This window comes from Schistocerca cancellata, unplaced genomic scaffold (assembly GCF_023864275.1).
Source record: "Schistocerca cancellata isolate TAMUIC-IGC-003103 unplaced genomic scaffold, iqSchCanc2.1 HiC_scaffold_426, whole genome shotgun sequence".
Lineage (NCBI taxonomy): Eukaryota > Metazoa > Arthropoda > Insecta > Orthoptera > Acrididae > Schistocerca > Schistocerca cancellata.
Window position 1 is genome coordinate 3913924 of NW_026046443.1, and position 144179 is coordinate 4058102.

The 144179-nt window shown below is 43.0% G+C and overlaps 1 protein-coding gene across 1 annotated transcript; it reads right to left on the reverse strand.

Annotated features, from left to right (window-relative positions):
* Positions 1-9592: 9592 nt before the first annotated feature.
* On the reverse strand, positions 9593-106335 carry LOC126124780 (estradiol 17-beta-dehydrogenase 2-like). Its single transcript, XM_049915126.1, has 4 exons — positions 106311-106335; positions 86934-87137; positions 42944-43165; positions 9593-9783 (listed from the first exon to the last, which is right to left on the reverse strand). The coding sequence occupies exons 1-4, from the start codon at positions 106333-106335 to the stop codon at positions 9593-9595; spliced, it is 642 nt and encodes a 213-aa protein (XP_049771083.1).
* Positions 106336-144179: the final 37844 nt, after the last annotated feature.

The following is a 144179-nucleotide window of genomic DNA, read 5'->3' on the forward strand; positions in this document are numbered from 1 at the left end:
TGTCTTGAAATCTCTTCACTCCATAAAAGTCTTTTGTGTTTTCCTCTAACCAGTATCCTTACCATCCTACCTTATCCAGTAGAGAAGTGAATTTTACGAGCTGGTTGCATGATTGATACATACAGGCTATACGAATGGATAGTCGTGACACATTGGTTGTCGACGGGCTATGCTTATTCTCCGCAAATTGCGAGTTCAATTAAGATTTGTTATGTGCAATTGCACGACAGGGAACACCAAGCTTCCCAATTTCCCTAATGGTAGTTTGAACACGAACTGTTCATCACGTAAACGAAGCCACATTGACTATGTCTTCAAACTAACGACGTAATAGAGAGAAAATAAAAGAGCTGAACTTGCGAAAAAAGTAACTATTGTAAAAAGAAAAGAATAACAAGATTTCGAACAAAGTGTAAACCTAAAGTGCCTTGGAAGCACAAACTACGAACAAGAGACACGCTTTTCGTCAGGCCTTGTAGTCACAGAGACTAAATATTTCTTTGTAAATAATTTTTAGACATGATATGTATACTAAATGTTAACTGTACTTTGTAGTAATAATGCAGTCAGTAATAAATGGACACGTATGTGCTGCTGCGTGTGAACTGATTATAGACAAGTAATTAATGGACACGTATAAAAGTAGTGCGTGTGAATCTTAACATGATGACCAAATCAATGTGAACACGAATTAATAATAAAGTGTGAACTGAAAAGGTGATAACTCCAAGGGCACGTGTGAAATACCGCGTGTGAAGTAATGTTATAAGTACTTGTACCACGAAACCACGATGTAGAAAGCCGAAGAGTGAAAGTGAATAAGTGTTGTACTAACCATAAACGGTAGTGTACGCCTTTCCACGAACACATTCTTCGAAACAGCTGCGGGAGTCGCCGCATCTGGCTGCTTCCGTAATCCAGAGTCGATGAAAAACTGTGTAAAAACTCACACCACGGCTAGTAGACACCTAACGCTCTGCTTCTCGCAGAATACTGCTGCTAGTGTTGTGGAACTGTCAAGTTATTATCACGTGATTGTGACCAACGGACGTAACACTGTGTACGCTGAGCGCTCAACAATCAATTTTTCTTTGCACAACGAGCGCGGATGCCAAATGTGTTTGAAATGCATTCAAAATAAAATATGATGAAGCAATGAATTAAGCACTCATGTACCTTGTGAAATTATAAAGACACTAATCGGAAGAGTCTTAAGCTCGATTTTGACAATTGCTACCGAATTTACTGACCAGGCCGAGTAATGACGAAAACGTGTCGAACCAAATAAAATCAGAAAAATAGATAAATATGAGAACTAAGCATTCCTAAGAGAATGAGACCTTATGTACATAAACAATTGTTATCCTTACCTAATCCAATTTTCTTTTAGACTAAGTTATTAGTAAGTAAGCACATTCTAATACAAATTGTTTTCTGTATTTTTCATGTACGAAAACATAAATGGAAGCACGGACATGTGTCAAGTGAAATAGAGACCGCCACCATACATATCAACATGTTGCAGAACCAGTCGACCCACGACGTATTTCCAACGCAACATCACACCCCGACAACTACTCCAACTTCCACAGTGAAAGTGATGCCCTACTTTTCCTCCACTGTGAAAGTGTAATCAATTTCCCCACTCAAGTGCAGTGCTATCATTTATACTCGAAGTTCTACCACTCCCAGTGCAACTCATACCTACCCAAGTGTAGTGAAACATTTTTTTTTTTTTTTTTGCAGGTCATAAAAGCCACAAATAAGTAAAGTGCTACGTATTTACTGCAAGAAATCTTCGACGAAACAACGACAAAAATATTCCTGTAATATGCCATTGTAAAACAAGAATGTCAATTTTTTGTAACATATTTTTTTCCACGAGTGCACACAGCACCCAGACTTCCTGCGAAGTCAAGTAATTTATTTCTTTGTTTTTTTTATATTTATTATGCCATGTATAATGTATCTATGTATGTGTCTCTTTATCTTAATTTCATTATCTTTTACCGAGAAATGAACATTTGTTATCCATGTACAATACATTAGAAAGGACACAGTTCAATTGTCATGTAGTTACCCTATGGACAAATTACTATCAATTTCAGTCGTACGAATATACTTACCTGATACTCTGTATGTTAACCACTTTGCTTGATGTAATGTGTAAAATCTATTGTAAAGAATTTTTGCAAGTAATACTAACTTGTTTCACGCAAGCAATAATAACACGACTACGCGTGAGTCGCGATGATCCTGACGGAGTCATCGCTCCTCACGCGGGAAGCAATGTGATATTATCGGATTTCAGACATTTTGCATATGAGAAAAGGACAGCCACCAAGCTGTAGTTTGCAGTGATACTAAGCATGACAACACGAGAGTAAAAAAAAAAACCAAATCTGTTTATAACGTTCGCCTACACCAAGACGCGCGGCCAGCGTTTAAAAGGTACTTTTAAATACTATGACTCGCTGGGCGCAGATATTTAAAATCATTGCCGCAGCGCTTGATAGCAAGAAGCTGCGAAACAGAAGAAAGAACAATTTATCATTTGTTAGAAAAATTCTAGAGTCTTTATAGTTGGTTGTACTTCTGGTCGCCGATATGTTAACATGTACTTCACTACCTTTGATGTTTGGTTGCCGACTTGTTAAGACGTGTTGTGTAGCACCGCTACAAGTTTAGTGTGAAAAACCACGTTATCATCAAGAAAGAAAACGCTTTTGTAAACCTAGTGACGATAAAAAATACCTACGCGCACGCCAGGACATTTAATTTTTACAAAATATCACACATACAAAAGCAGCGATTGTTGGACTGCTCCATGTATGAGAAAAACATAAAAATGTAAGTTTTGTATTCATTGTAAATTTGGTAATGTTTATAGTTTAGCGCCTTTCTTCTTTGAGAATATACTTTTCCTCCACTGTACAGAAAATCTATGCTTATTCTTTTCTTTAAATTAACCACAAATAATGTTTATGTTTAAATGAACTTTGTTACAGGTTCGCTCTTTATCGCGGTGTCTCGATTGTATTTGGGAGACCATTAACGTGTTCAATTTCCGATCTGACAACTTTTTTTACAAAATTTCACTGTTTTGCATTCATTTCCAATTTTTTTTATTATTCAAATAGGTCCCTTAGGTAATTTCATTGAAGAGTCTGATTGCGTGAAAGCAATCCGGGTTAAGAGGTCATTTGAGAAACTATTTTCACGCAATCAATCCGTACGTCTCCTAAACACAATCGAGAACCGACGCATCGTCGATCATTCATTAATTTTTCTCTTTTTCCAAGTCGTACCAAGAAACGGCCAAGGAGAACTGCCGTGAGTACGCAATCTAGTGTTAAAAGGTTGCATTCTTTATCTTGTCGGCAAACATTGCCATGAATTATCAACATCAATGTTATATTTGGTTAAATGTGAAAAGCCAAACAAAAAACCTTTTAACGCTAGAAGTTTCTTACTCGTTTCGTGATTTCCGCCATTATAACCTACGCCACCAATTAACTTCGCGCTGTTTACATTCGCCGACTGCTACATTCGCCTGACGTCCAGAAGTTCTCTGCTCATCTCACCACAAGCTAAGTTGCTTTCTGCGAATTATTAATTGGTGTAGGGGAATTGTTTGTAGTGTAATTTGTATTGTTTGTATTTGTGTTGTTTGTTTGTAGTGTAATTTTTATTGTTTAATCTGCTGTCATGTGTGACAAATGTGGATGTTGTCGTAGATTAGGGAGCACGGGAATGAAATGTCAGGATTGTGGGTTGGTGTTTCACTGGTGAGATTGTAGCGGGGAAGCTGTTATATTGCCGTATGAGGCTCGCCAATGGAGTTGTAGATTATCTAACCGTGACAAGAAAATTGTGGAACAGGAAAAAAAGATTTGTTTTTACACAACATAGATGTATGGAGATAAACAGCGATCAATTTACTTATAATCAATTATGCAAAATGACAGTCACAATGGCATTATTTATTTTGCCGCCAACCATGCGCAGGCAGGGTGACGGCTCCAGCGAGTGACCAAATGGTGTAAACTGCCCTGAAGATGACCCCATCGCGGGTTGAAACCGGTTGGCGGCAAAATAAATAGTGCGATTGTGACTGTCATTTTGAATAATTGAAAAAATATTTCTGCCCTTCAGGCTGAACTAGAAATAGTGTACTCTGAATTAGTCAGGTTGAAGCAGGAAAAAGACAATGGGAGCTGGGAACAGGTAACAAGTCGTAGTCAGAAGGAGAAAACCCCAGAAATCACTTTTCAGATTCCAGTGAGCAATCAATTTGATTTGTTACCTGAAGTAGAAGAGCCTGAATCAGTTTTGAGCAAAGTAGGGATCAGCAGACTCGTAGTAGCAACTGAAATGCTAGGTGGGGAGTAAATTCAAGCAGAAAGAAAAGAGTACTGCTGTTAGGTAGCAGTCACGGGAGAGGTGTAGGCCAGTTGCTAAAGGCCAGGCTAGAAGTCGAGTACCAGGTCACAAGCATTGTGAAACCTAGTGCTAAGCTTAGCTCGGTTACAGAAAACCTAGGGGACCTAGTGCAAAGATTTAGATGGCGAGTACCATGTTCTTATAGTAGAAGGAGCAGGAAACAGCCTGGCTAGCAATTCGGACGATAGTATTAGTTGTGACCTGGATGCAATAGGTGCAGCAACAGCTCACACTCGTGTGGGGTTTGTGGATGATTTGCAGCGCCATGACCAGCCCTGGGTTAATACGGCTGTCAGCCGTGTTAACAGAGCTGCGGGTTTTACTGTTGGCAGAAACTAAATCTCATATCTGTGCTGTGGCCGGCCGGTGTGGCCATGCGGTTCTAGGCGCTTCAGTCTGGAACCGCGTGACCGCTACGGTCCCAGGTTAGAATCCTGCCTCGGGCATGGATGTGTGTGATGTCCTTAGGTTAGTTAGGTTTAAGTAGTTCTAAGTTCTAGGGGACTGATGACCACAGATGTTAAGTCCCGTAGTGCTCAGAGCCATTTGATCTGTGCTGTGCCTGTTGATGCAATTGGGAGGTGGGGTTACACTAGTCATGGCCTGCACCTGAATAGGAGGGGGAAGGATAGAGAAGTTGCTCTTCTTGCAGAAAATGTAAGGGGGGCCACATGCACACAAAACAAAATACCTGTGTTTACTGGAGTCAGAGGGACGCATTTTGTAGGTTAGAATTAGGTTACAGACAGAGAGTATAGAAAGAGATTAAAACAGATCAGTGCCATAATGTCTGTAGCAGTACCCAAATTAATAAAATTTGTTTGTTTCATCAGAACATTAGATGACTGAAAAAGAAGATAGATGAGCTTCTTGTATACCTAGAAAATGGGGTAAATTCTGAAGGTATAAATGTTTTGTGTCTCTAATGAACACCATGTAACCGCAGGGATAAAGAAGTTAAATTTAAGGTATTGCCGATTAGGTCTTATTCATGTAGAGTCAACATGGAAAAAGGAGGAGTTGTTACTTATATAAAAACTGGACACAAAGTCAAAAATATTGAAACAAATAGTTTTTGTGTAGATCAGATCCTTCAAACATGTGCCTGTGAGTTGCTGCTGCAATATACTTCTATAGTAATTGTAACAATCCACAGATCCCCTCAAGGTAACATTCAGCTATTCATGAAAAATCTTGAGGCATTATTGAGCTACCTGTCTGACAAAAAGCAGTTTGTGGTGATTTTAATGTAGATTTCTTAAAAGATACAAATAGGAAAAATGAGCTAGAATCTTTGTTTGGTTGTTGCAATCTAGTATTTGTAGTAAATTTTCCAACTCGTATGCAGCAGGATAGTAGGTCACTTATCGATAACATTTCCATAGACAGTGCTGAGCAAGAAACAATGTCTACCCAGTTGTTAATGGGCTATCTGATCATGATGCACAATTAATGGAAATAACACATATAGCACCTTACAAGATTCAGGCAGGTTCATACAAGCCAGGGAGGCTTGTTAATGCGAACAGGACACAGAGTTTTAAGTGCAGTCTAGAAGAGGTAGAATGGAATGAAGTATACACAGAAAATGATGCTGATGCCAAGTTCATGTTATTTCACCGTAAATTTGTCTCAGTATTTGAGAGTTGCTTTCCTGAAACGTTATCCAAAAAAGCCATTACAAAGTCAAATAAGCCATGAATTACTAAGGGAATTAAGTTATCATGTAAGAGGAAAAGGGAAATATACAGACAGGGCAGAATAAGTCAGGATCCGACATTACTTGCTTACTACAAAAGATACTGTAATATTTTAAGGAAAGTCATTAAGAAGTCGAGAAGGTTGTGTGTTCTGACAGAAATTAATAATGCAGATAATAAGATTAAAACTATATGGAATATTGTCAAACGGATGACAGGGCAGCCTGACAATGCACAGCATACCATAGCAATAAAGCTAAATGATGATGTTGTGAGCGATAATTCACAAGTTGCAAGTATTTTTGACAATCACTTCCTGAATGTAGCAGCAAAAATAGGGTTAAGGGGTTCAGTTGAAGAAGCAAAAAATATGTTAAAAATGTCATTTCCCAGGACTTAAGGCCTTTAGAAATAGCACCAACATCCCCCACTGAAATTAAGGGAATTATAAATATACTGAAAAACAAGAACTCATGTGGTGTTGATGGAGTCTCTAACAGAATTTTGAAGTGTTGTTGTAATAAGTGGAATCCTTAGCGATATCTGTAATGCCTTGCTAGCACAAAGAATTTTTCCAGACAGATTGAAATATGCAATTGTCAAACCTCTTCATAAGAAAGGGGACAAGAGTGACTTCAATAATTATAGACCAAACTCATTGCTGACTTCATTTTCTAAAATATTCGAAAAAATTATGTATTAAGGTGTAGTTTCACATTTAAGTGAAAATAATTTACTCAGCACGTCACATTTCGGATTACGGAAGTGTTAGTCGACTGAGAATGCTATCTACACATTTACCCATCAAATAGTACAGGCCCTAAATAACAAATTATCGCCAGCTGGTATTTTTGTGATCTTTCCAAGGCATTTGACTGTGTGGATCATGTCACACCCTTAGAAAAACTCAGGCTTTATGGAATTGAAGGCTATAAACAGGGCTGGTTTTAATCATACTTAATGAACAGGAAGCAAAAAGTTGTGCTGAATAGCACAAATAATGTTGGGAGGGTGGTAAATTCTAGTGAATGGGGAGTTATCACAGAGGGAGACCCACAGGGTTCAATTTTAGGTCCTCTGCTGTTCCTTATTCATGTGAATGATCTCACACTTAACGTTCAGCAAGCGAAACTCGTACTTCTTGCAGATGAAACGAGTGTTATAATAAATCCCATTCCAGAAAAAGCAGCTGAAGATATTCTTAAGGATGTCTTTCAAAGAATTATTAGGTGGTTCTCAGAAAATGGACACTCCCTTAATTTTGAAAAAGCTCACTATATCCAGTTCCGTACACCGAATAGAGTCATAACGACAGTTAATGTAGTATATGAACATGGCTCAGTTAACAAGGTAGATTTCTCCAAATTTTTGGGTGTTCACATTGATGACAACTTGAACTGGATGAGTTGGGTTGGGGGAAGAGACCAAACAGCGACGTCATCAGTCTCATAGAATTAGGAAAGAATGAGGAAGGAAGTCGGCCATAACCTTTCAAAGGAACAATCCCAGTATTTACCTGGAGTGATTTAGGGAAATTACGGAAAACCTAAATCAGGATGGCCGGACGCGGGATTGAACCGTCGTGCTCCCGAATGCGAGTCCAGTGTGCTACCACTGCGTAACCTCACTCGGTTTGAACTGGAAGCAGCATATCACTGAGCTTCTCAAACAACTAAGTTCAGCTTCTTTTGCTCTTCATATAATCGCTAGTCTTGATAATAAACAGATTAGCCTCCTAACGCATATTTAATTCAATAATGTCTTATAGAATAGTTTTCTGGGGTATCTCACCACTTAGCCATAAACTATTGATTGCACAAAAGAGAGCAGTGAGAATAATTCGTGGAGTTCACCCAAGGACGTCTTGTAGGCACCTTTTCAAGTAGTTAGGTTTTTGTAACTGCACCATCAGAGTACAGATATTCACCAATGAAATTCGTTATAAATAATCCATCTCAATTCTTGAAGAACAGTGATGTTCATACGTACAACACTAGAGGAAAAATTGACCTTTCCTATCCGATATTGAAGCTGTCAGTTGCTCAAAAAGGAGTACATTATTCAGTATCAAAAATCTTTGATCATTTCCCAACAGCATAAAGTGTCTGGCAGGTAGCACATCAAGTTTTAAATCTAGCTTAAAATCATTTCTTTTGGACAACTGCTTCTACTCCATGGACGAGTTTCTGTTTCAGAACTAGTAAAAAAAATTGTACTTCTAAATGTAGTTGCATGTGTAGAAGTAAAAACTTCAGTAATGTTAGCACTATTTGTTGTGGCGTAACAAGACAGCCACGCCACTCGGAAGTAGCCGAAATGCACGCGTACACACACGCCGGCTGGCGTGAGGTCTGAAACAGGATACTTAATGAATGCTATAAAGAAAAGTACGTAGCTCCAGGAATACTTAACTTTAATCCATCATTTGTATACAGCATTCTTGATGATACAAGTGAGACTCTCAGATATGGTTAATGGCGCCTTGCTAGGTCGTAGCCATGGACTTAGCTGAAGGCTATTCTAACTGTCTCTCGGCAAATGAGAGAAAGGCTTCGTCAGTGTAGTCGCTAGCAAAGTCGTCGTACAACTGGGCCGAGTCCTAGTACGTCTCTCTAGACCTGCCGTGTGGTGGCGCTCGGTCTGCAATTACTGACAGTGGCGACACGCGGGTCCGACATGTACTAATGGACCGCGGCCGATTTAAAGCTACCACCTAGCAAGTGTGGTGTCTGGCGGTGACACCACACTATTCATATATATATATATATATATATATATATATATATATATTGTAATCTGACTTTTTACACATCATATCGATAAAATAATCGAGAAAATGATCTACGGAATATGACATAACTAAAACTAATGTAAACAGTAACTGTCTACGGCCCCATCCACAATAGTAACCTTGTCTTGTGCGGTCTGTGAGTACCTACCAATCAGTTTTCAGTTCCTTTGGAAAGGACACTGCTGGTTTCGTTCTCAATTCTTTCACAATCCGTGACTGTAGTCCGTCACACATGACCTCATCGTCGACAGGACACTAGTCTAAATACCGCTAATGGCCCTCTCAACAACTGTGTGTGATGTGAATGTCAAACTTACTTGCTTGTTCTTCTTGTGGTGTTGTAATCACTATTGCTTAAAAAAATGTGTCCTGTTTAATTTATGTATTTCATCGGCTGAAGTTTATTCACTACAGCCGCCGATTACGTGCTCTTGGATGAAGCCTCAACTTCACATTATACTATGTAAAACTGGTCTTTCTGGAAATGCTCACAGAAACTGAAATCATCACTTCGCAAATGATACCATCTGATCCTAATTAAACTTTCTGCAGTGAACAACCACATTTCTCAGCAGTTTGCTTTTTGTACCTTACATTGTCAACGTCTTTCTGTTTTTACTGGTGCTGAGTCAACGTGCCCCTCACATATTCAATTACCCTACTTACCTAAAGGGCTGGTAACGTTGATGAGGCGGCCCTTGGACTTCTTGAGGAGCGACAGGAACGCCTTGGAGACCCTTATGGCGCCCATCGTGTTTACGTCCAGCACCTGCTGGAATTTCTCTAGCGGCATGACATCCACTTCGCCCACGTCGCTGATCCCTGCGTTGTTTACCACCGCCCATAGCTCTAGAATAAGAACGAAAATATCGTTCACATAGACCTGGTAGTGCTCTGTTAAGAAATACAGCGAAATCATAATATTTGTTGTACTGCGAAAGAACTTTCTGTTAAGTTCCGTTTTTATCAGCTGTAGCCTTGGTCATACACATTACTCAACATAACTTGCGAGTACGTAATATCTGATTTGGCCACACAGATTAATCATTTCCATCATATTGCTCCCTTGTATAAACTCATTCTCTTCCTACCAAACTTTTCGATCATCAAGCGACAGCAGAACAAGAAACTTCCCCACAACATTCGCTCCATCGTTGCAGGGAAGACCGTGAAATCTATGGCAGTACAACCCCAATCTTACATCAAAACTGTCAATATAAATTCATATATTATTAGAATTTTTTTTTGTATTTTGCACGTAATTATAGAAAAATGTTGTGTATGACAGATACAAGTAAGAAACCCGCAGCAGCATGAGGAAGTTGATCCACAGCCTCCGGTACACCTAAGTCCGACTGGAAAGTGGACGTTGAGCCGTATCAAGAAATGCGGTCGCACTAGTCAACTCTTAAAACAGCACCTGTTCTCAATAACAACCACCACATAAAAGCTAGTGACCAACCCTTTCTTAGCATGTGAGAATGTAACAGCTTTGTTCTAATTTTAAGAAAGTCATCTTTGCATGAGTTTATTTGCTGCTAAGGCCCGTCTCACACGGAGCAAGGTTCGCCGCAAGTTTGCGAGATGGCGTGCATGCCTGCCGGCTTGCAGGGAAAGGAGCCGGCTATCTTCCATGCCGAAACTCTCCCACGGTGCAAGATCGCCAGCTGGTTGTGTTGTGATCGGCTGCAAGTTGTATCGAACGAAGATGGCTGCTTCAGGTACAGATGTTCAGAGCAAACTGGCGTTATTAGCTGTTTTGGTGCGCTGAAATGTCGTTCGCCTGGTGCAGGTCCTTCGATTTGGCGCCACTTCGGAGACCTGCGCGTCGATGGGGATGAAATGATGACGATTAGGTCAACACAACACCCAGTCCCTGAGCGGAGAAAACCTCCGACCCAGCCGGTGCTAAACGATGCAGAAATGCATGCCAATGAGAGAAGAAGAAAGAAAGAAAGAATGGACGAAAAACTGGATTAAAAGGAGAAACGCTGGAAAAGGTGTGCTCTCCATGCTCCACAAAGAGTTGAGGTTGGTTCCCATAAACCTACTTTTGCTTGAAAAGTATCACCATTTCATTACTGTTGGACTTAATAAATATACCAACAATGACTGTTACAGGGTGTTTCAAAAATGACCGGTATATTTGAAACGGCAATAAAAACTAAACGAGCAGCGATAGAAATACACCGTTTGTTGCAATATGCTTGGGACAACAGTACATTTTCAGGCAGACAAACTTTCAAAATTACAGTAGTTACAATTTTCAACAACAGATGGCGCTGCGGTCTGGGAAACGCTATAGTACGATATTTCCCACATATCCACCATGCGTAGCAATAATATGGCGTAGTCTCGGAATGAAATTACCCGAAACCTTTGACAACGTTTCTGGCGGAATGGCTTCACATGCAGATGAGATGTACTGCTTCAGCTGTTCAATTGTTTCTGGATTCTGGCGGTACACCTGGTCTTTCAAGTGTCCCCACAGAAAGAAGTCACAGGGGTTCATGTCTGGCGAATAGGGAGGCCAATCCACGCCGCCTCCTGTATGTTTCGGATAGCCCAAAGCAATCACACGATCATCGAAATATTCATTCAGGAAATTAAAGACGTCGGCCGTGCGATGTGGCCGGGCACCATCTTGCATAAACCACGAGGTGTTCGCAGTGTCGTCTAAGGCAGTTTGTACCGCCACAAATTCACGAAGAATGTCCAGATAGCGTGATGCAGTAATCGTTTCGGATCTGAAATGGGCCAATGATTCCTTTGGAAGAAATGGCGGCCCAGACCAGTACGTTTTGAGGATGCAGGGACGATGGGACTGCAACATGGGGCTTTTCGGTTCCCCATATGCGCCAGTTCTGTTTATTGACGAAGCCGTCCAGGTAAAAATAAGCTTCGTCAGTAAACCAAATGCTGCCCACATGCATATCGGCGTCATCAATCCTGTGCACTATATCGTTAGCGAATGTCTCTCATGCAGCAATGGTAGCGGCGCTGAGGGGTTGCCGCATTTGAATTTTGTATGGATAGAGGTGTAAACTCTGGCGCATGAGACGATATGTGGACGTTGGCGTCATTTGGACCGCAGCTGCAACACGGCGAACGGAAACCCGAGGCCGCTGTTGGATCACCTGCTGCACTAGCTGTGCGTTGCCCTCTGTGGTTGCCATACGCGGTCACCCTACCTTTCCAGCACATTCATCCGTCACGTTCCCAGTCCGTTGAAATTTTTCAAACAGATCCTTTATTGTATCGCTTTTCGGTCCTTTGGTTACATTAAACCTCTGCTGAAAACTTCGTCTTGTTGCAACAACACTGTGTTCTAGGCGGTGGAATTCCAACACCAGAAAAATCCTCTGTTCTAAGGAATAAACCATGTTGTCTACAGCACACTTGCACGTTGTGAACAGCACACGCTTACAGCAGAAAGACGACGTACAGAATGGCGCACCCACAGACTGCGTTGTCTTCTATATCTTTCACATCACTTGCAGCGCCATCTGTTGTTGAAAATTGTAGCTACTGTAATTTCGAAAGTTTGTCCGCCTGAAAATGTACTGTTGTCCCAAGCATATTGCAACAAACGGTGTATTTCTATCGCTGCTCGTTTAGTTTTTATTGCCGTTTCAAATATACCGGTCATTTTTGAAACACCCTGTATATACGACTTTATTTTATAGGATACAAGATTGTACATCCTTAGCAAATTTTATACGAATGGATGTATTGGTATTTGAAGAACTGCTTTGTATGGTTTCGCCTCTGATTCAGAAGAAAGCTACATCGTAATCCATTACCATTCAAGATTATGTCGTTTCAAAAATCGTGTGAATATTCAGTGTGATATTTCTAGGAAATAGTCTTAAAAGTGTCCGATTTTTGCAAGTAGTAGGTTTCTACATTCAACACAAAATTCATAACTTTGTACTTACGTCGTTCGTCCCAGCGCCACTGCTTTTCGATGATTTTACTTTGGCGTACTCCACTTTCAATTGAGTACGTAAATTGTGCATTTTGCTATAGCACTCCTTGCTCGTCGTATATGGTCGAACAAGACACACGGCACTTGCAACTCTTTCGAGTGCTTCTGCACGCAAGCGTTTATTATAATAGTTCGCGCTTTTCACGACGTACAGGCACTGTTCTTCCCTGTAAGTACATATCAATGCTTCAATCGCTTCCTCGGACCACTGCCGGGCCATTATTTATTAATTATAAGAACTTCCTACCGCACCTCACAACAGCAGAAAAGCGACTATCAACATAGGCTTCCCGCCCAAGCTTTCCGCGTCTGACGTCACAAACGAGACGCCTCATGATTGGCCAACGCAGGTAACACGCAGGGAACCTTGCAAGAAAAATAGCACCGGACCTATCCTGGAAATCTTACAAGGTTCCCAGCAAGGTAGCCCGCTATCAGACGACGGAGCCCGCAAGGTAGCCACCGCGCGAGCCAGCAAGGAAACTTACAGCGAATCTTGCTCCGTGTGAGACGGGCTTAAGAGTACTATTGGTATTGTAGTGGGTGGGTGCAAGGAGGTGTCGTATTAAAACTCGTCCCCCCCTCCCCCCGCCCCCCCGCATTACTGAGGTAGTACCACCCCCAGTAGCCTGTGCAACGCACTGTGTCGAGCCGGCCTTGTACGCCAGCTCCAGAGTTCCAATTACGTCAGGATGGCTGCGCTAGCAACCGTCTCAGCGGCCACAGTCCTCGTTGACTCCGCACTGCTCCGCCGGAAGCCGTAGGTCGGCCGCTCTGCTGCTTCTTCCTCGGCTGGCGTAGCTGGGAATGCGGCGGTAATGACCGCTCCCGTACCGCCGTCCGAACCTGCGGCCGTCGCCTTGTAAAGGCCCGTCCACACGCGACGATGCGTCTGCGCAAATGTCTGCGCACATCACGTCTGCGCAGACAGATCGTTGCGTGTGGACAGAAGATTTGCACCAACCTGAGGTGAGTGCAAACCTGGAAGTTGGAGTTGGAAGTTTGAGCGAAACCTCTCAAATCTGTGGGTTCAAACCACATCTGCACAGACAAGTTGGAGCGTGTGTACAGGAGATCGCCGCAAATCTGGCGCGAAACAGCTGTTTACTCAGTCTAGTGTTTGTATTTGTGCGTACAGGGCATTAAAATGGCTGATACTCGTCAGTGTTCTCGAGAGTTTGTAAGTGAATTCATTGAAATATATAGAAACCACCCATGTTTGCGGAAGATTAAAAGTAAAGAATATAGTGACCGAGACAAAAAGACAGCAGCATACAATGCTCTAATTGAAATATTGCGGGCAGTTGACGCCTCGGCAAACAGAGAAACGGTAATTAAAAAAAAAATTCGTTGCGAACTGGCGAAATTATTTGCGGATGGATGTCGAAACTTATAATTATCTCTTAAAGCTTGTAACCCCTCATATTATGAGAAAAAATACTTGTATGAGAAGGGCAATTTCTCCTCATGAACGGCTGGCGGTGACATTAAGATTCCTAGCAACAGGAAGGAGCTACAAGGATTTGGAATTTTCAACTGCAATATCGAAACAAGCGTCGAGTAAAATAATACCCAACACACTTGAAGCTATTTATGCTTTCCTGAAGGATGATTCATGAAGGCAAGTCAAGTAAATTAAGTCTGTCAGCGAACTGTTTACCGAAAAGAGTTATCCAAAGTTCAGAAATATAGAAGATCTGGTGTAAGAGTAGATCAAGTATACCAGCGAATGTTATGGTATTTTGCTCTGCTTGGCTTTCTTAGTGATCAAGAAACGCCAAGACCAAGCAGGAGTACAATTGAAGATGAAATTGGAGTGTCAATGTACCAAGAAATGGAACACGAAGTAATGTAAAACAAAACAGGTTCGCCCTGCAACTCTCGCACTAAATGTACGTGAGAAAACTGCTTTCGCTTTAGCAGCCACTGCCTACACCATTTTGACCACTTTCTCTGTTTCCTGCGGTTGGTCTGAATGTTTTTTGCAACACAAGCTGCGAACACAGACCACAATAGAACTTCCTACATTTCTATATTTCAAAATAACTGAATTAAATTTTTGACGTTTAAGGTGAGCGTAATCGTTTGCCACTGATATTTCTTTTCTACACCGACAGATGGCGGGCGAGTAGTAGATTGGGGTTTGTGTCGTGTGAACACACCACATTTGCAGCGATCTTTTGCATGTACAGACATCAGCGCCGATGTCTGCGCAGACAGATCGTTGCGTGTGGACCGGGTTTAAGTCTCCCGCGTGTGTCGGGAGCCGAGACGACTGTCCGCGGTAGCGACCCGAAGAGTGGCCCGCCCTGGCTGCCTGCAGACCCCGCGTCGGCCTCAGAGGGTCGAACCAAGGACTCGCCATGGACTGGGACGCTGTCGCCCCATCTGTTGCCGTGTGTCGCCGGTAGTGTGACACGCGCCGCCATCCAGGAGAGCTGCCACACTTGGACGAATCTCGTTAGAAAACGGCAACTATTTATACTCGGCTTCGCGGTTCTGTTTCGCTAACGCGTCGCTCCGAGTCACGTACGCCCCAGACCACAGTTGCGCCAGCGGGCCCCTTCTTCCTATAGCTTGCGACATGCGATCCGCTGCGTTTACGCTTTTCGGCGGTTCAATGACCCCTATGGCCTCCATTCCACTTCGCAACTGCTGGTCAGCGTAACTTACTGCAATCCAGCCCACGCCCGGCTGTAACTTGTGCACTCCGAAATACTGCACCAAATGTAACTTCCCTATCTTAAACTGTGGTGCCACTACAGTGTTTTAAAGACTGTGGGATAATTAATACAGAAATAAAATTTATAAACACAAAGCAGAATGCTCGCTGGGAAGACAGACCAAGTGAAATGCGTAGCCCATGCGTGAATAACCTTAAAATAGCAACTCAAAATCAGGTTACCGTGGCTCGGAAAAACAGTCATCACGACTTAAAAAAAAGCAGCGGAAAGAGCATTCTAGGATGAAACCTTTGATAGACAGAGCTGGTGGAAATCCTGTGCTATTGAGTAAAGGAGGAAAGGATGATTGGTTAACGTCCTGTCGACATCGAGGTCATCAGAGATGGAGCATAAGCTTTGATAGAGTCAAGTATGTGGAAGGAAATCAGCTGTGCCCTTTCAAAGAGACCATCCCGACATTTGCCTGAAGCGATTCAGGGAAATCATGGGAAAGTTAAATCTAGATGGCTGGACGCTGTTTTGATCAGTCTCCCCCTCCCGAATGGGAGTCCAGTGTGCTAGCCAGTGCTCAGCCTCTGCTAATGAGTGAAGCGGGGAGTCTCTTGCTAACCAGCAGCAACACGATATGTGTAAGCGAGAAGTGTTTGGAGATTAGTGATGTAACTGCCACACTGTTGGAGAAATGTTGCTAGGATGTGAAACTTACAAGGGAACCTCCCCATCGCACCCCCCTCAGATTTAGTTATAAGTTGGCACAGTGGATAGGCCCTGAAAAACTGAACACAGATCAATCGAGAAAACAGGAAGAAGTTGTGTGGAACTATGAAAAAAATTAGTAAAATATACAAACTAAGTAGTCCATTACAAGATAGGCAACATCAAGGAGACGCGTAGTCAAGGAGCGCCGTGGCCCCGTGGTTAGCGAGAGCAGCTACGGAACGAGAGGTCCTAGGTTCAAGTCTTCCCTCGAGTGAAAAGTTTAATTTTTTATTTTCAGTTTATGTGACAAACTCTTATGTTTTCATCACTTTTTTTGGGAGTGATTATCACATCCACAAGAAAACCTAAATCGGGCAAGGTAGAAGAATCTTTTTACCCATTCGCTAAGTGTACAAGTTAGGTGGGCCGACAACATATTCCTGTCATGTGACGCACATGCCGTCACCAGTGTCGTATAGAATATATCAGACGTGTTTTCCTGTAGAGGAATCGGTTGACCTATGACCTTGCGATCAAATGTTTTCGGTTCCCATTGGAGAGGCACGTCCTTTCGTCTACTAATCGCACGGTTTTGCGGTGCGGTCGGAAAACACATACACTAAACTTATTACAGAGAACAGAGACGTTAATGAACGAACGGACAGATCATAACTTTGCGAAAATAAAGAAAATAAAACGTTCACTCGGGGAAAGACTTGAACTAAGGACATCTCGCTTCGCAGCTACTCACGCTAACCACGGGACCACGACGCTGCTGAGCTCAGGTTCTCCTGAATATTGCTTATGTTGCGCATGGAGTGCTCAGTTTGTATATTTTATAAAATTTTTTCATAGTTCCATACAACTTCTTCCTGTTTTCTCGACTGATATGTGTTCAGTTTCTCAAGGCCTATCCTCTGTGCCAACTTATAACTAAATCTGAAGGGGGTGCGATGGGGAGGTTCCCTTGTTAGAAATATTTCAGCTGAGATTGGACTAAAGATTTCCAGCTGTTGCTGGCCTTAGGATGATTTCAGATTGTAAGGAGTGATTTTATGCAGGAATTGTTGGACTTTGAAGTTATTTGACAAAGTTGAGACTTTGATGTGAAGTGGGAGTATAATAGTGGATTCAACATTCGTGCACTGGTTAACAGAGACCCAGGTCACACGTGCGAATCGCAATGTGAGATAGCGCTACCATTATCTCTTCACATGACTGAGTAATATCACGATGCTGCCCTGGCTAACACATGAGCCGACCAGATGCAGTTACATCATGGTCTACTTGCTGATATGGAAAGTACTGTACACAAGGCTTCGACACAGATATCACATGTTGTAGCCAACTAGAGAGGTCAGAGGCATAACTGCACTGACACAGCAGAAAGGTAGAGCCTCTGCAGCACAGATGACTTGACTGCTTCGCGTCTGAGACATGGTTCTGTTCCTGGCTTACGCGATAGAAACCGATGCTGTGTTAGAGCAGAAAAAAACTATGTTTCAAGCAAAGAGACAGGGTCACAGGGAGCATCTCCTACGACTTACAATGTAGTCCATGGAATACAATCATCCTCCTACAGTACGGGTGATGAAACTTTAAACTGGTCTGTGCAGTTGATCAATACCTGTATATTTAATAAGATCGTAGCATGTGCTCGATGCCTGCATGCATGCGGTATTTGTTTTCGATATATGGGATGAGCGAGATGCAGTAAAAATCTTATCGAGTTCTCTATCGGATGAAGTTAGTGGAGCTTTTATAGTTCGTAGTTTTTCTCTGCTGGATGGTACAAAATAGTGAAGTTAGCATGTCGGGAAGATAGATGTGAATGGACTTGGATCTGTAGTACTTGTATGTAGTTTGGGGACGCATCACAGTGCAGTAGCAAAAATCCTTGTCCTTCTCGCAGTTCCCGTTTCCATGAATGGTCAGAACACAGTCCTGTCGTAGTAACGCAGCTTAGCCTGTTTCTACATGGAATGCAGAATGTGGAAGATATAGTATCCTCTGGCTTCTACTCAGTCCCGACTTAAACTGGAACGATCATGTGCGTAAAGCTGCAGAAATGGCAGCAGCTGCAAGATGCAAAGGGACTACCAAAAACGAGGCTGGAATTTTACTGTAGCAGATAGGTTCGAGAAAGGTGACTCGTTTAGAGGTATGAGAGCGCCAGAAATGATTCACTAGTGGCTGTAATCAATAAAGGACTTCTCCATAAGATCCAACGCAGGTATCTGCCTGAATGGGGAGACTTGATTCCGTATCCCAAACAACATTTCTAGCGGATAGCATAGCACTAGAGATCTGATAAGCTAATGTACATTTCTTACGAACTGAATCAGCACACCATCCACTGTTTGTGATCTTTCTCAATCAAACATCGCCTATAGCCCAGTCGATATATCAACGAACTTACATGGCATCGACACAGAATGCGTTACAAATACTGGAGAAATATCTAGCGGCGGTGGCGTGAGGGAGTTGCAAATACCGGTTCATACCACTTTACTTAGCCGAATCACTTTCTAAATTGGATATATTTGTTATGAGGTTTGCGCCGTTGGCGAAGTGTAGGAGCACTGTTGGTCTGATACTATATAATCCAGTGATCACCTCCTATATTCGGCGTCACGGTATTTGTCTGGACAAAAAAAACACCTTATTCAGAGGTAATGTTGTACCACGATTTGTAAAGCAGGTATAGCTTTTAACATGGGTGCTTGTACGCACCAAGACCACTTGTGATGGTAATATGGTTGTATTTTTTAACATCTCGCTGTTGTATGACGATTATGCCTCTCTTTCTAGGACACACTGGTACCACTCACAAGAAAACTTATGAGACATGTATCGTATCGCCGGCAATCAGTTATTGACGGAGTATTATACTCAGTAGTATAGGGTGTGTGACAGGTTTGCCTTGAGAATTAGGTTTATAAAGTATGCGTTCGGGTTCAGACATGTGCATAGGAAATGATTATGTACAGTCGTAAGGAAGGTATGGATTTGACGTGGAATACTGTGATGGCGAAGGGAGGAGTATGTCATATCAAAAGAATGGTACGGATATTTCTATTTCCAGAGCCACAGCCGTCAGCAGGGTGTATTTCCGATACTTCGCTCACTGTCGAATGTCATTCAACTGAAACCGCAATCCTAACATTTAATTGTAAGTATAGCGATCAAATATATATGTGACCGATTTCGTAGGATGATTCTGTCTATGCATCGCCTGTGGTGGGAATGATTCACGTTTCCTGCTAACAGCAGGGACCGTCCGCATGGAGAGAGCTGTTGCAATGCGGGAATGTAGTTGACTTAACTGTGTTGTCCTCTAGACGGCTGAATAGCGAACTAATAGTTACTTTTTGTTGGACAGCTTTGGTGATCATGCGGAAAATTGACAAGATTCAATATGGATATGTGTTTGCGCTGGGCTATTATTCCCTCCCATGTAAATCATTCCATTGTTCCATTGACTGCTTCTTCGCATTTGAGTTCTTCATTTACTTGAGAGAAGATCGATTGTGGTGTGTGCATCTAGCAGGTGGAAGACACAATTGCCAGTTCTCTAGATATGAGAAAGACTTTATTTGACTGTGCAAATCATAGGGTGTGATACGGAATCTGCTACATTATTCTCTAGATATGAAGAAGTCTTTATTTGACTTTTTAAATCAAAAGGGGGTGATTTGAAATCTGCTACATTACCAACATTGGTATTCGTGAGTGGAAATATCGGTTACTTCTATTTTCCTTTTCGAGTTTCCACGTAAATGTCTTTGCTGAGATGACAAGTTTCTCAGTCGAACATAAGAAACTATACCGATTTTGCTCATAAAGCTAAATGAAATTGGAATTCGTCTATTTTCGGGGAAAAAGAACATTTATTATAGTGGCGAACGTTTTTTCCCCTTTTGTTAATAGTTGCTTAAATATAGGAGCCGGCCGCTGTGGCCGAGCGGTTCTAGGCGCTTCAGTCCGGAACCACGCTGCTGCTACGGTCGCAGGTTCGCATTCTGCCTCGAGCATGGATATTTGTGATGTCCTTAGGTTACTTAGGTTTAAGTTGTTCTAAGTCTAGGGGACTGATGACCTCAGATGTTAAGTCCCATAGTGCTTAGAGCCATTTATAATAGGAGTCGAGGACGATGTTAAATAATCCCTCGGAGAATATCGGTTGTATTCTCCACGATACTGTGGCTCTCATCTGGTCCCTGCTGGAGCGTCCTACGTGATGATAAATGAGAGGCGGTAGGAGACCTGTCTAGTCTGTCACAGCGTCTTATCCTGGCCATTAGGGGATGACTGCATCACTATAATTTAGACGATGAAGATGCATTTGGGGAAAGCCATGCCGGCTACTGTATTGCAGGCGGCGGTCAGCACGACCGCGAGGCTTTTGGCTGAGTAGCTCCATCCTGTAGGTTGATTTTCGGTAGTTTGTGATTGTACATGGATGAGAACACAGTCTTTTACGACGACAATTTCCCCCAGTACTTGTGATGCTTTATATGTTCAACATGAGTGCCGTTTTTTTTTCGCGACAATTTCGAAGTGTAATTATAACTGTGAGGCATTTTTTCCATCACCTGTGATAGCGTGTATTAGTTTCGGTTAGCTGATGGTGACTTTAGTAGGCATGTGTAGTGAACTCTAACGTCAAACAGGGATAGATGCTATATTCTTACAGGTAACACACTTTTTTTTAAACTCATCTCTGTCCAACACCAACCAGCATCTAGTCAGTTGAACGTATTTCCCACCGAAAAGAATAAATATTGTACCTTACACCCTAGACTTTTTCTCCCTAGCTGATAGGTGTAGGGTAGAGTTTGAGTGTTTGTGTCGCTGGTTTCGAGTGGTATTGCGAGATTTTTTTCCCCAGCAGGATAACACCAGTTGTCAGTTTTTGCGGAGTATTGTCGTCCTTGTGAAGCGCTATGCAAATAGTTGTGTAATTAGGACCGATCTTTGTGACTAATTCTGTAATTAATATCTATATCTGCGTAAGTTTGGAGTGGTATAATTTTTTCCCAGCAGGATAACACCAGATGTATGTTATAGTCAGTTTTTACGATTTTAGGCTTTCCTTGTGCAGCGCTATGTATGTAGTTGTGTAATTAGGACCGATATTTGTGATTAATTACGTAATTAGGTTCGATATTTACGTAAGTTTGAAGTGGTATTGCGAAATTTTTTTCCAAGCAGGATCTTCATCATCATCGCAAGACCAGTCACCTAAAACAAAGTGCTTGTGACGAGGTTGTTTCACCCAGCCTGCATGATGCCTTCTGAGTTAGGTACTGGCGTGCAAGAGGATTTTATGTAGGATCATTTTGTCACAAAATGCGAGGGTAAACGTTTGTAAACATGCGTTTACGTGCGTAAACATGCGTGAAATTTCTATTTAGGATAATTTTGTCTAGAGAAATAACGCAGACACAAATTTGAGATTATGAATACATTTGTTTATTCACGATTTACCTATTAGACCGCCACAGTAGATGTCCTGGTAGCAGTGGGACGGAACATATTCTGTAGTCATATGCTTCTTGATGTATGTTTTTGCGTGACAGAGTTCATCCCACTCGTAGTCGAAAACCGCACTTTAATATTTTTCGGCACATTTTAGAGCACTAACACTGTTGGAAAACTTGTGAAACTTCAATTCCTACATGAAGACGTTTTGAATCGCTAACCGTTAACACATACCACGAGGCGAATAGTGAATGTGGCGCTGCACTGGAGGTTGGTATCATCTCATCCACAACATCCACACCAGCGCGGTTACCCATCTGATCTTGCACTGAAGCTGGAATGTCTCTTGTGCATTGCTCAATGGAAGGTGCATACGATGGAGACCAGTACAATGCAGGACCCTCTAGCGCAGTTTCTCAGCATGCTGGATCAGAGGCAGTTGTCCCTTGTGGGGTGGGAGCTTTTAGAAATGACAGACAGTTCCAACAGAGACAAATGTTTGCATGAGTTGTGTAATGCATCTTTAATGCATCTCGATTCAAAACATTTATTTTCAGTACTGTATTCTTCCTCTTCATATGTTCAAGAATTAATGATCACTTCCATTTTACATGTAGGAGGACAGTTGTTGGCTGTATGCTTACAAGCAACATGGCTGCTAAACTCCTCCCAGTCAGACACCAATAGCTCCTCGATAGAATACATTCTGATCAGCCACAAGGATGGGAACGGACAGCTGCTCTTCAATGGTATATGCTCTGTATTCAAATATGCTTCCACTGAAGTGAATTGACCTCAACTGTCCACCTTTTCCATTTTGGGAGAGTGAATCTTTCATGTTGGATATCTCGACAGTTGCGCATGTGCAAGAGCGTGAATCGGTCACGACATGCATCTTGGCTCCATCCCTCTGCACTGTCGCAATCTGCTGAACTGAATTCTTCTGCTTCTTTCTTCTACACTCTTCTACATCTACATCTACATCTACATCCATACTCCGCAAGCCACCTGACGGTGTGTGGCGGAGGGTACCTTGAGTACCTCTATCGGTTCTCCCTTCTATTCCAGTCTCGTATCGTTCGTGGAAAGAAAGATCGTCGGTAAGCCTCTGTGTGGGCTCTAATCTCTTTGATTTTATCCTCATGGTCTCTTCGCGAGATATACGTAGGAGGGAGCAATATACTGCTTGACTCCTCGGTGAAGGTATGTTCTCTAAACTTCAACAAAAGCCCGTACCGAGCTACTGAGCGTCTCTCCTGCAGAGTCTTCCAATGAAGTTTATCTATCATCTCCGTAACGCCTTCGCGATTACTACATGATCCTGTAAGGAAGCGCGCTGCTCTCCGTTGGATCTTCTCTATATCTTCTATCAACCCTATCTGGTACGGACCCCACACTGGTGAGCAATATTCAAGTAGTGGGCGAACAAGTGTACTGTAACCTACTTCCTTTGTTTTCGGATTCCATTTCCTTAGGATTCTTCCAATGAATCTCAGTCTGGCATCTGGTTTACCGACGATCAACTTTATATGATCATTCCATTTTAAATCACTTCTAATGCGTACTCCCAGATAATTTATGGAATTAACTGCTTCCAGTTGCTGACCTACTATATTGTAGCTAAATGATAAAGGATCTTTCTTTCTATGTATTCGCAGCACATTACACTTGTGTAGTTGACATTCAATGGCCATTCCCTGCACCATGCGTCAATTCGTTGTAGATCCTCCTGCATTTCAGTACAATTTTCCATTGTTACAACCTCTCGATATACTACAGCATCATTCGCAAACAGCCTCAGTGAACTTCCAATGTTATCCACAAGGTCATTTACGTATATTGTGAATAGCAACGGTCCTATGACACTCCCCTGCGGCACACCTGAAACCACTCTTACTTCGGAAGACTTTTCTCCATTGAGTATGACATACTACATTCTGTTATCTAGGAACTCTTCAATCCAATCACACAATTGGTCTGATAGTCCATATGCTCTTACTTTGTTCATTAAACGACTGTGGGGAACTGTATCGAACGCCTTGCGGAAGTCAAGAAACACAGCATCTACCTGAGAAGCCGCGTCTGTGGCCGTTTGAGTCTCGTGGACGAATAGCGCGAGCTGGGTTTCACACGATCGTCTTTTCGAAACCCACGCTGGTTCTCCAGAAAAGTCATTATACTCGAACATAATACGTGTTCCAAAATTCTACAACTGATCGACGTTAGAGATATAGGTCTATAGTTCTGCACATCTGTTCGACGTCCCTTCTTGAAAACGGGGAGGACATGTGCCTTTTTCCAATCCTTTGGAACGCTACGCTCTTTTAGAGACCTACAGTACACCGCTGCAAGAAGGGGGACAAGTTCCTTCGAGTACTCTGTGTAAAATCGAACTGGTCTCCCATCATGTCCAGCGGCCTTTCCTCTTTCGAGCGATTTTAATTGTTTTTCCATTCCTCTGTCATCTATTTCGATATCTACCATTATCATACTCTTCCATACCTCATGTAGTGAACTGTGGCTACAGTCCTCCTTCAAATGTGTACATGACATGCAGCTATTGATAGCTGCCCTATCCTTCACATTCATCTCGATGATCGAACACATGATCTTTCCTCGCCAGCAGCTCAACAAGCACTGACAACTCAGGCTCTTGTTTCCCACCATTGGCGCCACTAGCACACTCTGGTGACAGCAACACTGCACTAACCTCAGCTGTGAGAGTAAGGACTTAGAGCTAAATTCCCTAAAAAATTCAGATTTACTGCCCGTTTTCCATGCATCATGTTGCAAAAAGTCGGAAAGGGCGGATGGGGGGGGGGGGGCTGACAGGTCACCTGTAGAAGCATATAATTCAATTTCCCACCAAAATTCAAACTTTCCCAAAAAAGCCGCCATCTTGAATAACGGTACCCACGTCATCAGCTGACGTCACGGCCGCCATCTTGAATGACGTCAATCGCGTCACGAGCTGACGTCACGTGACATCACGTACTCGCGTCATCAGCTGACGTCAATGCCCCTTAAGGGTGGCAATCTGCACACTGCCCCTGAAGGGGCGCTAACCCGCACATTTGGGGTCACACTCTCCTCTCTCCCCTACTCACACTTAGCGCCTTCATTTGTGTCACACAACAACTTTTTTTTTCCGTCAACGCACATTTAAATCTCAGGACACGCAAATGATCAGTTTGGACGTATTATCCCATCACCATTGTGAATGTCTTCTCCGAAAATTACTTCGAGCCGATAATTAGAGAACCGACTCATGGAACCGACCCTCTATACGTCATAGCATCAAGCAGACCTGAAATTATTAAATTTAACGAAGCCACCCACTGTCACCCATTTTTAAGGGATGCGACAATTCAGACTTTGCATGTAGAGAATCCTTGGGAACGTCTTCATCGCTAAAAACTTTATTTAACGATTTTCAAGGTATTACTACATGCCAGACCTGAACTTATCAAATCAGTTAATGAAGACGAAGGTATCAGTGACCTTATGGCTGTGATATCAACTATGTCTACGGGTGTACAAAAAGTGTTAGGAAAGGTAGGAAAATATTTTTGCTTACTAAGACTGACGGCATACAAATTATAGAGTATGAGTAGTCAATGTTAAGTATTCACTACTGAGGACGAAAATGGGGAACACAAATGGAAAAATATGCCAAAGCATCATTCAACATGCCTTAGACAATTTTGTTCCGAGCAACATCTTAAGACCCGCATTGTTTTAATAGCCGTGTTAGAAAACTGTTCGTAAACAAAGAGAGCTTCACCACAGATTCAAGGGATGTTAAAAATAGCTGACGAACAAAAGCTGAACGAAGAGAAAATGAGAGTAAGGAGAGCAATGAGATAAGCGTTCAATGACTTCGTAAGTAAAATTTTATCCACTTGTAACACCTATTTTTGACCTATGTATTTTGTATCTGTATCGATATTTTTATGTCAATTTGTAGTGTTGCTTATGTACAGGGCTATTACAAATGATTGAAGCGATTTCATAAATTCACTGTAGCTCCATTCATTGACATATGGTCACGACACACTACAGATACGTAGAAAAACTCATAAAGTTTTGTTCGGCTGACGCCGCACTTCAGGTTTCTGCCGCCAGAGCGCTCGAGAGCGCAGTGAGACAAAATGGCGACAGGAGCCGAGAAAGCGTATGTCGTGCTTGAAATTGCACTCACATCAGTCAGTCATAACAGTGCAACGACACTTCCAGACGAAGTTCAACAAAGATCCACCAACTGCTAACTCAGTTCGGCGATGGTACGCGCAGTTTAAAGCTTCTGGATGCCTCTGTAAGGGGAAATCAACGGGTCGGCCTGCAGTGAGCGAAGAAACGGTTGAACGCGTGCGGGCAAGTTTCACGCGTAGCCCGCGGAAGTCGACGAATAAAGCAAGCAGGGAGCTAAACGTACCACAGCCGACGGTTTGGAAAATCTTACGTAAAAGGCTAAAGCAGAAGCCTTACCGTTTCGAACTCATTGATGGGGACATGCTGCGCCAAGTGTGGGAGGAACTTGATTATCGGCTTGATGTCCGCCGAATCACTAAAGGGGCACATATCGAACATTTGTGAATGCCTAAAAGAACTTTTTGAGTTTTTGTATGTGTGTGCAAAGCATTGCGAAAATATCTCAAATAATAAAGTTATTGTAGAGCTGTGAAATCGCTTCAATCATTTGTAATAACCCTGTATAATGTCGTATCTCTCATGGAAGTTCTTTGACTATGTGTACATGTTGCGGTTATCTGAAATTTTGAACGATGTTGTTTAAATTGTGCTTGTGAATTTAAATAACTACTGAAATGATTGTTACATAATGTACTGTAAATGACTTGGTCCATAGTTAGGGAACATATGGTGGAATGTAGAAGATGTGGAGAAGCGCCGCAGCTACGGAAGTAGCCTCGAAGTAGTAAAGTAGAGTGGAAAAAGTGTGGTTGGCTCCCAATTGGCAACTCGTCCTTTGTGACAGGTAAGGAGTCTGGTCTGAGCAGTGCTGTGGTTAACACCCCGCTGGCAGTAGCGGGTCATTGTGGCTCATACTCCTGGAGTTTTGAGGCCAGAAGAGCTTAAGGGCAGTTTTTATGGGCCAATGATGCTGCATTTGGTGATACCATTACCATGGCATGGTTTTTGGCCCTATAAATATGATTCCGACGCCAAGAATAAATGTAACAGGGCGAGGCCAACAGTATTGCTATGATCGTATTGCTATGATTGCATCGCCGCCAGATTAATAGCCACTGCAAATTACGCCACCAATACCTCCAGCCTTCCACAAAATTGTTGATATTTGGCATTCTGTAAATGGCCCAGGTATTTGTGAAATCTGGTTGGTTTTATAAAAATAATTGTGGTGTTGGCAAAGTGTCTACCTTACACCCATGATTATCCCAAATCACAAACCGGGACAGGAATGCTATACTAATGAATTTAATTCCGAGTGTCCTAATTTATTTTGAGAAAGTGGTTGAACTTGAATTTAATGTTGTGTTGTCATCTGCAAAGCCAATTATACTTATGAGTAGGTCAAAAGACTGCTTATGAAAGCACTTTGTTATTTAAAGAGTTACAGTTTGAGAATGCGCTAGGTGACGATCAGTTTGGCTTTAGGAAAAGTAAAGGGACGAGAGAGGCAATTCTGACGTTACGGCTAATAATGGAAGCAAGGCTAAAGAAAAATCAAGACACTTTCATAGGATTTGTCGACCTGGAAAAAGCGTTCGACAATATAAAAATGGTGCAAGCTGTTCGAGATTCTGAAAAAAGTAGGGGTAAGCTATAGGGAGAGACGGGTCATATACAATATGTACAACAACCAAGAGGGAATAATAAGAGTGGACGATCAAGAACGAAGTGCTCGTATTAAGAAGGGTGTAAGACAAGGCTGTAGCCTTTCGCCCCTACTCTTCAATCTGTACATCGAGGAAGCAATGATGGAAATAAAAGAAAGGTTCAGGAGTCGAATTAAAATACAAGGTGCAAGGATATCAGTGATACGATTCGCTGATGACATTGCTATCCTGAGTGAAAGTGAAGAAGAATTAAATGATCTGCTGAACGGAATGAACAGTCTAATGAGTACACAGTATGGTTTGAGAGTAAATCGGAGAAAGACGAAGGTAATGAGAAGTAGTAGAAATGACAACACCGAGAAACTTAACATCAGGATTGATGGTCACGAAGTCAATGAAGTTAAGGAATTCTGCTACCTAGGCAGTAAACCAATGACGGACGGAGCAAGGAGGACATCAAAAGCAGACTCGCTATGGCAAAAAAGGCATTTCTGGCCAAGAGAAGTCTACTAATATCAAATACTGGCCTTAACTTGAGGAAGAAATTTCTGAGGATGTACGTCTGGAGTACAACATTGTATGGTAGTGAAACATGGACTGTGGGAAAACCAGAACAGAAGAGAATCGAAGCATTTGAGATGTGGTGCTATAGACGAATGTTGAAAATTAGGTGGACTGATAAGGTAAGGAATGAGGAGGTTCTACGCAGAATCGGAGAGGAAAGGAATATGTGAAAAACAGTGATAAGGAGAAGGGACAGGATGATAGGACATCTGCTAAGACATGAGGGAATGGCTTCCATGGTACTAGAGGGAGGTGTGGAGGGCAAAAACTGTAGAGGAAGACAGAGATTGGAATACGTCAAGCAAATAATTGAGGACGTAGGTTGCAAGTGCTTCTCTGAGATGAAGAGGTTAGCACAGGAAAGGAATTCGTGGCGCGCCGCATCAAACCAGTCAGTAGACTGATGACCAAAAAAAAAAAAAAAAAAAAAATTTGTTGTGCTTTACTTAATTAATAATTAATGATAAGTATACTTACCATTTCTCATACGCACTGGTGTAGTTTTGTTAATGAGCATGGTTCTTCGAATCATGAAAGTTCAAGGGTCCTCATGCACTAGGCTAGTTAGTTAACGAAGCAATTCAAAGGCTCCTTCAGAGCCAGTGTAGTTACCTTTGCATTCTGTTTACTTGCGTCACGCCGAGTTTAAGGAAGAACTGTTTACTGTGTTAAATGCAGGTTGGTTAATGCACAGTCATAGAGACCCTGTACTAAGCAATGAAGTTATAGATCATGAGCATTATCAGACCCACTGACTTAAATTCAGAATGATTTCAAGCTTTTCCCTGGTCAGTGTTGCTACTAATTTCATGTTTGTCTGTAATTGGTTTAATAAAGGTACGTGTTGTTGAGAGGCATATCTCTGTGGCCATTTGTTTGTAACTAGCACATTTATCTGTAAGGTTAGGTTACTGTGTAGTAGTAGGAACAGCTGTGAGGAAAGAGTTTAGTATGTGTGTCAAGGAAGGTTAGATTAGCCTTAGCACTGCCTTCTGCTTTACCATTTTACTTGACACAAGGATGCCTAATTAGGCTGGCGACTGGTTTCAATATGTAATGTTACAACCGTGCTGGGAGAACGTATTATGTCACCCGCCCAATTACACACGATCTCTCTAGATGCTAGCGTGCTGAGGAGTTTAGTGCTCCATATTAGTGTGTAGTAGATACGTGCCTGATAATTTGACACTGTTGTGGTGATATAACAGACGATTAAGAAGAAGAAAAATAAACATTTGCGTTATGTATGATGGAGCTCCAGATGGAATGAGTGTGAAACATTTTAAGTAAAGCACTTGTGCTATCAACTCTGTAGAATTGTTGTAGTGTCTGAATTACATACCAAGAATTTGATCAGAAGAGAGAACTGATCATAGAACACAAAGACAAATGCATAGCAGCAGTGTTTGATATGTGAAATTGTACACCATGCTGCACTAACTCCATGAACAGAACTCTTCCACAAAAACACAATGTTTATCAAGCAAATGCATACACATTGATTGCAGTACGTCACAAACCCCTGTCATTAATTTAGAATCACTGCAGTTATGAAACTGAAGGCTCGATTTATGTCCAAGAGGTGGCAAAGAAATAGAGTACTTGGCATACATCTATGTTCATCTGTAGGAGTGTGCTGGAACGGCTTTCCCATCGATGGTCATGATTCATCACGCATGCATTGGGAGTCCTCTGCTGAATTAGGTATGGACAGGTTTGCTGTTAATGATTTCAGGCAGATGGCGCTCTAAGTCACGCACAGAACACTCGACTGTATACGAGTCAACGCAAGTTGTATCACACAACTGATGCGCCCCGAAAGAACAACGGAAAAACTGGTTAAATGTGTGATACATTACCTGCAGCAAGATCACTATCCCTCTAGAATACATCTCCAATCTACCGTTAAATCGTACCTCATTACAAATCCTCTCAACCAATCACTACATCTACTTTCTATCATCCTTTAATGCAGATCCATGTCAATTCAGAGGCAGAGGGTTCTCTCTTTCAGGAAAGCATCAAAGACAGCAGGCAACTTGCATGTATCCCAATTACCTCAACAGATATACAGCATAATTTTGTTAAAAACCATGTAGTTACTGTCATGTAAGGTATTTCTTAGTGGACATCCAATGGTTGCGATTGGTACTGAGTACAGAGGTGTACATTGTAAACAGTGTTTGTTAGGGTTTAAAACATCTAAAGAGTTTTGCACTGATGAATAATTGGATGGTTTCCTAGGGCGATTCTGGATGGGGTGCAGATGAATGGCAGAGTAGCTGGTGAGCGGAATGAATTGACATTTCCGGCTTAAGGTGGGCCCTTCACTAAGTCTCTGAACCAGTTAGGTGGGGAATGGGAATGCAGTTGACTCATCCATGTCACCCTCTGGTCGGGTGGACAATGAGCTATTACTCAGTATGTATTGGGCAGCCTTCGTGTTCGCATGTGTTGTGAGTATTCTCGAATTTTTATGTGGAATTTTGAGAAGATTCCATATAGTGAGTGTTAGTGCTGGACTGATTGATAACATCCAAATTCCAACCACACCACTCATCCTGGCTGGCCTCCACAACTGACGGTCCTCTCTGGTGGGCCAAGCTCAGCTGTAGACTGAACACAATCACTGAGACACGTGTCCAGAGTGATAACTGCCGGTGTGTTACATCTGACCTGGGGCACTCCATGTGGACCTCCGGACATGACTGCACGGTATGTGCGAGAGTTCCAGCAATCTCTGTGTCGTAGCGGCCCCTTATCAGTTAGAGGGCCCGCACAATAGACAAGCAAGATGGGCTGCCGACCTCTCTTCAAGAGCTCAGATCGAAACATCGCTAGTGGATGTAAACAATAACAAGTTTTCCGAATAAACACGGAACTACTTCGCGAAAAGACATGTGATAGTGTTCCACCAATTGGAACTCATGTGACTACATGTAGCACTCCACTGAATCGGCGTTATAAGCACGCCAGGAGGAATCAGACCGGCAGTGTGTACATAGCACTAGGACAGCACTGGCCAATACTTGTGCTGGCTGCAGCATAGTAGGCACTCGCCATAGCATTCTGTAGTACGTTGTATCTTTGTAACTGGTACAGTAGATTTTGGTCGTTAGTCTCTTTCATTGCCTTGCTCTCTTATCTGGTTTCGCCACCACAAGAATTGTGGGGTTTCTTTGTTGTTCTAGCGTTTGAAAATTAATGCATGCCAAGAAGGCATTTTTGTTTTAATTATAATAAAGTGTGTTCAGACTTGATTGTTAGTTCTTTCCTGCTGACCGCAGGACATTACATTGTGACATCTACCCACAACAACTACTACTGCAGATTGGATCATGGTGTACGTTTGTTGTGTTTAGTGGTTGTCAGTACATCACTGTGGACTCTGCCTTGCGGTGGTATTTGTTGTCGTCTATATCCTATTACACAATAGGTCCTTCCGCCTCCTTCTGAATGTAGCAGGCGTTCTCTGGTCTTTTAAAAACCGAATCGCACCGTCAAATTCCGGACTGATAAATTTATTGTTTCCGATGGCCGTATTGCGAACAAACATCTGTCCGGCCCCTCCTGCAAACTTTTTAAGGACGTGGCGCAACTGAGATGAAATTTTAATTTCTCAGATACTTCCTATTTAATGAACTTCCTACCTAACTACTTAACTGTGTCTGTAACCACCAATTGGAGGTAGGGAGAAAATCCTGAACTGGGAAGAGTAGGGTTTGGAAACTGACAGTTGCCTGATTGAATCTCTGAATTTCCCATTCTAGTATGCACCAATATGATGCAAGGAAAAACTGTCCCATGCTGAGGGTACCGATTTAAGTAATTAGTGAAACAATCTAATAGAATGAGAGAATGTCTCCAAGACATCCACAGCTTCTGATTTATCAGGTATCCAATACTACGTTCAGGTCAACAGAGAGATTATTTTGGCACATGACAGATGCTTCCTCGACAGGAAGCAGCCCATTGAGAGAGAGAGGGGGGGGGGGAGGGAGGGAGGGAGGGGTAGAGGTAGAGAACATGTGCTTCGACAGGAATTTCTCAGGTATCAGTATCAAAGAGTTCTGTTACCCAATGCTTTGTCCAACAGGAAGTAACCAGAGGGGCGATATGTTATGGGAGGAAGGGCTTGGATGGAGGGATGAGGGGTGGGGAAGTTCCTTCTCCCATCGTCCTCTGCTGGTGATATTACGAACTAGCTCACTTGCTATCTGCACTGCAGGGAGAGCACATACAGCAGCTTCTTCCACCGACCTGGTATGCAAGATGTGTGTTTCGAAGCAGATTGTACAGGTGCTGCAGCCAGAATTAGCCGCTTGAGGTGGCCAAGGATGCCGCCTTGTCCAAAGGGGGTCGCGGATGTGGGTATGACCTAGATGTTGGACGCCCCTTGTAATGGTCGCCTAGTCGTAGATATAGCTAATTGCTATAATCGCACTATTTCACTCCCATTTACGGAGCTTGTTAGCACTTGATGTTAGGTTGGCGCCATTAAAATGCATTGTGTTGTGGTAATCGCTGCTACTTGCTGGATCGCTGCTATGTCTCGATGCTGATGCTGGCTCTAAATCTGGTTATCTAGGGTTAAAAACATGAGGTCCCGTGTTTTTTATGTGCTTTTGATGATAAAGAACGAGCGAAACCAACAAATATGTAAACTTCAAATATTTGTTACTCTGGTGGCCATCTTAATTCCACTGTCCACCAAAGACCATGACTCAACACAAAGTAGTACTTCCGTTACATGTTCTTTGCATTGTTTATCCACCTCAAACAATAACACACAAACACACTTTACCAAAGTGACATTCCGACTGCCTCTCGACCCTTCTTGCTGCTCGTATTTATAACATTGTCAAAGAACTACTAAAAAGAGATATAGTTTATAAGTCACATGTACATCTGTTATCATAATTTGTGCAGAAAAGTTATTAATTTGCATCGAGTGACATAATTTAACATGTTATTAAAATGACAGACGGTTTTGTTGACTTGACAGAATAATTCTTTGTTACAAAAAGGCCGTTTTTTAGAAGTTCGTCAATTGACTTCTGTAATTTGCATAAATAAGTAAATAACATGAATTATTAAGAATTACATTGGTTTTCGTCTAAAATAGGATTGTTTACGTGAATACTGAGTGAAAACGCTCCCAGTGAACAAATAGGTTTCACTGGGTGATTTTTATTTAAGGAGATCCAAAATAGCTAAGTTGTCCACTATTTTTCGTACTTCATATTAATTATTTAAGATGAACTCAGTGTTTTTACATGATGACATTTGCTGTATCAGTGATCAAGTGATATAAACTTTTGTGTGGGTCAGCTATTCAGTATAATTTAATGGGTTGACTGTTTATGCAGACATGTTATGCAATCATTGTTAACATACACAATAACTTTTCTATAATCATAAATACTCATTATACTGGTTGAATTTGGAGGGTATCGCATACTTCGGTAAAGTAAAGCCTTTAATATGTTCCGTTACACCCTCCAACCCCCCCTCCCCCCACCCCCACAAAAAAAGAGCACAGTATTCTGAGACATTAGGATGTGCTCGTTTGGACAAGTTGATCGGAATTCTCCCAAGCAGTGACAAGCGACAGGAAGTAGCGACTTGGCATGTGCTGACAGGGCGGGACGGCTAGCGATACGGCGGCCGACACTGGTTGCTGGGCACCCAGCCGATGCGGTGCGGACTCTTGGATACTGGGCGCGGTGCAGCGCAGAAAAGCGGCCATCACAAACGCACGTGAAGATACAATGTCCATACCGGCGTGTCTGTCATGCGATTGGTGCGAAGACGTGATTATAAATTTTTCCTCAATATAATTATGTATGATGATTTATGTTGACGTCAGTTTTGTTACAGCGTTCCTTGCGCAATCGTAAAAAAGCGATATATTTGGTCACTTCTTTCGATGTACACTACTGGCCATTAAAATTGCTACACCAAGAAGAACTGACATGTGATTACGTTTCACGCAGTTTGGCTGCATAGATCCTGAGAAATCAGTACCCAGAACAACCACCTCTGGACGTAATGACGGCCCTGATACGCCTGGGTATTGAGTCAGAGCTTCGATGGCGTGCGCAGTACAGTTGCCCATGCAACTTCAACACGACACCACAGTTCATCAAGAGTAGTGACTGGCGTACTGTGACAAGCCAGTTGCTCGGCCACCACTGACCAGACGTTTTCAATTGGTGAGAGATGTGGAGAATGTGCTGGTCAGGGCAGCAGTCGAACATTTTCTGTATCCAGAAATGCCCGTACAGGACCTGCAACATGCGGCCGTGCATTATCCTGCTGAAATGCAGGGTTTCGCAGGCATCGAATGAAGGGTAGAGCCACGGGTCGTAACACATCTGAAATGTAACGTCCACTGTTCAAAGTACCGCCAATGTGAAAAAGAAGTGACCGAGACATGTAACCAATGGCACCCCATACCACCACGCCAGGTGATACGCCAGTATGGCGATGACTAATACACGCTTCCAATGTGCGTTCACCGATATGTCGCCAGACACGGATGCGACCATCATGCTGCTGTAAACAGAACCAGGATTCATCCGAAAAAATTACGTTTTGCCATTCGTGCAACCATGTTCGTCGTTGAGTACACCATCGCAGGCGCTCCTGTCTGTGATGCAGCGTCAAGGGTAACCGCAGCCATGGTCTCCGAGTTGATAGTCCATGCTGCTAAAATGTCGTCGAACTATTCGTGCAGATGGTTGTTGTGTTGCAAACGTCCCCATCTGTTGACTCAGGGATCGAGACGTGGCTGCACGATCCGTTACAGCTATAGGGATAAGATGTCTGTCATCTCGACTGCTAGTGACACGAGACCGTTGGGATCCAGCACGGCGTTCCGCATTACTCTCCTGAACCCACCGATTGCATATTCTGCTAACAGTCATTAGATCTTGACCAACGCGAGCAACAATGTCGCGATACGATTAACCGCAATCGCGATAGGCTACAATCCGACCTTTATCAAAGTCGGAATCGTGATGGTACGCATTTCTCCTCCTTACACGAGGCATCACAACAACGTTTCAACAGGCAACGCCGGTCAACTGCTGTTTGCGTATGAGAAATCGGTTGGAAACCTTGTGTGAATGCTATGAAAAGCTAATCATTTGCATATCACAGCATCTTCTATCTGTTGGTTAAATTTCGCGTCTGTAGCACGTCATCTTCGTGCTGTAGCAGTTTTAAAGGCCAGTAGTGTATTTTATATTTTACATGACCTACACCTTCCGAAACAGCAGAGAATGATCAGCTTTTCCCACCAAATAAAAGAGAGATCCAACTGTCGAACTGAATTTTATAGATAAACGTGCCGTTAATTGACATTTATTTGAATTTCCTTTCGTTAAAAAATACATGTTTTTTTTGCGGTCAAGGCTATGCGTGTTCATTTTTAAAGTACATTTTACCAGATCTCATTTCCCCATGAGAAATGCTCTCAAAAATTATTAATCGATTCTCATCATAGCACCGCCAATTAGTAAGTTCAGTTCAGTATGTTTATCCTGGTTGTAGCATTAATGCTGTTCAAATTCTCAGTTAGCACATTATCCATTATACACTCATGCTCATAAATTAAGGATAATGCTGATACAAGGTGAAACAATGCTCTGGTGGGCGGTTTGCGGGTTTAAATCACCTCGGGGCATGACCATGCTGTGCATCTGACAAGCGGTCGTCACACGGTGGCGCTGGCAGCAGTCCACACAAGCAGGAGTGTGTTGGTGCATGTCACAGTACGGTGCAGCGAGTAAGTGTGTAGACTTTTCAGACGTGCTAATGGTGACTGTGTGTTGAAAATGGCTCAAAGGACACATATTGATGACGTTATGAGTAGTAGAATACTAGGGCGACTGGAGGCTGGTCAAACGCAACATGTCGTAGCACGGGCCCTCCGTGTGCCATAAAGAGTGATCTCAAGGTTATGGCAACGATTCCAGCAGACAGGAAACGTGTCCAGGCGCTACAGTACGGGACGTCCACAGTGTACAACACCACAAGAAGACCGATATCTCACCATCAGTGCCCGCAGACGGTCACGGAGAACCGCTGGTAGCCTTGCTCGGGACCTTACCGCAGCCACTGGAACAGTTGTCTCCAGACACACAGTCTACAGATGACTGAACAGACATGGTTTATTCGCCCGGAGACGTGCAAGGTGCATTCCACTAACCCCTGGTCACAGGAGATCCTGTAAAAGCTGGTGTCAAGAAGACAGTACATGGTCATTAGAACAGTGGTCCCAGGTTATGTTCACGGACGAGTCCAGGTGCAGTATGAACAGTGATTCTCGCCGGGTTTTCATCTGGCGTGAACCAGGAACCATATGCCAACCCCTTAATGTCCTTGAAAGGGACCTGTATGGAGGTCGTGGTTTGATGGTGTTGGGTGGCATTATGATTGGTGCCCATACACCCCTGTATGTCTTTGACAGAGAAACTGTAATAGGTCAGGTGTATCGAGAAGTCATTTTGCACCAGTATGTCCGCCTTTTCAGGGGTGCAGTGGGTCCCACCTTCCTCCTGATAGATGATAACACACGTCTCCGCCGAACTGCCATCTTGGAGGAATACCTTGAAACAGAAGATATCAGGCGAATGGCGTGGCCTGCCTGTTCTCCAGACCTAAACCCCATCGAGCACGTCTGGGATGCTCTCGGTCGACGTATCGCTTCAAACCCCTACGACACTTCAGGAGCTCCGACAGGCACTAGAGCAAGAAGGGGAGGCTATACCCCAGAAGCATCTCGACCAACTGATCCAGAGTATGCCAACCCGTTGTGCGGCCTATGTACGTGTACATGGTGATCATATCCCATATTGATGTCTGGGTACATGAGCAGGGAACAGTGGCGTTTTGTAGCACATGTGTTTCGGCACGATTTTCTCAACTTATCACCAATACCGTGGACTTACAGATCTGTGTCGTGTGTGTTCCCTATGCGCCTATGCTATTAGCGCCAGTTTTGTGTAGTGCCACGTTGTGTGGCACCACATTCTGCAACTATCCTTAATTTATGAGCATGAGTGTAGTTACCATCTTACAACAGAAGTTTTGTTATAAGGCCATTGACGTTATTTACATGTTACAACAGTATTGCTCTTCTTTGCATAGGGCATCTACACATTTGATATTCAATTGTTCTGGTTTTAAGCTAAGTTTAATTCATTTTCAGGTGACTAACCTGTATGTGTTTTTACATCAACGTAAGTCAATTTTATCACTTTGTAGTGGTTCCTGCTGCAATGATACACACATCAACGGTGGTCACGCAAGTTCCAGTTTTCACATCTACGAAGGATATTGCGGAACGACGTCTACCATTACACCTTGTCAGCCGTAAACGGCAATAGCTACATGTAATAGCAATGTGAATAGGTCCGCAACACACCAATATATATCCACAATCAATATGATAAACTTGCTTCTGACAAAGGCTCATAATGCACGTTGGTTAACGCATGTCCAATTTCATACGTTTTTGAAATTAGTCAATCCACATATAATCTATTGCGACTATGTAATTACTTTTTCGATGTTATAAAAGTACTGTTAATTTTTATACAGAGATGCACCAGAAGACGCGATTAAAAACTGTGTGAAACTGCTAGTGTGATTCTACAGGGACTACAATAAATACAGCTACAGTGGATCAACGAGCTTTTAATCAGTTATATGTTTATCAGCTGTGCTCATTTGAACATCTGAATTGTGCTGCTTGAATGTTCTGTAAATTATGTATAAATGCTGCTAGTTTTAGAGGATTAATACTGAATATTCGAGCTTTTTATGGAGAAAAATTATAAAAATCTGACAAAGGATAAGCTCCCTCCCACAAAATTTACTTTCTTATTTACTTTTCGCTTTTAACACGACTTTAGGAGCGCGCCCATTCAGCCATCTCAAGTAAGGGATGGACGATAGAATGGCGTACTAGAGACGATTTTCTTGTCGGTTATGATGAAACAAACGTAAGTGCAACACAACACTCTTTTTTGTGGCAGTTTACTGTTACACAGCGTCACCACTTCAGATTCGGGCAACTGTCTCGATGGACAAGTGAGAGGAGACTCAACGCAACGACTGGATAACAGCCGAGCATAGCACTTTGAAAGAACGGCGGTGGAACTTTAAGTTCCGTGCAACCCTCCGACGGCAGAAGTACAGAGGAGGGTTGCGGTAATGCTCCAACTCTACGGCGAAGGAAAAAGGTGGCTGGACGAGAACAAGTCATTGCTAGTGATTGTACGAAACGGACATAAAAACGTGGTCGTATTGACAACACTTATTTTTTTTCCTTTCTTTATTGTATTTCAGTTCCCCATCATGGCGGGCTGGCAGTGGCATATGTGCTGCTTTTCAGCCAAAAGACATAAAACATACAATAGAAGACATTTAAAAATAACATAAAGGAGACAACATGGTGTACAGAGACATAAAAGAAGGGAACATTATGGAAGACAATAGACAAAAAGGGGTGACTGTAAAACGGAGATAAATACCGTAAAAAAGTAGCGCACAAAAAAAACACACACTGGGACAATTAAAAGAACAAAGCGAAGTATGACCGGAGCACAAAAGAATCGACAGATGGCATAGCACATAACAATCACTGACAGTAACACTAGGTACAAGTCCAGCACACAAGTAAAATCACATCTCTCGACTCACAGGAGAACAGCACCAAACACAACACTGATGTAGCACACTGATTACGATGAGCAAATCACAGGATCTGCCTGGGGCATAGAGATGAGGGAGAACAGAGGGAGGGGGAGAAAGGGGTGACGGGCAGAGATGCGTCAGAGGACTGGGGGGGGGGAAGGAAGTGGGAGGGACACAGATGAGGAGGGACTCAAGCGGGAAAGGAGGAAAATCCGCTCTGGGAGAAGGAGAGGAGACGAAAAGTGGGGCCCTGGGGAGGGGAGGGAGCAAGGCCAGGTTACAGTTGGAAGGATGGGTATATGTCACAGTGTTCAACATCTGGGAGGGGGAGTGCTGGAAATTGCCCTGATGAAGGAGAATTAGGGTGTGGAGGTGGATAGGCAGAGGGATACTGTGAGAGAGGTGCGGCAACAGGTGGGGGGTGGAAAGGAAGGATGAAACCAATGGGTGATCAAGCCTGTGGACAGTGTAAAGGATGCAGAGATGTTGGAGGAAAAGGAGTAGGTGGGGAAAGGGGATGGGTCATACAGGAGTCGTGTGGGGGAAGGAAGGTGGATACAGAAGACAAGGCAGAGTGTGTGGCGTTCTAGGATTTGGAGGGACTTATAAAAGAGGGTGGGGGAGGTGGGGGGCGGGGCGAGATCCAGGCACAACACTGGCATAGCATAGCATAGGATGGATGAAGGATTTGTAGGTGTGGAGGAAGGTGGAAAGATGCAATCCCCTTGTCCAGCCAGACATGAGTATCAGGAGGTGGAGGTGGGAATGGGCTTTCTGCTGGATGGTCAGGAGGTGAGGGGTCCAGGTGAGGTAACGCTCAAGGGCGAGGCCAAGGTATCTCAGGGTGGGGATGAGCTGGATAGGATGACCATAAAGGGTGAGGTAGAAATCATGGAGGCAAAGGAGTGGGTGGTGTGGCCTATGACGGTTGCCCGGGTTCTGGAGTGGTTGAGATGAAGGAACCACTGGTTACAGATGAGGGAGAAGGGAGGGAGGGGGGAGAAAGGGGAGATGGCAGGGACGCATCAGAGGACTGTGGGGGGGGGGGGAAGGAAGGGGGACTTATGAAAGAGGGTGGGGGAAGGTGAGGGGGGGGCGAGATCCAGGCACAACACTGGCATAGCATAGCATAGGATGGACTGGTCAAGGTGGGTTTGGAGGGTGAGTTGGGACCATTGAAGGGTAGGATAGAGAACCAGGAAGGCAGTGGCATCAGCATTTTGGAGAAGGTGGACTGTTGGGGGTGGCTAGGGCATATCAGCCGTGTACAAGAGATAAAGGAGGGGGAGAGGACAAAGCCTTGGGGGACGCCAGCTATGGGATAAAGGGGTTGGGACTTGGTGTTGTAGAGGGTGATATCGGAAGGACGGTGCGAGAGGAAGGAAGCGACCAGACAGACAAAGTTGATAGGCAGGGCTTAGGTTTGGAGTTTAAAGAGGAGACTGGGATGCCATACATGGTCATAGGCATTTTGGAGATCGAGGGAAGCCAAAATGGCGGAGCGACCGGAGTTAAGCTGGATGGACAGAAGGTAAATGAGGTTAAGGAGTTGGTCTTTGGAAGAGAAGGAGGGTCAGAAGCCACACTGGATAAGAGGGAGACAACACTCTTTTTTTTTTTTTCTTTGTTGTATTTCAATTCCCCATCAGGGCGGGCTGGCAGCAGCATATGCGCTGCTCTTCAGCCAAAAGACATAGAACAAACAATAGAAGACATTTAAAATAACAAAGGAGAGAATATGGTGAACATAGATATAAAAAAGGGGGCACATCATGGAAGGCAATAGACAAAATAAATGTGGTGACCGTAAAATGGAGATAAAAACTGTTTAAAAGTAGCCCACACAAAAAGCCACACACTGCAACAATTAAAAGAACACAAGGCACAGTATGACTGGAGCATAAAAGGTATCGACGGATGGCGTAGCACATAACAAACACTGACGGCGAACCTCAAGGCAGTACACAATTAAAATCACACCTCTTGATGCACAGGAGAAACAGCACTAAACACAACACTGACATGGCACATTGGCGATGATCAAAACAGAGGATCTGCCAGGCGCAAGGAGATGAGGGAGACCGGAAGAAGGGAAGGAGGGGAAAAGATGGGGGAGATGAGCGGGGGGCGCGCTGGGAGGGGAAGGAGGAAAATCCGCTCTGGGAGAATGAGGGAAGAGGAAAAAAGGGGGCCCTGGGGAGGGGGGGAACAAGGCCAGGTTATAGTTGGAAGGAAGGGTAGATGTCACGGCGAAGTTCGTCATCCGGGAGGGGGAGGCGTTGGAAATTGCCCTGATGAAGGAGATGGAGGGTGTGGAGGTGGAGAGAGGGAGGGATACAGCGATAGTCATGGCAACAGGCAGGGGGTGGAGAGGAAGGAGGAAACCAGAGGGTGGGGGGGATCAAGCCTGCGGAGAATGTAAAGAATGCGGAGATGTTGGAGGAAGGGGGATCAGGTGGGGGAAGGGGATCAGTTCATACAGGAGCTGTGTGGGGGAAGGAAGGCGGATACAGAAGGCAAGGCGGAGCGCATGGCGTTCAAGGATTTGGAGGACCTTGTAAAAGTGGGTGGGGGCAGAGATCCAGGCAATCCTGGCATAACAGAGGATAGGATGGATGAGGGATTTGTAGGTGAGGAGGATGGTAGAAGATGCAATCCCCATGTCCGGCCAGACAGGAGTTTCAGAAGGCAGAGGCGGGAATGGGCTTTCTGCTGGACGGTCTGATGAGGGGTCCAGGTGAGGTGTCGGTCGAGGGTGAGGCCAAGGTATTTCAGGGTGGGCGTGAGCTGGATGGGACGACCATAAAGGGTGAGGTAGAAATCATGGAGGCGAAAGGAGAGAGTGGTGCGGCCTATGATGATTGCCTGGGTTTTGGAGGGGTTGAGACGGAGGAACCACTGGTCACACCAAGTGATGAACTGGTTAAGGTGGGTTTGGAGGGTACATTGAGACCTTTGAAGGGTAGGATAGAGAGCCAGGAAGGCAGTGTCATCAGCATACTGGAGAAGGAGGACTGGTGGGGGTGGCTTGGGCATATCAGCGATATACAAGAGATAAAGGAGAGGGGAGAGGACAGAACCCTGGGGGACGCCAGCCATGGGATAAAAGATAAGGGAGTTGGTGTTGTGGAGGGTGACATAGGAAGGACGGTGCGAGAGGAAGGAAGCGACCAGATGGACGAAATTGATAGGCAGGGCGTAGGTTTGGAGTTTAAAGAGGAGACCGGGATGCCACACATGGTCATAGGCATTTTGGAGGTCAAGGGAAACAAAAATGGCAGAGCGATGGGAGTTGAGCTGGAGGGACAGAAGGTGAACAAGGTTGAGGAGTTGGTCTTCAGCAGAGAAGGAGGGTCGGAAGCCACAGTGGGTAAGGAGGAGGAGGTGGTGTTGAGCAAGGTGCTGATGGATACAGTGGGAGAGGATGGAGGACCTTACTGAAGACAGAGGTGAGGCAGATGGGACGATAGGAATAGGTGGCAGAAGGGGGTTTGTTGGGTTTGAGGAATAAGAGGACGCGGGAAGTCTTCCATAGGTCAGGGTAGAAGCCAGTAGACAGGATGACATTATAGAGATGGGCGAGGACAGTCAGGAAGGAATAGGGGCTTTCTCGAAGGTGATGGTAGGTGACACAGTCATGACCAGAGGCTGTGTTGCGTTTGGACCGGAGGATAAGTTTAATGTCGTGTGCTGTGATGGGAGTGTTTATGTCAGAGGGGGGAAACAGCCCCAAGTACTGGAGACTAGGAGCAAGTGGAGCGACCGAGGTATCAGCACGTTCCATGACAGTGGGGAAAAGAGAATAATCAAAGTGGGGATCATGACAACACTCACCTTCCGAGCAAAATTTATTTGAGACGTGGCAGTAAGCTAAACTGGGGACAGGTGGCTTATCCTTTGCCAAATGGCGGTAGTTTTCCTCTACAAAATCTCTGAACATGAAGCATTAACCTTCTGAAAATAGTAACATTTAATAAAGAGCATTGTCTTAGGAGAGGTATCTTACTGACGGTATTTGAAAAGTATTCTATATTTGCAATACTCGTCCTATTGTTCTGAGATACCTGTGCCTGACGCGGCCGAAAGTGCTGCTTGGACGGAGGCGACGGCGTCGGCCACCTGCTGGTCTGATGTGACATCTAGCGGCAGCAAGCGCAACCTGGAGGAGCAGTCTGCGGCGAGTCTGCTCGCACCGGGACCCTCAGGGAACAGGCAGCCGGCGAACACTGGCACACCCAGCGCGTCCAGGCGGCGCGCCAGTTCGTGCCCGAGGCCCGAGTCGCAGCCTGCGCAGCAGCTCAGAACTAGAAAATATGCCGCTGCTCACGACGCAAACTCCTCATCACACCTCCCTCAGATTTAGTGCTAAGACGCCCCAGAGGATAGCCCGTCAAAAAACCGAACGCAGATCACGCATGAAAACAGGAAGAGGGTATACTGAACTATGAGAAAAGAAGCAAAATAGAAACAGTCAGTGGTCTAAGTTCAAGATTATTTCCATCGAGCGTAGCTCGTGTGGTTATGGCGTTGGTCTCCAAAGCGTGAGATCTGTGTTCAGAACTCCCTCGTGCCCCTTAATTTTCTTTTTCTTTCACCATATTATGAACTGTCTGTCCGGTCATCGACGCCCCTGTTCGCCGTATTCAAATCTGTGTCTGTGTCGTGGTGTAACGTCCGTTTGCAACAGGAATGTGTAAGGAAAGGATCTGCAGACGTACGTACCTCCTATTTGTACTACATAACTACCACATGTTATGAGTCTTCGTTTCGTTTTGGAAGTTTTGACTCCCGGATTTCTCTGTTGTAACGTAGTTTACAACCGTTTATTTGTTGTTTGAGGTCTAGGACATCTACCCTGGTCTCCCTATTCATCACATTTACTTGCCACGGTAAAATATTCTACCACGTGACTCATATTCTGTAACTAGTGTACAATATGACAAATTTCAAGACTAAAGAAGGAGAACAGACACGTCAATAACCGGACAGATAGTTCACAATTTTGTAATTAAAAAAAAAAGCACAAAGAAGATTTGAACGTGGTTCTCCCGCATTGCAACCGAACATCGTGACCACCGAACCACGACCGGGCGGCTGTTGCACTCTATTCGATGATACATGTGCTGAACTTGGAGGGTAAACTTTTCTTTTTCACTGTTCAGTATACTTTCTTCCTGTTTTCATGGTTGATCTATGCTCTGTTTTTGACGGGCTGTTCATTGGGTAATTTCACCACTAAATCTGAGGGGAGTGCGATGGGGAGTTTACCTTGTCAGAGTCAACATTTATAGTAAGAGATATGCCACAACTACCTTGTCGTCACGTTTCTTACAATAAACTTTCTAGTCTCGTTAAAAATATGTTCCTTCCTCAACTGAGAGACCCAAGTACTTAGAAGCCTCCATTCCACAGCTCTCTTCCTTTACATACTTCAGAGGTTTTCGTGAACTCCAGTGTCTCTACCACACGACTTGAATTAATGCACACGCATGACAAAAGTCACGGGATACCTCTTAATATCCTTTTGCCTGGAGTAGTGCAGCAACTCGATGTGGCATACCCTCACCAAGTCGTTGGAAGATCCATGCAGAAATATTGAACCATTTTGCGTATAGCCGTCTGTAATTACTAACGCGAATTCCTTACAGACGAATGGAAAAACTGGTAGAAGCCGACCTCGGAGAAGATCAGCTTGGATTCCGTAGAAATGTTGGAACACATGAGGCAAAACTGACCCTACGACTTACGTTAGAAAATAGATTAAGGAAAGGCAAACCTACGTTTCTAGCATTTATAGACGTAGAGAAAGCTTTTGACAACGTTGACTGGAATATTCTCTTTCAAATTCTGAAGGTGGCAGGGGTAAAATACAGGGAGCGAAAGGCTATTTACAATTTGTACAGAAACCAGATGGCAGTTATGAGAGTCGAGGGACATGAAAGGGAAGCGGTGGTTGGTAAGGGAGTGAGACAGGGTTGCAGCCTATCCCCGATGTTATTCAATCTGTTATATTGAGCAAACAGTGAAGGAAACAAAAGAAAAATTCTGTGTAGGTATTAAAATCGATGGAGAAGAAATAAGAACCTTGAGGTTCGCCGAAGACATTGTAATTCTGCCAGACTGCAAAGGACTTGGAAGAGCAGTTGAAGGGAATGGACAGTGTCTTGAAAGGAGGATATAAGATGAACATCAACAAAACCAAAACGAGGATAATGGAATGTAGTCAAACTAACTCGGGAGATGCTCAGGGTATTAGATTAAGAAATGAGACACTTAAAGTAGTAAAGGAGTTTTGCTATTTGGGGAGCAAAATAACTGATGATGGTCGTAGTAGAGAGGATATAAAATGTAGACCGGCAATGGCAAGGAAAGCGTTTCTGAAGAAGAGAAATTTGTTAAAATCGAGTATAGAATTAAGTGTCAGGAAGTCGTTTCTGAAAGTATTTGTATGGAGTGTAGCCATGTATGGAAGTGAAACATGGACGATAAATAGTTTTGACAAGAAGAGAATAGAAGCTTTCGAAATGTGGTGCTACAGAAGAATGCTGAAGATTAGATGGGTAGATCACATACCTAATGAGGAGGTATTGAAAAAAATTGGGGAGAAGAGGAGTTTGTGGCACAACGTGACTAGAAGAAGGGACCAGTTGGCAGGACATGTTCTGAGGCATCAAGAGATGACCAATTTAGTATTGGAGGGCAGCGTGGAGGGTAAAAATCGTAGAGGGTGACCAAGAGATGAATACTCTAAGCAGATTCAGAAGGATGTAGGTTGCAGTAGGTACTGGGAGATGAAGAAGCTTGCACAGCATAGAGTAGCATGGAGAGCTGCATCAAACCAGTCTCAGGACTGAAGACCACAACAACAACAACAATTACAAAAGTGTTCCCGGTGCAGGATTTTGGCACGAACTTACTTCCGTTCCACAGATATTCGATGTGATTCATGCCAAACGATCTGGGTGGCCAAATCATTCACTCGATTTGTCCGGAATGTTGTTTAAACCAGGCGCGAACAATTGTGGCTCGGTGACATGGCGCATTTTCATCTATAAAAATTCCATCATTGTTTAGTCATTTGATGACAACGAATAGCTGTAAATGTCTCCAAATAGCCGAACATAGCCATTTACTGTCATTAATCGATTCATTTGGGCCAGAGGGCCCGATCAATTCCACGTAAACACAGCCCAGACCACTATGGAGCCACCACAAGCTTACACAATGCGTTGTTGACAACTTGGTTCCATGTCTTCGTGGAGGCTGCGCCACACTCTAGCCCTACCATCAGTTCTTACTAACTGAAATCAGGACTCATCTGGCCAGGCTAAGGTTTACCAGTCGTCTAGGGTCCAATTGGTATGGTCAAAAGCCCAGGAAAGGCACTGCAGGCGATGTCGTGCTGTTAGCAAAGGGACTAGCGTGCATCGTCTGCCGCCATAGGCCATTAACGCCGACTTTCGGCGGATACGTTTGTCGTAAACCTGATGTTGCATTCTACGGTTGTTTCACGCATTGTTGCTTGTCTGTTAGCACTGACAACTCCACGCAAACGGCTCTGCTCGTAAAGCAAAGGCCATCGGCCACTGCATTGTCTGCGTTGGGACGTAATGCCTGAAATTGGTATTCTAGGGGCACGCTTGCCACTGTCGATCTCGGAGTATTGAATTCCCTATCGATAACTACCATTCCTCGTTCGAAGTCTGTTAATTCCCGTCGTGCGGCGGTAATCACGTCGGAAAGTTTTTCGTATCAACTGGGGCAAAAACGTGTGATGTCCTTAGCTTAGTTAGCTTTAAGTAGTTCTAAGTTCTAGGGGACTGATGACCACAGCAGTTAAGTCCCATAGTGCTCAGAGCCATTTTTTATAATTTGTATGATGTCCCCGTTTCTTCTCCTTTCTCGTTCTAACAAACAATCTTGTCATCACTAATTCTGTAACGATTACTGTCGTAGTCAAAACTTATTCTCCAGTTAACATCACTAACCCTGCCAGAATCAGCCCCAGTTTAGTTAACCCGCGTTTATTCTCCGGTTAGGCGTTATTACGTGTTCCTACAACGCAGTTCCGCGGTACTCCGAGAATAGAACTTAATCGGCTGCTAACTGGGGACTGCGTAACTGGCCCTTAGTAGTGTAGCGTTCTGGCAAAATTTTTCTGTAAGAATTTCATTTTCTTCGATACGCCGAGTCAGTTCTGTTTTACTCGATGACATGCCGTCTATTACTATGAACTGTGACCTTTGTGACAGGAAATCACAAATCCAGTCGCAGAATTGAGGCGATATTCCATATGCACACAGTTTGGTTAGAAGACGATTGGGAGGAACATAAGAACTACATGGTGAGCTCCACCTTAATCTCGGAAGCAAGACTGGCAGTTCAAATGGTGCAAATGGCTCTGAGTACTATGGGACTTAACTTCTGACGTCATCAGTCCCCTAGGAACTTAGAACTACTTAAACCTAACTAACCTAATGACATCACACACATCCATGCCCGAGGCAGGATTCGAACCTGCGGCCGCAGCGGTCGCGCGGTTCGAGACTGTAGTGCCTAGAACCGCTCGGCCACTGCGGCCGACGACTGGCAGTCTTTCCCTTTTCCTCTAGCCGTCCGAAACCAGAGAGAATATCCTCTGATCCATAGCGACACACGTCATTGGTACCAAATGAGTCACCACCTGCAGCTGGCTGCACCCTGTACCCTCCATGGCATCCGCAAGCACCCTTTTCACATCCGAATGACTCCCCCCGGTATGCACACGGAGTGCACACTGGCTTCCCCTCTTTGGCAGCCATGTTCCTAAGGGGCCCCATTTCACACCTAACATTGGAGTTCCCAACTACCAGCTTCCTCTGGTACAGTGTGGACGAATGCATCCGGCTTAGAGGCATCGTCGGCCACACACGTCCCTCGCATCCCTGCGTCTGACCTGCCACAGTGACGCCCCTTGGCAGCAGCGTCAAGCTGTGTGACGGAAGTCAACGCAGCCCGGAGCTGTGAGCGAAGGGTCGCCAACTCAGCTTGCATCTGTACACAGCAGTCACAGTTCCTGCCCATTACTGCATTCGCTCCTGTTCGAAGCTTGTAAAAGTATGTAACAAATGAACAGTGTATTCGACTTATTAGGAGCAGGAGTTCGACGTGCTCTCTCTTTGACCGTGTAACCGACACTGAGCTACACAAACCAAAGCAAACAAAAGTCTATACAATACGAGGGTCGATAACAACGGCGATAGTGTATGCTACGCTATTATTAAACTAAAAATAAAAGGTTGTTTCACAAACTGCGACATGGTCGCATATACAAACAGTCCAATACTATCAAATGTTTTTTTATTCCAGTCTTTGATCACAATTGGCCTTATCACTTTAGGACACGGTGTAAAAAAGATCTGAGGATGGTCATTACAGACTGAAACCGGTCATCGTCTAAAGAATTCAAATTGTGATCAAAGACTGGAATAAAAAACATTTGATAAAAGGTTGTGCCTAGTAAGCACTAGCAGAAGCAAGAAATTACAAAAATAGTGTAGTAACTACTCAGGTATCTCTAAATAAGTCGCTACTGTTGGAAGCTCGTAAAAATATACAACAAACGAACGGTGTACTCGCCATATTAATAGCAGGAGCATCAGGTGCTCTGTCTCTGACGGTCTATCAGACACAGTTTTAAGGAAGAAGGTGTTTTATGACAATAGATCAGTAACGTTGGAGAATGGCTGCTTTGTTTACACACATGCAATATGACCAAGGATGGCGACACAGATGTAAAACCTGCAAAGGCAATGACAGAGTCAGTATCTTGAAAATAACTTCGTGAGAAAATTATTTCTCATTTAGCAAGTACAACTAAAACACACACACACACACACACACACACACACACACACACACACACACGCACGCACATACACACACTGGTAGGTTATTTATCATAATACGCAAGTATAATTACAGATATCCATGAAAATTCTTCCAAAATTAAATTGTACTATTTCTCATAAAAAAATTAGGTTACATACACTTTGCACGCACAGTGGACCTTCAGTTTAAGTACTTCCAAATCTAAATTGTCTGTGTTACTTATTAAAGTTCAATAACTTGCATTCTTCAAGCAGACCTTATTAACCATGAATGTTCAACAGCATAACCACACTTGCAAGCACTATGATACTTCAAATTAAATATTTATGCCTCGAAATAGTCTGTATAATTCATTAACATACACACGTCTCACTTACTGGCACAACTTAATTAATTTATAAGGTTAGTAGGCGACTGTACTTCGATCTTTCTACCATACATTTAAGTCAGCTAAAGACGTAGATAATGGTAGCAAAACACACAAATACGCACTACTGTAGATCTAACGTACAGCACCAAGAATTAGTAAAATGAACAATGTTTGTCCCACATCAAAAAACTCCACAGATTTGAAAGTCAGTCAAACATTACAGTAAACCAATTGTAGGGATTAAATGCATTTTACAGATCTAAAGTTTTTCTCCTAGTGTCCTGACACAGTGGAAAACTGTATTCTTTTCATACCCAGTGTAATACTGCACAATGTTGTTTACTTAGTATGGTAAATATTATTACTTTTCAGTCCCTCTATAATGTATAATATACATTTGTTGTCTCATTAAAATAAGGAGTCCAGAGAGAGAGGAAGTTTTATTCATCATTATGTGTTTATATAGACAACAAAATCTTGTACCTCTCTAGCCGAAAGTTAGCATCACTGCTTTCAGATGGATACATTATTGCGCTGGTGAACAGAAAATAGATTAGATTAATGAATGAGAAATTGAATCGTAAACATATTCCTCTCTCTGTCTTTCTCTCTCGCTCTCTCTTCCTCTTTCTCTCTATTTCTCTCTCCTCTCTCTCTCTGTTTCATCTCTTTCCCCCCTCCCTCTCTCTCTCTCTCTTTTTCTCTGACACTCAATTCGTCTTTCCTTAATCCAGCATCATTTCTGTTGATTAGTGAAGTATTGTATCTGTTATTTGTAGGGAATTCTGAGATATCAAAGTATGTACATCACTCCTGGTTACAGTTACAGTTGTGCTGTAATATGAGCCCAGTATTAACGATGTTATATTTCTCTATGTAGCAGGAAAGGGTAATGGGTAAGAGGTAACAGGTAACAAGTAATGGTAAAAAGTTATCAGGTATTGGCAATGGGCAATGGGTATGGGTAGCAGGTTCACTGTACCTTTGTTGTTTACTATTTCCCATTCGCCATCTATAATGCACTCTTTATTACATACCATTTTTTGATATAGTTACAATTGTTACACTTTTTGGGTAAGAGGATGATGTGAAATAGGTAACCAGTAATGGTAAACGGTCAATGTTAAACTGTTAATAGTATAATGTAAATGGTAAACGGCAAATGGCAGAAAGTAAACAGTGAATGGTAAATGGTAAAAGAAACACGGCAAACAGTGAACAAAAAGTTTATACAAGAAATAAGTTTTTGGTAACAGTAAATGGGTGTCAGGTAATGGGTACTGTGTGCCAGGTATTGGGTGATAGGCATTGGGTAAAGAGTAATCGGCACTTCATACTCTTCACCATTTGCCGTTTACTGATCTCAACTAAGCGAGGTGGCACAGTGGTTAGCACAGTGGACTCGAATTTGGAAGGACGGCGGTTCAAACCCGCGTCCGGCCATCCTGATTTAGGTTTTCCGTGATTTCCCTAAATCGCTTCAGGAAAATGCCGGGATGGATCCTTTGAAAGCGCACGGCCGGTTTCCTTCCTCATCCTTCCCTAATCCGAGCTTGTGCTCTGTCTCTAATGACCTCTTTGTCGATGCACACAAACACTAATTTCCTCCTCCTCCTTTACTGACAACCGTTTACTATTTTCTGTTTGCCATTTGCTGTATATCATTCACATAAGTTGTTCGCTGCTTATGATTATCCATTCATCCTTCAACGTTTACCATTCACCATTTCCCCTTCAGCACTTGCCATTCAAGGTTTAGCATTACCCATTACCTGTTAACCATCGCCTTTTACCTGTTACCCATAACCTGTTAGCCATTAAATGTTACCTGTTTCTCACAATGCAAGTATCATCTGTAACAAATTGCCCTGAAACTGTAACAACTGCAATAATTAACTCATGTTACTGCATGAAAGAACTGCAATGTCAACATGGTCTAGAGGTAGCGTATTTGACTACGTTCTTGGTCTCACCATTTAAATTTTGAATAAAAATCAGTTATGACAGCCGAAGACTTCTGGCATAAGAAGTCACCCTCATCCTGCCAACGGCCTTGTCGAAGAGGGAGCCGGAGCAGAGAGAGGTTTACAGCACTCTCTTGCCCATGGGATAGGAAAGGGAGAAGAAACAGTAATGATCAGTGCCATGACGATGCAAAAGGCATCCAATCCATTACAAAAACATAATGCGTATGCACAGGACATGTCGCCTGTGATTGGAAAGCGTCATGGTTATTTCACTATTGGCAAAAGATTCCGGAATAGTTCGCCATTCGGTTCTCCGTAAGTGGACTGCCAAGGTGGGGATGACCATAAGATAAAGATGACTAACGTTCTATGAGTCGGGTCGCGCAATGTCACATGCTTGAACGTAGTAGGGAAGCTAGAAAATCTGAAAAGGGAAATGCTAAGACTCAATCTAGATATAGCGGGGTCAATGAAGTGAAATGGAAAGAAGACAAAGTTTTTTTGTCAGATGATTACAGTGTAATATCAGCAGTAGTAGAAATTAATGTAACGAGAGCTGGCATGGTTACGAATAGGAAGATACGGCAGAGAGAGGGTTACTGCGAACAGCTCAGAGATTACCAGAATCGACAGCAAACCAACAACGATAACGATACTTCAAGAATACATGCTGACATCACAAGCAGAAGATGAAGAAATAGAGAAGATATTGAACGGGTAATTCTGTATGTAACGGGAGATGAAAATCTAATAGTCATTGGGTATTGAAACGTGGTTGTAGGGCAAGAACTATAAGAAGGGGTTACGGAAAAATACGGACTTGGCACTTGGAATGAGAGAGGAGACAGACTAACTGGCTTCTGCCGTACAGTTCAGCAAGTAATAACGAATACTCTGTTCGAGAATCTCAGGAGGAGGTAGTATACGTGAAAAAGGCCGAGAGAGACGGGATGATGTGAGTTAGATTACATCATGGTCAGGGAGACATTCTGAAACCAGACATTGGAATGAGTAAATCAGCATAATGAGTAACAAGATCAAATAGGGGTAATGCCGGAGTAGGTTTAATAATAAACAGGAAAACAGAAATGCGGGTAAGCTACTACAAACAGCATAGTGAAGGCATTATTGTGGGCAAGATAGAAACCAAGCCCACGCCTTCCACAGTAGTACAAGTTTACATGCCAATTAGCTCCGCAGATGACGAAGAGATTCATGAAATGTATGATGAGATAAAAGAAATTATTCAGGTAGTGAAGTGAGGCGAAAATTTAATAGCCATGGGTGACTGGAATTCGATAGTAGGAAAAGGGAGAGAAGTAAACGTAGTAGGTGAATATGGATTGGGGTGAAGAAATGAAAGAGGAAGCCACCTGGTAGAATTTTGCACACAGCATAACTTAATCATAGCGAACACTTGGTTCAAGAATCATGAAAGCAGGTTGCATACATGGAAGAAGCCTGGAGATACTAGAAGGTATCAGATTATATAATGGTAAGACCGAGATTCAGGAACCAGGTTTTAAATTGTAAGATATTTCCAGGGGCAGATGTGGACTCTGACCACGATCTATTGGTTATGAACGGTACATTAAACTGAAGAAACTGCAAAAAGGTGGGAATTTGAGGAGATGGGTCTTGGATAAACTGAAAGAACCAGGGGTTGCAGAGAGCTTCAGGGAGAGCATTAGGGAACGATTGATAAGAAATACAGTAGAAGAAGAATGGGTAGCTTTGACAGAAGAAAGTAGTGAAGGCAGCAGAGGATCAAGTAGGTAAAAAGACGAGGGCTAATAGAAATCCTTGGGTAACAGAAGAGATATTGAATTTAATTGATGAAAGGAGAAAATATAAAAATGCGCTGAATAAAGCAGGCAAAAAGCAATACAAACGTTTCAGAAATGAGATCGACAGGAGGTGCAAAATGGATAAGCAGGGATGGCTAGAGGACAAATGTAAGGATGTAGAGGCACATATCACTAGGGGTAAGATAGATACTGCCTACAGGAAAGTTAAAGAGACCTTTGGAGAAAAGAGATCCACTTGTATGAATATCAAGAGCTCAGATGGAAACCCAGTTCTAAGCAAAGAAGTGAAATGGTTCAAATGGCTCTGAGCACTACGGGACTTAACATATGAGGTCATCAGTCCCCTAGAACTTAGAACTACTTAAACCTAACTAACCTAAGGACATCACACACATCCATGCCCGAGGCAGGATTTGAACCTCCAGACTGAAGCGCCTAGAACCGCTCGCCCACACTGGCCGGCAAAGAAGTGAAAGCAGAAAGGTGGGAGGAGTATATAGAGGGTCTATACAAGGGCGATGTTCTTGAGGAAAATATTATAGAAATGGAAGAGAATGTAGATGAAGATGAAATAGGAGATATGATGTTGCGTGAAGAGTTTGATAGAGCACTGAAAGACCTAGGTCGAAACAAGGCCCCGGAAGTAGACAACATTCCATTAGAACTACTGACAGCCTTGGGAGAGGCAGGCCTATCAAAGCTCTACCATTTAGTGAGCAAGATGTATGAGACAGGCGAAATTCCCTCGGATTTCAAGAAGAATATAATAATTCCAACCTCAAAGAAAGGTGTTGACAGATGTGCAAATTACCGAACTATCAGTTTAATAAGCCATGGCTGCAAAATACTAACACGAATTCTTAACAGACGAATGGAAAAACTGGTAGAAGCCGACCTCGGGGAAGATCAGTTTGGATTCCGTAGAAATGGTGGAACTCGTGAGGCAATACTGACCCTACGACTTATCTTAGAAGCTAGATTAAGGAAAGGTAAACCTACGTTTCTAGCATTTCTAGATTTAGAGAAAGCTTTTGACAACGTTGACTTGAATATTCTCTTTCAAATTCTGAAGGTGGCAGGGGTAAAATACAGGGAGCGAAAGGCTATTTACAATTTGTACAGAAACCAGATGGCAGTTATAAGAGTCGAGGGAAATTAAAGGGAAGCAATGGCTGGGAAGGAAATGAGACAGGGTTGTAGCCTATCCCCGATATTATTCAGTCTGTATATTGAGCAAGCAGTCAAGGAAACAAAAGAAAAATTCGAAGTTGGAATTAAAATCCATGGAGAATAAATAAAAACTTTGAGGTTCGCCGCTGACATTGTAATTGTGTCAGAGACAGCAAAGGACGTGGGAGAGCAGCTGGACGGAATGGACCGTGTCTTGAAAGGAGGATATAAGATGAACATCAACAAAAGCAAAACGAGAATAATGGAATATAGTCGAATTAAATCGGGTAATGCTGCGGGAATTAGATTAGGAAGTCAGACGCTTAAAGTAGTAAATGAGTTTTGCTATTTGGGGAGCAAAATAACTGATGATGGTGGACGTAGAGAGGATATAAAATATAGACTGGCAACGACAAGGAAAACGTTTCTCAAGAACAGAAATTTGTTAACATCGAGTATAAAGTGTCAGGAAGTCGTTTCTTAAAGTATTTGTATGGAGCGTAGCCATGTATGGAAGTGAAACATGGACGATAAATAGCTTAGACAAGAAGAGAATAGAAGCTTTTGAAATGTGGTGCTACAGAAAAATGCTGAAGATTAGATGGGTAGATCACATAACTAAGGAGGAGGTATTGAATAGAATCGAAGAGAAATTTGTAGCACAACTTGACTAGAAGAAGGGATCGGTTGGTAGGGCATATTCGGAGGCATCAAGGGATCTCCAATTTAGTACTGGAGGGCAGCGTGGGAGACCAAGAGATGAATAAAAAAACAGATTCAGAAGGATGTATGTTGCAGTAGGTCCTGGGAGGTGAAGAATCCTGCACAGGATAGATTAGCATGGAGAGCTGCATCAAACCAGTCTCTGGACTGAAGACCAAAACAACAACAATGAGGATCATTGCAGTAGACACTACAGTTGCAGAGGGATGGACATCTTTAGAAAGTGCAATAACCAGAGGTTTAAAGTACCGCTTCAGTTGTAAAGTTCTTTTATTATCACACGACAGGTTTCGAACTCTTGTAAGCCATCTTCAGGTGTCGTAGTGTGGTGCTGTGACCTCCTGTTCTGCGCTCGTAGGTAGCACACCGCGGCTAGTACACGTCCACCGCTGCTCTCGCTGGTCACAGCACCAATTTACAACACCTGAAGATGGGGTTATAAGAGCCCGAAACCGGTCCTGTGATAATAAAAGAACTTTACAAGTGAAGCGGTAATTTCATTCTCTGCTATAATTCTCAGTTGCGGACGTTCCACCAACAGGATTGTTTGCAATAACAGAAGTTGGAATGAAAAACGAAAGTACATGGAATGTAACTGGTAAGAAATCATGGATGAGAGGAGAAATACTTCAGCTGCTCGACGGAAGAAAGAAGTACAGAAATGTTCATAAAAATTCAGGAATACGGAAATGCAAGTCACTTAGAAGTGAAATAAACAGGAAGTGCAGGGAAGCTAAGACCAAACGGCTGTATCAAAAATGAGAAGAAATCAAAAAAATAATTGTTGTTGGAAGTATTAACTCAGTGCATAGAAGAGTCAGAGCAACCTTCGGTGTAATTAAGGGCAACTGTGGTAACATCAGGAGCGATATAGGATTTCCACTGTAAATGCACAGGGGGAAGCGGAGAGGTGGAAAGAGTACATTGAAGGCCTCTATGAGAGTGTTGTCCAATGACCTGATAGAGGAAACAGGATTCGATAGAGAAGAGATAGGGGATCCAGTATTAGAATCAGAATTTGAAAGAGCTTTGGAAGTCTTAAGATCGAATAAGGTAGTTGGGGTAGATAACAGACCCTCTGAAATTCTAGAACTATTAGGGGAGGTGGCAACAAAACGACGACTCAAGTTTGTGTGTAGAATGTATGAGCCTCGCGTTTGTACCATCTGACTATCTTCCACACAATTCCGAAGATTGCAAGAGTCGACAAGTGCGAGAATTATCAAACAGTCAGATTAACTGCTCACGTGTCCAAGTTAAATGGAAAAGAAAATTGAGGATGTGTTAGATGACGGTCGATTTGTGTATCCAAGTTAAATGGAAAAGAAAATTGAGGATGTGTTAGATGACGGTCGATTTGATTTTAGGAAAGGAAAAGGCACCAGAGAGGCAATGCTGACGTTTCTGCTGATAATGGAAGCGAGACTAAAGAAAAATCAAGACACGTTCATCGTATTTTTCGACAATTTCGAATAGTGCAAGACGTTCGAAACCCTGAGAAAAATAGCAGTAAGCTGCAGGGAAAGACGGGTAATATATAATGTGTTAATCAACCAAAAGGAAACAAGACTGGAAGACCAAGAAGGAAGTGCTCGAATTAAAAAGGGTATGAGACAGGGATGTAGGCTTTCGCCCTTGCTGCTCAATCTACACTCCTGGAAATGGAAAAAAGAACACATTGACACCGGTGTGTCAGACCCACCATACTTGCTCCGGACACTGCGAGAGGGTTGTACAAGCAATGATCACACGCACGGCACAGCGGACACACCAGGAACCGCGGTGTTGGCCGTCGAATGGCGCTAGCTGCGCAGCATTTGTGCACCGCCGCCGTCAGTGTCAGCCAGTTTGCCGTGGCATACGGAGATCCATCGCAGTCTTTAACACTGGTAGCATGCCGCGACAGCGTGGACGTGAACCGTATGTGCAGTTGACGGACTTTGAGCGAGGGCGTATAGTGGGCATGCGGGAGGCCGGGTGGACGTACCGCCGAATTGCTCAACACGTGGGGCGTGAGGTCTCCACAGTACATCGATGTTGCCGCCAGTGGTCGGCGGAAGGTGCACGTGCCCGTCGACCTGGGACCGGACCGCAGCGACGCACGGATGCACGCCAAGACCGTAGGATCCTACGCAGTGCCGTAGGGGACCGCACCGCCACTTCCCAGCAAATTAGGGACACTGTTGCTCCTGGCGTATCGGCGAGGACCATTCGCAACCATCTTCCGCTCACGCCCCAACATCGTGCAGCCCGCCTCCAGTGGTGTCGCGACAGGCGTGAATGGAGGGACGAATGGAGACGTGTCGTCTTCAGCGATGAGAGTCGCTTCTGCCTTGGTGCCAATGATGGTCGTATGCGTGTTTGGCGCCGTGCAGGTGAGCGCCACAATCAGGACTGCATACGACCGAGGCACACAGGGCCAGCACCCGGCATCATGGTGTGGGGAGCGATCTCCTACACTGGCCGTACACCACTGGTGATCGTCGAGGGGACACTGAATAGTGCACGGTACATCCAAACCGTCATCGAACCCATCGTTCTACCATTCCTAGACCGGCAAGGGAACTTGCTGTTCCAACAGGACAATGCACGTCCGCATGTATCCCGTGCCACCCAACGTGCTCTAGAAGGTGTAAGTCAACTACCCTGGCCAGCAAGATCTCCGGATCTGTCCCCCATTGAGCATGTTTGGGACTGGATGAAGCGTCGTCTCACGCGGTCTGCACGTCCAGCACGAACGCTGGTCCAACTGAGGCGCCAGGTGGAAATGGCATGGCAAGCCGTTCCACAGGACTACATCCAGCATCTCTACGATCGTCTCCATGGGAGAATAGCAGCCTGCATTGCTGCGAAAGGTGGATATACACTGTACTAGTGCCGACATTGTGCATGCTCTGTTGCCTGTGTCTATGTGCCTGTGGTTCTGTCAGTGTGATCATGTGATGTATCTGACCCCAGGAATGTGTCAATAAAGTTTCCCCTTCCTGGGACAATGAATTCACGGTGTTCTTATTTCAATTTCCAGGAGAGTATGTACCGAAGAAGCAATGACGGAAATGAAAGAAAGGTTGAAGAGTAGAATTGAAATTCAAGGTGAAAGATATCAGTGAGAAGATTCGCTGATGACATTGCTAACCTCAATGAAAGAAGAATTAAAGGATATGTTGTATGCAATGAACAATCTAATGAGTACAAAATATGGATTGAGTGCCAATCGACGAAACAAGAAATGAGAAGTAGCAGAAATGAGAACAGCGAGAAACTTAACATAAGAACTAAGGACCATGAAGTAGACAGCAAAATAACCCATGGCACACAGAGCAGGGAGGACATAAAAAGCAGACTAGCACTGGTGAAAAGTGTAAGCAGTGTGTCAGAACTCTCCATTACATTGAAAACAATATAGTCAACACTATCCTTTGCATTGTGTAAAATTGGAAATAAGCACTCAGATATAGATAGTAACAACCTGAGGGCGAAACATAGGAGCGCGATTCTAATCATTGTTGTGAGACGACGTATGTGTGCGAGGGTAGAAGTATCGGTCGAGAGGAGAAAGAAGGCGCGTCACGCTGCCCTCACGTCGGTGATGGCAGATGTTACCACACTCAAGGCCCGATTTCATTTGTATAGCCAGGAGAGCAAGGCTAAAGAAAAATCAACACACTTTCATAGGATTTGTCGACCTGGAAAAAGCGTTCGACAATATAAAATGGTGCAAGCTGTTCGAGATTATGAAAAAAGTAGGGGTATGCTATAGGGAGAGACGGGTCATATACAATATGTACAACAACCAAGAGGGAATAATAAGAGTGGACGATCAAGAACGAAGTGCTCATATTAAGAAGGGTGTAAGACAAGGCTGTAGCCTTCAATCTGTACAGCGAGGAAGCAATAATGGAAATAAAAGAAAGGTTCAGGAGTGGAATTAAAATACAAGGTGAAAGGATATCAATGATACGATTCGCTGATGACATTGCTATCCTGAGTGAAAGTGAAGAAGAATTAAATGATCTGCTGAACGGAATGAACAGTCTAATGAGTACACAGTATGGTTTGAGAGTAAATCGGAGAAAGACGAAGGTAATGAGAAGTAGTAGAAATGAGAACAGCGAGAAACTTAACATCAGGATTGATGGTCACGAAGTCAATGAAGTTAAGGAATTCTGCTACCTAGGCAGTAAAATAACCAATGACGGACGGGGCAAGGAGGACATCAAAAGCAGACTCGCTATGGCAAAAAAGGCATTTCTGGCCAAGAGAAGTCTACTAACATCAAATACCGGCCTTAATTTGAGGAAGAAATTTCTGAGGATGTACGTCTGGAGTACAGCATCGTATGGTAGCGAAACATGGACTGTGGGAAAACCGTAACAGAAGAGAATCGAAGTATTTGAGATGTGGTGCTATAGACGAATGTTGAAAATTAGGTGGACTGATAAGGTAAGGAATGAGGAGGTTCTACGCAGAATCGGAGAGGAAAGGAATATGTGGAAAACACTGATAAGCAGAAGGAACAGGATGATAGGACATCTGCTAAGACATGAGGGAATGACTTCCATGGTACTAGGGGGAGCTGTAGAGGGCAAAAACTGTAGAGGAAGACAGAGATTGGAATACGTCAAGCAAATAATTGAGGACGTAGGTTGCAAGTGCTACTCTGAGATGAAGAGATTAGCACAGGAAAGGAATTCGTGACGGGCCGCATCAAACCAGTCAGTAGACTGATGACCAAAAAAAAAAAAAAAAGGCAGGTGAGATTTAGATGGCTTAACTACGCTTGAAGATGGAATTCAAGAGAAAATTCGCAAGCATAGCGCCAAAGCAGTTGCAGGATTGGGCTTTGTTATTCCGTGTTTGCAATAATCCCATGTTTTGCTTGTCGGTTAAACAAGCCACCTTATTTTCCAAATAATAATTATTATTCTCCACATCTAATTAATAAATATGTTGTGGTTATTAAACGTTAATGTAAATTTGAAATTAAAATTTCGTTATTCTGGAACTCAGCCATTATTTATACCGATGTCGCTGTCATTATCATTGTCTATTATTGGTCATGATGATTTTTGAAGTTTTAAATAGGCTAAATTAATGAAATACTTTCTCACAAGTTATTTATTAGTTAACAAGACCCAAACAAACTCCTTTTTATTAAATTCATTCTTAGTAACAATAAGGTTTAGCCGCTGCTGCTGCATGCTGCTGCTACATGCTGTAAACCATATGGAAAAAGGCAGTCACCTCAGAGCTGAGTGAAAAACTTAGCATCAAAACAGAGACGCTGACCACAACAACATGTCATGTACTCTAATCCAGTAAATTCCGTTGCACAAGCCAGATTCTACATCACTTGCAAATTATTTTTCAAAAACGCAGTTAGATAGTTTGTTACAGGTTCATTTGTTCCTAGAGTTTTTCATATTCAAATACGCAGTCAGATAGCTTATCCAAATGTTAGTTTTAAGTTTTTCTTGTAATGATCTGTTGAGGGCTTAAACGACAGTGAAACTGACACTCATACAACACGAAGTCAGTGTTATACAGGTTGGATTCCGATTGTTGAGAGCTCAGGTTGCTTATCGAGCCAATTTTCACTGACGAACATAAACAATATTTGTTGTAGTTACATTACATATTTGCTGCAGGAAAGTCACATATTTGTTGTAGGCAAGAGAAGTCTCCTATCATCAAACATAGGCCTCAATTTGAGAAAGAAATGTCTGAGAATGTACGTATGGAGTACAGTGTCGAATGGTAATGAGACATGGGTTGTGGTAAAACCGGAAGAGAAGAGAATCGAAGTGTTTTAAATGTGATGCTACAGGACAAATTGAAAATTGGATGGACCGATAACGTAAGGAATGAGGAGGTTCTCTGCAGAATCGGCGAGAAAAGGAATATGTGGAAAACACTGACAAGCAGAAGGGTCAGGACAATAGGACACGTGTTAAGACATCATGGATTAACTTTCGTGGTACTAAAGAGAGCTGTACAGGGTAAAAGCTGTAGAGGAAAACAGAAATTTGAATATATCCAGCAAATAACTGAGCACATAGACTATAGGTGCTACACTGAGATGATGAGCTTGGCACAAGAGAGGAAGTCATGGCGGCCCGAATAAAATTAGTCAGAAGACTGGCGACCCATTAAAGAATGATAAATGGTAAAAGATGAATAGTGAACAGAAAATTACAGATGGTAAACACTAAATGGTAAATGGTAAACAGTAAATGGTTAAGTATTCCCCTTATGCATTCCAATTACCTTTTACCCATCAACCATTTCTCATTACCCATGACATATTACCCATTACCCTTACCCATTACCCATCACCTGTTAGCCATCACCCTTTATCCATTCACTGTTACACATTGACCAAAGCCCATTTAGTGTTACCTGTTTACCATTTACTGTTAGCCATTTACCATTACCCTCTACCTGTTACCCATTACCTGTTATTCATTAGTTATTACCTCATGCCTGTTTGCAGTTTTGCCATTCACTGAAAACCTTCCATAGTTGCCGACCAGGGTGGCCGAGCAGTTCTAGACGCTCCAGTCTGGAACCGCGCGACCACTACGGTCGCAGGTTCGAATCCTGCCTCGGGTATGGATGTGTGTGATGTCCTTAGGTTCGTTAGGTTTAAGTAGTTCTAAGTTGTAGGGGTCTGATGACCTCAGACGTTGTCCCATAGTGCTCAGAGCCATTTGAACCATTTTTGAACCTTCCATAGTTGACTGTTCTCTGTTTACTAATTATCATACATCAGCCAACATTTACAATTATCTGTTTACCACTTATATTTCACATTTAGCATTCACAATTTACCATTCATAATTTACTGTACAGTGTTTACCATTACTCTTTACTGTCACCTGTTACCCAAAAGCTGGAAAAACAATTGACCCACATTACTGAGAAACTGTGACAACTGTAGCTGTAACTTGGAGTGACGTACATACAGGTTTCTATATGTCAGAATTGATTTCAAATAGCAGACACACTATTCCACTAACTAATGGGAGAGAAGTTGGGTTAATGAAAGAAAAATTGAATGCCATAGAAAGAGAGGGAACAGTGAGAGAAAGAGAAAAGGAGAGAGCGTATATATATATATATATATATAGAGAGAGAGAGAGAGAGAGAGAGAGAGAGAGAGAGAGAGAGACACGTGGGAGAGAAATAGGCTTGTCACTGAGTTCGTCATTCATTAATCCAACCTTCTTTTTGTTCACCAGTGGAATACTGTGTCAATCTGAGGAGGTACCAAGAATCAAAGAATCAAACCTTGTTCCTTCCACACTAAAAGCAGCAACGCTAACCATTAAGCTACAGAGGTAACCGATTTTAACAAAGCAGTCGTTTCCAATTTCAGTGATTTCCTAAAGTTGTGTCACATTTTATTTGATAAAAGTATCTTGCATATTCGTTCCTGAAGTTGTGTTGTTTATGAGTGTGGTGGTCTTTCTCTACGTGTTGGTGTTGATTAAACAAAAAACAGTCTTTAAACGTTGTAGGGAGCTTTAGCTCCCACTGGTGAACTTTAAGACAGGCACAGTTCCGATTGTAGCAGTTTATTTTGTAATTAACATCGACAAAGTCCAATCATTTTTTATAGGTGCCATCAATTATACTTTTCTAGAGATACATTATCTTTGCACTCGTTGTAAGTTGGTGGTGAAAAACGAGGTGTTACTCCAAGTTCATGGTAAACTATTACATTCGGAATGCCTATTTATTTGTGTGACTGCCTTGTATTTTAGCTTGGTCAATTTACTTACTATCTTATAGTCCTAACTTGGAATGTTAGTTACGTGACTTTCTTTACGGTATGAAAATAGCTTTGTGACTCTTAATCTGACGTCGACTGCCATGTTTTAAGCACCAGTTTCACGATTTTCAGTGTAAAATAACATTATGATACTTGACTAAAACATTGTGACGCTTGGCGTAAATACTGCACGTTTTTGCCTTGCTGATATTCATTTGCACACATTTCAGCCCACTGTGACACTTGATAAGCATTTTAGCTGTGGCAAATAATCAATTTGATCTTCTCTTGTGTCTTACTCTGTGGTATATAGCAATTGGACTCCGTACTTTACCAGTGCAGCCATCTTTTGGCTAAGAAAGACAACATAAATCGTCTGTTGATTTCATTTCGCGTTTTGGAAGGAGTATGTTTTGTACTTGTTCTATTATTTTTCTACAAATAATTTGGATATTTTTTAGCATAGCCAAGATGTCGCTACACTGTATTTGGCTTCACTTTAAAGATCGATAAATATTAGTCTATGATTGGACATAATGCACCGTCTGTGTGTTATTTTACGTAACTATCACAGAAATAATGCGACTTGGCGCAGTTTCTACGCATCATTATAATATTACGCCAGAGATGCGTAGCTATCTGCGATTTTCACAGTACTAATGTAATTTGACACCACTTTCACGCAGCTTTTCAATGCTTTGTTATGATTGGTTGTTAAGAGGCAGGAGGGGATGCGGGCCCAAAGCAAAATTGAGCTTGTTGTATCATCTTGGGTCCTGATTGGCTGCTTCAATGTAATAATTCACTGTGATTGGCTGGAGACAGGGTAGAAGAAAAATACTAGATGTTAAGAAGGCTCGTTGCCCCCGCCCCTGCGAGCAGGCTATAGGACTCTCAGTTGCACTTTTCAATCTTATTTCAGCGCAAAATAGGTTGGAATATACACTCCTGGAAATTGAAATAAGAACACCGTGAATTCATTGTCCCAGGAAGGGGAAACTTTATTGACACATTCCTGGGGTCAGATACATCACATGATCACACTAACAGAACCACAGGCACATAGACACAAGCAACAGAGCATGCACAATGTCGGCACTAGTACAGTGTATATCCACCTTTCGCAGCAATGCAGGCTGCTATTCTCCCATGGAGACGATAGTAGAGATGCTGGATGTAGTCCTGTGGAACGGCTTGCCATGCCATTTCCACCTGGCGCCTCAGTTGGACCAGCGTTCGTGCTGGACGTGCAGACCACATGAGACGACGCTTCATCCAGTCCCAAACATGCTCAATGGGGGACAGATCCGGAGATCTTGCTGGCCAGGGTAGTTGACTTACACCTTCTAGAGCACGTTGGGTGGCACAGGATACATGCGGACGTGCATTGTCCTGTTGGAACAGCAAGTTCCCTTGCCGGTCTAGGAATGGTAGAACGATGGCTTCGATGACGGTTTGGATGTACCGTGCACTATTCAGTGTCCCCTGGACGATCACCAGTGGTGTACGGCCAGTGTAGGAGACCGCTCCCCACACCATGATGCTGGGTGTTGGCCCTGTGTGCCTCGGTCGTATGCAGTCCTGATTGTGGCGCTCACCTGCACGGCGCCAAACACGCATACGACCATCATTGGCACCAAGGCAGAAGCGACTCTCATCGCTGACGACGACACGTCTCCATTCGTCCCTCCATTCACGCCTGTCGCGACACCACTGGAGGCGGGCTGCACGATGTTGGGGCGTGAGCGGAAGACGGCCTAACGGTGTGCGGGACCGTAGCCCAGCTTCATGGAGACGGTTGCGAATGGTCCTCGCCGATACCCCAGGAGCAACAGTGTCCCTAATTTGCTGGGAAGTGGCGGTGTGGTCCCCTACGGCACTGTGTAGGATCCTACGGTCTTGGCGTGCATCCGTGCGTCGCTGCGGTCCGGTCCCAGGTCGACGGGCACGTGCACCTTCCGCCGACCACTGGCGACAACATCGATGTACTGTGGAGACCTCACGCCCCACGTGTTGAGCAATTCGGCGGTACGTCCACCCGGCCTCCCGCATGCCCACTATACGCCCTCGCTCAAAGTCCGTCAACTGCACATACGGTTCACGTCCACGCTGTCGCGGCATGCTACCAGTGTTAAAGACTGCGATGGAGCTCCGTATGCCACGGCAAACTGGCTGACACTGACGGCGGCGGTGCAGAAATGCTGCGCAGCTAGCGCCATTCGACGGCCAACACCGTGGTTCCTGGTGTGTCCGCTGTGCCGTGCGTGTGATCATTGCTTGTACAGCCCTCTCGCAGTGTCCGGAGCAAGTATGGTGGGTCTGACACACCGGTGTCAATGTGTTCTTTTTTCCATTTCCAGGAGTGTATATATATATATATATATATATATATATATATATATATATATATATATATATATATATATATATAAGAGGCAGGAGGGGATGCGGGCCCAAAGCAAAATTGAGCTTGTTGTATCATCTTGGGTCCTGATTGGCTGCTTCAATGTAATAATTCACTGTGATTGGTTGGAGCCGTAGAGGTGGGTGACCTTGAAGCGGACTTAGCCGCTGGGAGTTGCCGGGCGCAACACGGGATTATAAGTACTTCATGGGGCGCCTCCTCAGGTGGCGGCTAGGGGAAAGCCTCCTAGATATAGGTGGTATTGGGGAAATCAAATACCCAGGGCGGACGAAAAACTAACAAACATCGCAAACTTACTGGCGTCTGTTTGGGATTCGTTGGACACTGGTCAGTGCCTGTTCCACTAGTTGAGGAGGCTGCCCTAAAATTTTCTCGAACTCAAAAATCAAGTCGCACACATGTGATCTCAGTCGAGATCACCACAAAAACTGAAATTCAACTTCAACGCATGATGGAAAAGACGATCATTGCGTCACTACCCCAGACACCTGTCGATAGACTGGACTCATCTGATCATCGGATTCTGGGGGATCAGGGACTCCATGCGGGAAAGAATAGGAGCTCCTCAAGAACTCTTAACACTCTCAAAACTAAACATAAGAATTTTATTGGCACAATTAATGCGAACACTCTTATCAAAACAGCAAATTTAAAGATCTCACCAACACCCTGGACAAATTTGACATAAAAATCACCGCACTCCAGGAGACCACGTTTACTGACGAAGGACACTTCGACACACAAAAATTCAGAATCTACAAGGGCAAACCTGCCGTAAAAGTTAGAAACAAACTACCACTCCTGAGAACCGGATTCGCCTACATAATTCTGCACTCGACTCAGTGATAGACTTCACCTCTCCCTATGAAAGAATCTCATCATTGTCAGTAAAATCAGCTAATACAGCTTACACGCTATTCTATGTACATACTCTTACAAATCAACATAACAAAACCGCTCCTGAAGCCGTGGATGATTTCTGGGGAACTCTGGAAGAAGAAGCCAATAAAGTACCAAAGCACCATTTGAAAATCCTATTGGGCGATTTTAACGCGCTGCTAGGAAAAGAGAGAAAATTCAGAGATACAGGGATATTACAAATGATTGAAGCGATTCCATAAATTCACTGTAGCTCCATTCACTGACATGGTCACGACACACTACACATACGTAGAAAAACTCATAAAGTTTTGTTCGGCTGAAGCCGCACTTCAGGTTTCTGCCGCCAGAGCGCTCGAGAGCGCAGTGAGACAAAATGGCGACAGGAGCCGAGAAAGCGTATGTCGTGCTTGAAATGCACTCACATCAGTCAGTCATAACAGTGCAACGACACTTCAGGACGAAGTTCAACAAAGATCCACCAATTGCTAACTCTATTCGGCGATGGTATGCGCAGTTTAAAGCTTCTGAATGCCTCTGTAAGTGGAAATCAACGGGTCGGCCTGCAGTGAGCGAAGAAACGGTTGAACGCGTGTGGGCAAGTTTCACGCGTAGCCCGCCGAAGTCGACGAATAAAGCAAGCAGGGAGCTAAACGTACCACAGGCGACGGTTTGGAAAATCTTACGGAAAAGGCTAAAGCAGAAGCCTTACCGTTTACAATTGCTACAAGCCCTGACACCCGATGACAAAGTCAAACGCGCATGGAAGAGGATGCGTTCAGTGCGAAACTTGTTTTCAGTGACGAAGCAACATTTTTTCTTAATGGTGAAGTGAACAGACACAATGTGCGAATCTGGGCGGTAGAGAATCCTCACGCATTCGTGCTGCAAATTCGCAATTTACCAAAAGTTAACGTGTTTTGTGCAATCTCACGGTTTAAAGTTTACGGCCCCTTTTTCTTCTGCGAAAAAAACGTTACAGGACACGTGTATCTGGACATGCTGGAAAATTGGCTCATGCCACAACTGGAGACCGACAGCGCCGACTTCATCTTTCAACAGGATGGTGCTCCACCGCACTTCCATCACGATGTTCGGCATTTCTTAAACAGGAGATTGGAAAACCGATGGATCGGTCGTGGTGGAGATCATGATCAGCAATTCATGTCATGGCCTCCACACTCTCCCGACTTAACCCCATGCGATTTCTTTCTGTGGGGTTATGTGAAAGATTCAGTGTTTAAACCTCCTCTGCCAAGAAACGTGCCAGAACTGCGAGCTCGCATCAACGATGCTTTGGAACTCATTGATGGGGACATGCTGCGCCGAGTGTGGGAGGAACTTGATTATCGGCTTGATGTCTGCCGAATCACTAAAGGGGCACATCTCGAACATTTGTGAATGCCTAAAAAAACTTTTTGAGTTTTTGTATGTGTGTGCAAAGCATTGTGAAAATATCTCAAATAATAAAGTTATTGTAGAGCTGTGAAATCGCTTCAATCATTTGTAATAACCCTGTATAACAGGCCGTTATACCAAGCAGAAACGTACCAACAAGAACGGTGAGAAGCTAATTAACTTTTGCAGAAACTTTCGACTTAAAGTTATGAGCACCCAATTTCAAAAAACCTACACAGAGGCTAGCCACATGGAGATCGCCCAATCCGAAACATGGCGAATACCAAATTGATCACGTCGCGATTTCCAAGGAAAATACGAAAGAAATTCTAAAAGTCAGATTTTGCAAAGGCGCTTTTCAACCAGACCATCATCTTCTACAAATAAAGACAAACTTTCAACCCAGTACAAGGAAAAAATATCCAACAAAAAGCATGAATCCAGATCCTGAATGACTGAAACTCAACAAAGCACAAATCATCAAACAAATTAATCAGGAAAAATCGACAGACTGAAGGAAACTAACAAGGAAAATTCAGGAAGCCATGAAAATAGGACAACCCCTCGCACCAGAAAACATCGCTGGTGGAATACAGTCTGCGATCAGGCAATACACAACCGAATAACAACCTGGAAAAAATTCAATAGCCACAAAACCAAAGAAAACTGGGACAACTTTTTTAGAACTTGAAAACAGACTGTAAAGGTGATTCGGAAAGAAAAACAAGGATACGACAACAATAGACTCCACGAAATCCAACAGGATGTAAGGAAAAATAATACAAAAAATTTTTACAAGTTTAGAGAAAACCTACAGAGATACCAAGCACCCAGTCTGTGCTTCAAAGGACCCGACGGCTCGTTGCAAATTAACTCAAAACACAAATGCAAAATGTTAGCCCAGTATTTCGGCTCCCTTCTTAACTGTGAACCACCACAAGAAAAACTTGACTTCACACCCCCGATATTCGCACGCCCGGACTCAAAAGCTCCAGATCTCGCAGAAATTACGGCGATATTCAAGCAGCTCAAGTACGACAAAGCACAGGAGAAGATAGGGTTGTGGTTATCACAGAACTCTGGAAGCTGAACGATCCTACCCTGACACAGAAACTTCATCACATAATCTCGGACTTAGAGGAGACGTTACATAAAAAGGGTGACAAGAGCGACATCAGCAACTACAGAGAAATCTTCCTGCTTCAAGTGGCGTACAAAATACTCTCCAAAGCACTGCCAAACAGAGTACAACCCCAGGTTAATCCACTACTTGGTAAATATCAGGCCGGATTCAAATACAGGCGGTCATGTGAGGAACAGATCTGGAGCCTAAAGACGAAAAGACGATACTACAAACGAAAAAATTCAGGAATACAATAATTACATTCATCGTTTACAGGAAAGCTTATGACTCAATAGACCGAGGAACCCTCTTTAAAACCATGGAAGAATTCGGAATTGATCGAAAGACCCAGAAAATCATGAACAAGACACTTACAAGAACACCTTCCAAAGTGAAATTCATGGCTGAGATATCGGAACCTTTTGAAATTAGTCGGGAGTACGGCAGGGGGACAGCCTATCCCCGATTCTTTTCAATATTGTTCTAGAAAACATCATCAGAGAATGAAACCCTCATGTAAAAGGTGTCCAAATTGGTATCAGAAAAGAAAACCGTACTAAAGTAAAACGCCTTGCCTTCGTGGACGATGTTGCGATTATCACAAACAACAGGACGGAAGCGACTCACGCAGTTGAAAAACTACCTGAAATTGCACAGAAAACTGAATTGCAAATTTCGTATGAAAAAACGCAGTATATGGAAAGACGGCCAGAAAATAAGTACCCGATAATCAGGAAACACGGTAACAGCAAAGAAGTCAGCCACTTCAAATATCTTGGCGAAACTATACGGTCATCAGGACTAAACAGAATGGCCAATGAACAAAGGAATCAGAAAGCTGCAAAAGACATATAAATTAACATGAGCTTACTACAAAAAAAAAAAGCATTTCGACAGACGCAAAATTGAGACATTACAAAACTGCGATTCGCCCAGAAGCAACATATGCAGCTGAAACAAAGGTAGTTGGCGGTCACTCCAAAATTAGGGAAACAGAAAAACAGGGACGAAAAATTCTTAGGAAGATTTACGGAGCAATCAACAAAAACGGCATTTGAATGAAGGAACCTCAGGACGAACTCTATCAAAAGACCAACAGAATAACCGAAAAAATCAGGAAACGCCGAATAACGTTCTACACACACATCTAGAGGATGGAGAACAGCAAAGGAACTACTCGACATCATAACAAAGAATAAATGCAGCACGGAGTGGCTACATGAGGTACAGAGGGACATGCAACATAATAACATAGAAAATCTCGAAAACCGCAATGAGTGGCGGAATAAAATCAAGAATGTGAAGTTCGAGCAAAGGACAACGCAACAACCTGGTAAAAAGTGGATAGACGAACGGAAGAGAGAACATTCTGAGAGGTTGAAGAGTTTCTGGAAGAGGGAAAGGGAAAACATCAAAAATAAAATCGTGAATTCAAGTTCAATCTCTCTCCTAAAGAGGAAGTGCCAGAAATTTACATTTTCTTTTAAGAATTCTTATTCTTATTCTTATTTGGAAAGTCCCTTTCTATGTACTAGAAACGTATGGCGAATCTCCGATACAAACTGAATTACATACTGCTTCTGTTTCTCGTTTTTTGTAAAATTTTTATCGTACTACTCCCCAAGCTTGATGCCTAATTCAGCCATATCACTTAAAAATTCTGGTTTAATGACTTAGTGCAGGGTATACATGATATCTGCTATCATGCCACTGCGAAGGAACTTGTCAGTTAAATGAAATCTGGTAAAAATTCTGTTTATTAGACACAAATTGTTCTAATTTCTGGGATTTGATCGATTCTTACAGGAAACCCCTCTAATATATTCTTTGATGAATCTGCTTCATAATTAAGTGGATTTGTCATTTTCTTTTTAATTCAGAGGTAAATGCACAGAACAGGAGACAAATACAATATTTTAATTCATTTTTTTCTGTAGGCATTTTCTTGTGTGGAAACATGAGAGGAATGGCAGAAAACCTGATATTTATTCAGTGAAAGAATACTGAAATTTATGTACGGTACTTTGGCTTTAAAAGAGCACAAAATCTCATTTCAACATTGAAAGTAATAAGGAGAATACAAATATAACAAAACATTCTCTTTTCTTATGACCTTAGTTTAATTATGGAACCAACACGTGCCTGACCGCATTCATTTCTATTTCGGTGTTCTTATCAGGTAGCGGAAAGTAGATTATTCTGTCTACCACGACATAAAAAAACACTTTTTTATGTGGCGTGGTATGAAGTGACGTATTGTGGAATACCCCATCCGACCAGGTCAATTTTCAGAAAATATGAAATGCACGAGTCCCATTTTTATTATGGATAGTTACATATAAAAAGTTTATAGTTTTCTCTTTCCTTATTCAACTGTGAACTGTATGTTTTTTTGCTGGTCACTGAATTTCTGACAATTGCGGATGCCTTCTCTTTTGTTCCACTGAAAAAATAGCCTGGTGACAAAATTAGTTAATGTTGTTCTTACTGTATAGAAAATAAAGTTTTTATAAAGCAAAAAGCGCTAGTTGTCAAGATACTGTATTTAGCCGCTACGCAGAGAACACCTTTATTTTGTTCAAAGGAAGAAATGAGGAGGCCTCCGTAATTCAGCAGACATTCATTGAAGCCGGCCGCAGTGGTCTAGCGGTTCTGGCGCTGCAGTCCGGAACCGCGGGACTGCTGCGGTCGCAGGTTCGAATCCTGCCTCGGGCATGGGTGTGTGTGGTGTCCTTAGGTTAGTTAGGTTTAAGTAGTTCTAAGTTCTAGGGGACTTATGACCTAAGATGTTGAGTCCCATAGTGCTCAGAGCCATTTGAACCATTTTTGAACATTCATTGAACTGCTCAAAAAACATACAGTACGACCACATCTGATGGGGTAATCCACAATACTTCATTCATCCCATAGCGTATAAAAAGGTTATTTTTAATGCCATGGTAGACAGAATAATCCACTTTCTACTAATGGATGAGAACGTTGCGAAAGAAGTGAATACATTGAGACAAATAATCATGGAAAGTGGATGCAATACTGGAACAGTTAATGAAATCTGTAGAGAAGAAAAATAGGAACTATAAGTCAGAGATAAATGATGTTAATAAATGAAGAGAAAAAAGAGAAACTCAAACAATTCGAGTTACCATAAAGTGGACAAATATCTGACAAGATCAGCTACATATTTCATGAAACAAGAGTAAAAAATTGTGGAATATGATTATCAAATTGCAAATCTAAATGGACTTAAGCTGTACTATTTATCGGCGACATATGAAAATTTGTGCCAGACCAGGACCTGAAACCGGATTTCTCGCTTAACGCGAATGGTCGCCCTAACCACTTCGTGAAGCATTGGTATCCATCGATTTCACGAGTGCCTTTGATGGCGTTCGACACCCATTCCTCCTCATGATAACGACACGTATGGGGTTCCCATTATTCTTTGTCGATGGCATTCGCCGGTTACTACTTCCCGCGGTTTCGGTGGTACAAGTTAATGGGAGGCTTGTAGGACCGATTCCTATACGCCGCTCTGTGCGCCAAGGATATCCTATGTCTACTTTACTATATGCCATTGCACTTGAGCCCCTCATCACTGGTCTTACCTCTAGACTGCAGGGTCTCACCTTACTGCAGGGATTATGCGGATGACGACCTATTTCTCACCTGCTCCTCCACAGAACTCAATGACGCCATCCAATAGATCCACCAGTATGGACGTCTTTCTGGTAGCATTCTTAATGTCCGTAAATCGACTATGATGCACATTGGGCGCGGCCTCCCGGCTATGGTGCCGACTCCACTCCCAGTCAGTACCACCCATCGATACTTGGGCATCGAATTTACGAGCTCCACACACCGCACAGTGGCCCTCGCTTACCGGCGGCTTTTGCAGTCGATTCGGCACCATGTCCGCGGTCAAGTGCACCGTAACTTAAACCAACTCCAACGTGTGTCCTATGTCAACATGTATGTCGCCCCTAAACTGGTACACGTCGCCCAGATCCTCCCAATGCCGTTACTCCTTGGCCGCCGCATCCAATCAGCCTTTAGATATTTCGTGTCAGCAGGGGCACTTTTCAAAGTCCGCTACAACACTCTAACACTGCCTCCTGCAAAAGGTGGCCTCGGACTCGTCAACGTGCGGGCACGATCTTCCATATTCTTTGTCCATACCATGTTGCGGCACTGGCGGGGGCCGGTCCCGTCCTTAACACGCAGTCTCTTAGATATCCTCCGACCAGCTTCTCTCGATCCACCTACTCCTCCAAAATTATACCACGTCGCCAATTGTTTCATAGAACTCAGCTACGTTCGGGCCGATCTTCCAGTCACCCGTCCTCCGTACAAAAGACTATTATCATTTGTTTATGCTGTCCAACCCTTTCGACCCCATGGTGCTGCAGCACCCTGACATTAACTGGCGAACGGTTTGGCGGTGTGTGCATGCACCCTTTCCACCGTCGTCTGTGTCTGCACTCTGGTATGTTTTAGTCTACGGCAAATTCCCGACTAAAAGTCGACTTTATCGCATAGGACTGGCCACCTCCCCACTCTGCCCTGACTGTCAGTTCGAAGATACCGACGAGCACCGTCTTACGTGCCCCCTAAAACGAAACGTTTGGTTCCTCATCCAACGAATCGTGGGCTTTTACCTCCGTGCCCCGCCTACGACGGTAGCCACAGACATTTCACTATCCTCTTGCTAAGCACCATATACGCATCTGGTTTCGAGGACAAGCTTTAGAATACCTCTTTTGGAGTGGTCCGCATACAGTCCTGGACTTCTAGTACAAAGTTGTGAGCGCGCATAGCACCATCACCCGAAAACCATCTTACCGACAAACTTTTGCCGGTTATGCCCGCAGCGTCTTCCTTGACCCCCCTCAAAGTCGTCAAAGTGGCATCAAATAGAAAGACTTGCATCTGGCGAACGGTCTACCCGACGGGAGGCCCTAGTTACACGGCATTTACAGGAAAGGGAGGTATTGTAATGAATAGATCTGGAACCTTAAATTCACGCTACACGTCAGACGATGCCCAAACACTACAGTCACATTTCTGGATTTCAAAAAAAAGCCTACATTCCTGTTGACAGACAAACACTGTTTAATAAGGGAGGAGTCTATAGAAAGACCAGAGCCACCATTCAGAAAATGTATCAGAAAGAACATCAAAAGTGAAATTTATGAGAAAAATCTCAATCTTATTCAAAATTCACACAGGAGTCCGACAAGGAGACAGCTTATCACTACTTTTGTTGAACACTGCAATGCAAAAAATTATTAAAGAATGGGAACAGCATGTCAAAGGTATCTAAATTGGAAAAGAGGAAGGAAAAGAGTCACGATATGACAAAGTTTTTGATTATTGATTTATTTTGCACTATCGTGGTTTTTTGGGTGATCGGAAAATGTTGTAACTTGAGATTTACATTAACAATATATTTGGCTATAATGTATTAAAATTTCATTAACCTCATACAAATACATCACATGCCATATATTTTTAAAGTGAACGTTTCCTTCCGAAGACGCCTAAAATCGCAAAATCCGTACCAGAATAAGAAAAAAAAAAAAATTTGACTGTAAAACGAAAGTGCTGCATATAGCCTTACGCAGAATAGAACAAGGAAAATATTGGTGTATCACATTTTGCGATACGTTTATCGGTTCGCTCGTAATTAAAGCGTAAATTCGAGTGTCCATAATAAAAATCCTATAGTAAGAGGAGTCATCAGGAACCTAATCTAATCAGTTTAAACAAATAAAAATAAAATAAAAACAATTGATGTATACATAACATAATAATGTAATATACATTGCGGTATTACTACGAAGAACAATATCCAGTGGGGACGAACTCCGATGCAGAGGCGCTGAGTCGAGCAGGTCGAGCCGCGAGCTGTATTACTGCATGAGCTGAGACTGCAGAGACCAGAGTGACACCTGAGTCGCTTTGCTCAACGCTCTGGCTAGAGTCGAGACGGTGGGGTGAGCGTTGAGCGGGCGAGTTCCGAGGGTGGGGGGAGCGGTGAACTCACCCGCTCCGAGACAAATCGTCCGTTCCCTTGCGAGCAGGTTTTTGCAAGTAGTTCCTATGTTATCCGATAGGTGGCTCTCTGTCCTGTTGCTCGCATCAACTGCCCAGAGGGCAGGACGTGCGACTGAAACAATCGCCGACAGAGTGCGATGCGAAGTTAAGCTGCGCCAGACACTGCACATGGCAGACGACGCACAGAGACGGCACGGCATATGTGAAACACAAAATCCAATGGGGCACTGCACAATGCAGGCAGCCAAGGTAGAAGCAGGGCAGAGGCCGGCGCTGGCTGTGTTGTGTGGCGTGCACTGTGCTCTGACCAGCAGAGGCGCTGCTGATATGCTCCGTCTCTCTCTCTCTCTCTCTCTCTCTCTCTCTGCCGTGGGAAACGTTTGGAGCTACCGTTCTTTTTTTTCTGAATCACTGATTGTTCACTCCTTTGAAAGATTCAACTCTATGAATTAGTTCAAGAGCGGATCCCCCATCTCTACTTTATACGCCTGGGCATTGAGTCAAACAGAGCTTGGATGGCGTGTACAGGTACAGCTGCCCATGTAGTTTCAACACCACAGTTCATCAAGAGTAGTGACTGGCGTATTGTGACGAGCCAGTTGCTCAGCCACCATTGACCAAACGTTTTCAATTGGTGAGAGATCTGGAGAATGTGCTGGCCAAGGCAGCAGTCGAGCACTTTCTGTATCCAGAAAGGCCCATACAGGACCTGCAACAAGCGGTCGTGCATTATCCTGCAGAAATGTAGGGTTTCTCAGGGATCGAATGAAGGGTAGAGCCATGGGTCGTAACAGATCTAAAATGTAACATCCACTGTTCAAAGTGCCGTCAATGCGAACAAGAGTTGACCGAGACATGTAACCAATGGCACCCCATACCATCACACCGGGTGATACGCCAATATGGCGATGACGAATATACGTTTTTAATGTGCGTTCACCGCGATGTCGCCAAACACGGATGCGAACATCATCAGAAAAAATGACGTTTTGCCATTCGTGCACCCAGGTTCGTCGTTAAGTACACCACTGCAGGCGCTCCTGTCTTTGATGCAGTGTCAAGGGCAACCGCAACCATGGTCTCCAAGCTGATAGACCATGCTGCTGCAAACGTCGTCGAACTGTTCGTGCAGATGGTTGTTTTCTTACAAACGTCCCCGTCTGTTGACTCAGGGATCGAGACGTGGCTGCACGATTTCATATTCTGCTAACAATCATTGTATCTCGACCAACGCGAGCAGCAATGTCGCGATACGAGAAACTGCAATAGCGATAGGCTACAATCCTACCTTTATCAAAGTCGGAAACGTGATGGTACGCATTTCTCCTCCTTACACGAGGCATCACAACAACGTTTCACCAGGCAACGCCGGTCAGCTGCTGTTTGTGTATGAGAAATCGGTTGGAAACTTTCCTCATGTCAGCACTTGTAGGTGTCGCCACCGGCGCCATCCTTCTGTGAATGCTTGCAAAGCTAATCATTTGCATATCACAGCATCTTCTTCCTGTCGGTTAAATTTCGCGTCTGTAGCACATCAACAACAATTTACATGTTTCGAGATATTCAGCTCTGTTACTGGCTTTTTCAAACAAAAGACACACATTACAGGCCTGAAAAAATTATGGCCATTACAAGTAAGTGCAATAAAAATTGAACGACTCAACTGTGCTATAGTCTTGTTTCATTTATGTAAGAAGGAGACCGTACGAACTTGCCCTCACCAATATAATTCTTATTAACAGGGTGAGCAGGGCATGGCTACGATTTCAAATATGTAAATAGGAAGGCGCAACTCTCAACCGTTATCGAGAAAAGAGAGTCTGAAAATTTTACGCCGATTTATATAGCTTGTACGTGTACGATTGCTCACACATAAGAAGTAAGCAGCCGAGCGTGTGACGAGGCGGCTCCTAGTCGTGACACAAGGCAGCAGTGCTGGGAGCTCTGAGCAACGTTTCACGGACGTGTTTTTGTTTACTCACTTAGCATGCAGTGCTACGTCGCTGTATTCCTTCAAATTCTGTCCTGATACAAAATGGTTCAAATGGCTCTGAGCACTATGGGACTTGACTTCTGTGGTCATCAGACCCCTAGAACTTAGAACTACTTACACCTAACTAACCTAAGGACATCACACACATCCATGCCCATTCTGACCTGAAAGGGCGTTATCTTACCACTGTGCGACTACAAGGATCACTTTTATGATGGAACATGCTCGACTTCGAGCGCAGTAGAACAGTTCATATGTGATGAACTTCATATCGTACCTCAAAATGTAGTAGGAATTTACTTCTCCTTCTCGAGCAGCATCGTGTTCATCAAACTGAGGACCAAAGAAGTATTGCGACATTTTACCCATGGGCTGCAATTCAGACACACTGACACCCATATCGGAGTTGTTCCGGTTAATCTGCACCCTGCATGTTTTAGAATTTCTTCTGAGGTACCGGAAGATGTGGTCGTATCTGCCTTTCAACATTAACTGAAATTTCATCGGTCACATCGCGAAGAAATGGCAGACCTTCGAGACCAACCACATCTTAAACGGCGTGCGTAACATCAAACTGGAATTTATGAAGCACATGTTTGTTTATTTCATGATTGGCGGCGTTTGGACAATGGTGACGTTCGGTGGTCAGCCGCGATCTTGTGTGGGCTGTGGCCAGGAGGGCCTTGGACGGTCGAATGGCTTCTGTAGACGCCTGATTCAGACGCTGGTAGAAGATCTCGCGCCACCTGTAACACCTATAGTGTTCCCTGTCACGTATGCCCCCGTTGCAAAGGTGACAATGCACTGGCCCAGGTTCTGTCCAATCTGCCATCGTTCTGGACGCTGATGGTTCAAATGGTTCAAATGGCTCTGAGCACTATGGGACTTAACATCTGAGGTCATCAGTCCCCTAGAACTTTTTTTTTTGGTCATCAGTTTACTGACTGGTTTGATGCGGCCCACCACGAATTCCTTTCCTGTGCTAACCTCTTCATCTCAGAGTAGCACTTGCAACCTACGTCCTCAATTATTTGCTTGGCATATTCCAATCTCTGTCTTCCTCTACAGTTTTTGCCCTCTACAGCTCCCTCTAGTACCATGGAAGTCATTCCCTCATGTCTTAGCAGATGTCCTATCATCCTGTCCCTTCTCCTTATCAGTGTTTTCCACATATTCCTTTCCTCTCCGATTCCGCGTAGAACCTCCTCATTCCTTACCTTATCAGTCCACCTAATTTTCAACATTCGTCTATAGCACCACATCTCAAATGCTTCGATTCTCTTCTATTCCGGTTTTCCCACAGTCCATATTTCACTACCATACAATGCTGTACTCCAGACGTACATCCTCATAAATTTCTTCCTCAAACTAAGGCCGGTATTTGATATTAGTAGACTTCTCTTGGCCAGAAATGCCTTTTTTGCCATAGCGAGTCTGCTTTTGATGTCCTCCTTGCTCCGTCCGTCATTGGTTATTTTACTGCCTAGGTAGCAGAATTCCTTAACTTCATTGACTTCGTGACCATCAATCCTGATGTTAAGTTTCTCGCTGTTCTCATTTCTACTACTTCTCATTACCTTCGTCTTTCTCCGATTTACTCTCAAACCATACTGTGTAATCATTAGACTGTTCATTCCGTTCAGCAGATCATTTAATTCTTCTTCACTTTCACTCAGGATAGCAATGTCATCAGCGAATCGTATCATTGATATCCTTTCACCTTGTATTTTAATTCCACTCCTGAACCTTTCTTTTATTTCCATCATTGCTTCCTCGATTTACAGATTGAAGAGTAGGGGCGAAAGGCTACAGCCTTGTCTTACACCCTTCTTAATACGAGCACTTCGTTCTTGATCGTCCACTCTTATTATTCCCTCTTGGTTGTTGTATATATTGTATATGACCCGTCTCTCTCTATAGCTTACCCCTACTTTTTTCAGAATCTCGAACAGCTTGCACCATTTTATATTGTCGAACGCTTTTTCCAGGTCGACAAATCCTATGAAAGTGTCTTGATTTTTCTTTAGCCTTGCTTCCATTATTAGCCATAACGTCAGAATTGCCTCTCTCGTCCCTTTACTTTTCCTAAAGCCAAACTGATCGTCATCTAGCGCATTCTCAATTTTCTTTTCTATTCTTCTGTATATTATTCTTGTAAGCAGCTTTGATGCATGAACTGTTAAGCTGATTGTGCGATAATTCTCGCACTTGTCAGCTCTTGCCGTCTTCGCAATTGTGTGGATGATGCTTTTCCGAAAGTCAGAAGGTATATCACCAGCTTCATATATTCTACACACCAACGTGAATAGTCCTTTTGTTGCCACTTCCCCCAATGATTTTAGAAATTCTGATGGAATGTTATCTATCCCTTCTGCCTTATTGGACCGTAAGTCCTCCAAAGCTCTTTTAAATTCCGATTCTAATACTGGATCCCCTATCTCTTCTAAATCGACTCCTGTTTCTTTTTCTATCACATCAGACAAATCTTCACCCTCATAGAGGCTTTCAATTTATTCTTTCCACCTATCTGCTCTCTCCTCTGCATTTAACAGTGGAATTCCCGTTGCACTCTTAATGTTACGACCGTTGCTTTTAATGTCACCAAAGGTTGTTTTGACTTTCCTGTATGCTGAGTCTGACCTTCCGACAATCATATCTTTTTCGATGTCTTCACATTTTTCCTGCAGCCATTTCGTCTTAGCTTCCCTGCACATCCTATTTATTTCATTCCTCAGCGACTTGTATTTCTGTATTCCTGATTTTACCGGAACATGTTTGTACTTCCTCCTTTCATCAATCAACTGAAGTATTTCTTCTGTTACCCATGGTTTCTTCGCAGCTACCTTCTTTGTACCTATGTTTTCCTTCCCAACTTCTGTGATGGCCCTTTTCAGAGATGTCCATTCCTCTTCAGCTGTACTGCCTACTGCACTATTCCTTATTGCTATATCTATAGCGTTAGAGAACTTCAAACGTATCTCGTCATTCCTTAGTACCTCCGTATCCCACTTCTTTGCGTATTGATTCTTATTGACTAATGTCTTAAACTTCAGCCTACTCTTCATCACTACTATATTGTGATCTGAGTCTATATCTGCTCCTGGGTACGCCTTACAATCCAGTATCTGATTTCGGAATCTCTGTCTGACCATGATGTAATCTAATTGAAATCTTCCCGTATCTCCCGGCCTTTTCCAAGTATACCTCCTCCTCTTGTGACTCTTAAACAGGGTATTCGCTATTACTAGCTATTACAGAACTCAATTAGTCTTTCTCCTCTTTCCTTCCTTGTCCCAAGCCCATATTCTCCTGTAACCTTTTCTTCTACTCCTTCCCCTACAACTGCATTCCAGTCACCCATGACTATTAGATTTTCGTCCCCCTTTCAATATCCTCATACACTTTGTCTATCTGTTCATCTTCAGCTTGCGACGTCGGCATGTATACCTGAACTATCGTTGTCGGTGTTGGTTTGCTGTCGATTCTGATTAGAACAACCCGGTCACTGAACTGTTCACAGTAACACACCCTTTGCCCTACCTTCCTATTCATAACGAATCCTACACCTGTTATACCATTTTCTGCTGCTGTTGATATTACCCGATATTCATCTGACCAGAAATCCTTGTCTTCCTTCCACTTTACTTCACTGACCCCTACTATATCTAGATTGAGCCTTTGCATTTCCCTTTTCAGATTTTCTAGTTTCCCTACCACGTTCAAGCTTCTGAAATTCCACGCCCCGACTCGTAGAATGTTATCCTTTCGTTGATTATTCAATCTTTTCTCATGGTACCCTCCCCCTTGGCAGTCCCCTCCCGGAGATCCGAATGGGGGACTATTCCGGAATCTTTTGCCAATGGAGAGATCATCATGACACTTCTTCAAATGCAGGCCACATGTCCTGTGGATACACGTTACGTGTCTTTAATGCAGTGGTTTCCATTGCCTTCTGCATCCTCATGTCGTTGATCATTGCTGAGTCTTCCGCCTTTAGGGGCAATTTCCCACCCCTAGGACATGAGAGCGCCCTGAACCTCTATCCGCTCCTCCGCCCTCTTTGACAAGGCCGTTGGCAGAATGAGGCTGACTTTTTATGCCGGAAGTCTTCGGCCGCCAATGCTGATTATTTATCAAAATTTAGGCAGTGGCGGGGATCGAACCCGGGACCGAAGATGTTTTGATTATGAATCAAAGACGCTACCCCTAGACCACGGGTACTAGAACTTAGTACTCAAACCGAACTAACCTAAGGACATCTCACACATCCATGCCCAAGGAAGGATTCGAACCTGTGACTGTAGCAGTGGCGCGGTTCCAAACTGAAGCGCCTAGAACCGCTCGATCACAGTGGCTGGCTGCTGGACCCTGACGGGGAGGCGAATCTTCAAATTCCTTCTCCATCAAATGGTTAACATGGGTCTGAGCACTATGGGACTTAACATTTGAGGTCATCAGTCCCCCAGAACTTAGAACTACTTAAACCTAACGAACCTAAGGACGTCACACACACCCATGCCCGAGGTAGGATTCGAACCTGCGACCGTAGCGGTCGCACGGTCCAGACTGTACCGCCTAGAACCGCTCGGCCACTCCGGCCAGCCCCTCTCCATCACCTCCGACGGAAACGACGCCTTGGACGCCGGTAAACCCAAGAAGCGACTTTGCACTAGCGTTAGTCGTCGATTCGGGAGGCTTTCCTTCCAGTTGGGGTGGCGTCATATGACGGCCGATCCCACTCCAATATGGAACAACACGTTCGGAAGCACAAGTCACTGAGGAAGAATGATGGTTGTACGCCATCTCTAGATTGTCTCCTCAGGGACGATGCCTCCTGCCTCAGCAGTTTGTCTTCCGCAGGTTGTGACGCCTTCGTCTCCGCCACCTGCAACCTCTGTTGAAAGCACTCTTTGGAGGTAGCGGACATGCGGCCGCTCCTGATGATTCTACTCCTGGACTCCTACTCTTGGACGAATGAAATAGAGGTATTTGTACGGTCTGTGAATACCATCGGTGGGCGCGTTCCACCGGTTGTGCTCTCCGCCACCTCATGGTAGTGAATGTCGTGTCTTCAAGCGTCTTGTGTGATCCGCACCGGCCGAATGACACTGGTGGACCCCATACATCGACAGCAACATACTGCCTACCTACGATCAGTGTCAATGCTATCTGTGGCCCATATAACATGGCGATGTTCCATGATACACTTCATGCAGCGGACTTAGTCGTTCCTCTACGGAGAAGTGCATTCGATGGTTTTCTTAATTCATTTGGGAATATCCATTTCCTCTTCAACGCTTCATATGCCGCTAGCGGTGTAGCGATCCTTATCTGTGAACGGTTACCTGTCAACGACGTGCAGTATATTCGATGTCCAAATTATTAACATCCCTTCTCCATCAGGACTGGGAGTCAAAGCGAGCACTCTGACTTCTTTGCGAAAGCGGTCTTACCTCTTTTCTTAGGGCGGCAAGATGCATTGTTGCTGGGTGGTGATTTTAATTCCACCCTCCGACCACAAAGATCCCTGCACAGAACTTTCGACGACTGTCGACCATCTCCAACTTGTGGACACACGGAAAAACATTCATGATGACCACCCCAGTTTCAAGCACAACACTGCTCATTCTCCTAAACACCTTAATTGCTTTTATACACTACTGCCTATTAAAATTGCTACACCAAGAAGAAATGCAGATGATAAATGGGTTTTCATAGGACAAATATTTTTTCTAGAACCGACATGTGATTACATTTTCACGCAATTTGGGTGCATAGGTCCTGAGAAATCAGTACCCAGAACAACCACCTCTGGCCGTAATAACGGCCTTGATACGCCTGAGCATTGAGTCAAACAGAGCTTGGATGGCGTGTACAGGTACAGCTGCACATGCAGCTTCAACACGATACCACAGTTCATCAAGAGTAGTGACTGGCGTATTGTGACGAGCCAGTTGCTCGGCCACCATTGACCAGACGATTTCAATTGGTGAGAGGTCTGGAGAATGGGCTGGCCAGGGCAGCAGTCGAACATTTTCTGTATCCAGAAAGGCCCATACAGGACCTGCAACATGCGGTCGTGCATTATCCTGCTGAAATGTAGGGTTTCGCAGGGATCGAATGAAGGGTAGAGCCACAGGTCGTAACACATCTGAAATGTAACGTACACGGTTCAAAGTGCCGTCAATGCGAACAAGAGGTGACTGAGATGTGTAACCAATGGCACCCCATACGCCGGGTGATACGCCAGTATGGCGATGACGAATACACGCTCACAATGTACGTTCACCGCGATGTCGCCAAACGCGGATGCGACCATCATGATGCTGTAAACAGAACCTGGATTCCGAAAAAAATGACGTTTTACCATTGGTGCATCCAGGTTCGTCGTTGAGTACACCATCGCAGCCGCTCCTGTCTTCGATGCAGCGTCAAGGGTAACAGCAGCCATGGTCTCCGAGCTGATAGTCCATGCTGCTGTAAACGTCGTCGAACTGCTCGTGCAGATGGTTGTTGTCTTGCAAACGTCCCCATCTGTTGACTCGGGGATCGGCACGTGGCTGCACGATCCGGTACAGCCATGCGGATAAGATGCCTGTCATCTCGACTGCTAGTGATACGAGGCCGTTGGGATCCAGCTCGGCGTTCCGTATCACCCTCCTGAACCCACCGATTCCATATTCTGCTAACAGTTATTGGATCTCGACCAACGAGAGCAGAATTGTCGCGATACGATAAACCGCAATCGCGATAGGCTACAATCCGACCTTTATCATAGTCGGAAACGTGATGGTACGCATTTCTTCTCCTTACACGAGGCATCACAACAACGTTTCACCAGGCAACGCCGGTCAACTGCTGTTTTTGTAGGAGAAATCAGTTGGAAACTTTCCTCATGTCAGCACGTTGTAGGTGTGGCCACCGGCGCCAATCTTGTGTGAATGCTCTGAAAAGCTAATCATTTGCATATCACAGCACCTTCTTTCTGTCGGTTAAATTTAGCGTCTGTAGCACGTCATCTTCGTGGTGTGGCAATTTTAATGGCCAGTGGTGTTTTTTAAACTCGCTGGTAGAAGGTACCCGACTGGCTGAGATTTGGCACACTGCTTTTTCCCACCATGTACCGTATGTCTGCATTGTCACTCTTGACCACCAGAGAGTGTCGCGTAGAAAGCGTGTCCGGAAGCTGAAAGTGGCCCTTCTGGCGTCTCCCGACTGTCAGCAACTCACGGAGGTGACTAGGAAATCATGTCGCTGGCTGATTCGTATCACCACTAATGGAGGCAGACAACATGTGGTACTGAATGTGCCTCCGCGCGCATTGTGCTCGGTTGTTCTCTAACCACCATCGTTCACCAGCTGTCATTGAAGAAATCTCTCGGCTCATGTTCGGCAAAATACCAGAGGACGCATCACTGGAATTGGAGGCACAAGTTGCATAAGACCTTGATGCTATCCGAGCGGGAGCAACTAACATGTCAACTGGCCCTGACAGCATCCCCTTTGAATTTTATCGTGCTTTCCGACATCTCATACCATCCAGGTGGATTGTCAACTGTGGAGAATTGATGTCCCTGCAGTGATAGTTGCCACTATGCTTTCCTAGAGGGCCTCAGTGTGCCTGTTCACAAACTCCAAAGGGGTCCCCACATCAGTGACTATCACCCCTTAACTCTCCTAAATAGCGATATCAAGATGTGTACATGTCTTTTGGGAGTGTGAACTAAGATGATGCCTGTTATGTCGTCTCCTACGAGCAGGCGTCGCTAGGCCGAGCGTACAACATTGGGACAGTACTCTGTCGCTACAGGAATGTGATTGCCCTCGTTCGAATTCAGCATTTGTCCTTGGCTTTGGCGTACTTAGACGCCAGCCAGGGGCTACCCAGAAACTGTCGTTGAGGTGAACATTGGTCTCCTGCATGGCATGGCAGCGTGAGTGGTGCATAATGGTATGTTCATATAACCGATTCTGATCAGGCGCTCAGTGTGGCAGGGGTACCCCTTCTCGGCTCTGTTGTATGCCTTCGCCCTAGAACAGGGCTTCACAACATACGTGCTCGCGGAGCAAGCTGTGAGCAGCAAGGCGCGAGCACGGAGCAGCGCGAGCACGCTACCCCCACTACCGGACCAGAGTGGAGAGTGGGGAGAGTCACGTGGGGCACACAACAGCTGCCGCCAGTCAATGTAAATCCGCGGCCACCTGCAGGGATATCACTCACGAATTATTACTGTGACAAATCGTCGCTAGGCAATGAAAACCTCGTAACTCAAATTGGTCAAATTTTACAGGAGAAACAAAAAACTAATTATAGAAATCACATGAGGACCTGATTAGTTAAATGTAGTGGTTTCTTCTACACCATATGGGTCCGGTCATTGGTACATAAGACTTTATTATGCACCTCAAATTGTCTGCTGGTTTTTGGAGTTACGAGGTTTTCACTGTTATTTTTTTGGTAGTGATGGAGATAAGAGGCATGTAACGAGTGCACGGTTAAGAATTGAAATGAATTTGTTTTAAAGAAACTTACTTAAATTTTACATTATTTGTGTATTATGAAGCGTCTGTAACGATACATTGTTACAGATATAAAGTGAAATGAATAATTTCACTTTGATCAAAATATTGGAATCTGGATGTTAATAAATTGCAGTGTTTAAAAAACATAGAAACAATGTTGTTAGCTTTAATTAACCTTTTCTTACTGTAAATATTTGTGCAGTTTATTAACATTTATTATTGTTACTATTGCTGCTACACTGACAGTCATAGGTGGCTGTAAACAAGTTTAATTTTGGCTGCATTTTTTTATGCACCGACATGTTCTCTCATTACAAATGTGAGGCAGTGTGTCATAAAATGAATGCACATCCTTAGGAAGGACCAGCTTGGAAATGCGTAAACTTTTCTGCGCTGATCTTTAGTGGTGAACTGTAGAGAGGGGGCACTGTAAGTGAGCTGGGTATGTTTGACACCCTTCTTGGAAGTGGTTCCCACGTATCGCTGAATTTCAATTTATATTCCATTTTTCCGGAGGGATCATACTTGAGACACCGGGTATCAGTCACTGTTGGACCCCCAATTTTGGATCCTGGCCGAATAGATGAATACAACGAGAGTTTATCATAGGACTTGAAAAACGTGTGGTCCAAATAATTGACAACATAAGGTCTAGGACTTTGTCTTGCGGTAGCACAAACTTCTACATAGCCAGCAAGAGTATAAATGTGTCTGTTTTTTAACTTGCTTTTTATAGTGGAGTGCATAGAATCACACTCCAATTGAGTGTGACCTTTCTCCAGAAATTTTTGCACTATTGTAATGCCTTTCTGATTGGCGAGATAAGCCAGTGCATTACTCATGACTGAGTTTCGATTCTGGTACGTGCATCCGTCGCTATAGAAAATAGCTTCTGAATCATTTTGGACGTACGTTTCTATAAAATGCAGGAGTACACAGGCAAATTCCGAAGCTGTTAGTCCACCTTCACTCTCGTGCCAAAGGTAACAATAACCATCGTTACTTTTTAAATCATAGATGGTAAAGTTGTGGACCTTCAGTTTGCTTTTATAGTACAGTGCAGATGCTTTTAGTCTGGGAGAAAGGAGACGTCCATTGTAAACACTCTAGCTGATCCTAATTTATCACTATTTTTCGCTTCCCTTGCCTCAGTTTTTCGGGCCATATGCAACGAGTATTCATTGTCCGAGAGATTGCCTGTCTGGTGAGAACAACAAAGATCGCACTGGTCCTTTTTAGGCCAAAATAATTTAAGATTATTTTCATCGAGTACCTCGCAGAACTGTTTGTAAGCAGCTGGGATTTGTCTTCTTTTCTTGCAAAATTGTGTATATTCCCTATGAAGTTCTGACTTACTCTGCCAGTTAGGTTCCAAGTAGAGTTTTGTGGAAGAACGACGGCAGTAATGCGATTCCAGTTTCGGCAACTCTGCAAAAAAATCTGATGCTGATTATCGTCCACCTGAAACTTTCGTTGGTCTCTCCTGCATTTGAGGCCCTTCTGCAAGCGTTCTTCCTGGTGCACTAGATGCCCATGTTCTGACACTCCATTCGCCTAAGCACAAGGTATTCAGAAACATAGTCTTGCAGACAGTTTTTCTCTTTCCTTCTACTACAAAATTGTAATATAGTGTGTTAGAACGGTGAGATTTATTAGATTCTGAATTATTTCTGCGTCTTTTAACTGGAACGTAGTAGACATGGCTTCTAACAAAAATTTTTCTTTCACCCCAAGACATATCCTGCCAGAAATGATTAAATATTCGCTGTCTCTGCTCTTCTGTAATATCCTTGCAATTCCTGTTCCGATTTAAGGAAGAATGTTTACAAGTACATCGTGGTTTCATTTCCCCCCTGCTCCTGCTCATTGTTGGTCTCTTTTTGCCAAACTCATCGTTCTGCATTCCTAAATAATCCTGTCCCCTCATACGTTTTTCTTTCTGCAAACTTTGAAGTGATTGATTGCTTTTCCTTTTACGGTGCTGCTTAGTACTCTTCACTTCCACATCAACTTCGTCATCGTCTTCCTTGCTCTTGTTACTGCTATGATCATTTTTGTTTTTATCTGGATCGTACGCATCACTACTGCCACTGGAGATATCATCTTCGCTGCTGTGTTCGAAAAGACTTTCAAACTCAGAAGTGGAATTCGCCTCTGTATTGGCTTCTTTTTCCGCATTATCTGTAGTGTAAACCATAACGTCATCAATACATTTAAATAATTTACTCACCTCAACTTCCTAACAAGGATCTTACTTCCAGTTACAACAATATAAACTACGGTTTACCTTCATTTTGTAGGTCTACCCTTTCTTTTGGTGCAGGACAAGGAGGAACCTGACTAGAATCTTCTTCCGGTGATTTTATACGATATTATCCGTTGTCGGCTTGTTTCACAAGGTGAAGAGTGAATTTACTCTTTTTACCCATAGCTGAAAACAAAGTAGTTACTGTAGAATGTATAGGATTCTGTTCAGTTCTAAAATTAGAACCTCCTATGTACCAAGCGCAGTCTGCTTTACGCGCGACTAAAAACTCGTTTTTTTTTTTTCTTTATTGTGTTTCAATTCCCCATCGGGGCTGGCTGGCAGCAGCATAGGCGCTGCTCTTCAGCCGAAAGACAGAACAAAACAATATAAGACATTGAAAAACAGCAAAGGAGAGAATAAGGTGAACATAGATATAAAAAAGGGGAACAGCATGGAAGACAAAACAAAACAAAACGGGGTGACTGTAAAATGGAGATAACAAAAAAACTGTTTAAAAGTAGCACATATAAAAGGCCACACACGGCGACGGTTAAAAGAACATGAAAAACTCGTAAGTCAACATTGTATTTAACGAGGTCATTATTAATTCTGTATATTAAAATACAATACATAAATACCTAGAAATACTAACACGTACCTGTAGCAATAAAGCAGTGTTGGGTCTGTCAGTCAAAAAAGTTACTATCACGTCAAAAAACGTTTAAATCTCGGAGTATGTGTTCGCCCTGCACACTAACAATGGCGATTATCGGAGATGCGAGGTTTACAGCACAAACTACATATCGCTGGAGATGTGAGGTTTTCATTATTGCCGCTAGATGGCAACACCGTTCAACTCGAAGATGGAAGGTTTCAACAGCCTATGTGGCATAATTTTCTACATTTGGTAATGCAGTTACGTGGATTTCATTGTCAGATGGAGTTACGAGGTTTTCATTGCCTAGCGACGAAATGAAACAAATAAAGGAGAATGTACACATGCCACATAATTTTATTAGCTTAGTGTATTCCTGTACGTTCGTATTAATTTGTGAACTGTTACACAATAAAATGTGTCACTGAAGTGTGGGATTCTCTGTTTTCTTGTACTTTTTGCCCTTTACAATTGCATCTATGTTCGGGGTAATTGTTCTTGTGCATCGTAGGCGCAGCGTGCAGTTTAAATTTCGATCAGACAATGCGTTTCTCAGGCGCGTCTTGTTACATTTCATTGCGGAGAACAGTTATTCACAATCATACATGGAACCGAACATTGATATTACTGTAGCCGCCAGTTTGTGCATATGAGGAAATCTAGTCTAAGGGAAGTGTCTGTAAAATTCCAAAATGTTTTTCTTGTTCTGAAATTTGTCTCTGTATTCTCTGTCACACTGCAGGTCAATAATTTCTAGTTGCAGCTCAGGACGAATCTCTTCAATATTCGCTGAATATGGAGAGGAGAACAGATCAGAATCACGGTCTAGTGCTGTCAGATCTTGAAAGCGTTGATCAAATTCTTCCTTAAGGGCAGCTAAACTATGTGAATAACGTTCACAGTCTTTGTGAACATCTTGCATGGATGATAATTTAGGAAAATGAGCTAGATTTCCTGTTTCCAGCTGACTCACCCAAAGTGTCAATTTCATTTTAAAAACTCGTATTCGATCTATGAAATGAGTAATTAGCAGATCTTTATCTTGTAGTGAAATGTTCAAAGCATTCAGATGGCTAGTTAAATCTGCTAAGAACGCGACATCACATTTCCATGAAGGCTTTTTCAGTTCAGGAACACACATGTTATTTATTTCCATGAACATATTTATCTCATCTAATAGGCAAAAATTCGATTTAATAATTCGCCACGATGCAACTGAACTCGGGCTCGTTTACTACCTATTTTTTTGCGTGGCTCATCTGTAAAGGGGGTTGGTAGTAAACGGTTGCATTTGCGCCCCTATTACTGTGTCTGATATTGGCTTGCTTTTGAAGAGCAGTGAATTGAACTATACACGTTCAGATTGAAACTTATTTATTCAAAAGAAACGCTATAACGTTGTGGCCATGCATTTTTAAGTTCACAAATAATAATTGGTGCAATTCGTACACTGTTTGTCTCACATCCACACACTTTCACTTTGTTCCTTCGCATACCCTGGCGTCCATGCTTGCACTCGCGGCACTTTGCCGCTCCCAACTCGCCACCACAACGGCCAACCACAAAAGACCTCGATTTTCCCGCTCACATCCACAGTCCTGAGTCGGGTTACATGACACCACAGTAGTCAAAATAATTGCTAAACATGGCCACAATTCGTTTACAGTATTTTATAATATTTAAATACTTAAATCTAAATACGTTATATAATTTTACAAATTATCACCACACTTATATAATTCGTTGCAATTAAAAGAAAACCAAAACACTATCCAACGGAACTACAACGTCCATCAAAACACAAACAAATATTTTCCGGTCTATTTTTGCCCAGCATATTATCTCTGCTGCCGTGCTTTAAATTTTAAACTACTTGAAAGAGTTCCATATTATCCCCTGTTACCTTACATACCCCCACTTCATGGCGACATTACCTTAGTAACGGCAACATGAAGTAGCACCAAATGGAGTGAACCCATATTACTTTATATATTAAACATTTTAATTATAACTATAATGGCACCAAAACACGTAGAACAGTGTTATAGTGGTGAGTTAATCAGTGTATGTACTGTCATTAGGAAACATACATACATAATCCAACAATGTATCCAACTCAAATATACAATTAGATAGTATCCTATTGAGTGACTGGGCAGGCAAAATAAATGCCCATTTTAGTCTATATGTAGGTTGCCCACCACTGCACATTAACACTTCCACTTTTTACACAGTTGTTTCTGTAAGTTGCACGAAGTTGTTGTAACCAGATCCTTTTGTTCACAGGTTTATGCATTGGAATACAGTCTTTCCAAACTTGCCAGCCAACAGCACTGTGCTTCCTCTCATTAGCCAAGCCATCCTATCCAAATTTAATCAGATCCTCATAAATCTTGCCTAGACATGCAGACCCAAATTTCCCAGGAATCAGGCTATCCAAATCCTCCCTGGAACATCCTGTTTTCACTGATCAGTTCTTATTGAGGTTTGTACAAATGAGAAACATGCACATAAATCAAACACAAACATGGCATAGTTGAATATATTCTATTTCACCCTTCAAATGTTCCCAGATCAGGACCTCCCACACTTCTACCCCCACGCACCGGTATCAACTCCAGGTGCCACAGATACATTAGAAATTTTAATCAAATCTCATTTTTTTTTTACAAACTATTTGCAGATTTCCTCCCTCCTATATTCTCCACATATTTATACAGAAATAGACTATATGTACAGTAGGTTTCATTTCCCGTATGACTTTCAACAAGGCTTCTATCACACCCACACCAGTTGTGCAAATCCATTGGACAACAGATTCCCTTATTGCAAAAATATACAGTATAATGAAGTTTGTTGACCACCAACAATGGCATCGCAACATACACAGTAACACAAATAATACTCCAATTATAAATACACGTATACATAGCCCCCAATAATTTTTTTAACTCGACAATAGTGTACATGGGAATCTCACTTCCTTAACTTTTATTCTTTTACCACATATTTTTTCAACTCCGTTACATTTCTCAGTCCAAATGGCTTTTTGGACACTGGATATACCAACCTATATGCATTAGGGTGTGGACAACCCGTTATCTCAAAGGGTCCATGGTATAATTCAAATAACTTTTTGATTTCGCCATCAATGTCACTGGATTTTTTCTTGTTCCTCACCAGCACCTTACCTCCCTCCTTGAACTTTGTTGTCTTATACCTTTCTCCATCCCTCCTCTGTCTCTCATGTCCTTTCTTTAACATTTGCTGTCTGGCCACCTGCATCTTCTCTTGACTTGTCAAGTCTTGAGATGGAGGAAAATCTATGTGTTCTGCTATTAGATTGTCAGGCTTGATATCTTTCATGAGCTCATAGGGTGAGAATCCTGTTGCACAACTCTTCACTGTGTTCATAAGATCCTCAAACACAGTTATATATTCTGCCCAAGTACTATGCTTTTTACTGCAATATGTCCTACATAGCCTACCCAGCTCCCTCATATACCTCTCAGCAGGGTTTCCCGCAGGGTGATACACTGAAATCCTTATATGCTTCATCCCAGATCTTTGCATAAGCTTCCCCCACACACTAGATACAAATTGTGCTCCATTATCAGACAGAACATTCTCTGGTTTTATAACATTCACAAAGTAATCTTTCTCTAGCTTGTTAATTATATTCTGGCTAGTGGCCTTTTTCAGTGGATACAGCCTTACAAACTTTGAGAATACATCAACAGCTAAAAGAACATACTTCACACCCCCTCGACCTGTTGGCAGCCTCCCAAATAAATCAATAGCCAGCAGTTCACCATTTCCTTTAGGAACAATATTCTGCATCTCTCCTTGTACTGCAATCGTATTATACTTCACTTTTTGACATTTGTCACAAGAAGCCAACTGTCTCTTTACTCTCCTGGCCATGTTGTTAAAACTAACATAGTCCTGCAGTATTTCCAAACATTTTTGAGCCCCATAATGCCCATGGCTAAGGTGGATGTAATTTATTAATTTTTCCACATGCTCATTTGGAAAACATACCTTCCACTCCTCTTTGTCCAAATTTCTTCGTCTAAATAAAATACCTTTATAAATTCTATAATATTTAGCTATTTTTTCATGTTCTTTACTTCCAAAGTTTGTTTTGATAAACTTCAAGGTTTGGTCCCCATTCTGAAGTCTCCTCATGTCCTTACAGATGGATCTGATTTCCTTCTCTCCACCCACTCCTTTCATATACAATATCTGTAGTTCTTTCTCGTCTCCATTCGCTTCATGTTCTTCTCCAATGAAAGGTAATCTTGATAAGGCATCAGCCACATTGTTGTCTGTGCCCTTAATATATCTTATCTCATAGTTAAACTGCTGCAAAAACATGGCCCATCTCATGAGTCGATTATTTAACAGCTTACATTCTTGCAAATAGCTCAGAGCCTTATGGTCTGTGTAAACAATCACTTTCCTACCTTCCACATATATCCTGAACTTCTGAAATCCAAAAACTATGGCTAAAAGTTCCTTCTCTGAGATACCATACATCAATTCATGTTTGGATAGCATTCTGCTTGCAAAAGCGATTGCCCTGTGCTCGGTCTTCCCATCTACTGCCCTCTCCTGAAATAGCACTGCCCCTATCCCATAATCTGAGCTGTCTGCCCCAATACAGAAAGGCAAAGACAAATCTGGATAGAACAAAATTTTGCTGTTTTTTAAGCTATTCTTGATGGCTTTAAATTCCCGGTCACAGTCAGATGTCCAGCACCAGGTTACACTTTTCTTTAATAGTCTACATAAGTTAGGTGAATTCAGGCTATAATCACTTATGTACTTCCTATAGAATGAACATAGTCCTATAAATGATTTCAATTGTTTCCTGTTCGTTGGCACCTTGCAGTCAACAATAGCCTTGATTTTCTCTTTATTGGGCAGAATGCCATCAGGAGTTAACTGATGACCGAGAAATAGTAATGTCGCTTGAAAAAATTCACACATACTTAACTTAAGGGTCATCCCCCCTTTAGATATAGCCTTGAATACATCCTCCAACAGCTGACAGTGCTCTTGCCAATTGCTACTCGTAATCAAAATGTCATCTATGTACACGGTCAATTTTCTCATTAGTTCATCACCCAACACATGACTTAAAGCCCTTACAAAAACTGCTACAGATATTGATAAACCAAATGGCACAACTGTAAACATATAAGTCCTGCCCTCAAATAAGAAAGCAGTGTACTTTCTGCTCTCTTCAGCCAATTGCACCTGCCAGAACCCTGAAGTCAAATCAACACTTGACAGAATTTTAACATTATAAAATTTTTGCAACAGCTCATCCATGTTCTCTGGCTGATCATTTTCTTTGACTATTATTTTATTTAGCTTTCTTGCATCCAGTACTATTCTTATAGAACCATCCCTCTTTTTCACCACTACTATTAGATTACAATACTCACTCCTCCCCATTTCCAGTATGCCCCACTTCAACATCATCTGTATCCTTGCCCTTACAGCCTCTCTATTAGCTGTTGCTATAAGATAAGGTTTGGCCCTTATCACTTCATGTGGCAATACCCTCAAAACATAACTGAAATCTACGACTTTTCCAGGTCTGTCAGAGAACACATGCTTATGCTTACACAACAAACCTGTAAGCTGCACCTTTTGTTCCTCATTTAAATGTCCCATTTCATTCACTTTGTCATGTATCTGCTGTTCAGTGCAGATCTCATCACCTACCTCTTCTATCCTTTGTAAATGAGTAATAGTCTCACCTCCTTTTAATTCCCCTTTAAATTTTATTCTTCGTCTATTTCCACCAGCATCAAATTCTACCATTCTGTCCTTTACAAAAATGCTACAGTCATACTTGTACAAGAAGTCCATACCCAAAATTACATTCAATGCCAAACCCTTCACCACAAAGCAACTAATATCAAAACAATACTCAATACTATTAAATTCCAGTAATACTTCCCTGCTGATGGGCTTGCTACATGTCCCAGTTGCTGTCTTAATTTTGACTCCTGTAACTGGTAATTCTATTAATCCTAAACCTTTAATTTGTTGCCAGAAAGATTCAGAGATTTCAGATAAACTTGAGCCAGAGTCTAATAATGCTATATCTGCAACTCCTCCCACACTGATATCAATTATTGGCTGTATCACCTCTATTTCTACTCTGCTCAGCCCTGATTCCTGTAATAAATCTCTTTCTACTTCACTCCTGCTTTCCTCTTGCATAATGCAAATATCTTTAGGTCTTTCTCCAAAACATACATCAGTATCCCCTTCAAACAGATCCTTAATAGCAAACTCAACATTCTCTTCTTCACTTAATTCTTCCAATTTTCTGGCAATTTTAAATTTTATTTTACCCCATTCTTCAGGCATCAAAGCTTTATGTAATTTTGCATAGGACACCCAATCACTCAAATCATAATCAGCCTCCTCCTTTCCTAACCATCCACAATTAACATCTTTGAGACTTGCATCATCAGTTAAGAAAACATAGGTTTCAATTTTATCTTCTGGGCAACCTACAGCAACATTCTCCATATCATTACACATTTCCATATCCACACTGAAGTCATTATCACTACCACAGTTAACACCTGCACCCAGAAGCACAGTAACCTTATCAGTAGGTGATTTACCAGGATTTTCCACATTGTTAAATACACCACTCATATTAGCCTTTACATCACACTGAATAACCCTCGCCTCACCTTTTCCACAATTCTCCATACTATTTCCAATAGACATCTCTACCCATTCATCACACCCATTATTACTGTGAACATTGCCCCTTAATTTCATATCCACTTCTGTTCCCCCTTTTGATGAAACTACCTCTGTCTCTGATCTTTCAATGAATTTTGCTGCACACAAACCAATATTGTCCTCTGCTTGTAATTTCTCTTCCCTTTTAAACATGTCATCAATGTAAAACTCCCACTGTTCATTGCTGATATTAGCCTTGTTCCCTTTTTTCCTCTTATACCTTTTATCTGTATTTCTATAATTGTTAAAACCCCTCCATAGATTTTCATTACCTAAGACAGCATCTATATGACATATCCCAATTTCTCTATTTTCCTTGCTGACTTTATTACTCATCCCATCATGTCCTTGTCTGGCCCTGTTCACATAATTACCAGCCCCCCTGCAGACCTTAAGTGAGGCATCAATTAGTTTTTTGATTGCCTACCCTGTCCATTTGCATCTGGCATTCCTACTCTCATACCTTCTCTATCACTCCTCATCTGATCAAAATTGTCTCTTCTCCCTCCAAAATTTCTGTTATACCTTTGTGGCTTGCTTCTCCAAGGAGGAGTATGTGGCACAACTTCACAAGAAGAAGGGACCGGTTGGTAGGAATGTTGTGAGGCATCAGGGGACCACAAATTTAGCATTGGAGGGCAGCGTGGAGGGTACACATCGTAGAGGGAGACCAAGAGATGAATACACCAAGCAGATTCAGAAGGATGTAGGTTGCAATAAGTACTGGGAGATGAAGAAGCTTGCACAGGATAGAGCAGCATGGAGAGCTGCATAAAACCAGTCTCAGGACTGAAGACCACAACAACAACAACAACGTGAGTGTAAGCTTTGAAACTACCAATGAAGTAGTATCACAACACTCTGCTGCCATTAACATTGTCAGTGCCAAGATAGTCATAACTGTAACACTGACACCACGGTGATAAAACTTTTCATGCCTACCTACGCCACAGGTGTTGAACAGATTGAAATAATGTACGATAAAACAATTATTCAGATAGTTAAGCGACATAAAAATTTCAAATGTAATGAGAGACTGTAATCCGGTAGCAGATATAGGAAGAGAACACAGTAAGAAAACGTAGGCTTGGGGGAAGGGGTGAAAAGGAAGGCACCTGATAGAATTTTGCACAGTGCAAAATGTAATCACGCCAACACTTTCCTTAAGAATCATGAAAGAATAATACATATTCTGAACAGACTTTTCGAAACCTGATTTTAAATTGTAAGACGTTTCCTGGTGCAGGCGCATACCGACGATAATTTATTTCTTACAAACAGCAATTTACAACTAAAGACGCATTAAATGGTAGAAAATTAACGAGATGGAACCCGAATAAGTTAAGACCTAGAGTTTTTCGATACTCTTAACAGTATCATAAGGCAACAAGGGGCATGAAAGGGAAGCAGTGGTTGGAAAGGCAGTGAGACAGGGTTGTAGCCTCTCCCCGATGTTATTCAATCTGTATATTGAACAAGCAGTAAAGGAAACAAAAGAAAAATTCGGAGTAGTAATTAAAATCCATGGAGAAGAAATAACAACTTTGAGGTTCGCCGATGACATTGTAATTCTGTCAGAGACAGCAAAGGACTTGGAAGGGCAGTTAAACGGAATGGACAGTGTCTTGAAAGGAGGATATAAGATGAACATCAACAAAATCAAAGCGAGGATAATGGAATGTAATCGAATTAAGTCGGGTGAAGCTGAGGGAATTAGATTAGGAAATGAGACACAATGAGTTTTGCTATTTGGGAGCAAAATATTATGGTCGAAGTAGAGAGGATATAAAATGTAGACTGGCAATGGCAAGGAAAACATTTCTGAAGAAGATTCAAAAATGGTTCAAATGGCTGTGAGCACTATGGGGCTTAAGTTCTGAGGTCATCAGTCACCTAAAACTTAGAACTACTTAAACCTAACTAACCTAAGGACATAACACACATCCATGCCCGAGGCAGGATTCGAACTTGCGACCGTAGCGGTCGCCCGGTACCAGACTGTAGCGCCTAGAACCGCTCGGCCACTCCGGCCGGCTCTGAAGAAGAGAAATTTGTTAACACCGAGTATAGATTTAAGTGTCAGGAAGTCGGTTCTGAAAGTATTTGTATGGAGTGTAGCCATGTATGGAAGCGAAACATGGACGATAAATAGTTTGGACAAGAAGAGAATAGAAGCTTTCGAAATGTGGTGCTACAGAAGAATACTGAAAATTAGTTGGGTAGTTCACATAACTAATGAGGAGGTATTGAATAGAATTGGTGAGAAGAGGAGTATGTGGCACAACTTGACAAGAAGAAGGGACAGGTTGGTAGGACATGTTGTGAGGCATCAGGGGATCACAAATTTAGCACTGGAGTGCAGCGTAGAGGGTAAAAATCGTAGAGGGAGACCAAGAGATGAATACACTAAGCAGATTCAGAAGGATGTAGGTTGCAGTAAGTACTGGGAGATGAAGAAGCTTGCACAGGATAGAGTAGCATGGAGAGCTGCATCAAACCAGGCTCAGGACTGAAGACCACAACAACAACAACAACAACAACGTGAGTGTAAGCTATTGACACTACCAATGAAGTAGTATCACAATACGCAGCTCCATCTCTAAACTGCCATTGACATTATCAGTGCTAAGACAGACATAACTGTAACACTTGGTTTGGAGGGAAGAGACCAAACATCGAGGTCATCGGTCTCATCGGATTAGGGGAGGATGGGAAAGGAAGTTGGCCGTGCCCTTTCAAAGGAACCATCCCGGCATTTGCCTGGAGCGATTTAGGGAAATCACGGAAAACCTAAATCAGGATGGCCGGACGCGGGATTGAACCGTCGTCCTCCCGAATGCGAGTCCCGTGTGCTAACCACTGCGCCACCTCGCTCGGTACTGTAACACTGACACCACGGTGATACAACTTTACATGCCTACCTACACCACGGGTGCTGAACAGATTGATATAACGTACGGTAAAAGAGATTATTCAGATAGTTAAGAGAGACAAAAATTTAAACTGTAATGAGAGACTGGAATGCGGTAGCAGATATAAAAAGAGAACACAGTAAGAAAACGTAGGCTTGGAGGAAGGGGTCAAAAGGAAGGCACCTGATAGAATTTTGCATAGAGGATAATGTAATCATCGCCAACACTTTGCTTAAGGATCATGAAAGAATAATAAGTATTTTGAACAGACTTTTCGAAACCAGATTTTAAATTGTAGGATGTTTCCCGGTGCAGACGCGGACCGACGATAATTTATTTGTTAGAAACAGCAATTTACAACTAAAGACACAGTAAACGGTAGCAAATTAAGGAGATGGAACCTGAATAACTTAAGACTTAGAATTTTTCGATAATCTTAACGGTATCAAAAGGCAACGACTGACTGAAACAGAGGAAGGGGTCCACTACAGTGCGAATAGCTATCTTTGAGAGAAGAAGTGGTGAATGCAGCAGAGGATGTAAATGGGAAAAAGATACAGTAGAAATCCTTGGATAAAACATGATATATTGAATTTAATTAACAACAGAGGAAAATATAAAGTAGGCCATGGGGGATAGAGATGTCTAAAACCGACGTTGACATGGGGTCAGAAATCGCAATAGCGATTTTGCACTTGGAAAACATATGGGCCGACATTAAATAAGAAAGAATAAAGAAAACTTTGCCCAAAGGAGAAGCGACTGTCAAGAGCTAATTTGGCAGGCTAGAACTAAGCAAATAAGAGAAAGCTACACTACTGGCCATTAAAATTGCTACACCACGAAGAAGATATTCTACAAACGCTAAATTAACCCACAGGAAGAAGATGCTGTGATATGCAAATGATTATCTTTCCAGAGCATTCACCCGAGGTTGGCGCCAGTGGCGACACATACAACGTGCTGACATGAGGAAAGTTTCCAGCCGATTTCTCATACACAAACAGCAGTTGGCCAGCGTTGCCTGGTGGAACGTTGTTGTGATGCCTCGTGTAAGGAGGAGAAATGCGTACCATCACGTTTCCGACTTTGATAAAGGTCGGATTGTAGTATATCACGACTGCGGTTTATCGTATCGCGACATTTCTGCTCGCGTTGGTCGAGATCCAATGAATGTTAGCAAAATATGGAATAGGTGGGTTCAGGAGGGTAATACGGAACGCCGTACTGGATCCCAATGGCCTAGTATCACTAGCAGTCGAGATGACAGGCATCTTATCCGCATGGCTGTAACGGATCGTGCAGCCACGTCTCGATCCCTGAGTCAACAGATGGGGACGTTTTCAAGACAACAACCATCTGCACGAACAGTTCGACAACGTTTGCAGCAACATGGACTATCAGCTCGGAGACCATGCTGTGGTTACCCTTGACGCTGCATCACAGACAGGAGCGCCTGCGATGGTGTACTCAACGACAAAGCTGGTTGCACGAATGTCAAAACGTCATTTTGTCGGATGAATCCAGGTTCTGTTTACAGCATCATGATGGTCGCCTCCGTGTTTGGCGATATCGCGGTGAACGCACATTGGAAGCGTGTATTCGTCATCGCCATACTGGCTATCACCAGGCGTGATGGTATGGTGTGCCATTGGTTACACGTCTCGGTCACCTCTAGTTCGCATTGACGGCACTTTGAACAGTGGACGTTACATTTCAGATGTTTTACGACCCGTGGCTCTACCCTTCATTCGATCCTTGCGAAACCCTACATTTCAGCAGGATAATGCGCGACAGCATGTTTCAGATCCTGTACGGGCATTTCTGGACACAGAACATGTTCGACTGCTGCTCTGGGCAGCACATTATCCAGATTTCTCACCAACTGAAAACGTCTGGTCAATGGTGGGCGAGCAACTGTCTCCTCACAATACTCCAGTCACTGCTCTTGATGAACTGTGGTATCGTGTTGAAGCTGCATGGGCAGCTGTACCTGTACACGCCATCCAAGTTTGACTCAATGCCCAGGCATATCGTTACTACGGCCAGAGGTGGTAGTTCTGGGTACTGATTTCTCAGGATCTATGCACCCAAGTTGCGTGAAAATGTAATCACATGTCAGTTATAGTACAATATATTTGTCCAATGAATACCCGTTTATCATCTTTATCATCTGTATTTCTTCTTGGTGTAGTAATTTTAATGGCCAGTAGTGTAGAAGGTGGAAGGAATATGTAGAGAGGAAGATGGGCTATACAAACTAACATGAACAGAATGTTAGATTCCTGTGAAATGTGTAATCACGGAAGACAGCACTGATCCTACCACTTCGATAAGTAGACAGATTGAACAAAGGCAAACCAGTATCTGCATATTTAGATAAAGGTTTTGACAATCTTAACTGAAAGACAGTCTTTGAAGCTCTGGAGCTATCACCGATAGAACACAGGAACACAAGATTATCTACAACTTGTACAGAAACCAAACTGCAGTTCTAAGACTTCAATGACTTGAAAAAAGAAGCAGTAATTGAGAAGTTAGAAGTAAGAGGACACTGTCAATAGCAAAAAAGAGTTTCTGAAAATTTGTTTTTTCACGTCGAATATAAATTTTAATGGTTGCGTAATATTTTATAAAGCTATTTGTGTGGAGTGTAGCCTTGTATGTAAGTGAAACGTGGACGTTGAACAGCCCTGTCAAGAAGATAATTGACGTTTTCAGAACGTAGTGATAAAAAAGAATGCTATCTTTAGATACGAATATCGTATAACTAAAGAAGAGGCACTCAATTAAACGCAGGAGGAAGAGGAAATTATGGTTCAACTTGTCTAAAAGAGGGGTTAGTTGACAGGAGATATTATGAGGCGTCAAGGAATCGTCAGTTTGGTAACGGAGGCTAAATTGTAGAGAGAGACCAAGCCTTACCAACGCTAAGCAGATTAGAATGAATGTAGGATGCAGTAGTTACGTAGAGATGAAGAGGCCTACACAGGACAGACTACTGTGAGGCACTGTATCAACACGAAGATGTTTCTTGTTAATGCAGCCCAACAGCAAATAACATCACATTTCATTAGGTAGATCAGCTGCGTATTTATTACCAGAGTGTTTGTTTAATATGACCTCAAGCGCACAACTTGTAAGGGAGGCCAGAAACAAAAGATGTTCAGAGACGGGCTGAAGATGACATTCACATTGATAAAACAGGCAACCAGAAAGCAAATTTTAATGTACACAGTTCATGCAGACAGCCTCTGACTGAAACTAGAAACACTCAAAAATTGGCAGGAAAATTAGGTTCCTCCAGTTGTAATTCAAATATGGCTCTGAGCACTATGGGACTTAACATCTGAGGTCATCAGTCCCCTAGACTTAGAACTACTTAAACCCAACTAACCTAAGGACACCACACACATCCATGCCCGAGGCAGGTTTCGAACCTGCGACCGTAGCAGTCGCGCGGTTCCGGACTGTAGCGCCTAGAACCGCTCGGCCACATCGGCTGGCAGTGGTTTCCATTGCCTGCTGCATCCTCATGCCGTTGATCATTGCTGATTCTTCCGCGTTTCAGGGCAGTTTCCCATCTCTAGGACAAGATCGTGCCCCGAACCTCTGTCTTCTCCTCCTCCCTCTTTGACAAGGCCATTGGCACTTGCTCAAGAAAGGCAAAGGTCCCTATTTCGAGTCTCGGTCCGGCACACAGTTTTAATCTGCCTGGAAGTTTCATACCAACGCACACTCCGCTGCAGAGCGAAAATTTCATTCTGAAATCGATTCATTCAGTTGTAGTTACATGTATGAGTTGAATTATCCATTCATTCCTTTGAGTGAAACTGTTCTGTGGGAGCAACCGTATGAAAACAATAGATTTAGTCGTGTGGACTACTCATTCATTGTTTTGAGTGAAACTATTCTGTGGGAGCTACCAAATGAATGCACCAGACATTACAGACGAAAGTAACACACCACAGCCTAAAGTGTGAGAATGTTCATAAGACCACTGATATTAACATCGTTGCACAACTGACGCAGCACGTCCAAGGTGTGACAGTTCTCCGAAAGGACCATCCTTCCACTCGGAAGGTGACAATTTGACCTCTTTCGAACTTTCTCATTTGGCTGTAGGAAGCATGAATGCATCTCTGTTGCATGGTTGCCTGCTTGCTTTATACGTTTTCACTCCACCGAGTCTTCTAGCTGTGAGCATTCCCTGTTAAAGAGTAGACACAGACGGCGCTCTGGTAGCTATACCACTACGCTGTCTGTTGGTGGACAACGTTGAAATCTTTACCAGTGCATCAACTATCCCACTGATCAAAACTGACATCGTCTTTCTAGTGTATTAATTTTGTCCAGCTGTGTATTTCAGGAAAAAGAGAAATTAGTAATATAAGACACCTAGGAACGAAATAAATAGGAAGCGCTGAAAAGTCAAGGTGAAATACTTGCAGGAAAAGTATGAACAAAACCGAAAAGAAATGGGCGGGGGGGGGGGGGGGGAGAACCTGGACGGATGAGGGGAAAAAAGGGGTGGGGATCGTATCCGGCAGCATACTCTTGAATAGCATAAAGAGTAGGACGCCAGGAAGATCTACGAAAATGGAGTAGGGACTTGTGTTTTTCACGCATTGTGTCTTTTGATTGCTTATCTAAACAAATGGGACTTTGCTGCAAAATCGTAGCTGTGGGACTGTTTCCATGCCGCCATACCTAACAGTTGAAGCGCTACTGTGGGACTCTGTTTATTTTGAGCATTCCCAACTGTGTTCTGGGATAGCAATGGGGCTTAGTTTCTGATACGGTCAGGCTGGACGCTCAATTATTTTCACCATATTTAGGTGATTGATTCTGAAATAGTTCCGCCCGGCTTTAAATATGTGTAAACGATCCGCACCTGTCCTCTAGGAGTTCAGTAGGCTCTCAGCCGTGATAGCGTGCGGAACTGTCCCATGGGCTAGCCATCACTCCGCTCTCGGCGTTGTTTACCTCCGCGTCCCGGTACTGGTGTTTATAGAGTCCAATTCTACCGTACCTCATGGCGCACTCTTGTCGCCGTGCGAGGATCAAAGTAACGTTTCAGGCCGGACATCCACGACCAAGAGATTTTGAAGTTGGACAGTTCATACGAGAGGATCTGCGTTTAAACACCCCCGTACGTGATAGGAATATATTTTTCCATCGCAGGAAGAGTTGTATACATCAAGATGTCGACTGAGGTGTTATGCGTTGAAGTTGTGCAACGCACGCCGTCAGATTAAAACAATATGATGGACGTGCGGCTCCATGCGGATCATGCGGAATTCGGTGTCCGAACTTTGTGGGTGTTTGAGTTCCCATTCGAGGTGCCTCAGGAAGCGGTCATTGCCGCTTTCCTGCCATATGGAAACGTCTTGGGTCATCTGGCGGAGAAGTGGCAAACATTTACCACCTACCCAGTGTTAAATGGCGTCCAGCTGACCAAAACTGAGCTGACGAAACACGTTCCATCGTACCTGATGATTGGCGGTTTGCAGGCCATCGTCATGTATGATGGCCAGCCACGAACATGCTCTGGATGTGGCCAGAAGGACGTGTCCAGTCAGAATGTTTACGCCGACGTCTGATACAGACTTCAGGATACAGCTGAAGCCTCGTCAGCGCCACCCAACCGCGGCGCAACACGACGACGAGACCAGCATAGGGTCACCCCCAGTGCTTGCACTTGGAACATTCACTCTCGAGAGCGTGGCGGACGACCCTGCCCGAACCATTAACGTCTAACTAGATGCCGTGGCGACTCCTTTTATCCAGACCGTTGGGTTCTTCTTCTTCCGTGTCCGGATGCACCAATTATATCTTCCCTTCCCAGTAATTAGCAACGTAGATTGCTTTGTCATTGACTTTCAAAATATCATCTTTAGTGCATGTTATAGACATATCTGGGCAGATCAGTAGGTGGTCCAAGTCCTGTATTGCTCCGCATTCACACCTGTCGCCATCACTGTAACCCCATTTAAATAGGTTTGATTTGCACCCAGTTACTCCAGTGCGCAGCCGGTTTAATGACCTCCAAGTTGTAAAAGGTAATTGAAATCCTGCAGATCCCGCCTCAAGTAGTTCCATTGTGGAGTGTGGCACCATTTCTTCCCAAAGAGATAGCCGCCTTGCGGCGGGCTTGGTGGCGAGCTCTTCAGTAGTTTCAATGAAACTCCTGCGGGATTTCAGCCGGACACGTTGTTTTCGGTGCATATGCATCGGGTGTCGAGGATCAAAACCAAAGACCGTTGGGTGATGGGCGACTACATTCTGATTTGGAAAAACACATTAACAAGAAACAGCGTCATCCAGGAAGCGCAAGAAACGCCGACTAACACTCTCCGATGACACTCTCCTTCAGATGGCCTCACGAGATGACCTACCATATTGCGTCCACTCACATGGTACGACCACTCCTGACGCCCCTCCTGTGACGAATCCTCTCTCAATCCAGAACTCGACGTTGCCAGTACATGAGGACGACACAACACCAGCAGCTATTGTCGCAGCGCCTGCTTCCTCCGCTCCGACAGTAAACGACTGTCATCGACGTCAGCATCCTGGGCAAATGATGTTCAAGGAGCGGATGGGACCACCAGCTTGTCTGGGCGAGAGCATCCCATGGAGGCGCCTGAGCTGGCGCCCCGCCAGTAATCATGAACACTGTGGCAAACCCATCTGGTCCACACATGCAGGAGATTTCCATTCTGCATATTTGTCCGCCGCTCGTGGTCTCGCGGTAGCGTTCTCGCTTCCCGAGCACGGGGTCCCGGGTTCGATTCCCGGCGGGGTCAGGGATTTTCACCTGCCTCGAGATGACTGGGTGTTTGTGTTGTCCTCATCATTTCATCATCATCCAGGAAAGTGGCGAAATTGGACTGAGCAAAGATTGGGTAATTGTACGGGCGCTGATAACCACGCAGTTGAGCGCCCCACAAACCAAACATCATCAAACATCATCCCATTCTGCATAAGCTGCAAGGGACTGTACACTGCAATTACGTGTCGACACAATGAATCTTGCCACCATCCGAACCCCTCACAAACTCGCCATGTTCCTAAATCCCATCTACTCTGCGGATGTGGATATTGCACTCCTACAGGACATGTTTGTCGCTGACTTCCAAGTGCCCACTGGGTACACCACCTACGTTTCTCACGCCTCCGACACTGGTAGTGGTGTCACCATTCTCCTACACGATGGCTCCCTACAGACGATGTCACACACCTTCCCACTCCACAGGGTATGGCCCTCACCCTATTTGGTGTGCGTTTCATTAACATCTACACACCGTTGGCTCTAGCCGCAGTCATGACCGTCATACATTCCTTGCTGAGAAGGTCACAACGTACTTCACACGCTCACAAGACGATTTGCTGCTCGACACAAGGGCCTGCTGACCGACTCCCACAGTATTCACCTTGTGTGGCTATCTTGATGATCATCGATCGCCTGCGGCTCATTGGCACTTGGACAAAGCTCCATGGAACCCAACCAGTGTGCTGCCCCTGAGTAAAAATTCACTCATATTTTATCAGCAGAGCCTCCCCCTACCCTCAAACTACCAAAGTAAATGGTCACATACATAAATAATATTGATTGTTACAACCTTTTATTAATCTTTACTTATTTATATTATTCAACATGATCTTAATAATAGAAATGACAAACTGTATAAAACATACAAATTTTTCTTTTACCAACAAAAAATAATATCCTTCTCTTAATCAATTCATTTTTACAATTAACTAAATCAGCAGTTTGCCACTTACAAATGTTTGTGTATGGGCAAAACAACCTAAGCTAACTACCCTGTATAAAACTCCTATAAACCCCACCAGTAACATTACTTTTACCAAATCATATAAATTCTATCCCCACAATAAACTTAACTAGTTACAAAAAAGAAGGAAAATATCTTGGCACACTTCTGAACTGCTACCCCTGAAGAAACGTTATAACTGGCCAGTGTTCAACAGAAAATCCCAAAGAGGATGGCAATAGATAATCACTTTATAGTACAACATCAATTCTGAGGAAAACAGTACACTACTTCTGAGCTGTGGTTGCCTGACTGACGTATCTGAAGACTCCGGTGAAGACATCAATTGAAGATACTGATAGGGTATAACAACATAAATTGACAACACTACCTGACTAGCATATCAAACAGATTTTCAAAGAATAGTGTCAATAGGCAATCACAACATAATACAATCTACCTTCTTAGTTGTGGAATCAGTAGAAACGATTAGCGGTGTTAGAATTTATTGATATACAGTTGTGATCTCTCAAGATCAATATCGTAAATCAATCCACAATATATAAGAAAACCTCTGTGTACATTACAGATAATCTTTAGAGATGGATTCTCTAAACTAATGTATGTTCGTTGGTCCTATACTTTGGTAACAACAACTTCCTTCATTAATGTAACACCACAGTTTTATTTAGGCCGTTAGTGTTGAAAAGAGTAGGCAACCTGTACGCGTACGTTATATGCAACAAAATTAATCTGACAACGACACATTGGATAAATAGTTTTTTTTTTTCTTTTCAGAAGATGTCCAGCTCTGTCTCAATTCAACACCCAAATAAAAACTCACAACATTGTGATTCCAAGTCGGCAAATCACAAATTCACAAATTACTGCCCTACTTATAACTTCCGCTCAAATAAATGCCAATATACTCGTAGATACTAGTGGGACTCTCAGTGCATAGACGCACAAAATATTACGTACCTGAGTATTGCAATCTGTAAGTCATGTTTGCTTACGATAAAACAATCCTATGTCTGTGCCCTGTATTTGAAGAGAATTAATATAAAAAGGTATTTCTTTAGATAATAAAAGAAATCGTTATTTCCATCAGATTGTTAAATCAACATTAAAGAAAATTAACTACACAAAAACGCCTATTTGCGATCAGCTGATCTGATAGACAAATGACTACTGTTTGTGTATTTTTCGATGTGATAAAATATATCTTTTCTACCAGAGGCAGTTAACCCCTCTGACAGCTTAAACTTTATATTTTAACTGTCAAAATTCAATCTTATGCTTTTCTTTTCACTTTAGAGAAAAACGTTACTAAATATTTCTCTTCAGAAGTATTTGTATTGTTATTTCTGCATTTAAAATGCTCAGAGACATTGACACAAGAATATAAGTGGTATTAACTAGCTACACAATAAGTTCGGACAGCAGTGGAACTTTGATTTTAATTTAACGATGAACGTTAATTTATTGTCCTTGAGGAACGTTACACAATATTTCAGTCTTTTATGTTTCAACAATTTCAGTTGTTATATAATCTTTTGCTGGAAAAGATTAAAAAAACACTATTTTCAGGATTGAATAATAAATCAAAAATAAAGAAAAACAAATCACTAAGCTCCACCGCCACTTTTGTCCATGTATGAAATAATGTACAAGACTCTACCTTTTCAGGGATTGGACATTCGCAGTTACTAACCCTTTTTAAAATATCTTTTTCCAGCAATGTAGAATAAGAACTTTTTTTAGTATGTCTGGTAATTGTTCACTTTACATACTATCCAATAGTAATGTCATCACCCTAAGTGCTCACAGTTATTGAACTCGCAATTGCTTATTTCAATATGAAATGGGAAGAACAACTATTACAATAGTATAAATTCTTTAAGTGACATGACCAGAATTTAATCACACAATCGTTTACACTCTCCACATGGGTTAGTAGTCACAACTGCCAACAAATATACCATACATATACCGACACCTATCATCAAAATAAATCAATATACGACAGAGGCTTCACATACGCTTGCCATCACTTTCTCATCAATTGATAGGTTCGCGTATTTTACAATATACACTCCTGGAAATTGAAATAAGAACACCGTGAATTCATTGTCCCAGGAAGGGGAAACTTTATTGACACATTCCTGGGGTCAGATACATCACATGATCACACTGACAGAACCACAGGCACATAGACACAGGCAACAGAGCATGCACAATGTCGGCACTAGTACAGTGTATATCCACCTTTCGCAGCAATGCAGGCTGCTATTCTCCCATGGAGACGATCGTAGAGATGCTGGATGTAGTCCTGTGGAACGGCTTGCCATGCCATTTCCACCTGGCGCCTCAGTTGGACCAGCGTTCGTGCTGGACGTGCAGACCGCGTGAGACGACGCTTCATCCAGTCCCAAACATGCTCAATGGGGGACAGATCCGAAGATCTTGCTGGCCAGGGTAGTTGACTTACACCTTCTAGAGCACGTTGGATGGCACGGGATACATGCGGACGTGCATTGTCCTGTTGGAACAGCAAGTTCCCTTGCCGGTCTAGGAATGGTAGAACGATGGGTTCGATGACGGTTTGGATGTAGCGTGCACTATTCAGTGTCCCCTCGACGATCACCAGTGGTGTACGGCCAGTGTAGGAAATCGCTCCCCACACCATGATGCCGGGTGTTGGCCCTGTGTGCCTCGGTCGTATGCAGTCCTGATTGTGGCGCTCACCTGCACGGCGCCAAACACGCATACGACCATCATTGGCACCAAGGCAGAAGCGACTCTCATCGCTGAAGACGACACGTCTCCATTCGTCCCTCCATTCACGCCTGTCGCGACACCACTGGAGGCGGGCTGCACGATGTTGGGGCGTGAGCGGAAGACGGCCTAACGGTGTGCGGGACCGTAGCCCAGCTTCATGGAGACGGTGGCGAATGGTCCTCGCCGATACCCCAGGAGCAACAGTGTCCCTAATTTGCTGGGAAGTGGCGGTGCGGTCCCATACGGCACTGCGTAGGATCCTACGGTCTTGGCGTGCATCCGTGCGTCGCTGCGGTCCGGTCCCAGGTCGACGGGCACGTGCACCTTCCGCCGACCACTGGCGACAACATCGATGTACTGTGGAGACCTCACGCCCCACGTGTTGAGCAATTCGGCGGTACGTCCACCCGGCCTCCCGCATGCCCACTATACGCCCTCGCTCAAAGTCCGTCAACTGCACATACGGTTCACGTCCACGCTGTCGCGGCATGCTACCAGTGTTAAAGACTGCGATGGAGCTCCGTATGCCACGGCAAACTGGCTGACACTGACGGCGGCGGTGCACAAATGCTGCGCAGCTAGCGCCATTCGACGGCCAACACCGCGGTTCCTGGTGTGTCCGCTGTGCCGTGCGTGTGATCATTGCTTGTACAGCCCTCTCGCAGTGTCCGGAGCAAGTATGGTGGGTCTGACACACCGGTGTCAATGTGTTCTTTTTTCCATTTCCAGGAGTGTAGAACTACCACCCCGAAGACGACGAAAATTCAACCAAAACCACCTGCATCACTTTTCAACCCAAACAAAATTTATTCTGAAATTAACTTCAGATACTACACTGAACCTCTGTTCAACTTTCTAGGACAGCTCAGTCCTTACATTATAAACCATTTGGAAGCATCTAGCTTCAAAACTTCCCATTTCATTCTACATAAGAACAATCTCCGACCGTGAATTATTCCCTTTCTTACAACGAACTTAGTATGGTTGTTCACTCACCTTAAGTGAAAACAGACTTATCTTCTTAAGAATTATACGAAAACATGAGCCTTACGTGATGACAAATTTCAAACTTTCCAATCAGGATAGAATCCAATATTATCTTGCTAATTTTCCTTTCTTTACGTATCGATGTAAATATGTAAGTCAGATCATAAATTCTCCTCCTGCAGGATATAATATTAATTAAGCGTCAAACGCCGAACTAGGTGCCCTAACTACGAACAAACGACGAACTCTGTGTCTACTTCAGACCTACTTCGGACATACTACTAAAATTCTTATTCTTTTACATCATTGTTGTTTTAAATGATTAACTCTTATTTGGCTTTCTGTATTCTTTTTTCTTTAGACGCCAGATCGCTATTTTACCGCAAAGCCCACCACTTTATCGTGCGCTCTGTAACATATAACAGAATTCCTTTTAACAAATAAAATTGACATATTTATTATCCAACTACTTTGCATATTTTGAGCCTACGTACATATTGTGCTAATAAAATATGAGCGAATTTTTACTCAGGGACAGCACAGAGCCCCTACCAAAGTAAATGATCACATACATCAATAATATTGCGTGTTATAACCTTTTATTAATCTTTGCTTGTGTATATTCTTCAATATGATCTAAATGATAGAAATGACAAACTGTGTCTAACATACAAATTTTTCTTTTACCTAAAAAAAAAGGAATCATATCCTTCTCTTAATTAATTCTTCTTTACAATTAATTAAATCAGGAGTTTGCCACTTCCAAATGTTTTTGTATGGGTAAAACAACCTAAGCTAACCAGCCTGTATAAAACTCCCATAAACCCCACCAGTAACATTACTTTTACCAAATTATATAAATGCTATCCCCACAATAAACTTAACTAGTTACAAAAACAAAAGAAAATATCTTGGCACATATTATCCACAGCATGCCTTGTTGCATTAATGAACTAAATTTCATTAGCCCACAGAAAATTCTTCTCTTTCTGATAAGTTCTAGGCTTTCTACCTTCTACTTGATATTTTCGCATTTTTATCTTCTTTTTCTCATTACACTTGTACTTAATTGACACTAAATCAACACTATTATTTTAAGACTACTCCTTTTCACAAATAATATCACATCATTAACCATCTGTTTCCTTATTCTATCATTACTCTAATCATCAAATAATTCAGGGTTAAAGTATTCTTCACCTCCTTCATCATTAATTTGAACATAGTTTACGCCAACATCATAATATTCCCTGATATCCCTTATGTGGTATTTACCTCTTACTTTACCATTTTTTACGTTTTGTAATACAACTGTCGTCGTATGGGGTATGTCTACAATTTTATATGGCCCATCATATAAATAAAAAAAATTCTTTATCTTTTTATCACTTTTGCAGCTTTTAAAGTGATTGCGGAGCAACACTATGTCACCTATCCTCCATCTGATCAACCTGTTAACCAGAGGAACACATTATCTCTTCGATTCTCGTTCACTAATATCTTAATAATTTCCTGATCCACCTTATTAGGAGGGAATTGCATTTTACTCAATACTTTGTGTCCTACTACCAATTCCTTCTACCAATTCACTAGGAGCAAATCCTGTACTACTATGAGGTAAATCATTAATAACTCACTCAAAATCCTTTAAAAACATCAGCCACAAAGTATGTTTCTGTGAACAATAAGTTCTGGCTAAACGTCCTAACTCCTTCGTTATTCTCTCACTAGGATTTCTTGCGGCCAAAAATATGCAATTAATTGATGGTAAATGTTATTGCTCCATTATCAGATATTAACCTTCTCAGTTTACCCACCATCTTAAAATAGTTGTTCTCAAATAATCTATTTATAGTCCTACTGTTTGCCTTCTTAACAGGGTATAATTTTACGAACTTGGACCATAAATCTAGAATTACAATTACATATGTAACACCCCCTACTCCACATGGTAATGGTCTGAACACATTTATCACTGTAATTTCATTTACTGCCTTTTGAACAATGGGATAAATTGGAACTCGCCCTTCCCTAACAGTATATTTAGGTCGTTGACAAGTTCAACAATATAATAATTCTTTACAAGTCAATTTGTTTAGATTTTTGCTATAATAGGAATTACGCATGTGATTGATGCATTTTGTAACACCAAAATGACCACATGAGGTGGCGGTCAGATGACTTAGGTTAGTGGAGGTAGCCCAAGTGACCTATCTTCCCGCCATTTTTCCTCGGTTAGTAGAGGTGTGATGCATTATCCTGTTGGAATTTGAACTTCATGTCAGTTTTCTGGGAGAGGGGAGGGGAGGGAGCATGGCACTTTCCCGCCAAAATTCAAACTTCCTGCTAAAATCCGCCTCTTGGGTGACATCACAGGCGCCATCTTGGATGATGTCATGTGCTGTTGCCAAGCATACCCACAGCCATCTTGGATGACGTCATCGCCGCCATCTTGGATACATCCAGCAACAATGGAAAGTGGAGCCATATCTGTCTTGCTCCAATACTCTGATGGTATCCCCATCGAATTTTACAAAAGTTTTAACTCTTTGTTAGCTTCCACATGGACAACCATCGCACAAGAGTAGATGTCCCCAACAACAGTAGTCGCTAACACCTTTCTAGAGGACATCATTATACCTGTTGATGAACTGCACAGGCAATCTAGCATCGATGATTATCAACTAATCACCTTGCTGATCAGCGATATTAAAATATTTACATAGCTGCTGGTATCGCGACTCAAGAATGTTGCACGTTACGTCATCTCCAGTGACCAGACGTCCCTAGGAGGCGAGAACAATATCCATATGGCTCTTTGCCATTATCGATACATGAGAGCATTTCCTCATCACCAATGTCTCCCTGGTTTTATATCTGGACTTTAGCTACTACTTCGATCGTGCAGACTACTGTTTCCATGCAGTTCTTCAACATATGAGTTTCCCAGCAGCTTTATTACGGTAATTTTGCACCTTTTGAGCGGTGCGACCTCCAGAATCATGTACAACGGCCGCCTCACGCTGCCCCTGATCATAGATCGATACGGTAAACTGCTTCCTTTCCACAACTTTATATGCTTTCGTTTTGGAACCCCTGCTCCAGGGACTGCGCCAACGTTTAGAAGGTGTGACGTTGCATGGACACCGTTTCTGTTAAATGGCTTATGCAGACGACCTTGTTCTTCATCTGTGCAGTGGGGATGAAGTTCGAGCAGCCCTGATATGGGTGGCGACTTACGGCGAAGCATGGGGCAGCTGCCTCAACATGTCAAAATCCAAGGTCTTGCTCATTGGTGAGGGCCTACAGAGAGAAGCGTCGCCCCCTTAGCGTCACCGTCATGGTTCGATGTCTTGGCATTCAATTCACAGCCGATCTCCGTCGATCAACGGCTATTAACGGTAGGCATTTGCTACAGACCATCAGATCTAGCCTTGCAGATCACCAGCTACGAGCCGTCGACATTATCCAAGGCGCCCAATATGTGAACATCTATCATACCTCCCATATATCACCTGTGACTCACTCTCCTGGTCCGACGTCTGTTGAAGGCGTTGGGCTCCTTTGTCAGCGTAGGGATGTGATTCAAAGTGCAGTTTCTTACATTTATCGTGAGTGAAAAGTGCTTGATTGTCATAGAATTGTTAGGGCGGGACTTTGGTGTGACGGGTGCTGCAGTTTTTTCCATGTGGGTAACTGTAGTGGCGTGGGAATAGGGGAAGTAAATAAGACTCATCAGTGGTTTTATAGGATATGTAGTAGAGATAGGAAGATTCTAGAACAGGAGGGGAAAATTGCCGCCCTTCAGGCTAAGTTAGAAAAGCCCAGGGGAAATCTTGACAGGCTAAGGAGGGAGAAGGGCAAAGAGAGGTGCGAAGTGGCAACAGGCAACAGGAGGAACAGGCCTCGAACTTTGTCTGACAGCTTCGTGGTGAATGTGGAAAATAGATTTGACCTGTTGCTTCAGTTAGAAGCCGGTGAGCCACAAGCAGTTGCAAGTGTAGACAGGGCACAACAAACTTTCAGCAGCAAATTGAAAAGCAAGAATGTAGAGAAATCAGTAAAGAGTAAGAAAGTGTTGTTGTTAGGTAGTTCCCATGGAAGAGGTGCTGGCCAACTTTTGCAGGATGATCTAGGATCAGAATACCTAGTGCTGGTCTGGAGCAGGTGACCGAGGATTTAGGATCACTTGGCAAATGTTTCACTAAGGAAGACACCGTGGTTATAGTGGCTGGGGCAGGTAAAAGTGTTGACAAAGATCCTGGGCACTGTATAGAGTATAACCTGGCAAAGATTGCATCAGCATCGAAGCATACTAGTGTTGAGTTCGTATCTGTTCTTGGCCGCCTTGACCGACCTCATTTGAACTCTTCTGTCAAGAGAGTTAATTTGGAGTTGGAACGGCTGCTTATGTCGGGTGCAGGGTCGCTCATTGGTGCGGTTCCTGTTGATTCTCTCAATAGGTGGAATTATACTAGGTACAGCCTTCACCTCAACAGGAAAGGGAAGGGTAAATTGGCTGGGAAAATAGCATGAAAGTTAAAGGGGGGAGGCACCGTCATGAGTGATACAATACCAGTGGTTATAGGGTTCAAAAAAGACCCTTTTTAGAGTAGGGAGGACAGAAAGAAATAAAATTTTAAGAGAGGTTAGGACTGAGAGAAACCATAGTTTGAGAAAGAAACCAAAAAACATAATTCACGCTTATTACATCCCCATAAACAACTATTGGTTACGAATTTTCAACAATATTTCAACTCTGCCCAATTTTAACTCGGTCAATGTGAAATGTCAGCTATCTTTATTACATCAAAATATTCGAGGACTGAGAAATAAAATTAATGAATTAATTATCTGCACAGATGAATTAGAGTCCTCAAACCCAGCTGATATAATCTGCCTCTCTGAACATCATGTGACCACTGGTATGGAACCTTTAAGTGTTACATGGTTTGGATTAGCATCTCAGTTTTGTAGAGCAGAAATGGAGAGAGGAGGAGTTGCTACATTCATCAGGAACTGTCATAAATTTAAGAACATAGAGATTCATAAATTTTGCTTAGCACAACATATGGAATCATGTGCAACAGAAGTAGAATTTCACAAAAAAGCCTTTATAATATTGAGTGTATATTGAGCACTTGCAGGTAACTTTAATCTGTTCATAAACCACCTTGAAGCTGTACTGGCCAATTTAACAACCAAAAATAAAGAAATAGCGGTTGCTGGTGATTTCAATGTAGATTTCCTTAAAGACTCTCCCAATAAGAACTTATTTTAGAAACACTAACATTCAACTTAATTCCCACTGCAAAGTTCCCCACTAGGGTAGCCAATTGCTCACAAACATCCATTGATAATATCTTTATAGAAAAGTCCAATGAACAAAATTATATTCCAGAACCAATAGTCAATATCCTCTCATACCATGGCATGCAGTTCCTTCTGTTAAAGGTTATTACTGAATGGGATATAAAATCTGTTAAATCTGAGCTCAAGAGGGTAATCAATAAGCCAAACATTGATTATTTTAGGACACTCCTCAGAGGCATTCACTGGACTAATGTTTACAGTGCTCATGGATGAATTAATAATATAACACTTTTGCTAATAAAATGCTTACCTTATTTGAACACTGTTTTCCCCCAAAACTAACCAAAGTTAGAGCAAAGTCTACAAATAAGCCATGGATTACTCAAGGAATAGGGGTATCTTGTAAAACAAAAAGAAAACTGTATGTGTCAATCAGAAACAGTTCTGATATGATGCTATAGCACATTACAAGAAATACTGCAAAATATCAAATACTGTAATACGAACATCAAAGAAAATATATTACAAGGAAAAGATAGTCATATATGAAAACAAAATAAAGACAATATGGGATAGAGTGAAGGAGGAGACTGGTAGCACCAGACATGAAGAGGGACAAATAGCATTAAGAGTAAATGATACATTGGTGACAGATGTGTATAGTGTTGCAGAACTTTTTGACAAACATTTTATAACTGTTACTGAAAAGATGGGGTTGTCAGGTTCTGTAGATGCTGCTATGGAATACCTCAGACCAGACATTTCTAGTAGCTTCCATAATATGAATTTGACCCTTACTACCCTGGCAGTAATAATGTCCATCATAAATCTTCAAAATCAAAAACATCTAGTGGGTATGATGAAACTTCAACAAAGTTAATTAAAGAATGCAATTCTGAGTTACGTAACGTATTAAGCTATCTGTGTAGCCAGTCGTTTATTAGTGGAAGATGCTGAAGTTAATCCTCTTTTTAAGAAGGGAGATAAAGAAATAGCATCAAATTTCTGTCCAAATTCACTTTTGCCAGCATTATAAAAAACTTTAGAAAAAGTAATGTACAATCTGCTTTATAACCACCTTATGTCAAATAACATACTTTCAAAGTCGCAATTCGGATTTCTAAAGGATTCTGACATTGAGAAGGCTATCTACACTTACAGTGAAAATGTGCTTAATTCATTAGACAAAAACTGCAGGCAACTGGTATATTTTGTGATTTGTCAAAGGCATTTGACTGTGTAAATCACAATACCCTTTCAAGTAAATTAGAATATTATGGTGTAACAAGAAATGCTGCAAAACAGTTCAAATCTTATATCTCTGGCAGGAAACAAAGGGTGTTATTAGGAAAGAGACTTGTATTAAGCTATCAGGCATCATCAAACTGGGAACTAATTACATGTGGGGTCCCTCAAGGTTACATTTTAGGGCCCTTACTTTTTCTTGTGTATATCAATGACCTTTCGTTAGTAACATTACCAGATGCCAAGATCGTTCTGTTTGCCGATGATACAAACATTGCAATAAATAGCAAATCAAGTGTAGTCTTCGAAAGATCGGTTGATAAAATATTTTTGAACATTAATCACTGGTTCCTAGCCAATTCTTTGTCACTAAACTTTGAAAAAACACACTAAATGCAATTCAGAATTGAAATGAAATATCGTGTGGCTAGGGCCTCCCGTCAGGTAGACCGTTCGCCTGGTGCAGGTCTTCCGATTTGACGCCACTTCGGCGACCTGCACGTCGATGGAAGGGGTGTCCCACGAGTATATGCCTAACATACGATGACAAGCAGGTAGAAAATGTGGATAGTGTTAAATTCTTGGGATTACAGCTTGATAATAAATTCAATTGGAAGGAGCACACCACAGAACTGCTGAAGCGTCTTAACAAATCTCTATTTGCAATGCGAACTGTGTCAGACATAGGGGATACAAAAATGAAAAAGCTGGCATACTATGCTTAGTTTCATCCCATAATGTCATATGGGCTAATTTTTTGGAATAATTCATCACCAATCTAAAATTTTCCAGGTACAAAAACGTACAGTAAGAGATATATGTGGTGTGAACTAAAGAATATCCTGCAGAAGCCTGTTTAGGGAACTATGGATACTAACTACTGCTTCCCAATACATTTATTCCCTAATGAAAATTGTCATTAAAAATATATCACTTTTTCAAACCAACAGATCAATTCATGGAATCAATACCAGAAGTAAGAATAATCTTCACAAGGATTTAAAGTCACTTATTCTTGTACAAAATGGTGTGCGTTATTGAGGAAAACACATTTTCAGTAACTTGCCAGCAGCCATAAAAAGCTTAACAACCAATCTAAAGGATTTATTGGTGGCCAACTCCTTCTACTCCATTGATGTATTTATCAGTAGAACCAACTATATATATATATATATACTCCTGGATATTGAAATAAGAACACCGTGAATTCATTGTCCCAGGAAGGGGAAACTTTATTGACACATTCCTGGGGTCAGATACATCACATCATCACACTGACAGAACCACAGGCACATAGACACAGGCAACAGAGCATGCACAATGTCGGCACTAGTACAGTGTATATCCACCTTTCGCAGCAATGCAGGCTGCTATTCTCCCATGGAGACGAACATAGAGATGCTGGATGTAGTCCTGTGGAACGGCTTGCCATGCCATTTCCACCTGGCGCCTCAGTTGGACCAGCGTTCGTGCTGGACGTGCAGACCGCGTGAGACGACGCTTCATCCAGTCCCAAACATGCTCAATGGGGGACAGATCCGAAGATCTTGCTGGCCAGGGTAGTTGACTTACACCTTCTAGAGCACGTTGGGTGGCACGGGATACATGCGGACGTGCATTGTCCTGTTGGAACAGCAAGTTCCCTTGCCGGTCTAGGAATGGTAGAACGATGGGTTCGATGACGGTTTGGATGTACCGTGCACTATTCAGTGTCCCCTCGACGATCACCAGTGGTGTACGGCCAGTGTAGGAAATAGCTCCCCACACCATGATGCCGGGTGTTGGCCCTGTGTGCCTCGGTCGTATGCAGTCCTGATTGTGGCGCTCACCTGCACGGCGCCAAACACGCATACGACCATCATTGGCACCAAGGCAGAAGCGACTCTCATCGCTGAAGACGACACGTCTCCATTCGTCCCTCCATTCACGCCTGTCGCGACACCACTGGAGGCGGGCTGCACGATGTTGGGGCGTGAGCGGAAGACGGCCTAACGGTGTGCGGGACCGTAGCCCAGCTTCATGGAGACGGTTGTGAATGGTCCTCGCCGATACCCCAGGAGCAACAGTGTCCCTAATTTGCTGGGAAGTGGCGGTGCGGTCCCCTACGGCACTGCGTAGGATCCTACGGTCTTGGCGTGCATCCGTGCGTCGCTGCGGTCCGGTCCCAGGTCGACGGGCACGTGCACCTTCCGCCGACCACTGGCGACAACATCGATGTACTGTGGAGACCTCACGCCCCACGTGTTGAGCAATTCGGCGGTACGTCCACCCGGCCTCCCGCATGCCCACTATACGCCCTCGCTCAAAGTCCGTCAACTGCACATACGGTTCACGTCCACGCTGTCGCGGCATGCTACCAGTGTTAAAGACTGCGATGGAGCTCCGTATGCCACGGCAAACTGGCTGACACTGACGGCGGCGGTGCACAAATGCTGCGCAGCTAGCGCCATTCGACGGCCAACACCGCGGTTCCTGGTGTGTCCGCTGTGCCGTGCGTGTGATCATTGCTTGTACAGCCCTGTCGCAGTGTCCGGAGCAAGTATGGTGGGTCTGACACACCGGTGTCAATGTGTTCTTTTTTCCATTTCCAGGAGTGTATATATATATAGCTTTTGCACCATTTCAGTGCAGTAATGTGTTCACTGTAAATAAGTGTGTGTGTGTAAGTACAATTTAACTTCTGCACCATTTCAGTGCAGTATTGTGTTAATTGTAAATAAGTAATCTAGTAGTTCTATTACATGTTGTTTATTACCTCATAAATAAATAAAAACTTTTTTGTTTTAAATTCAGTGCATTAGTGTTCGTAAAACGATTCTTCCATATAATGTTCATTAAAAAAATGACGATCATTCCACTTGCGATCTGTAAAAGTACATTAGCTTATTTGTTTCAGTTGTAAATATTTGTCATGTATTATTGTTTTTCTGACATGTTCTACATCCTGGCGGACCACCTCACTACGGATCAATTGGAAGGAAAGTAAATCTAATCCAATCTAATCAGTATGACTCGCTTGCACTCCCTAGTGACCGTGCTGGGGTGGGACCAATACATGTGCCGACCAGACTCACAGTGCTGTACATAAGCTCCCAACTCTGACATCGTTGCTCACAGAGCCTCACTGGACTCCTATTCCAAGATTTTGCGCCGGTATCTTTGTTTGCCCCAGTTTTGGTCTCGAGCATCCCATCCCCGTTTTATCACATCAACCAGTCTTTAGCACTTAAACGGCATTTTTCAAAATGTTCAAATGCGTGTGAAATCTTATGACACTTAACCGCTAAGGTCATCAGTCCCTAAGCTTACACACTACTTAACCTAAATTAGCCTAAGGACAAACACACACACCCATGCCCGAGGGAGGACTCGAACCTACGCCGGGACCAGCCGCACAGACGGCTTTTTCAGACGAAAACTGTTTACCAGGTGCCGTTCGCCCCACCCCATTGAAATTATCCCCATTATGTGCGGCGGCACACATTTGAAACGGTCCACGCCCTCTTTCTCGAAGCCGACGTCCAGTCAGCGTGGTATATCAAAGTGAATGGCAAATACTTAACCGATATCGGCTGCATCGCATCCATCTAGCCGACTCGCCCCACTGCACCTGCTGTGTAGTGGAAGACTAAGACGACCACTGGTTCCACTGCGGTCCATCGTCTGATATCTGGACACTTGCGCGGCGTGTTTTGGCGTTTCTTAAGCGCCAAACACCCGCTCAGATCGACATCCACACACCTCTACTCCCGGAGGGGACTTTTTACCCCACCACCAAAATTCAATGTGTGAACTGGATCTGTGACCACACGATCCGTTATCTTTTTAATTCTAGCTGTAATTCAGTGCTAGGATATTGGAATTAATCTCAATGAACGACACCGCGTAGTAACACATAACCCACAATACCAGCAACACTAATTTCTTAGGGATCACCTTCAATGACCCGCCGATGTCTGGTCAGATGAATATAAGGTAATATCAACAGCTGCAGAAAATGGTGTAACTGGAGTAGGATTCGTTATGAATAGGAACGTAGGGCAGAGAGTGTATTACTGCGAAGAGTTCAGTGATAGGATTGTTCTCACCAGAATCGAATCGACAGCAAACCAACACCAACAACTATAGTTCAGGTACACTTGCCGTCGTCGCAAGCTGAAGATGAAGAGATAGGGGAAGTATATTAGGGCACTAAAAGGGTAATACAGTACGTAAAGGGAGAAGAAAAAATAGACATGGGGAACTGGTTGGTTGATTTGGGATAGGAAACCAAACAGCGAGGTCAACGGTCATGGAGGATTGGAACACAGTTATAGAGGTTGGAAAAGAAGAAAAAGTTGCGGGAGAATACGGGCTTGGGACGAGGAATGAGAAAGGAGAAAGAATAATTGAGTTCTGTAATAAATTTGAGCCAATACTAGCGACTACTCTGTTCAAGAATCACAAGAGGAGAAGGTACACTTGGGAAAGGCCAGGTGATACGAGAAGATTTCGGTTAGATTACATCATGGTCAGACAGAGATTCCGAAATCAGATCTTGGATTGTAAGGCGTAGCCAGGAGCAGACATAGACTCAGATCACAATATAGTAGTGATGAAGAGTAGGCTGAACTTTAAGAGATTAGTCAGGAAGAATCAGTACATAAAGTAGTGGGATACGGAAGTAATAAGGAATGGTGACATACGCTTGAAGTTCTTTAAGGCTATAAGTACAACAATAAGGAATAGCTCAGTGACAGTGCAGTTGAAGAGGAATGGACATCTCTAAAAAGGACAATCACAGAAGTTGGAAAGAAAAACAAAGGTACAAAGAATTTAACTGCGAAGAAACTGTAAGTAACATAAAAAATACTTCAGTTGATCAATGGAAGAAGGAAGTACATCAATAAACAGGGAAATCCAGGGATACAGAAATACAAATCAGTGAGGAATGAACCAAAGACGGAATGGCTGCATGAAAAATATGAAGAAATCGAAAAAGAAAAGATTGTCGGTAGAACTGATTCAGCGTATAGGAAAGTCAAAATAAGCTTCGGTGAAATTAAAAGGAAGAGTGGTCAGATTAAGAGTGTAACGGAATTCCACTGTTAAATGCAGAGGAGAGAGCGGATAAATGGAATGAGTACATTAAAGGCCTCAATTAGGGAGACGATACGTCTGATGCGATAAAAAAAATAAACAAATAAATAAAAAAACAGGAGTCGATTTAGAAGAAATGGGGGATGCAATATTAGAAACTGAATTTAAAAAACCTTTGAAGGATTTAAGGCCAAATAAGGCAGAATGCATAGACAACATTCCATCAGAATTTCCAAAATCATTGGTGGAAGTGGCAACTAAACAATGTGCACATTGATGAGTAGAACATATGAGTATGGCGTCATACCATCTCACTTTCTAGAAAATATCATCCACACAATTCCGAAGACTGCAAGAGCTGACAAATGTGAAAATTAATCGCGCAATCAGCTTAACAGTTCATGCGTCCAAGTTCCTGACAAGAATAATATACAGAAGAATGGAAAAGAAATTGAGAATGTTTTAGATGTTGATCCGTTTCGCTTTATCAAAGATAAAGACACCAGAAAGGCATTTCTTACGTTTCAGTTGATAATGGAAGAAAGATTAAAGAAATAACAAGACACGTTGATAGGATTTGTTGAGTGGAAATAGCGTTCGACAATGTAAAATGGTGCAAGATGTTCGAAATTCTGAAAAAAATAAGAGTAAGCTATAGGGAGAGACGGGTAGTATACAGCATGTACAAGAGCCAAGAGGGAATAATAAGAGTGCACTACCAAGAACGAAGTGTTCGAACTAAACTGGGTGTAAGACTGGGATTTAATCTTCCGCCTCTGCTATTCAGTCTGTAAATCGAAGAAGCAATGGTGGAAACAAAAGTTCTGGAGTGGAATTAAAATTCAAGGTGAAACGACATCAATGATACGATTCGCTTATTACATTGCTATCCTGAGTGAAAGTGAAGGAGAATTACATGATGTGCTGAATGGAATCAACAGTCTAATCGGTACAGAATATGGATAGAGACTAAATCGAAGTAAGTCGAAAGTAAAGAGAAGTAGCTGAAATGAGAACAGCGAGAAACTTAACATCGGGATTGATAGTAACCAAGTACATGAAGTTAAGGAATTCTGCTACCCAGGTAGTGAAATACACAATGATAGACGGAGCAAGGAGGACAGCAAAAACTAGCAATGGCAAAAAAAAAAAAACGCATTCCTGGCCAATAGAAGTCTATAGTATCAAACATTGGCGCTACTTTGAGGAAGAAATTTCTGAGAATGAACGTTTGGAGCACAGCATTGTACGGTAGTGAAACACGGACTGTGGGAAAACTGGAACAGAAGAGAATCGAAGCATTTGAGATGTGGTGCTACAGACGAATGTTGAAAAGTAGGGTGACTGGTAAGGTGAGGAATGAGGAGACTCTGTGCATAATCGGTGAGGAAAGGAATATGTGGAAAACACTGACAAGGAGAAAGGACAGGGTGATAGGACATCTGTTAAGACAGGAGGGATCTGTAGAGGGCAAAAAATGTAGAGGAAGACAGAGACTGGAACACATCCAGCAGATAATTGAGGACGTACGTTGCAAGTGCTACTCTGAGATGAAGAGGTTGGCACAGGGCCGCATAAAACCAGTGGGAACACTCTAAAAAAAAAAAAAAAAAGTAAGAAAGAGAAGAAAAGAACAGTCGGGAATTTGAATATTTAATGGCATCCGACACTTAGGAATTCGCGCTAGTGTAGAGTGAACTTTAGATCATTAGGTTTAATCCGTGTTTTAGCGAACTGGTCGATTTGCTAAATATCAATCGATGTTGTTCAGCATTCAACAACTTTTATTAAAATTTATAGCGTGTTCAGTATCGTGTTGCGAGCTCGAGCACTAATTAAAACGGCATGTAATTGTTTGGAAGATACCACCATGAAACTGTGTTTAGTTATGAATAAAAACTTGAAAATTTTAAGGAACTTAAGACACTTTCGCCTTCTAAACTGTACCCTGGTTAACATTTGTTAGTTGTCGGTGAAACATCGAGAGTATGTTATTTATGTAGTGTAACCTGTAACAGGTGTTACACGCACGTCTGTGGCGGTAGAAAGGACGACGAAAGCCAGCGAGCAGAAGTATTTGTAGCTTCGTCGACTGCCTCAGTGGGTCCCTCGTTATTGCAATTATCTCAGAAACTAGAATGAGATTTTCACTCTGCATCGGAGTGTGCGCTGATATGAAACTCCGTAGCAGATTTAAACTGTGTGCCGGACCGAGACTCGAACTCGGGACCTTTGCCTTTCGCGGGAAAGTGCTCTACCATCTGAACTACCCAAGCACGACTCACGCCCCGTCCTCGAAGCTTTACTTCTGCCAGTGCCTCGTCTCCTGCCTTCCAAACTTTACAGAAGCTCTCCTGCGAACCTTGCAGAACTAGCACTCCTGAAAGAAAGGATATTGCGGAGACATGGCTTAGCCACAGCCTAAGGGATGTTTCCAGGATGAGATTTTCACTCTGCAGTGGAGTGTGTGCTGATGTGAAACTTCCTAGCAGATTATACTGTGTGCTGGACCGAGACTCGAACTCGGGACCTTTGCCTTTCGCGAGCAAGTGCTCCAGCATCTGAGCTACCCAAGCACGACTCACGCCCCATCCTCGCAGCTTTACTTCTGCCAGTACCTCGTCTCCTAGCTTCCAAACTTTTCAGAAACTCTCCTGCGAAACTTACCCGCGAAAGGCAAAGGTCCCTAGTTCGAGTCTCGGTCCGGCACACAGTTTTAATCTGTTAGGAAGTTTCATCTCAGAAACAATTATTTGCCCAAAGAAATCTCAACATCGTTTTCTGCGGATTTTTTTTTCGAAGACTGGTAAATAATTTTTGTAAGATTAAAATTTCCGCGAGCGATACTGTTTTTTTTCTTTTCGCGAATTACAGCAGAAATGTTCAATCAACGAAGCTCTTGCTTGCATATCTGACATATTTCCTACTGATATAGTAGCTTTGTTTAGACATTGCCTTTCCACGACTTATTTTCAGTATAATAATGAGTTCTATGAACAAATTAATGGAGTGGCAATGGGTAGCCCTCTAAGTCCAGCCGTTGCTAATATTTTTATGGAATTTTTTGAACAGCAAGCACTGCAGTCAGCTAGAAAAAGGCCTTTGAAGTGGTATCGGTATGTGGACGACACTTTTGTTATATGGAATCACGGTGAAGAAGGACTGAACCGTTTTTTGAAGCATTTGAATAGCATCAATTCAAAAATACAATTCACTATGGAGACAGAAAGTAACGGACAGATAAATTTTTTGGACGTCTCAGTAATTAAACGAGCAGATGGGACTCTGGGTCACAAAGTCTACAGAAAAGATACGCATACCGATCGTTATATTCATAAGGATTCAAACCATCATCCCAGGCAGAAGAGAGGTATTATCAAGACATTGGTGGACAGGGCTAATAAAATCTGTGAGCCAGCTTATTTGCAAGAGGAACTAAACCACTTGCGAACCGCTTTCCAGAAAAATGGGTACGCTGGCAAGGAGATAGATAGAGCACTCCATCCCAGAAGAAAAATGTCCGAAAACGTGCAACAACAACAACCATCGGTGGGGAAAGTTTTTCTTCCATTCATCCACAATATTACGGACCGTATCGGGAAAGTGCTGGCCAAGTTCAGAGTTGAAACAATCTTCAGACCCACCAAGAAGATTAGTGAATGCTTAAGATCGGCGAAAGATGCACGACACCCTCTAGCTACTCCTGGTGTCTATAAGATTCCGTGTAGTTGTGGGAAGGTTTACATTGGAACCACAAAAAGAAGTATCGATACTCGCCTAACTGAACATAAAAGGAATTGTCGACTGGGACACACGGACAAATCGGCTGTAGCGGAACATGTTTTTGAAACGGGTGACCATGAAATAAAATTTAGTGAGACGAGCGTGCTAGCTAAGACATCGCATTATTACACACGTATGTATAGAGAGGCTGTAGAGATTTTTAAACACCACAATAATTTTAACAGGAAAGAAGAAGGCTTGAAGCTAGATAAGATATGGCGATCGACTCTGTACCAAAGATGTGACAATCGATTACCTTCGATCGAGAGTAATGGCGCCAGCCAGAGATAGTTTTACTGTTGACAACATGTGACGAGTGGTGGCGCCCTCTACGCGCTCTATATAAACAGGACCTCCACGGCCTAGCAGCCAGTCGTAGACTCACCTCAGATGATGTTGCCCGCAGCTGGCAACGAAACGTCAGGGAGAAGTATTTCTATTATTGGACCACGGCCTCTTAGCCCGGAAGTTTTAATTACTGAAGACGCCGGCCGTGAAAGCCTACACGCTATGATTAGAAATGTTCAATGTTTTTTACAGAGACCTTTTCAACTAAGACATATCTATCAATAACTCTGGAAAAAACTATATTTCATGAAAAACGGACTCAGGATATTCTGCAATAATGCCCTATCCCGACATCAGCTCACACAGTTTTGATTCACGGTTGTTCCATAATCGAAGATGCTCCGTTGCCAGTTGGTGTGCTATGGTCGGCTACCGACAATGCGCAGCAAGCTCGGAGTAAGAATAGCCAGCGTTAACGAAAAGATTTTGCACGCAAATATTCCCATAGGAGAATATGCATGACGTTTTGCATCGGCTTCTGGCCCCCTCGGATCCTTTCATTTCGAGAGTGCAGGGGATGACTATTGAAGTAGACAAACAGATGCCACATGATGTAAAAGATATGCTTTTCGAACTATTTCGCAGCGGGCAACTCGACAGCGATCCCTCTGAAACTTGTAACGACACTAGCGACAAGTCTGACTATGATTTCGATCGATAAACTGAAAAGTATTCAATAAAACACTCCAACACGGCAATTTTGACTTATGATTCGTTACTGATGGCCTCACAATACATTATACCCGAAGTTTTAAAATGGTTCAAATGACACTGAGCACTATGGGACTTAACTTCTGAGGTCATCAGTCCCCTAAAAGTTAGAACTACTTAAACCTAACTAACCTAAGGACATCACACACATCCATGCCCGAGGCAGGATTCGAACCTGGGACCGTAGCGGTCTCGCGGTTCCAAACTGTAGCGCCTAGAACCGCTCGGCCACTCCGGCCGGCCCCGAAGTTTTACTTGAATCCGGTAAATTTATAATTTTTGATCCACCTAATTGGATCCGCCATGTTGAATTTTGTAAGTCCGACATCGAATTACTTCTCAAGGATCCAAAGAATCCAAACAGACACAGATTTTTAGGATTTTGTATCCATTTCTGCTTATGCCCAGGTTTTGAAGCGAGTTGGCCCACTATGCGCCGTCAAGAAAACTAAAGGAAACCAATTTAGCACTTGTGTAAAGAATCATAACCGTATTTGTCACACGCTATTTCGTTAAATCACGCAAAACGTAGTTCACGAGGAAAGATAAAGATACGAATCTCATGTCTTATACCATCTTTCTGGATGCAATATCAGAGACGAGTAGACAGGCTTTGTCGTGCGTTTTCTGAGTAGGAATAAAATTAAGTGCGATTGCGAAATAACCTTTAATCTTACCTTTACTGAGATCGAAGACACCACAGGACGCAGCGGACTGGTGGTCACGGCGTGTGTGGTAACAGTCCTGCGCCGCTGTTTATCGTCTGAAGGCCTAATTTACTTGCCTGGCTGCTTTCGTTATTACAACGTTGCAACATAGTAGCGCTCAAGGGGGGGATGGCTGGGCGGGGGGGGGGGGGGGGGGAGCAGCACTATGACAAACAGAATGAGCGAAGGAAGAAATGCTGCTAGATGATTAAACTAAACGTTTCTAGCCAACTTGCCGTACTGCACTTTTGTCTTTCAGAACACGGCCTGAAATTGGCTGTTATTATTTGTGTATGTTGAGGCTAACATTCATGCTTGCATGTACTACACTATGTAATCAAAAGTATCCGGACACCTAGCTGAAAATGACTTACAAGTCCGTGGCGCCCTCCATCGGTAATGCTGGAATTCAATATGGTATTGGTCCACCCTCAGCCTTGAGGAAAGCATCCACTTTCGCAGGCATACGTTCAATCAAACGCTGGAAGGTTTCTTGAGGAATAGCAGCCCATTCCCCACGGAGCGCTGCACTGATGAGAGGTATCGTTGTCGGCTATGAGGCCTGGCACGAGGTCGACGTTCCAAAACATCCCAGAGGTACTCTATCGGATTCAGTTCAGGACTCTGTGCAGGCCAGTCCATTACTGGGATGTTATTGTCGTGTAACCACTCCGCCACAGGCCGTGCATCATGAACAGGTGCTCAATCGTATTGAAAGATTCAATCGCCATCCACGAATTGCTCTTCAACATTGGGAAGCAAGAAGGTGCTTAAAACATCAATGTAGGCCTGTGCTGTGATAGTGCCACGCAAAACAACAAGGGGTGCAAGCCCCCTCCATGAAAAACACGACCACACCACAACACCACCGCCTCCGAATTTTACTATTGTCACTACACACGCTGGCAGGTGACGTTCACCGGGTATTCGCCATATCCACACCCTACCATCGGATCGCCACATTTTGCACCGTGATTCGCCACTCCACACAACGTTTTTCCACTGTTCAATCGTCCAACGATTACACTCCTTACACCAAGCGAGACGTTTGGCATTTACTGGCGTGATGTGTGGCTTACGAGCAGTCGCTCGACCATGAAATCCACGTTTTCTCACCTCCCGTCTAACTGTCATAGTAATTGCACTGGATACTGTGTGATGGCTGGATAGATGTCTGCCTATTACACATTACGACCCTCTTCAACTGTCGACGGTCTCTGTCAGTCAACAGACGAGGTCGGCCTGTAGGCTTTTGTGCTGCACGTTTCCTTTCACGTTTCCACTTCACTATCACATCGGAAACAGTGGACCTAGGGATGTTTAGGAGTGTGGAAATCTCGCGTATGACACAAGTGACACCCAATCACCTGACCATGTTCGAAGTCCGTGAGTTCCTCGGAGCGCCCCATTCTGCTCTCTCACGATGTCTAATGACTACTGAGGTCGCTGATATGGAGTACCTAGCAGTAGGTGGCAGCACAATGCACCTAGTATGATAAAACGTATTTTTTTGGGGGGGGGGGGTGTTCAAATGGTTCAAATGGCTCTGAGCACTATGGGACTTAATATCTGAGGTCATCAGTCCCCTAGAACTTAGAACTACTCAAACCTAACTAATCTAAGAACAACACACACATCCATGCCCGAAGCAGGATTCGAACCTGAGAGCGTAGCGGTCGCGCGGTCCAGACTGTACCGCCTAGAACCGCCCAGCCACACCGGCCGGCTGGGGGGGGGGGGGGGGGGTCCGGATTATTTTGATCACATAGTGTATTTCTTGTTTTGTAATTTCCAGTGCCTGTACTGATCAGAGCTAGTCCTCCGCAAGAGCTGCCAGTAACACAAATTCTTCAGTTTCAGGCGAAGCAGACGCAGCAGCCCATGAACACGAACACACGGCTGCTCGGCACGCAACCTGACACGGCACCCCACTGCCGCCCACAACTGCCACAGCCCGCAGTGCCCGTTTCCGCCACACTATTCTGTGCATTCGACTCCATACGTGAGGAGTGATTCGAGTACTGAGCACAGTTCAAGCCACTATTCAAGGTGCGTCATATTGAAGGTAAGGACAGGCAACCTCATTCCCTTGCAACGGTCACTGTTCCAGTGTACAATCTCGCCTGCTAAATTTTCCCCACCACTCACCCTGAAGGTGTTCTTTATAAATAATTAATTGCTGCGCTAGACCAATACTTTGATGAACAGATTAATGCAGAAGCTGCGCAGTACAAATTCTTTCGTTTGTGTAGGCACCCTTATCAGACTCTTTATGTAGTGGATAGCTGACTTACAAGACCTTACTCGCCATTTTGCAAATTTAAGTGTGTGTGTGGGCGTTATTATAGTGATGCCATGATCAGGCAGGCCATTACTTGAAATGTGCCAGATCCTCGCATAACCGAACAGATTTTTAAGTGTCCTGTTTCTACACTACTGGCCATTAAAATTGCTACACCACGAAGATGACGTGCTACAGACGCGAAATTTAACCGACAGGAAGAAGATGCTGTGGTATGCAGATCATTAGCTTTTCAGAGCATTCACACAAGGTTGGCGCCGGTGGCGATACATACAACGTACGGACATGAGGAAAGTTTCCAACCGATTTCTCATATACAAACAGCAGTTGACCGGCATTGCCTGGTGAAACGTTGTTGTGATGCCTCGTGTAAGGAGGAGAAATGCGTACCATCACGTTTCCGACTTTGATAAAGGTCGGATTGTAGCCTATCGCGACTGCGGTTTATCGTATCGCGATATTGCTGCTCGCGTTTGTCGAGATCCAATGACTGTTAGCAGAATATGGAATCGGTGGGTTCATGAGGGTAATACGGAACGCCGTGCTGGATCCCAACGGCCTCGAATCACTAGCAGTCGAGATGACAGGCATCTTATCCGCATGGATGTAACGGATCGTGCAGCCACGTCTCGATCCCTGAGTCAACAGATGGGGACGTTTGCAAGACAACAACCATCTGCACGAACAGTTCGACGACGTTTGCAGCAGCATGGACTATCAGCTCGGAGACAATGGCTGCGGTTACCCTAGACGCTGCATCACAGACAGGAGGGCCTGCGATGGTGTACTCAACGACGAACCTCGGTGCACGAATGGCAAAATGACATTCTTTCGGATGAATCCAGGTTCTGTTTACAGCATCATGACGATCGCATCCGTGTTTGGCGACATCGCGGTAAATGCCCATTGGAAGCGTGTATTCGTCATCGCCATATTGGCGTATCACCTACCGTGATGGTTTGGGGTGCCATTGGTTACACGTCTCGGTCACCTCTTGTTCGCATTAACGGCACTTTGAACAGTGGACGTTACATTTCAGATGTATTACGACCCATGGCTGTACCCTTCATTCGATCCCTGCGAAACCCTTCATTTCAGCAGGATAATGGACGACCGCACGTTGCAGGTCCTGGACGGGGCCTTTCTGGATACAGAACACAGGATTGATGACGGCGATATGCATGTGGACAGCATTTGGTTTACTGACGAAGCTTATTTTTACCTGGACAGCTTCGTCAATAAACAGAACTGGCGCATATGGGGAACCGAAAAGCCCCATGTTGCAGTCCCATCGTCCCTGCATCCGCAAAACGTACTGGTCTGGGCCGCCATTTCTTCCAAAGGAATCATTGGCCCATTTTTCAGATCCGAAACGATTACTGCATCTCGCTATCTGGACATTCTTCGTGAATTTGTGGCGGTACAAACTGCCTTAGACGACACTGCGAACACCTCGTGGTTTATGCAAGATGGTGCCCGGCCACATCGCACGGCCGACGTCTTTAATTTCCTGAATGAATATTTCGATGATCGTGTGATTGCTTTGGGCTATCCGAAACATACAGGAGGTGGCGTGGATTGGCCTCCCTATTCGCCAGACATGAACCCCTGTGACTTCTTTCTGTGGGGACACATGAAAGACCAGGTGTACCGCCAGAATCCAGAAACAATTGAACAGCTGAAGCAGTACATCTCATCTGCATGTGAAGCCATTCCGCCAGACACGTTGTCAAAGGTTTCGGGTAATTTCATTCAGAGACTACGCCATATTATTGCTACGCATGGTGGATATGTGGAAAATATCGTACTATAGAGTTTCCCAGACCGCAGCGCCATCTGTTGTTGACAATTGTAACTACTGTAATTTCGAAAGTTTGTCTGCCTGAAAATGTACTGTTGTCCCAAGCATATTGCAACAAACGGTGTATTTCTATCGCTGCTCGTTTAGTTTTTATTGCCGTTTCAAATATACCGGTCATTTTTGAAACACCCTGTATATAGAAACAATGTGTTAGACAGCCGATCAGTGATGTTGAATCAAGCCCTCGGCGTTTCGTGCCTCCAAAGTGGCAGGCGTTCTCCTGTCGTGACGTTAAGTGCTATCATTCTGGCAAGCGAGCTAACGTGCAAGCTGTCTGTTTGCAGTAACTGAACAGTGGCACGCACTTTGCATGTTCTTCCAAGTCTTAGTCGATGAATGTCAATGCAATTTGTTCCGTACAAGAAGTGATTCTATTGTTATAAAGTGCAAGTCAAGTGCAACAGCGAAGAATCCACAAACTTCTTCCATTCAGCATGACGCGAGTAAGTTGTTTGTCACTCTGCAAACACTGGAGTGCCAGTGACTTTGTTGAACAGAAGCACTTACAAACTGTTAGGCAAGCCTAAGCTACCTAAGTCACTAGCTACTCTCTCTGGTTACAGTGGACTTGAGATCCCTCTTCCAGCCGCCCGGTGTTTCCGATCGGTTCTAGGCGCTTCAGTCTGGAACCGCGCGACCGCTACGGTCGCAGTTTCGAATCCTGCCTCGGGCATGGCTGTGTGTGTTGTTCTTAAATTAGTTAGGTTTAAGTAGTTCTAAGTTCTAGGTGCCTGATAACCTCAGATGTTAAGTCCCATAGTGCTCACAAGGGAACCTCCCCATCGCACCCCCCTCAGATTTAGTTATAAATTGGCACAGTGGATAGGCCTTGAAAAACTGAACTGAGATCAATCGAGAAAACAGGAAGAAGTTGTGTGTAACTACGAAAAAAAGAAGCAAAATATACAAACTGAGTAGTCCATGCGCAAGATAAGCAACATCCAGGATAATATAAGCACATGACTGCCGTGGTCTCGTGGTTAGCGTGAGCAGCTGCGGGACGAGAGGTCCTTGGTTCAAGTCTTCCGTCGAGTGAAAATTTTACTTTCTTTATTTTCGCAAACTTATGATCTGTCCGTTCGGTCATTGACGTCTCTGTTCACTGTAATAAGTTTAGTGTCTGTGTTTTGCGACCGCACCGCAAAACCGTGCGATTAGTAGACGAAACGACGTGCCTCTCCAATGGGAGCCGAAAACATTTGATCGCAACCGATTCCTCCACAGGAAAACACGTATGATATATTCTATACGACACTGGTGACGGTATGTGCGTCACATGAGAGGAATATGTTGTCGACCCACCTAACTTGTACACTTGACAAATGGGTAAAAAGAATCTTCTACCTTGCCCGATTTAGGTTTTCTTGTAGATGTGATAACCACTCCCAAAAAAGTGATGAAAACATAAGAGTTTGTCACATAAACTGCAACAAATGAATGCAACAGTTTCACAGTCGCACAGTTTTCTCTGTGCTCTGTCAAAACATATGTTTTTAACGTTTTAAAATTTTTCCGTGTGTAGACCGTCAAATCCTGCACATGTCCAAGCAAATCTGAACATGTCCTGGAATTTTGGAGAGCGAAGTTGATTATGTGTGGATGCCTGAACTTTGATAATTGTCTGAAAACAAAAAAATTAAAATTTTAACTTGACGGAAGACTTCAACCAAGAACCTCTCGTTCCACAGCTGCTCACGCTAACCACGGAACCACGGCGCTTCTAAGGTTACAATTTCCTGAGTGTTGCTTATCTTGCCCATGGACTATTCAGTTTGTGTATTTTGCTTTTTTTTTCATAGTTCCACACAACTTCTTCCTGTTTTCTCGATTGATCTGAGTTCAGTTTTTCAAGGCCTATCCACTGTGCCAACGTATAACTAAATCTGAGGGGGTTGCGATGGGGAGGTTCCCTTGTAAGTTCTAGGGGACTTACGACCACAGCAGTTGAGTCCCATAGTGCTGCAGACCGAAATTTCAAGATTCTGTTGTTGTACCTCCATACTGACTGGCCACGTTCCATTAAGGATATTAGTGATGCCATTCTATGCATCACTTATGTGTTCAGCAGAGTGTTATCCTGTTACATAAAAACAATTATCAATCACGTGTGGTTGAGCCATATTTGCTGCAGAAGGAAATTCTTCGGTTTCCCCGTCAGGGACATTCGGGCATTTTACGCACTAAGCAGCTCATCTTACGCCACATTGTCGCTCAAATAGAACAACTGACCGCAGAGTGTATTACATGTGTGGAATACCAGGGTGCGCCATCAAGGAAATTTTTTAATTGCCCCACGGCAACTTCTGCATATGAACTTCACAGGCACCTACTGCAATTCTCGTTAGCTTACTGTGGTAGATACCTTCAGCAAGTTTCTTATTGCGGTGCCCATGCAATCCACCACAACATTTCGTACTGTCAAGTCTCTGATGTCGATTTTCAGCATCAATGCTCTACCAGAAGTGTTAATTTCAGACAGTGAACTCCAGGTCACATGGACAGAATTTCAGCAGTTTTGTGACGCCAACGACGTCCGACATGTGACGACAGCACAGGTCAACCCTCAACCTACCAACTAAGTGGAATGCTTCGTCAGAATAGTCAACCAATGGAAGAATGTTATGCACTTCCCATATGTGAGAGCAGGCGTTAGTGCTCTTCCTTTCATCATACTCTTCACAACCACGCAATGGCAAGTCACCAGCGGCACTTTTGCATGGACATTGACATAGGGCATTGCTTCAGCTACTACGCTGGCCATTAAAATTGCTACACCAAGAAGAAATGCAGATGATAAACGGGTATTCACTGGACAAATATATTATACTCGAACTGACATGTGATTACACTTTTACGCTATTTGGGTGCACAGATCCTGAGAAATCAGTACCCAGAACAACCACCTCTGGCCGTAATAACGGCCTTGATACGCCTGGGCATTGAGTCAGAGCTTGGATGGCGTGTACAGGTACAGCTGCCCATGCAGCTCCAACACGATACCACAGTTCATCAAGAGAAGTGACGGGCCTCTTGTGACGAGGCAGTTGCTCGGCCACCATTGACCACACGTTTTCAACTGTTGAGAGATCTGGAGAGGGCAGCAGTCGAACATTTTCTGTATCCAGAAAGGCCCGTACAGGAACTGCAACATGTGGTCGTGCATTATCCTGCTGAAATGTAGGGTTTCGCAGGGATCGAATGAAGGGTAGAACCAAGGGTCGTAACATATCTGAAATGCAACGTCCACTGTTCAAAGTGCCGTCAATGAGAACAAGAGGTGACCGAGACGTGTAACCAACGGAACCCCATACCACCACGCCGGGTGATACGCAGGTATGGCGATGACTAACACACGCTTCCAACGTGCGTTCACCGCGTTGTCGCCAAACACGGATGCGACCATCATGATGCTGTAAACAGAACCTGGATTCATCCGAAAAAATTACGTTTTGCCATTCGTGCACCTAGGTTCGTCGTTGAGTAAATCATCGCAGGCGCTCCTGTCCGTGATGCAACGTCAAGGGTAACCGCAGCCATGGTCTCCGAGTTGATAGTCCATGCTGCTGCAAACGTCGTCGAACTGTTTACGCAGCTGATTGTTGTCTTGGAAACGTCTCATTCTGTTGACTCAGAGATTGAGACGTGGCTGCACGATCCGTTACAGCCATGCCTGTCATCTCGACTGCTAGTGATACGAAGCCGTTGGGATCCAGCACGGCGTTCCGTATTACACTCCTGAGCCCACCGATTCCATATTCCGCTAACAGTCATTGGATCTCGACCAGCGCGAGCAGAAATGTCGCGATACGATAAACCGCAATCGCGATAGGCTACAATCCGACCTTTATCAATGTCGGAAACGTGATGGTACGCATTTCTTCTCCTTACACGAGGCATCACAACAACGTTTCACCAGGCAACGCCGGTCAACTGCTGTTTGTGTATGAGAAATCGGTTGGAAACTTTCCTCATGTCAGCACGTTGTAGGTGCCGTCACCGGCGCCAACTTTGTGTGAATGCTCTGGAAAGCTAATCATTTGCATGTCACAGCATCTTCTTAGTGTCGGTTAAATTTCGCGTCTGCAGCAAGTCATCTTCGTGGTGTTGCAATTTTAATAGCCTGCAACAGTCGGCCCATTCTCCCCATAGCCCTAAGTTTGACGTAAAGGATTTGGTCTTTTTCTGAGTTTTTAGCAGACATAGGCGATGGGAACGAGAAGTTATCATCAAAGTTTTGGGCCGTTCTTTTTATGCCTGACAGGGTTACACTAGCAGCTGTCTTCGCCTACCTCGGGTCCCACTCCACTCCACTCCACTTCAGAGCCGTCGCCGTCATCACAGTGGTAGCAGCCTCAGTTGCAAGGCGAAGATCCCCTTCTCCCTATCGCTTGGACCATCCAGCTGCCATTGCACCATCGCCAGTGGAAGATGTTCTATCCCTGGTCATGAGTGTGCGTCCTAAGCTGGTTTTTCTATCAATGTTTTCAGCCATTCACATGACAAATGTGAGGGTACAGGCAGGAACTTGTCATCAGCCGAAGTTTCGGCTCCTGCCGCCTCAGTGGCACCTGTGGCCATACCTCTCATGCTGTCGTTTCTGACATTACCAGTTCACGACGATGTTAGGGAGTTCTTTTTTCGTTTTTGTTTCGTAACGGGGGGGGTGGGGGGGTGGGGTGCTGCTTCGTGCACTATTGACACCATTCCAGGCAGTCAACATCCAGCGTTTGGCAGTAAGTCATGTGACTGCCCTACCAGTTGTGGACAGTTCAAAGAGATATTCTGTGCTGCACATGCAAGGGGCGCACCGCTGAGACGACATAAGAAGACGCCACAGTGGTGGATTTCATTATGTGCATTCAGAGTGTACTAGTTAGCCTAACCTCTCTGTGTTATTATCTACGACGAACTTACTTGTGTCAAGCAACTGTTGAAATACAGTTGGACTTTCTGTGCTGAAGTTAAGTAAACGAGAGTTTAGAACATATTGCATGTGCTTCTCATTATTTTGCCCTTTCTCTCAGCAGCCGTCTATTTCTTGGAATCCACTCCTGGACCGACCCAGTATACAGTGTACACTCATTGCCGTCACTTACGCTAACAACTAGCAGTGCCGCTCTGCATTTATCAGATTTAGGTTCAAACATTACAACCTTATTCATTGTGAACAGTATATGTGATGGAACAAGTAACAGCAACGAACTGTCAGCAGAGCCCTGGGTAGTTTTTCTTTTGCATCTCAAAGAAATGACTTGGAAGAGCAGTTGAACGGAATGGATGGTGTCTTGAAGGGAGGATATAAGATGAACGTCAACAAAAGCAAAACGAGGATAATGGAATGTAGTCGAATTAAGTCGGGTGATGTTGAGGGTATTAGATTAGGAAATGAGACACTTAAAGTAGTAAAGGAGTTTTGCTATTTGGGGAGCAAAATAACTGATGATGGTCGAAGTAGAGAGGATATAAAATGTAGACTGGAAATGGCAAGGAAAGCGTTTCTGAAGAAGAGAAATTTGTTAACATCGAGTATAGATTTAAGTGTCAGGAAGTCATTTCTGAAAGTATTTGTATGGAGTGTAGCCATGTATGGAAGTGAAACATGGACGGTAAATAGTTTGGACAAGAAGAGAATAGAAGCTTTCGAAATGTGGTGCTACAGAAGAATGCTGAAGATTAGATGGGTAGATCACATAACTAATGAGGAAGTATTGAATAGGATTGGGGAGAAGAGAAGTTTGTGGCACAACTTGACCAGAAGAAGGGATCGGCTGGTAGGACATGTTCTGAGGCATCAAGGAATCACCAATTTAGTATTGGAGGGCAGCGTGGAGGGTAAAAATCGTAGGGGGAGACCAAGAGATGAATACACTAAGCAGATTCAGAAGGATGTAGGTTGCAGTAGGTACTGGGAGATGAAGAAGCTTGCACAGGATAGAGTAGCATGGAGAGCTGCATCAAACCAGTCTCAGGACTGAAGACCACAACAACAACAACAACATCTCAAAGAAGAGATGACACACCATATTACATAGCTTTTTTGTTCTAATGTTGCATGTACTGTGGGCAGTGATATTTATTACCAGTAGTTGAAAAAGGAGTTTTCCAGGTTGCATAAGAAAACTCAAAGTGTGAACGTGTAAAAATGGGTTGCAGCAACAGTACAGCCATTATGTAGGTATTAGTGACAACGATGATTACAGTAGAAGAGTGTAGCCACCAATATGTGTGTATGTAACACATTCTCTTTCGTGCAAGTGGAGCAAACCCATTCCGAGTGATGATAATGCTCTTTAAATCAATACATAGTTTAAGTAGTAGCGACGGTAAATGCATCAGTGTGGAAATGATATTGGATTCCAAGTTCAATATCTTGGATATAGTGATATGTCATATTATCCCTGAATGAATGAATTTGTCTGTGTGATCCTTCGACGAAAGTTCCTTCCTTGTTATGCGGGAGTGCTCAGTGATATTAGACGATCGTATGATCTCCTCATGGGACTTCTGATGAACAGTTAAACTTTTTAACAAGAGAGAGTTCACTCTTGCGCAGGAGCTTACATTTAAAAACTAAATATATGTCAGTGACATAGCCCAGCATGCTCAAGACAAACATCTAACCTAGCAGCCATAGTTATACAGATTCTATGAGAAAATATAGACAAATATGGTGGAATTAGCATGCCAAATACTACATCCATCAGAAGAAATCTCCGCAGTGCATCACTACATGCAAATATATGTATGTATGAACCAGCCATTCCAGATGTAGGCACAGATCAAACAATTATATATACAAACAGTCTGTAAGAATTTATAAATAAACGACGCTATTACATGTGTTTTTGTTTTTCTATGAAACCCCTTGTTTGCTAATGTTAGTGTTCAATTGTCACCGCTGCCGAGTGGGCGAAACATCCTCGTCTTAACGACTTCATAGTAGCCTACTTGTGCTGCAGTATTACTTAATACCAGAAGAAGAAAAAGAAACAGAAGGAGAATGAAAAACTCCTTCCCAATAATATACAAACAATAATTCTTGGCCTATACAACTGCACCAAGACAAATGTTATCATGTCGTTGCTAACACATGTAGATGGAATCCACTTCGAACATGTACGCATATTTCCAAAAGCATTATTTCAGCCTATATACCGGCTATTATAAGAGATATTACGTAGCATCGACACAGCAACATACACTAAATTCAACGGAAGCAGTGATCTTTCATCACTGTTAAAAGTGTTTACATCTGACGATGTTGCAATGAAATACAGTAATCAAAATGGAGATATTCCTGTTTTTGTTCATCACGTGGGGGTTGACATCTTGTATTTGAGTCAGCTATAATCCCAGATTCTGAAGCAGTTGGTAACGGATGATGAAAAATTTATTATTGCTTTCAAACAAGATAATATGAATATAAAACACATTTACCAAATCCATGTAGGAACTGGCATGACTTTCAGTCAGTTTGTAACTATATGTGAAAATTGCTGAAATCACACACAGGTTATTTACAAATCAAGAAAATAGAATAATAGACGATATAGATGAAACTTCCAGGAGTTTCTTTTAACTTAATATGTATATGCAATAAAGAATGAGGTAAGTACATCAGTATTCATTACACTATGAACATACTTCCACACATGTCAGGCATGCAGCTTGAGAGAACAGAGATGCATAAATAAACATTTGTCCATATCTGGATGCAAAATATGGATCAATAAACAAAAATCTTAAACATCATAGTGGGGAAGTTGAAAAAGTATTGAAAATCTTAAAAATTTTACAATGAAAACCGAAAACATCAAGGAAAGCTTGACTAGAGTAGCCGAGAGAAAGTTTATGATGACTAGTCAGCAGACTGATATGCATTATGAGAAGTCTGGGTAGCTGCCAACCACAAGACTTGAGAACGGGAAACGTATTCAATATATAAGTTGCAAGGGCCGTAGTAAATGAACAAATGTTAACGTTAAGGATATGAGAAACATTTTAATGTTAATCTATATATTTAGAACAAAATTGGAAAAATCTCTAGTCATATGAGTCAGTTGAATGAAAGAATCAATCGACATGAACCTCAGGTGGAACAGTTCAAAGAAAGAAAAAACAACTCATTTTCACTTTTAATCAGTGAGTGTATAATTATAAGCTGCATCCTGTCTCGAAGTCAGTTTAGTAGGCAGCAGAATGTCGATAAAATGTAAAGACATCAATGTATGTAAGACCATTGATCAGAAATTATGACTGCTAAGGTTAGGGCATTTTGAATGAGATCAATCTCTCAGAGATACTTTTAAATCACTGCAGAATCTCTTGAATGACTCTCAAAGGTGAAAATAAGAAGACGCATCTGCCAATGTAAAGCGTAGGCCATCAACACTATCAATAAAATTCTTCTAGGGTGTTGAGCACATTGCCATTGTCTTAGGCCAGCCCTGAAGAAGGCCACTTGCAATAGTGACCAAACTGTTAGACAATTTTATACATTGACAATGCTATCAAAAGCCCAGAAGAATTCTATTGATATTGCCAATTTAATTAATTACCACACTGATGTTGAAATGTAGTGAGTCAGCAGGAGTAAACTGTACACGCTGAATGCACAACGTAAAAGTTTAACTGAGCACACATTATAGGTTGGTAGTAGAGAATTTGTGAAGACGTCTGCTTTACTGCATCTAATAGCCTCAAAATATGATTATTTACAGAAAGATTTAGAAGTCTGTGCTGAAATACTATATTTGACTACTCTGTATAAGAAAGCCAATGGAGGACCAAAAATAGCAAGCAGTGTCAAATACAAAAACATTACTAAATCACCATTAGATGCTACACAGACATTCAGCGTAAAATAATGAACAATCAGCCTCTGCAGTTTATTTCTGTTATGATGGCACCAATGAATTAGCAGAACAATTAAGACTGTTCACCGTATTGGCCATTGCAGGAAATGCAGATAATACAAATGAAAATGTATCAGTGATTTCTGAGATTAGAGAAAGCTGCCTCATCATATAATTATGGATACAGTACATATAGGTCTCTACAAACTGGCATTCCTGCATTGATGTGTTGTAATACAAGGATTGAACGACTTACGGTAAGCAGATATTGTAGGTCCAGGCAATATTATTGAGCATATATATTTTAATAAATTAAAATGTTATCCAGATGTGCTTGAACTTTACCAATAAAAACGGGAATAGGGAAGGAGGTTACACGTACACTATGTGATCAAAAGTATCCGAACACCACCAAAAACATACGTTTTTCATATTATGTGCATTGTGCTGCACCTACTGCCAGGTACTCCATATCAGCGACCTCAGTAGTCATTAGACATCGTGAGAGAGCAGAATGCGGCTCTCCGCGGAACTCACGGACTTCGAACGTGGTCAGGTGATTAGGTGTCAATCGTGTCATACGTCTGTAAGCGAGATTTCCACACTCCTAAACATCCCTAGGTCCACTGTTTCCGATGTGATAGTGAAGTGGAAACGTGAAGGGACACGTACAGCACAAAAGTGTACAGGCCGACCTCGTCTGTTGGCTGACAGAGATCGCCAACAGTTGAAGACGATCGTAATGTGTAACAGGCAGACATCTATCAGACCATCACACAGGAATTCCAAACTGCATTAGGATCCACTGTAATTACTATGACAGTTAGGCGGGATGTGAGAAAACTTGGATTTCATGGTCGAGCTGCTGCTCGTAAGCCACACACCACGCCAGTAAATGCCAAACGACGCCTCTCTTGGTGTAAGGAGCGTAAACATTGGACGTTTGAACAGTGGAAAGACGTTGTGTGGAGTGGCGAATCACGGTACACAATGTGTAGATCCGATGGCAGGGTGTGGGTATGGCGAATGCCTGGTGAACGTCACGTGTAGTGCCAACAGTAAAATTCGGAGGCGGTGGTGTTATGGTGTGGTCGTGTTTTTCATGGAGGGGGTTGCACCCCTTGTTGTTTTGCGAGGCACTATCACAGCACAGGCCTGCGTTAATGTTTTAAGCACCTTCTTGCTTCCCAATGTTGAAGAGCAATTCGGGGATGAAAATTGCATCTTTCAACACTATCGAGCACCTCTTCATCATGCACGGCCTGTGGCGGAGTGGTTACACGATAATAACATCCCTGTAATGGACTGGCCTGCACAGAGTCTGTAATATCTCTTTATATTCTACTAATTATCCCTGCACAATTCTATGAGTGAATTACGTTTCCTACTTGACCATCTATATACTCGCAGAATCGATGCGAAAAGTAGTACAGTACTATCACTATTCCATGAGCGCATAATTACTCTTTGTAATATTCTCTTTGGTGTGTGTTGAGAGGACTTCTAGGATTTTCTCCGTGCCGAATATCCGCATTCAATAATTGTAAATTTGCTATCAAGATTACTGGAAGAAATAGATTGGAAATATATTGTATGCTAATCAAGAGAATATATACTGAGCATTTACATAAAAGGTCTGTAACGAATTTCATTATACAGGGTGAGTCACCTAACGTTACCGCTGGATATATTTCGTAAACCACATCAAATACTGACGAACCGATTCCACAGACCGAACGTGAGGAGAGGGGCTAGTGTAATTGTTTAATACAAACCATCCAAAAATGCACGGAAGTATGTTTTTTAACACAAACTGTAAGTAGGCTGTTTATGTTTTCTTTATGTAAGTAGGCTGTTTATGTTTTCTTTATGTAAGTTTGCTGTTTATGTTTTCTTATTGGCAACGTTACGTAGCGCTCTGTATGAAAATCGCATTGTTGTCTGCCATTGTTGTCATGAACTGCTATAGCTGGATGTTAACAGCGCGTAGCGTTGCACAGTTAGAGGTGAGCCGCCAGCAGTGGTGGATGTGTGGAAGGAAATGGCGGAGTTTTGAAATTACATATATTATGACTTTTGATGATATTAAGGTAAATACAGTGTTTGTTCTCTATTAAAATCTTTCATTTGCTAACTATCCCTATCAGTAGTTAGTGCCTTCAGTAGTTTGAATCTTTTATTTAGCTGGCAGTAGTGGCGCTCGCTGTATGGCAGTAGTTCGAGTAACGAAGATTTTTGTGAGGTAAGTGATTTCTGAAAGGTATAGTTTAATGTTACTCAGGGCCATTCTTTTGCAGGGATTTTTGATAGTCAGATTGCGTTGCGCTAAAATTATTGTGTGTCAGGTTAAGCACAGTCGTGAATAAATTGTTCTAAGGGGACGTTTCATATGTCGACCCTTAGCCTAGGATACCTCACTGGAATCTTCTGATTTTTTCTTGTAGTTTGTGTATTTAGTGTAGCTTTTGTTTATTGCTAGCGCGTAATTGTAGAGAGAATCTCCTTTGTAGTTGCAGTCTTTCATTGTTGTACAGTAAAACAGTTGTGGCATGCATGTAGATTTCCACCAAGTATTTCGCAGTTGCGCTTGCAATTAACTAGATATTATTTTCAGTGCTATGTTAATGTGTTCTCCTATTTTTGCACTTCAAATTGTGCTTTTCTGTGTTATCGAGTGAAATATCGTGACAATAATGGCGTGTGAAAAACGTAACACTAGGCTCCAAACTAAATTGAGAAATAATAGTGAGGACGAGCGTAGCTTATCAGCGCCGCCGAATAATGAATTTACTAATGTTCAAAGTAGTAATTTGGTAACTGTGCACAGGGAAATGGAGCGGGAGTCAAATAATGGTGTAGACAGTGAAACAGGTAGTGAACAGGGAAGCATTATCGATCGATCGGTCGGCAACAGCTCGCCTCAGGAATCCGAAATGATAGGACACAATTTTGCAAATACTGTAGATTCAGGTTTTGCGTCCTCACCGTTTTCTCAAGTAAGTCAAGACACATTTTCAGCTTGTCAAAATGTGAATGTTGCCGGTGCAAATTCACTGCCGAAAAGCACTGAGGAAAATGTTTCAGACACCAATGCATTGTTATTACAATTAATGCAACAAATGGGAGAAAAGCTTCAAAAGTTAGACACAATGGAACAACACCAGAGACAAACACAGCAACAGTTAGACGCAGTGGAACAAAATCTTAAAAAGTTAGACACAGTGGAACAAAATCTTAAAAAGTTAGACACAATGGAACAAAATCTTCAAAAGTTAGACTCATTGGAACAAACTCTCGAACAAACACGTGAAGATTTAACTGCTGAGTTACATAACATTGAATCGAAATGTCAAAAAGCCTGTAATGATGTAAAAACACAAATTTGTGAGCATTTTCAACCTATTTTTTCGCGGCATGAAAATGCATTACAGAATCACGAAGCAGCCATAAAAGAGCTGCAAACCATTGTTTATGAAAATCATGAGACCCTGTGGGCTAAAATTGACTCAGTTGCATCTACCGATTCGGTTACTCAACTGGCAAAAACTCAGGAAAACTTAAAGAACACAGTAGATTCGATTTCAACACAAATGGACACTCTGAAACTTGGTTCAGAAAAACACACTGAGGAAATGTGTTCACTATCGGAGAAAGTAGCTGAACTTTCGGATCAGGTCACTAACTTATCTACAAAGGTAGATGATGATCTGAATGACACAAGACCCGTAGCCTTCACTGACACAGAAGAGTATGAACAAATTAGAAAATTCAGACAAAATCAAAATCAAATCAATACACAGTACAAAAGAGAAATCCGGGAAGTACAAGATCAGTTGACACAGGTGATACAAGAATTACATATTTCAGAGGACACACGCGCTCCAACACGGGAAGAGGAACTTAGAAATACGGAAAAGCCACAAAATAATAACACAGGGCATTTCGGTAACTATGAAAGAAATTGGCAAGGTACACCGAATTTTGAGATGGAACCGCCGGCACGACGTAACAATGACCGATATGCTACTCGCCGACACGATGACTTTGACTATAAGCTGTTCATTACTACACGTAAATTCAAAACATTCAAGAGTTCTGCCAACGACATTCATCCACAAGCGTGGCTCCATCAATTCTCTCATTGTTTTCCTCCCAACTGGTCATTAGAACACAGATTAGAATTTATGTGTGGCTACTTGGAGAATGAACCAGCTGTAAGAATGCGATCGGTCATTCACGATTGTCACAGTGAAGGAGAATTTTACCATGCGTTCCTCTCAGCATATTGGTCACAAGCTACACAAGATCGCGTAAAACATAGCATCGTGATGATGAAACACTTTGAACAATCTGAATTTTCCAGTCTTGTCAAATATTTTGAAGACATGTTGCACAAGAATCAGTACCTGTCAAACCCATACAGCCCCTCAGAACTCATCCGCATTTGCTTAATCAAACTGCCTGAACATTTACGACATATTATTTTAGCAGGACGTTGCAAAGACGACATTGAAGCTTTTCAGGGACTGTTACAAGAATTAGAAATTGACGCAGACAGTCGCGGGATGCGAAAACAGGAAAACAATCACTACAGGTCACATCCGTCACAATTCCGTGACGACAGAAACGATAACTGGACGCGACAAGGCTATTCTCACCACACAAATCGTGACCAAAATAGACACCACCCGTATGACAACCGTTGGCAGAGTAGTAATAATTACAGGGAAAGATCACCTCTCCACAATAATGACTATCACAGAGACAATCAGAGAAACAGACAATATGGGAACCAAAATAATTATTATCAAGGGAGACAGAATAACTTTAGACGCAATGGTCCAGCGCGCAGTTACGATTCAGGGAGAAATTCTCTAC

What these genes read in the sequence shown, in the direction of transcription:
- LOC126124780 (XM_049915126.1), bottom strand. Translation starts at nt 106,335, where the DNA reads ATGACTTACAGATTGCAATACTCAG. An exon ending in TTACAGATTGCAATACTCAG is followed by an intron (nt 87,138 to 106,310) that starts GTACGTAATATT and finishes TTTACACTACAG; the next exon opens with ATAATGCGGAAAAAGAAGCC. An exon ending in TTCGGCCGCGTCAGGCACAG is followed by an intron (nt 9,784 to 42,943) that starts GTATCTCAGAAC and finishes TTCTTATTCTAG; the next exon opens with AGCTATGGGCGGTGGTAAAC.